We start from the raw sequence: 136,367 nt of genomic DNA on the forward strand, positions 1-136,367 counted from the left end.
CAGCTTTGAAACTGTGTACCTTTGTTTATCATCATAAGGGAACAATGTAGGTCAAATGTAAAAATATTAGAGGTGATCTTACCTTACTCTAAATAATTAAAATTATGTTTTGTGTTACTATTTACTAATAGTACTTTTAGAAATACTTCTTAGAGATTTGAACATGCTATAAATCCGTCCTATGCTGGAGTTGGACATTTTAGATACGATATCTAAGAAACATGACATAAAAAAATAAAAAAGAAATTACTCAAACTCCCGAAATTCATATAATAAGCAAATTAAAGCAGTCTATTATAGCAACTTCGAAGCTACATTCCAATTTTTTTATATTTATTTTTACTCCGTACTAAACTGTCCTGCCATTACGCCTTTACATTAATCTTGTATTCCTGTTTGAATCATGGGCCAACAGCACATATAAATTTAATATAAGTGGTTATAAGTGTTATAACTTTTATATTTTATTTTTTTTATTTTTGGTATTTTCATATCCGGGATAGTACCTTGTAGATATAATTATATGTATTTGAATTTTGATATTTTGATTAACGTTTTCCCGCCATTTGACGTTACGTTATCAGTTTTACGTCACGTCCGTTGTTTATATTTGTATGTGTATTATCCTGATGAAGGCGTAAGCCGAAACGTTGATGAGATAAAAAAAAAAAAACTATACATAATACGTGTTGTTGTTGAAATACCTATCGCAATAACTTTTATAGGAAATTTCAAAATAGGAGAGCTAAGCGTTGTAGTGGTGGCGTTGTGATTTAAATAAAAGATTCAATTAAGAAAGGAATTAAAATTGTTCAAAATCATCATGATACAATCATATGGCTCAAAGCTGATAAACGTTTTCAATATGAAAGACGATGTATTTATTGCAGGTGTATATATATGGGTTGAAAATTCACCTGCCTACAATTTTATTACAGATGACCTATTTACCTTATTACAAAATGACATACATATGTACGAATCACGTGGTATTGTATTGTTAAGTGGCGATTGGAATGCTCGAGTAGGTAACGGGGACAGAAAGGATTACATTTTACATGATAGATTAATTGATTATATAGACGATGATACATACGGACCAGATATGCCTTTAGGTCGAGTTTCGATGGATACTGTACATTATAACCAAGGATTAAAACTGCTTGATTTGTGTAAAGCTAATTCATTCCGTATCGCCAACGGCCGATTAGGTAGTGACTACAACGTCGGCAACTATACTTATGCTAGTACAATGGGAGCGAGCGTTATTGATTACTTGCTTTTAAGAGATTGTGATTTTTGTTGTATAAACAATTTTGAAATTGAACCGTTTTCTGTCTGGTCATATCACGCGCCCATTTCCTTTTCAATTTTATGTAATAATGCGAATAATTGTAATGACGCTCCGTACAGCCGAACTCAAATAAAATGGAATGATGACCTACGTGATAGTTTTAGACGTGGTTTGATTTCAAAATTGCCTGCTTTGAATGATATTACTCGAGAAGTTAACTTTACATGTAGAAATGAAGCAAATTCATGTATTGTCAATTTTACAAATATAAAATGTGTTGCTGAACCATTATTTTGCAAACATGTAGTAGTTTCAAACAGGCCACGGCCGAGTGATTCTTTATGTATAACAGCTGAATGGTTTGACAACGAGTGTTTAAATGCAAAACAGATTTATGTGTCGTCTGTTAATAAATATAATATGTGTAAAAACGATGCCAATAGGATAGAAATGTGTACTTATAAAACTACTTATAAAAATCTTATTAAGACTAAGAAACGGAGATATGAATTAAATAAAATGAGAAATATTGAAAGATTACGCCATTGCAATCCGAAAGAATTCTGGAAACATTTTTCACGTAAAAATACGTCTAATATAAACAACAGTATTAGAATAGATGAATTTTACAAAAAAATTTCGGGTCTAAATGCACAGTTGCCTAACGATAGAAATATCGATGCTGAGCAATTCTGCGATAATCATGACATTGGAGGTAATGACTGTGTATATGATGAATTAGATATGCCAATTACTGCGTCCAAGATCACGGTGCACAATCACGTGACTTATGACGTTTCAACTCGGGTATCACGCCAAGCAGAATTCGTAAACAAAACGGTGTTTTTGAAGGTAAAGTTTTTAAAGATACATTTTTGTAAAATAACACCTAGCTGGTGCAAGTCCTTATATCAATGCGTACCTCCAGTGATATAACATATGTCCATGTCTGCTTTAGTTTTGCTGGTAACCTGGACAAACTGCAATGCTTCCACAGCAAGCATATTTTCAAATGGTTTGAAAACCAAACCCAAGCGACTGTTCCATGATAAACTACTAACTAGTTGTCACCGCTGCGTTCTCTTTGAGATCTAAGATCATTTTAGCAAAACTAAAGCAGACACGGACATATGTTATATCACCGGAGGTACGCATCGATAAAAGGACTTGCACCTGCTAGGTGTCATTTTACAAAAATATATCTTTAAAAACTTTACCTTCAAAAACACCGTATTGTTTACGAATTTTGCTTGGCGTGATACCCCAGTTGAAACGTCACAAGTCACGTGATTGTGCACCGTGGAGATACAGGTGGTGATAAGTAATCTAAAAAGGAATAAGTCGTGTGCTGGTGACCAGTTATTGAATGAATATTTTATTGAATCTTGCGACATTTTGTTGTCTCATCTTGTTGACATATTTAACGGTATTTTAGGCAGTGGCTTTTTCCCTGACAGTTGGATGGAAGGTATTATTGCGCCATTATTTAAGAAGAATGATCCTTCAGATGTTAATAATTATAGGGGTATTACCTTAGTTAGTTGTTTCTCTAAAATATTCACAGGTGTTTTAAACAAAAGAATAAGCAATTGGATTGAAAGTAATAATATGATTAGTGATGCGCAGTTTGATTTCAGAAAAGGGTGTTCAACTGTTGACGCAATTTTTGTATTGAATGCTATAATTAGTAAAGTTCTTAGTGAAAATGGACGATTAGCATGTGCATTTATTGATTTTAGTAAGGCGTTTGATAGTATCTATCGCAATGGTTTATGGTACAAACTACATCAGTTAGGTATTACTGGTAACACTTTAAGAATTATCCGTGATATGTATTCCAAGGTGAAAGTTTGTATAAGAGATTGTAAGTCATTTTTTGAATGTTCAATAGGCCTTAAACAAGGGGTGGTAATTTCTCCTCTATTATTTTCACTCTTCCTTGAGGATTCATATATTTGGAATAATCCATTATATTATAACTTGAAATCTTTCCACTTACAGTTAAACAACGAATAATCGACGTTTTTGTTCAAAATTGGAATAATAGCCTTTCCAACAGTCGTTCTTTGTTTGCATATAGAACTTTTACATGTGTTTTTGAGTTTGAAAAATATTTAGATTTATTTTATGCTTATTGGTGAAATACTGGAAAATAGCAGTGAGATATAAATCGATATCACTCACTGTGCCGAACTTCTTTTTTTTTCCAGATAAATTATCTCCCTTGAAATATATTCTTTAATTTCCTCCCTTTGCTGCCTTTAAAATTACTGGATTATACTAATACTCAAGCCATACACGAGTCATGAACTGCTAGACAATCCTATATAGAACAGGCTAGCTATATAATTAAATTTGCAAAAGAAATAATGTTACCTTTGTCAGCTTGGTTGCTAGGCCTTGCCATTCATGTAGCTACAGATATATTGTGTGTTTCCTCTACTTTTTTCCATTGGTTCACTATCGTGTGGTAGATTTTACTGGCGACAGCACATTTAGTTGGTTGTTGTCTTAGTTAATTATCACAAGACATCAACTCAACCTTACGTAATATGCCAGCATTTTCGTCGAAGTACTTTCCCACTCCAACTCCAGCCAGTTGTGTTCCATTTTGTTATGCTATGCAGCTCCTAGATCAATATTTCCTAGCTATTTCTATTGAATCCATTATGATATTTAATTCTGCAGCTTGATTTTCCAAGGACTTACGCATATTCCTCAGTTGTTTAGATTTTTCGTGTTGTTTTTAATCTGAACTTCAGCGTGTTTTGGTAAACAAAGCAAGCTTCCGGTTATTCAACGAACTGACGGATTGACCCGAAAAGTTTTAAATATGCTTCTACTTAACTACCGGCATTTGTCAATGTCTCTTTTAGCCGCCGTCTGTGTATTTTTTACACAAAATATTTAAATGCAGTTTTTGTTTTTAAAAACAAAATGGCGTCGTGTTGATTTAATGAACCTAATCACCAATATTCGATATTAATGTGCCTAAGTGTCCATGGAAATTTAGCGGTTGTATCATATGTAACACGGTAGCTTAAATAAATCCGAATTTCGTCATGAAATATTGGATTTATATGAACATTTGTGCACGTAATAAACAGAAAATTCGTTGATCTTCACAAACTAGCATAAAATAAAAAGAAAATTTGTTTGTTTGCAGTGAGATATCGAAATGTATCCTTCGTGAAAATATTCAATTGTCTCCCTTATCGGTGATGATATATTTCGATATCTCACTGCAAACAAACAAATATCCTCTATCTATTACCTAATAAATATAGAATTGCTATGTCATGATTGAGATTATCTTCCTATCAATTACGTATTGAATCTGGACGTTATGGTGCTGATAGAATAGACCGCAATTTACGTATTTGTAACTTTTGTCATACTGGTGATATTGAAGATGAATATCATTTTAAAATAATTTGTCCTTTTTCCAGAGATATCAGAAAGATGTATATCAAACCATATTTCTATGTAAGTGTTTTGAAATTTACTGAACTTATGAGCACTACACAACATTCAGCGCTCTTGAAACTTGGAAAGTTTGTATATCATGCCTTCTTGTTACGTCAGTCGAATGTACCCGCTGTTGCATAGTTTCTTAATATTATGTACGATATTGTCTTTATATAATATTACAATAACCAATAAGGATACCTACAATGATTATTTCTTAGTTCACAATATTGTCAATCATATATCATGTTCCATGTTATGTTATTCCAATTCAAGAAATGCTTAATTACTTACAGCAATATAATAATTAAATATTTTGAGTTTCAACCTCACGTATTGTTAGCTTCAACATTTTTAAGGTTTACGACATTTATGATGTTCTATGTGTAAACTTGTCACTATAATTATGTTTATATGTTTTCCTGTATGTAACTAGAAACAGTATCTGTTTACGTTACAAATAATAAAATAAATTGAATTGAATTGAATTCATTCTCTCCATCTTTTTTATAGCTATGTGTCATGATGTCATGCGGGTTGTTGTGGTGTTTTCTTATATGAGTTCCACCAGATTTTCTCCGTCCTGAGAACTGACACATGACGGGGACATATTTGGTGATATTCTGCACTCCTTTTATCCCTTGTGTGACAGCATGACCCATACCAAATCACAATTTTTTTTTAAATTTCATATTCACCTCAGCTCTTAGTCTATATACTATTACATACCTTACACAACTGAATAACAATGATAAAGTTATTATAATAATTTTTGCGGTAAACGTAATGATATAAATCTTTTTTTTGCAAAAGTTTCAATTAATAACTACTCTCACTAATTTTTATTACTTTCCGGTCGAATAAGTGCAATGATAATTAGGCCAACTCCATCATGGAAAGGAGTTGATATAAGCATTTACTTGCTTGTTTTCTAATCCAACATTTCATAAATGTATTTTGCACAATGACTATGTAACTTTATCGAAAGAAATAAAATATGTTTAAACTAATAAGGAATAGAACACAGAATAAGATCTGTTCAAAAAGTGTATATACATTGGCGTCATAAAATATTTTAAGGATATAAGTGGTATTTTCTACGGATATTAGAGAGTATGACTTAACATAGAGGCACACAGTTCGAATAAGGAACTGGACTATTCGGAGACGACTGGGTACGAGCAGTGAGAAAATAATCCTTACTCGCGGTTGAAAACGGGTTTCCACACCATAAAATGTGAACACATACACCGTAGCCCGTAGTCACCTATGACGCCCCCAAAACCAAGACTAATTTATCGCACTGCGCCCGGGTCAATGTGATTTATGCATCAGTTATAGAAAGAAACGAAATGGGGGTTAAAATACGCTTTTCGGTCAATTTAAATCTAATCTAAATTCACGAAAGCGCAGGAAAATTGCGTCTATGAACGGAAATGTCGTCATAGCGTTTAAAAACCCCAAGACAAAATAAATGTTCTGCTTTTAGCAGCTGTAGCGTGACACTGTATTTTTCTTACAATATATCTATATTTGAAAAATATACTGAAAGGAAAAAGGCACAGCTATAAAATTTGATTTAATATGCAGTTTCGTACAGAATTACTTATGCTAGATTCATTCATCATAAGGCTAGATCTAATACTCGTACAAAGTCCATGATTAAGACAAACACTTATACAGTAATGAAATTATCATATCAGCACCTAATCCATATTCACTTGTCTTTTCGCACTTTCAGTAAATAAGACTTTTGAGCTGGAGTTTCTTTTGACGAACGTTGGCAAATCTGTCAATTATAGCCGATCAATCTAAATATAATTATGACGGTTGTAATAACAGTCCTCTGCATTTATAGATACATCCAACCTTCTGTAAAATCGCCAGATTCAACATTGAAATGATAGGCAAAAGTCTGTAAAAAACTACCGGGGCTCAATCCATTGAGATTTTGAGATATAAACGGTCATCAACAGACTTTATACAAAGGTTACAGCGTCAATAATAGAAAATATATGAAATAATACGGACCTCACAAGATAAAACATGTAACGGTATTGGTATAAAGCTTCTTGACGTTTGCAAATCTTCTAACTTGAGAATAGTTAACGGTCGTCTAGGCAGTGATCAAGGTTGTGGAAAGTATACATATGCCTCTAGGGATTGACTATTTATTGACAAAAAAAGTAATTTTAGTAACATTTGTGATCCTAATGTGCAGTCTTTTAATGAATGGAGAGATCAAGTACCACTGACTTTCTCTTTAAATAAATTGTATTGTAAATGTATACACAAAAGAGGAAAGAAATAATGTTATATTTAAGTGGAACAGTAATTTGAAAGACGTCTTCAGGGCGGGTATTATTTCTAAGTTGTCCGACTTGAATCATTTGACTGATAGCTTAGTGATAGAAAATAGGTCCTCTGTCAATAATCTTGTAATTACCGAAATTGTCCGAGATGTTGCAGATCCGCATTTTTGTATACAGTATTTAGTCCATGAAAAGCCAGCATTTTCTGAGTCTTGTTATAACAATAAGGAATGGTTTGACGCTGAAGAAGCAAAACATGTGTATCAGGAAGCGCTAAGGATTTTCAATGCTAGTAAAGGAGATTTTAGCAGAGAGCAGTTTTGGCTAAGCAAAAGTAATTACAAAACTCTTATCCGAAAAAAAACGCAGACAATATGAGCAGAAAAAAATACAGGACATAGAAAATCTTCGGGGTTCCAAACCTAGAGAATAAGCAAAGCAAAAATAGAAATGACGGGAATATACTAATGAAGGTTTTATGAGTACTTTTCGAAGTTAAGTGGAGACATTTTACAGAAAGAAAACGTTAAAGCAAATGGTTTTGTTTCGAATAATGATTTCGATAATTGTGATTATACTTTTGAAGAGTTAGATTGTAAAATAACGTCTTCTGAATTAATTAATGTTGTAAAATCCATCAAGCATGAGAAATCACAATTCAGTGATAATTTATTGAATGAATATTTTATGGAAAAAAATCGATATCCTAGCTGCACATATTTGTGACATTTTTACTGCAGTTTTAGATAGTGGTTATTTTCCTGATAAATGGATGGAGGGCGTCGTTATACCGATACACAAAAAGGGAGGGAGATAAATCCACTGTGAATAATTATAGAGATGTTACCTTAGTCAGTTGTCTGTCTAAAATATTTACATCTGTTATAAATAAACGAATATGTACATTTTGTGAAGATAATAATGTAATTTCAGATGCAGAGTTTGGGTTTAGAAAGAGGAAATCTACTATTGATGTATTGTATATGTTATCTTCCATAGTGCAAAAGTATATAAATGAAAACAAACGCTTGTATTGTTGCTTTATTGGTTTAAAAAGGCATTTGATTCGGTGAATAGAGATGCGCTTTGTTTAAAGATGTAAAAATGTACTCCGTATAATCATGTACAAAAAGTTGTCGTGTGTACGATCATGAAATAGCTACTCTGAATATTTCCAATATGCAGTGGGTTAACGTCGGTTTACGTCAGAGAGAGCACAATTATTTGCACATTGAGACTAGTGATTGGAACACATATCTATTAAAATATGCATTCTGTATGCATTAATTCTTGTGTGTACATCAGCCGTAAAAAGTAGTGTTAATAATAATGTTGTGGTGTATTCTACATAGCCAATTTTGAAACATGATTCTCACATGAAATGATTACAATACGAAATTTATATGAATTTCTTATGAATATTATATCATTATACGATCATGTGCTTTTCATATGTAATATTTCACATGATTTTCGTATGAAACGCATATGAAACAATCATATAAAAACTCATTTGAAATATTGTTCATATGAGAATCAAATGTATTTCATATGAAAATTTGCATATGTTTCTGTTTATGAAAAAGAAATGGCGGAGGCTATAGGACGGTCGATCTGTGCGGCACACGCTTCGGGAATAGTTTATACCTACATGAGATTTCGTGCGTTTTCGGCCTCTTTTAGATAAAATGTTCTGCTATTAAAAACATCGAAATGATTAACAATCAATGTATACAAATATATGCAAGTGCAGTACATTTGCAGCAATGGCGGATTTGGAGGATCACAATCTTAAAGATTTTGTAATTTAAACTTCAGTCTGATGAGTTTAATGTGTGATTTTGAGCTCCTTTTCATTTATTAAGACTTTATATTTCAATAAATAAATTCGTGTACAAACAAGCAAAGTGGTTGGTGCATAAGAATGGGTTTGGGCAAATTTTGGGATCTCCACTAAGTACACTTTGAAATTTAAGGCGCAAATCGTGCACTCTGATGAGGTCTCGATATGATTCTAGGTTCTATTTTCCTTTGACACATCATACTATAATAGAAAAAAATCAGATCCATGACGTGTTTTAAAAAAGAAAGGGAAGTTGCAGAAATGGGCTATTTGTAACTTAATTTTCAATCTAATGAGTTTAATGTGCGATATATTTTAGCCCCTTTGTAATGTTCCCTTTCCAATTAAGGCTTTATATTTCAATAGAAAAAATAGCCCCACTCTCACTCCACGCACACGCACCACGCACTTCAAATTGTGAAGTCTGACGAGATATCTACGCATTTAGGCAAGATTCTCAGTTCCTTTTCCACTTTAGAGTTGTTTTAAGGGAAAAAATCGGTCAATCAACAGCGAAAGGATGGTGGTTAAAGTTGTAGAGACGTCACGATATCTATATTGAAAATTGACAAATACTGCTATGAAGTTTTCCCGATATAAGGTATTTATAATTCATATTCTTTTTCATTCTAAAGTTACCGAAGAGCATTAGTGCCAGGTGCATTTTATTTATTAACTCGAAATTTCGAAATACTTTCTCGAAATTGGGAGTTACTAACTCGAAATTTCGAGATAGTCAACTCGAAATTTCGAAGCACTAACTCAAGATTTCGACTTCGTATCTCGAAATATCGACTTACCTATCGACCCACAGAGCGACCGACAAGCTTACTTATATAACCAAACTTCGTTTGTGGGGTATAATGATTTTACAGTAGCCTATCTGAGGTATCACAGTTACTAAGTATGTGGTTAACTTGGCGTTTGACCTCATGACAGAGGAAGTCATCTGCTTAGCACAGAATATCAAATTATTTATCAATTATGGTGGTTTTTGGTTTAGTTGAACATCACATCGACACATTTATAGGTCATTAGTGACTTTCAAGTTTTTCATGGTTAATAAAGACCCAAGGTGCCCCTTCGTGATTAATTTCAGACATGGACAGGTACATCCTGTCCTTCAACAAGTCAACAGGATGCTACCTCACATGAAAGAATTCTACACCCAAAAGTCCACAGCAGTGATCTGAAGCCAGCAACATGAGCCAATCGGCCAGTGGAGCCTCTTAGGATTTTATTTACAGTTTCACTTCTGCAAGTCCAAGAAATCTCAAGTAACGTATATAACTTACTAACAAAATATTACCAGTTCGGATACTTAATATTTTGAAGGATTGTTTGAAGGATTTACTAAAATTTGTGGATTATAATTTTTAGATATACTAAAGTTTCTTTTGAACTGTTGTGAAATATTGTGGAATTTATTTTGATTGGAATTAAACTAGATCTAGACAGGCTTTGGACTATTTTAACATATTATTGGATTTTACGTCTCTTTGAAGGTATTTGAATTGTTACTTAAATTCATGAATAAAATTGTGTTATTTTAAATAGTTTCTGGTTTGTCTTCCTGCAAAAGCCAATACCTCAGATAGCAAGATATTACTAAATTGAATCAAATAATACAACTTATTGTTACAAAAAGATAAAAGGTTATGTGGAATGTCTTGATTGAAAACATAGTAAATGCTCATTTAGGAATGGATTCATTGGTTTTGTTTTTTGTTGTATTTCTTTCTTTTCAACAGTTTTTCAGATGTGTTACGGCGGGCAGTCAACCTTACCAAGGCCAGTGTTCCTGGATTCTGTACCAGTACAAACCTGTTCTCCCCAATTAATTACAAACTTCTCTGTATGAATAAACGGTAGAGTACGAATGATTTCAAACACAGTGCATTTTACCAAATCGTCATGACCATGCGATCCCGTAGAGTTGCGCCTTGCCTATTGAGCTAAGCGGTTTGATCGAAAGAGGATTTAATATAACTTACTTTAAACGTGTTACGTTACCATTTCAATAATCGTGATTGTTTTGGAAAATATTGAGAACAGAATTTCTTTTTAACAATTTCAATAATATTCATGAATATGCAAATTAGTTCATGAAGTTGATATAAAACAACTGCGAATAAAAGGCTAGTGTTCACCTTCATTTTGGTACCATTTTTATTTGTATATCACACAAACTGACTGAGGTATAATGGAACTACCATCAATTGATTGTTATTTCCAAAACCGGAATGGTTGCTATCGATAAAATAATTCAAAATAGTGTCTTACAATTAGCTTTAAATGTGCGATTCACTGCTACTATAAGCGTGTCGGAAAAGGAAACACATGATTTTATTGACAGCAAGGAGAATCCCACTACTAAGAAAAGGACAATAAGTAACGTGGGAAGATTTTGGGACTGGCTAAACATGGAAGTTTCCACATTTTAAAATGGCGAACCATATGATGAGTTTGATAGATACATTAATACGAATTTACTTCGCCCTTTTACCGTCAAGAAAGTCTGTAAGTTTAAATTGTAAGAATATATGTTTAGTGCACTCACTTATATTATCCCCATACTGACCCCATATTGCTTTCGGGTACGACTAAACACAGAGTTTGAGACAAATTTACCCCCTAAACTATTAAGCCTTTGAAAACTAGCGTCAGGAGTTGCAATTACTCCCCTTAAATAGTGCAACCAAACATATGTATTAAAGACATTAATACACGCTATAGCCGGGCGGTGTTGATGCATTTCATTTAGCAATACATATGGTGTCAGGTAAAAGTTATTGGAAAGCACAACGTGTCAGGCAATTAACATTTCATTGGTGCAATAGGAGGTTGAATTTGATAAGGAACTATTATTGACTGACAATATTTAAATACAGACTTTTTTGCGGATAAATCTAGCTAAATGTCATAATTTTGTCTGCTTTTTTTATTTTATTGGTGATGATAGACTATTATGAACAGCAGGTAGTATGTCTAGTTATACAGAGATAACAATATAATGCACATTCGCACGCAAAATGTGAATTAATTTTCTACATGTATACCTAATATCCAGCGTTTGCCCAAGACTATCTTTACCTGATTCATATTTTCAGGCCAAATATTTTCTCTAAAGCCTCAACAGTTGGCCAACGAAGCATATGATAATTTATAGTACTGTACATTTGCCGCTTTTGAAATGTTTGAGTCTCGTTTAAACCGAATGTTTACCCTAAAATATTGAAATCTTACCCGCAGTCAAACTCGATTATAACGCAAATTACAAAGACAAATATATCATTCTAGGTCTAAAAAACAATCTTGACAGCATAAATACGTCAAATTGTTAATAATAGTCTTAAAGGGAATGGTGGGAGGGAATATTTCAAACGATTTTGTTTGGACAATGAGATACATTAGCTTGTTACTTCCTTTGAAAGGTTATATGATAAAGCACAAGGATAACCAAATATTACATAGGTCCCTTTCAGTTGGATTCCTCTGACATTTTTGTTATAACCTTTATCCAAGATGTTGCGGTTGGTCAAAATAAATATGCTTTTTATGTGTAGGTTTCTAAATAAGAATGATTATTCAAACCTATATTTAGCAGAAGGCCACTAAAAGAAAACCTGTCCTTAATCATTTTCCGATCCAATGAAATTTAGTAAAGATACTGCTTTTGAAAATTACAAAGAAGTCAACGATAAAAACAGAGGAAGGACCAATCTACTTCTTGGACATAATCAGGGGAAGTAACTGACTAATGTTCCCCATTTCAGCTAGCAGACTTGTTCAAGGGCGTGGCAAATATATGCACGGACTTCTCGTAATTTTTGCCGTCAAGTGTTTAAATTTATCAATATACTTAGACCGTAAAACGGAATGCAACTGGTGTAGCATATCAGCGGAAAAGTCATAACATGAAAATACTTATCTGTTTGTTCACGAGATAAATATATACTCTGTTGCAAAAGAAAGAGTACACTTTTTATATTTGAATATCTCCAGTTTAAACAAAACGTATCGATCTCAAATTTTCACCATACTATGCTTGAAGCATGTACTATCGATTTTTTGGAAAATTGTATGATAAAAACATGGTGGATTTAAGGTTAAAAGCGATAGCGTCCTTCTGCATGATTTGCACGTGCTTGCCATGGAAAATGTACATGTCTATAAAAACGTATTTTGTCACTTTCCTTATGCCTTTGGTGAAAGGAAAAACACATTAGATTTCAAATCTGTGTTGTAATAAAATGTCACGAGTAAGTGAAAGTCAGCGAATCGTAGCATTAACATGCTTCTTCTGGCTGACACCGTTACTTACGTCAACATGTTGTCCCGGCCTGCCCTCTCACCAGATATGAACCCTACTGAGCATATACGGGACGAGATTGGTCGCAGGGTCAGCTCGAGAGGCGGTATAAACAACCTGAATGATCTTACCCAAGAATGGAATAACATTCCGTGTGACGTCATTCGACGTTACGTTAAGTCCATGCGCGACCGCATCAATGCTTGCATCAATAGTATAGGTGGTCACACTCGATATTGAATCAAAAATGTCCCTGAGAAATGAAAACAAATTCGAAACACAGGCAGTAACTTCTAACAAGAGTGAGATTTGCAACTTTTGTTTTTAACCCTTGTTGTATTTTAATAGTTAAGAATCCCCTTAAATTGCAAAACTTTGAGAACAACCGATGAATATCAAATTGGTCACAAAATGCTCTAAATTTTGGTGTTCAAAATAAAATACTTTTTGACGAAACAAAATACATAAAATTATGAAACCAAAGTGCACGCTTTCTTTTGCAACAAGGTATATATTAGTTACTGCATATTGTATAAGGTTTTACTCATTTCTTATATCATTGAGCTTACAATTAATGTTCGGCTGCGAATTACTTATGATTACGGCGGTTTTCAGACGCGGCTGAATTGTAAGTAATACGGAAATGAAATGAGGAGTGCTAATTACGTCATGAGCTGAACTACTAAAGAGAAAAACAACAGGGTCACTCCAAATTGAACAAGTAGGGCTCATTACGGTTCCGGCATTCTCCAAGGCCCTTTTCCATATGCGCTCCCCAACTCGGTCAAGGGTTTTCCTGATTTAAATATAGGTTACGAGGATTTCTGTATTATTAGAAATTGTCAGTATAGTTTCGATTTCTACGTACTTGGATGTATCTCGGCCAAAAAGTACTAAGTTTGTATCAAATGGATTAAAAACTTAAGTTTCTGTAAAATATATATGGCTCTTTGAGTGTTATCTAAGGCAAAGAAAAAATCTCTACTGAATATCTGCAGTTACATAATTAATGAATTTGTACAAACGTAAAGGTAGTTTTACGAATGGTTTTCTTTCAAATTATTTCAATCATTTTGTAGTCCTGGATGTAAATTATCCACGTAAAGGAACAGTAACGGTAAACTTAGCTTTAAACGTTTCTTTCATTATTAATTTTAAAACGTTTTGAGCAGGGTATATTTCTGAAGTAATAATTCGTATGTAACAACTACGGGTTATTACTGCAGGCACCAAGGCCATTTGAATTTAATACCTCTATCAACACTATTAAACTACGTCTTAACATTAATATATTGAATTCAAGATTTGAAACAGTTTCAAATATTACACAACAAGTTGATCTCTTATTAGACGAACGTGATACCACTTCATTAATTTTCCTTGTCCCAGCATTACACATAGCCTATATATGACATGTACAATGTATCTGGTTGGAAGTTTATCAATCATGCCCGTCTAAGTATTGTTTCAGTACAGGAGACACCATCACCTACCAAGAATAAGTGAAATATAATGTATCTAATAAAAGACAAAAAAACGCAACCAAGTAACATCATAGCACACTCGTTTCAATTGAGTCTGTTCATGAGAGGTAATGCATGCGTAACACCTTTAACGCCCCTATCGCCGGTATAGCATAATTCTTTTTAGTAAAAATGAATGTATTCCATGATCCCAAAGGGCAAATAAAAACAACAACATTGAGTTCAAGTACTAACAGATTTTATACAGCCGCCGCAAAATACGTGTAGACTGCTGTTGTCATGGTCAATAAAATTGGTGAAAAGATCCTTTGGAAGCATAGAACGCAACAAAGCAACATAATAGCAGACTCGAATTGATTGAGCCTGCTCATCAGAAGTGATGAAATGCGCAATACCTCTCACGTCTCCCAAGTACCGGCTTAAGCGGCATTTTATTATAATAAAAATGAATGTTTTCTATGTTCCCAACATGAAAAGAAAATATTACAACATCGAGTCCAAGTATAGAGAGACTTTAAACAGCCGCAACACAGCACTTGAATTTTCTTTTGTGATAGTATATACAATATGTGAAAAGATAATTTGGAAGCATAGAATGCAATCTAGCACATAATATCTGACTCGGCTGAGTTTGTTCATGAGAGAAAGTGATATGTACTACATCTCATATGTCTCTGAACCCTGGCTTAAGCGGAATTCTACACCGACGAGAAAAAGAAACACCTCATTCAAACTCATTGTACAATATTTTATCAAACCTGATTCTAAATTAAAAAAGAACAATTCCATTCACAAAATCTGATTATTTAAAAGAACTAATGGTTAATTAGACAGCATTTCATGGCGCACTATGCTTCAAGATAGAAGGGCATTTATGTAAAAAAATCAATTCAAGTAGTAAATGACTGGAGACAGCTTGTCCGTAGTGGTGATGGTGCGGGGGGGGGGGGGGGGGGGGGGGGAGGGTAATGCCTTCCATTGGTTGTCCGAGGGGGGGGAGGTCTGTCCAGGGGGATATTTTCCGGAATAATCCATTGAAGCGCCTTCTGTTTTAAAAGGGAACCGGTATTTCTGGTTCCTACTTTGTTATAATTTATATGTAGCTTGATACCAATATCACTGGTACCCGTCTAAATTCTATTTTTCAGATTGTAACTTTTAAATGCGTCCGAGACAAGTTTCCTATTATAACTTTTAAATACTTTCTGAATGAAAAAATTGCGAATATTAAGACTTGATGAAACACTTGTAAAGTGTATTATGAAATTTACGGTTTAGTGATTAGCAAATTAAGACCTAGAGAAAGAAATACGGCGTAGAAAAAATAAAACTTCATCATTAACAATTTAAACATAACAAAATATGTAAAATTCATTTTCATGCAGGAATTTTTGTGACAAAATGTTATTTTTCACACTATTGATTACCTTTCCCATACAAACAACTAGAAAATAGGACATAGAAATTAGAAATTGAGACAACGAATATTAGAATATTAATTTACCATTACATCAATGTAATTTACATGCAAGAATAAGTCATTTACATTGAATGGATTTTTTACTTAAATGCCCTTCCATACTTCATATCTTGCATTTTGATAGACTTGTCAGAGGAACCAGTAGTGCCTGTGGCCACATCTACAGGCAACCACAGCATCAAGATGTCGCCCCATTTACGTAGCAGATACCGTGGCATTCTATTCCACACCTGGTGGAGCGCTGCTATCAATTCCTGGACGTTGACAGACTGCGGTTGACTTTGACGTAAACGCCGTCTAAGGTAATCCAAGACGTGTTCAATCGGATTACGCCAAGGCAAAACGTCAATGTTGCTCGTCTGTAAAAGGTTCCTGGTGACACGTGCAACGTGAGGTCGCGCGTTGTCAAACTGAAAACAAAAACAAGCCTTGACGTTGACAGAATATGGGGATAACCACAGGACGTAATATCTGGTCTATGTAACGCATGGGTGTGAAATGGCTGGCACACGACCAGTTGGGACTTAAACCTATGGTTGATGACTGCCAAGACCATAACTCCGCTCCGACCGCATATATTGTGCCATTGTTGGCGTAGCGTCCACTACGTTGTAGACAAGGTTACGTCAGTCGACGTTCCACAAGTAGAAACGTGCTTCATCACTAAACACTTTCTTCTCCAAACGCTGACCGCGATGATTGCGGGCCCAAATTAGACGTTGTTGATGGTGACGTAGCATATAAATTAGACCGAGGTTGGGACTGCGGCATATAATTCCCCGTTCTAGCTTTGGCCTTGTTTTCAAAATGTAGCCTTGGCATTACCACAAACTGATAATTTGTCAAAGAAATCTCTGAAAATATGATCGTATATCGACTAACACATCTACTTGTGTACAATTTTGCTTAATAAAACTACATGGCTGACATACACGGGCTGCACGAGGAAATCATGAGCAGGTACATGACTTTAAAGGCCCACCACAACCTAGTTACCTACTTTTTCCTCCCACATGAACTTTGTGCAAATCATTCTGATATTACTGGTTTAATACAGCTATTCTACAAGATGATAGGTGGACATGTCATGCCCTGTCTGAATAAATATGTTTTCACAACTTCATCTGCAAACTTATTCAGTCATTTTCTTATCAGTAAAGTTTTAAAAACATAGAATAATAACTATCGTACACTTTAGAAACAAAGTGGCCTAAACTCACCTCAATCTTTGAAGAAATGTTCATACTAGTACACTAATTTTATAGTATATTCAGACAATAAACACATTGTCTTGTCTTTATATATGTAACTGTCAATTTGTAATGAAATACTTGCTATTTCTCTTTTTTTTTTCATGGAAACCCTGGCATTGTATAATTACCATCATGGAAATACAGAAGAATACAGTTATTTTTGGCGCGTCTTTATAGAGGCACCACAAAGTAACTGTATTCCTCTGTACTTTTGATATACAAGAATTGAGTTTCAAATTGACAGTGACATATATTAGGCCAAGACAATGTGTTTAATATCTTAACATATTATTGAATTAATGTAGCAATTTGTACAGAAATCAATGTATTTAGTTAAATTTCAATCACATTTTGTTTCTACAGTGTAAGATAGTCATTCATCTATATTCTATTCTTAAAACTATGTTGTAAAGAGATTGACTGAAAACGTTTGCAGATGAAATTGCGAAAACACATTTATATTACTTGTATAATTTCTGTGGGTGAAAAAAGTAGGTGTCTAAGTCGTGGTGGATCTTTAACAATGGACTGAATAAAATCATACTAATAGTGTCGATTGTACTGAGGTCAACTGCCACATTATCAAAGTTAATTAGCACGACGTTCGGTTGGCAGTGTTTGTTGGTCACAGTCACATGTACATTTCTGTCATTGCCCAAAACATTCATGTGGCGCTTTTTTTTCTCGTCAGTATAGTAGTCGCAACTTGACCGCGATGGTTGACCTAAGGCTGATTATTCATAACGATTATTTTAGTGTAGAAATATGGGGTGCCTAGGGTTGCCTTCAATTTTAAATTTATGAATGCAAAGAGCTGAGGAGTTTTACGTACACTCCTTTTCAATAATAGGTTGTATCTAATTATGTATTAATTTACAAAGGCCAACCATCGGGGTCAAGTTGAGTCCACTATATATTATAGTAAATTTTTAAATGAATGTACTTCATGATCACAAAGGAAAAGAAAATATAACAACTAAAAGTCCATGCACAGAGACACTTTTTAAAGCCGACACATGGCAAACAAAGGTTTCGTGTATTTTTTTTCTCTCATAGATCTACAGTTATGAGTAGTTTCTTTTGTTTAAACCATTTACATAATTATATTTTGCTTCATGCGCAAACATAGCTTTAAAGTTAAAAAAAAATAACTGTAATCTTTTGCTATTCCGTGATGGTAGTTACGCAATATTTGCATCGGGAAATAAAGTATCGACGTTGCGCAGTAAAAGATCAAAATATTATTTTTTCAGGCCGGGACATGTGTGTTTACAGTCTCAATATTGCATTGATATAATTTAACAGAATGTTCAGTACTCTTTTCCTGCATTATAATATATTTTATCAGTGTTTTTAGAACATCTAAAATGTATAGAAAAAATGAATATAGACAACTTGGGGGTGTGGGGGGGCAAATTATCAATCTATCAAACAGTTGTATATTTCTGCTAAAATTGTATATTAATCAGAATCATTTTCAAAACGTATATGTGTATGGGAGGGGGTCAGTATGCGAAAGTAGGCCATTAGGTATAGGTTGATCTTAAAAGAATGATATTTAACTCATTTTCTCGTGATCAAGTCATTGGTGAGGTCGGTAAGGAGGATGCCTTGGTGTAAATGTCTCAGAGTAGAGACTACAGCAAGGTTAAAGGTTCGAACCGTAAATGTGGTGTGAATTTTTTACCGTTATTGCTCTCAAAGCAAGTGACTGAAATTAATTTTCTAGTATATAGGCCAGTAGTGATACAATATATGCAGCGTTTCAGTATGTCATATAAATCTGTCTAAGTCGAAAGTCGAATATTCAGATTGTGACATACTAACATACATTAGTTGAACATGGATGTATCATATATGCTGCTGTTCTTTATTTCATCAATCGTGAATCAGAAATGACAGTCTATATATTCCGTGAGAGATTTATTTAGAGAACGAAATATAATTCTAGTTAGATCCAGGCTAGGAATATTTGTTATAGTTTGTAAATACCCACTCTACTGTGGTTACTTGACGTTCGGATCAAACTTTCCTGCAATGTAACATTTGATTTAACTCTGATTTTTTCAAAACTTAAGATACACGTAGAAAACAACCTTAAGAATACACGTAGAAAATTCGGCAAATAAAAAAGGCAGGGAGTTTCTAATAAACTGAATTGAAAAAATTAGTCCTCAGTGGGCGTTTATAGGAAAAGACATTTTCTCGAACAGAAATATTTCTTCAATGTAGATTTTAATGAAATTTCTCACAGCAATTAATAAACACATGTTTTATGAAATGATGAAATATAGAGTACAGATCCATGTGCTTGTTTCTGAGATATGTGCTTACGATTAAAAAGATTCGCTCATTACACACTAATCTTAAATTTACATTTTCATATCGCGTGTTATTTTAAGAAAGATAGTATATCCAAGTTAACTAAATTTGCATTTAATAAATAGTTGGAGATATTAACAATCTGCACCAAAACACCAATTGATAAAACTCAGTGTAGTTTCTAAGCTTATAATTCGTTTATTTCTAATCTATCTTGCCCGCGAAACCACGATATATAAAGGGAGGTAATAAGTTTTCAAACTTCGGTTTCTAATAAACTTTAGGTTAATGCAAATCTTGAACAGATATGAAACATTATTTATAATAATTTATAACTCCATTTCTTGTTTGGGCAACCAGTATGGGAAAGTTTTAAAGCCATATCTAGTGTAAATCCAACTCATATAAAACTGTTAACACAGACAAGTGTAAATGATCACATACTTACGTTTCGAACAAATCTGATTAACAACCTTTAAAATCAATTTAACATTTAAGAAAATAATACTCTGGTTATTAATGTGTAATTGTTGTAATAAATGTATATATAGCCTTATTGGATAAACCCAAGTTATCGAATTCGTCTACATAGATAAAGTATTAAAATCATTTATTTATTGATTGATTTATTGGTTTCTTTCTTTATTAGCATGTAATACATTCTATTGCGTAGTAAATTCTATTGGAAAATTCGGCTCCATGTTAGAAGTATGAAAGGATGAAATAAATTAGCCAAAATGATGCCCAAATATGATTTTGCTACCTAATTTAATTCAGCATTTAGATTCAGATCCAAAATGCTCTCTATACCTTCTTGAATATAGCATCCAAGTTAAATATGTTAACATATAAGTTTCACTAAATTAATAAAATGATAAGAAGTGCCCCTTTGTATTGCAAATGAATTTTAAGGCAACGTAATGTTACAATGGAGAACTTTACGTCTGTTTTAAAGCACACATTTTATGTATTATTCTTGACCAAATGTTCACTGATACAGACAATATGGTCTATATACATGAGACTTCCAGTTACCTCTTCTGGAGGAAAAGTAATTGTCAGCAGAGTAAGCGAGACCCCAGCAAGTTTTACGTAACGGGTTGTATTCTACAGCATTGCACCGAAATGGACTGAGTTCTGTACATCCTTGCAGGCATGCTTGTTCGGACATGTTTTCTACGATCCATGTATGTGGATTTTTATCCCAAATTGGTTTCTCTTTTCTACCTTTGTGGAAAGTGAGGATGCAATCTAAATAATAGAGTAACAAAACCAAATGTTAATATGACTCATAGTGAAACAAATATATTTACATTCGAAATATCTTTACCAGCAATGTATGGATACCACGATAATTTTCCTCGGTCGAATACAAGTGACTATTTGCTATGCTATGAAATGCGTTTCGATCAAGGAAGGAACATAATATTTTAGAATAACCTGTGTTGTAAAGTAACACAAAGGCAGTTATGTTCTATAAAACACATTTTTATTAATTTTATGAACGATCGCTACCCTTTATATCTCGACTGTTCGGTTTTCTGTTGTTCCATTATTAATCCATCAAACTTCATTTGTTATGTATTATAGCTATGTTTATTCATTTCACATTTCACGCACAATTAATTGTAAAGTGCATGTGATACGAGTAATTCTGGACGAGTCCATCTGAAGTAGCTTAGTTCTCATTCTTGAAAAAAATCTGGCTGATCTTGGTCTGCACTGGTCGCAAAGGCAGAATCACTTGCCACCAGCAGGCTAAAGGTTAAGTTGTTAATTTTGAATAGAAAGATTAACCAACACGAATTGTATCGTTTAAATATACATTAACAAGTTTGATAACTTGATATCATCGTTGTCTTCTTTATATGACATCTAAAATACAATTTACGTTAACAAGATCGCGGCACTAAAATTTGAATCTAGAAATTTCCATTTAAACTATGAACTCCAAACAAGTCGTAAGTTGAGCTAGATTTTCAGTTCATAGAAGTGTAATATAATGTCATAGACATCAACGAAAATTGTTCCCAACAAATAACAAGACGGCCATCATAGCCTTAAGTCGCTAACCGGACCATGACTGTTTAACCTTGAAAATATGTATGACACACTTAATCATAGTGGTAACACAAGACTATGAAACAGGTCAAGTGCCCATTATGAACAAATTAACATGGATGCTACGGACCAAGTTTAATGAAGATTTACTGAGTGGTTTCTATAAAAATGTCATTTGAATGTATTTCTAGGGGCCAGGTGCCATATTTTAAGAGATTTTACAGAGAATTTTGTAAGAATGTTACAAACCAAGTACGATGTAGATCAATTAAGCGTATCATTCTACAAATTCGTTAAAAGCATTTTTTAAAACTCTAGTTAAAACAGCAAGGAGACCAAGTGCCCCCATTTGAACCAAATGAAGGGTCCAACTAGCAATAATGCTAAATCCAAGTTGATGAAGATCTGTCAAGCGGTGCTTTAGAAGAATTTGTTTAAATGTATTTCTGCTGAATGCTCTAGAAGCCTCTCCAAATCGACCTGATTTCAACAAAATTGAGAGACAGTGATGCTCAAGACTAGATTTGACGAAGAAGCAACAAGCGGTTCCTGAGGAGAAGTTTTAAGTTTTCGATTTTAATATCTAGGAGCCCCTTAAAGGGACCAAGAGCCAAACTTGGGAGAGGACTATGTAACTATATTATTGACCAATCTTGAGGAAGATCCATCAAACGATTTATGAGAAAAAGCCCCAGTGCTCAAGCTGAAGAAAATTTAAAGAGGATCATAAAATGCTGCAACATAATGACTCTGATGAAGATCCATCAAGCTGCTCATGAGAAAAGGTGATTAAATTTGTTTTTCTTTATGTTAGCTCTAAAGGCTCATAAAAGAACAATTAACAGAGTATTGCAGTGGCATTACAGAAGACACCTACCGATAGAAAACTGTGTTAGTGTTCATCCCTTGTGGTTAATTGCGACATTGTTAGGACTAAAATGCTTCAAGACATTTAGGAGCTAAGAAAACAAAAGCTATTTTTACCTGACCTTCAATACTGACCCTGACCTTTGACCGGAAACCATGGGTTATGTGCGTGAGACATAGTCTAATCATGGGGAATATTTCTTTGTAAAATAAAAAAACTTCAATGCATACAAAATTTTAATTGACCTTGAACAATGACCTTGACCATCACGGGGAACGTTTGTGTGTAGCACAATGCATATAAAAGTTATGGAGCGGAAACGGTTCTTACATGACCTTGAATAGCGACCTTGACCTTTGACCTACAAACATAAGGCGTGTACACGCATAATCTACATATTGCCCTCTATTCAGAGACACGGTTTTGTGAACCTAGCTTTAATTCGTGTTGCGTAATTGCATAGTCCTGATTTGCGGACGAATAGACGGACGGACGGACGGACGGATGGCAAGACGGACAGATGAATGGAGGGAATTCTTATAGTTCCCTACGGTGTTCCATCGGGAACTAACAAGTGGATCAAACTAAGGAGAGGTCCAGTAATTCTGACCAGAAGTTTTAGAAGAGAAAAATGTTAATGGAAGAAGGACGAAGTTCAGGTCAGCTAAAATGGTTAACTTTGTCTGATTTAGTTTGGAGGTTCTACTCTGTAGGTTCTTTTTTTCGAACGTGTGCTGGCTTAAGTCGCTAACAGGGCGTTTTCAAATTTTTACCAAAGTTTTTAACTGTTGCCCTTAGAGTCACCATTTTCACTTTGCTATTGGCCCGCTCTGTATTCTAAATGCCATTTTCCATGTTTTACATATTATTTTTCCACCTACACACTGGTTCATAAATCCCACACTTCATACTGAATATGATTTTCTGTGCATGTTACTAATGGTGTGCTGCTAGAGTCTTATTTTACTATCGTATCAATTCCTGCAGTGTTCGGTTTGCGGTATGTGGCTGGTTGTGTGTGGTCTTTGCAATGCTTTCAGATATTCTTCGTTTTGATAAACAGTATTCCGAAACATAAATGAGAACAGCCTCATATAAGCCTGTGATTGTTTAATGAATTTTACGGTTATGTTTTTAATTATAAATCCATATTTACAAAACTGTTTAAACTAATTTTAACAAACGAAAAGAATGTAATTTCGCACAAATCCTATATAAATGTTAAGATTTAATGAGAAACCAGCTATGAAAACAGGTTATATTTTTGTACATTATTTTTGTTCTCTTTTTCATTTTGATACTTCACAAATATGACTAGACACAAGCTTCTCGAGAATACAAGAATGTAGTTTCTTTATAAAAAGCTTTTAAGACTGAATGCAAATGAACGTCATGTCAAAGGACAAAATATTTGAAGCAATAAAAAATCTCAAACCTAATCTTGGTACTAGTACGTCTTCATTTTCGTACACCCACACGGGTCCTTTCTTTCTAAACACGTAGTATTCGTTCATATTCTCAACAAAAATTGATACAAATTGTATGCGCCATTCTGCATTCCATCCGCTACCATCATGTCCAATCCTTACATATGTAATCTATTAATTATACAAAACTACATCAGAGATCTATAAATAATGCATTATAATATCAGAATCAGAAAAATTAAATTAGTTAGCTTATTGATTATTTAATAAATCATTTGTAACCACTTCTTTAAAACTCAATACCTCTGTACATATGTGCGTGTAAATGGACGAAACATGTTGAAATGTATTCTACATATCATTTTTTCTTAAATTATTGATTCAGTTTATTTAGAAAACAAACTAGAAAATGATTCTTTGGTAACATTTAAAGACTGTGACAATCATAGGAAAAATGCATTTCATTCATGTACTGACCGAATTAGTTGTAAGTGCGATTTCAAAGAATAGTAAAAAGAGGAGAGAACTTTGCCTTTATTAGAAATGAAAATAAATATGAAACTGATAGTTGTGCAGGTGTATTAGATATCGCAGAAATAAAACAAAATGCATTAAAATTTGAAAGACGGTTTTGATATAACAAAAGTCATATTGTCAAAGGTAAAGAGATTAGGTGTACTTCTGGTGGTAGAAGCTTAAAATTTCATATTTTAGTTCACATCAATTAATCAAGACATTCGAATGACAAAATCAGCATATTCGAAAAAAAGATCGCAACCTATTCAATCGCTAACTCCTTATTCAATTAGGCCAAAGATGACGATGAATGATTTTTAGGAACCTGAGAGTGGATTAAGATTAAGAAGAGCCACCAAGCCTGTTTCTCAAGTTGAAGTTCCAAGATATCTATTTTAGGACATAAATGTAGCACAATTACTACACCATTCAATTACTGAAGCATCCATTAGAGCATACGGTTAAACAGTCTACGCGAAACATTAATATAGAAATGATTTTCTGAGCCAAGAGCAAGGAGCAATCATAAGCTTCTATGACTGTTCTTAATTTAGACCTTGTCACAGCTAGTTGGCTAATGTCAAGGAAGAAAATGTCTGTTACATACACAGTGACGTATATTTCATTTTTCACTAGAATGGCTTATCAATTAATGCTTTACATAAAATCACAACCCTAAGACAAAACACACCCAATTTTAGTAATTTTTATGTCAAACATGACCTTGGTGCGAATCATATTCCCTTATTTAAGCACATGCTTGTTTGTTTTTTTCAGAGTTATAAACCTTTCAGTGCTGTAATGATTCAGGCAACAAAAATGAATGTGAAATAGTTGACTCTGGTAGTAAAATATTGAAACTCACATTTACTCATGTCTAAATTCACAAAGTAAGATACTTACTGGTCTAACGTCCAGCGCTTGAACGCTTGTTTCATCTAAGTCGTTGCGGTCAAAGTTGCCGCGCAAATTTAGCCTATTTGTTCTTCCAGCAGGACCATGTAAGTAAATGTATACTTTCGCATCAGTTCCAACTAGCTTTGTGTAACTGTCATCTGTTTTAACTCTTATCAAATAGACATTTACTGTAACATGAAATGTGAGAATTGTCTTAGAATATACTTATTTGCTGATGATTATTTATATACAGGGTTTCATTAGTAAACATAAAAACTGCTTTTTAAAAATTCCTTCAAGCTTTACTACATACCTCGTGAATGAAAATATCCATTAATATCATAATAACGAACATAAGAAAGTTATTTTAAAACACACTATCCGCACTGTACAATTCTGGAGATGGTAATTACCAAAGGAAATCTAGGGGAAACAACTCTGAATTGACCAGTAAACTGAAGCCAACATAAAACATTGGTCGAAAGTGACCGAAAACTTAATAGGCCCTTTTGTCAACAACTGATCAGGCAGACAAAATATGACTTACAATTTCTTTTAAAACTTTTTATTCGATAAACATGTACACTATTTTCTCATGGCTAACACTGACATTACTATATAAGCTGTGCTGAGACCCTGCTAGAAAGTTTAGAAGTGCATCAAAATAAAGTGAAATAATGCATAAAGTCGTTTAAACATTAGACATTAAGAAACCTCACCTCAGAGTTTTAGTTTTTGCTTTTTAGCTAAAGTTATTCTTTGTTCTCAATGATGATACCTTGATTTATACAAAATTTGATATATCAAAATCTAAAATGTATATCCAACAATGAGAAATTACAAAAAAAAAGAATGTTAAATGAGGTATCGTAGCAAAATAGGTAGACTTTAGTTATATTCATCATTTCAGTAAATCATTTTGTAAGTGTTTCTTACGCTTTACTTATTTTGATGTATTTCTCTAACTGTTCAGACGTACTTTGCAGCAAATAGTTTAACACAAAAAGTCATTGTCATCAAACGTAATTTTAACAGTTTAGGGTAGTGAATAGGTAATAACACATTGCAATTTCTGCATAATTATATATTTGTATGCAATTTGGCATTCTCTGGACGTATCTAAAACTTCACACAATCATTGCTTTCCATGAAAAAACGAATAAATGCTGAAAAAGGACATGAAGAATAGGTAACTTTATGATTTTCGTTACAGGTCAACCACCTTAAACAAACTATGTTTTAATAATTGTTGCTAATAAGGTAAGCGGGTTTCTTCAAATATTTACATTAATTTATATCTAAAACTTTTTACACACTTTGTAAAATTATTTATTTTTGTTGGTGCCTCTCATTTACAAATGTATCAACAATTATTACCTGGTAAGAGTACAATCACGAGTGGAAACTATTGATGGTGAATAGTGTTGGGGTTTGTTTACATTACAAAATCCATAATAACTTCTTTCAGGTCAATTTTTTGGTATGGGTTTGGTAAGCTTATGATAAAGAGCACGTCATTCAGAATTTTTCAAGAGTTTTAGACTCATGGTTATTCTAGGATTTTGAATTTATTGATAGACAAAAGAAACGTCAGTATGGGCTTTTTCAAAGTGTTTAACGTAGACTAATCTTTCATTATACTATATTGATCAAATTTATTTAACTGCGGACTTCTGATATGGACTATAACTAGAGAAATCCCAAAATCAATAAAAACAACTGTCGTACAAGAGTTGTCCATTTTGCTTCATATATTTAAGAAGGTTATTTCTTAAACATCAAATATTTCTATTTTTACATGGAGAGGAGGAAAAAACATAAATATGTATAGTAAAATGATGCACTTAGCTATCATTTCATGCTCAAAAAAGCTTTAAAGATGAATTCAAATTTTAAGGTACCATCTCTAACAATTCCATTTACAAAACGTAAAGGGTAATTTATGACATGCAAATACCTAAATAATTTTCCTGACAAAACAATTTTATTTACTTTGTTCACAGTTATCTTACACTTGTTACATGAAAAATGAAAAAAAAAACAAAAAAACTAAGTTTCCATTGTCACCAAAATTACCTTTCAAACACTGTACACTATTTGACCACGATCCATCTTCTAGACATGTCATTCCAGTCGTAGATGAGAGGACCTCATTATATTCACATTCGAAATCAGTAACATTGCCCCTTGGTTGATAAAACATCTTTTTACTTTTAACCTTTGGAGCGTTTTCGGGCAATATGCATCCAGCTGTAAAGGAAACTCGCATATTCATAAGGCACATCTTGCTGCATCTAATAATGTGTATAGCCTGATGTTCCCATTTGACCTCAAGCATCTTACGTGATAAATCAAATTTTGAACACTTCATATACATATACAAAATATTTTGTTTCTTGTTGCATGAAGTACCGTAACAATGCTATCTAACAATATGTTGTAATATAATGTTGTATAGCGTTGTTTTAAGGATTTCGTTTTTGGGGACTGGGTATAGAATTATGTCTCGTAGAAAAGAAGGGACAGAATATTTAATAAAGTGAATTAGAAATTGATGATAATAAATAACTTAATCATGAAAATCGGTCACAAAAATTAATTGATCTCTAATTAGGGCCTATTAAAGCCTGAAAAAAGAAACAAAAAGCAAATCGCGTAGGAAGTGTCAAGTGTGGGGAATCGATTCAATATGCATGCCAGTATGGTAGGTGATGTGATTGACTGGTGTTGTCTTGTCTTTGCAGAAATAAGCACGAAATTGTAAATTCTTGTCATAGATATTGTTACTTATCAAAGCTTATCATATACTCTAACAATTTTACCCTGTAGAGGAATGAATACATTTAAGTATAAGAGTAATGATGCTAACCTGTTTTACAGCTATAAAGGTCCTAACAGTTTTAATAATAGTCATTTGTTAACTGCACATGCCGATGTTTCATACAAACCGCGATATTAAAATCGAATACAGAACCACGTGTACCCTGACAAAGGTTTGCAATTCTTCATACACATCCTACGTCCTTATAAATGTTATTAATAGCACTGGTTTCCACAGTAAATGAAAATGTTTTATCACTGTTATGATCACTCATTATATGTAATAGAATTAAACTTATTAGGGACAGATATGGTGCTGTTTAGTTTGTGTGGATGTACGCTTAAATATTTCCTCTTCACGGAGGATAAGTTAATCAGACAAGGATAAAATCAGCGTCCCTCGACTATTTTCGATTAGGCGAAAGACATTTTTTTTTTATTTTTTATGTTTCTGAACAATGGACAAGGAGCCGAAAAATGAAAAATATTAACATAAATATGAGTAAGTTTGCAGACTTAGTTATTCCATGGAATATTGAGATATATTAACCATTAAAAAATGTCATAATATACCGTCTTAGGTTTAAATTTAACCTGTGGCTCTTTGAAAAGCAAAAGTGGCATGAATAATTTGTGACAAGTGTGTGTACATATACATTTCTGACCTGTACCTGGAGGCACATTTTCTACCTGCAGACATAAAATGCATTAAAAATGGCTGACAATACTAATCTATCCCTCCAAAAAGTTACAGCTGCAATTCTGAGACATGATCATTTTACAGCTGTTACTTTCAACTGTATTTTTACAGCTGTATTTTTGAAAACTGAATGTTTTACACCTGTAAATTTCAACAGTATTTCTTGCCCTTTTCCACTTACAGGTCTTTTATAGCTGTAATTTCAAAATACAGTCTTTTACAGACGTTTTACAGCAGTAAAACAGTTCCTATTTTCGTACTGATTAAAGTGAGCCTAATTTTGGAGTCAAATTAAATATTGTGATTCGTTCAAAGTTTAAAAAAGTTATACTGATTAGAAGGCATGGAAATTAGATGGTTAATAAAGGATTTCCTCAGCATGATGCAGTAGAATGATGCTACAGCTTGCATTGATTAGCCCAGTGTGTTTGATGTATGATGTAAAAACAGTTAATGTCTGATATAAAAATTACTTAAAACATTAAAAAGTTCCTATCATGGGTTTTGCAGTTCAATACTGCTTAAAAGACGATGAGGATCGTTTTCTGATGCTGATGTTAGTGATGATGATATATATATAATTGCATAGTTATTACAATTAATTGAAGTAACACTTCAAAACAGATGTTTAGATACACATTCACCATCACAAACATTAACTAGTTTCACCGGTAACTACAATATAAATTATATGTCATTCTTATATTGCTGACAACATTTTTACAATACTAGAAATTTTAGTCGGTAACATTATCAAAAGTATTCTGTCGTCAAAATCATCACCACTAGCAACAACAACAAAATCAAACTTAAAACAAAATCGTCATAAAGATACGGCATAACTATGTGTCATTATTTTCCTTCCCTTTCTCAATTAAACAAAAAAAAAAAAAAAAAAAAAAAACAACATCATTTTCATGAGTGCTACCAACATCATTAATAGATTTTTTTATCATCAGCATTATAAAAACACTGAAACACTGACATAGGCAACATCAGCATACTTTACATGGAAATCATCATATTACGCAGCAAAAGACCATTATCAACAATATCATCACCAATACTAATAGCTGCGTCATTTCAAACAATTCCACTTGTCGTCTTTATGACCTTCGTTATGTAATCAATATATTTGATTTTATCTCCAAAACCTCAAACCAACTTTTCACTCCAAAGTCACTCCCAAATAAAAATCTAGACTCCATTCCACACTCAAAACTCCACCACATACTTTGTCGTAAGCCATAACGTTATTAGTACATCAAAAATTGAAAATGAATACTGACAGACCGGCTGAACAAAAATATCTGATATATCTGAAATATTCAAAAAGTATTCTAAAATAAAGTGTAAGTACTATATATAAATTACGACGGTCTATTGATAATTCATCTCGATTTTATGTCACTCGTCATCTAAACACACTTCACGTGTCAAGACTAGAATTATAAAGAGTCATGTTCAAAGTTAACGAACAGACCCTTCGCCATAGAAAATTGGTAATTCCTTGTTTAAAGGCAAAAGTGAGCTTATAAAACCTGTTTAAATGCCTCTAAATTATTGCCAATACAAATTTGCAATTTTTTCCTTTCCACGATACTTCGAAAATTGTACAGTGTTCGTTATAAACAAAATGTTTAAAAGGCTGATCAGTTTTTTTTATATATTACACCAATCACCATAACGATATCACGGAGGCATTCCGTCATGCATTTACACTGAGCATACATCACACACTCATAGTTATAAACAATTATTTAGCACATACCTTTCTAAGATATCCTGATAAAATGTCAAATGTCATTTGCTTGATTGATCATTAATAGTCGAAAGATGCTGATTTGATAAAAAAAAATCTGAGTAATTTTACCATCGTGCTCTTACGATCGTACTGACAAAATTGAAAATAATTCGAATTCAGTCGTGGCTGGTGCAAACAAAAATGTTGTTTTTGTTTGCTAATTTGCTCTGCAATGAAACATGCTTTGTCAGGCCAAAATTGTGCTGAAAATCGTTATATGATTTGACGTTCTTTTTACATCGTTTAAATCACGACTGCTATTTAAATCCATTTTGACTTTAAAGGTCAATGTACTGTTACACATATTTTTATAGGTTTAAAATAAAAAGTTTAAATATTCGTGTACACTATTGCAACAGAACCAATACATATAGTAGAGATCTAGTATTATTCTAGCAGATATAAAACTTGACACACTTGCTGCTAACTTACAATCGATGCGCCTTGTATTATATTATAGTGTACTGTAACAAAGCTGGAAAGTCGCCATATGAACTATGATTTGTCGGTGCGACTTTAAACCCAACAAAATAAATAGATAAACTGTAACCTCTCATCAACAAACTCAATCAAACCGAGTCTGCTATTAGTCTTCTTGGTTGTATTATTTGCTTCCAACGGATCGTTTTACGGCTTTTATTAATTCTTTTTTGACTACCAAGTAATATTTCACCCATATTACTTTGAAGCCGAAAATAAACATTTAAAGGAGAAGAGTTTCAAAGAATTCCATAACGTAATATAGGAAGATTACCTTGGTCTACTGGTATACCCTTCTGACGAATCGAGATGCCTTTGCATTATAAGAGACACTTATCTATTCAAAAAAGGAAGAGTAAGAAAAATGCTAACAATCCTAGCTGTTGAACTGATATTGAGCATTTGTATATATTCTTTTGCATTATGAAGAAAGCGAAACTGTCCCCTGTTTTTCGGTAAACTAGAAAAAAATTATACATTCCCGGTTGAGGGAATGAGAGAGAGAGAGAGAGAGAGAGAGAGAGAGAGAGAGATTTAATAATAAAGACTAATCTCATTTCAGAAAACAATCTAACTGATTTACGAAATGAAAGTGGTCCTTTCCAGGTGCCTACACGTGTCTAAGATAATATCTAGAGGGGCGTCTTGTGTATTCCTCCTTCATTAAAAGATTGTGTCGAATTGCAAAACTGCGTTGGTGATCTTAACATTGGTCAATTAACCTATTTTATGCTTTTCTTTTATAAGTGTTGAGCAACCATTTAAAATCTCTCAAGTAATTGAACAAAAACAGTCATTAAAGCCACTTTGTCCAAAACGAGCAAAATACCTTTGGTACCATTTCCAATTTGTAAGTATGTTATCTAACCCGATTATTATGTCCAGCCTAATAGGATTTTATTTAGATTCAGGGCGGATATCATTGTAGCTTAAAGGACATTGTTTCAAACGATTTTGATTTTGTCAAGTACCATGGCTATTAGGAATTTTGCCAGATTCGGCTTTTAATCGAACTTGATATAAATTATATAAACGTCTGGTTAAATGCAAAGAAAACCTAAATATTATTCTAGCTATTAAGCGGACACTGTACCTAATTGTGTAATACCAACCGTTAAACCATTTACATTATACTTTTCGTCAATCTGACTTAAGTACTTGATCTTCTAAACGAAGATCTGAGAACGACCCATTCACATACGTCTTCTGTATATTTTGGATTTCCAGTATTGCTATTTTTATTTTAACCAATCAGACGACTTGTTCGAATGTCAAAGAGTAAGAAAAATATGCAGTCAGTTCAGGGCTCGAATCCGGGACCTCTCGCTTACAAAGCAAGTGGCCTACCGACTATGCTAACCGGCTATCTGACACATTATGACATAAGAATTGTAAATATCATAAGTCAAGGCTACAGGTAGATTTGCAAAATGTTGTAAGTTAAGCTCTGATTGGCTAGCGAAAGGGTCGTCAGAACGAGGCTATGAATAGGTCGTTCTCAGATCATATGCGTAGCGTAATAGGAGATGTACTTTAGTCAGATTGACTTTTCGTTTTCGTTCAAACAAAAGGGTTAAAATCTTAACGTCATGATATAATTCGATATGACAAAAAGTCAACATGGACTGATAAATATTTCTAAATATTTCGAGGAAAATCGTTCATTGAAGGTGGTTAGTCAAATTTCCATCAAGTTCTGCAATTTTTGAAAGTATAACGAATGATCATTATTCTACATTTAATTGTGTTTACTTAGTGCATAATACCTGTAAAAGTTTGTACATGTATTCTTAAAATTTGACTGTCTTACCTGGTTGCCAAACAAAGACAGAGTTATTTTAACATATGTATAAATTAAATGAATCTACTTTGCCTATGGAATGATATGAATATAAGAACTACTGAATTATATTTGTCAAATATTTACATTGACAAACATGTTTTTGAACCAAAATTCATTAGAAAATGCAGGTTTGCAATATTTTTGAATTATCGTAGTTGCACATTCAGGAAAGATTAGAAATACATGAAAAACGGAAGCTACACACTGCTTTAAAACTTGCCATTTTCTCCAGATTGTTGAAATATGTCAGTAGCCATCAAATGCAAATGTAAAAATAGAAACCATGTTGACAACAAAAGAAAACGTCCACTTTGTGAAATGGGAGTAATTATAAAATTTCAGAAAAATAATAAAACATACATTTTTCGGGGGGATCTTACTTTATGGAATTGGTCTTTTTGTTCATGAAATAAATATTTAACAAAATGTATCAAATATGAAAAATGTTATAAGATGTTGCTAATATGCGATTATCCACCTTTAATGTAAGACTTATGTTGCCATAACACTAAATATTGCTAGTGACTTTCGCGTGGTAATAAATTTGCATGGTTAAATGTTTTCTCACACATGCTAGTGTTAACTTCTGTTTATGATAAGGTGAAAACTTATTCATGTGTATACGTTTCTTACGAGGGTCAAATGAAAATATAAGATAATGCGGTAACCACTTCGATTCTCTTTTAAGGTAAAAGATTACATCTCACTTTATAATGTACACGGTGACATCGCGTATATTCTTTATTCTAATATATTTTCAAACAACAAATGTATATTACATAGTTGGTGTAAGATACTATTTCAAATATGCAAGCATATAGATACTTTTAGATATGGGAACACTTCCGATAAAAGATAATTATACTTTAATCTACACATCAGATCACAGACACCAAATGTAACCAGTTGTCGCGCTAATTAAGAGACGAAACATACGTAAAATATCAAGGTGGTAGGTTACCTTAATATTTGTATGTGCGCATGTCCAACCGGACGCTAACGTGACTATTTACGACGACGTTTACGACAAACTAAATGTGTTTGTATATCCATTCTTTTGAAAAAGAAATCATGAACCTGTCTCCGATCTAATGCTTTAATGGTTTAATAATGCAGGAATAATGTTATTTGGAATATAGTTGGGTGAAAGGTTACTTGTTACGGCAATTGTCAAATAAAAAAAACTTGCAGTTTGTACTACCTATTTTTCAGTTATCGTTGTTAATTTGTTACTTATATACTAAAATTAAGCTCTAAAATTGTTCAAATTTCAGTAGAAAATTGTGGTTTCTTGAATTGAATTGATGTAACCATGAAAACGAAGCCAGTGACCTATATATCTAAATGTAAAATTCAAAAGCGTTGACACTGGAACACAGCTTCGGCTTTTGATTTTCATTTCAACAATATCCATAATAATAATAACAGCATGCTGAATGGTTTTTTCCATGAAAAATGCAAGATGAAGGGCAAAGCTGTCAGTATTTTAAGCTGTGAAATTTGTTTGAATAAATGCAAAGAACACGAAAATATAATTTACGTTAGAAATAATATGTTTTAAAGCTACATTAAAAATAAAGATATTTAAATTCAATATTTTTATAAGAAATTACGGCAATAGGCAAGATATAAGCTATTTTAAACATCTCTGTTGCCATGGTTACTTTAAACTTTAAGACAAATAGGGTACGATGTAAAGTGCTTGGTATTTTGCTAATACTTTTACCCAAATATTCCATGTTGGTCATTAACAGAATGGCACTGAAGCCGTCGAAAACCCCGTTTTTATACATAGTTGTTTAAAATTGAGAGAAAATACGTTACCACGGAAACACGAGCCCGCGACATATACATTTTAAGCTTATATTAGAAAGCTAACGCGCATACTGGTAAAATGATCAATTATGCAGATTTCTACGGATATCAGTGAAACTAAAATACACTGAAAAGTGTTAAATATCCGTATTTTACTTCTTCTTTCAATATAAATTACCTTTGGAAGTCATGTTCTTCAAACCTGGATAAAAACTGAACTTGAAGGGACAGTGATAAACGAAATTGATATTGTAGCAGTTATAACACAATTTTACATGAAATACAAAAAAACTGCTGCGGTTCAACTAATTTGAATTTATCCTGGTAACAAGGTAACCTACCTCCTTAGATAATTAAATCTGTGCATTCAAATTAAGTAGCTCAGTTCATTTCGAAATATATCTTGGATAAAGCATTGTTGGGACAGAGCTATATTTGTATCACTTCACATTTACAACAACTGTCTTAAACTGGATTGCACATGAATTACACTCCCACCAAATGCAATACGCGTTTACCAACATTATTTGATTTCAGTCAAAGAAGTGCCTCTACTGCGCGCTCAGTCAAATTTTCATATTATTTTCATTTACTGTGCAACTTTACTTATAAAACAACACTGCCGGGTCCTTGGATGCCTCATTTCAAGAACGACAAATTAAATTTATTACTCCACACGCACTCTCGACCAATACAAAAATATACACAATTATACGACAAGCTATATAATACCATCTAAGACATAGTTCAGTCGCACTGCACACGGATGAATAGCTGGACGGTCAACACGCAATCTCGTATAACTGTATATAATATGTATTTTGTATTCATCCTCTGTGCACTAAAACTTTCACAGTTGCCTCACCTTATAAACACTGTGCGGACAAAAAAGGTAGTAAAGTGTTTTCAATACATCCATACGAAAACAAATTCTGTAAAAAACTAATTCAATGGGAGAATTACTAGTAAACAATTTCAGCGTGTGAAACAAAATCCAATTGTCTCGCTTTTTATTAAAGGGTACACTATTTTCGATATTTATAAATAAAAAAAAAAATTACTATCAAGTTATAGTTAAAGTTAAATGTTATCCATTAGGCAGCGTCTTACTTGTGTCCATTATCCATTACATTACTTACCCTGTTCACAGTTTGATCCAAAACGTCCCTCTGGACAAACACATTTACCAGGTCCGACGCATTTACCACCATGTAAGCATTTGGGATCACAGATAACTAGAAATATAGATAACGAAGTAATTATCGAAGAACGGAATCTATGAATTCTAGATTTTTTATAACACTGACTTCCTACTATGATGATTACACATTTAAATGTGAAGCAAGGTTGTCAGTACATTAATAGATATTTATTTGGTGTTGTAAATTAATTATCAAGTCATCTTAACAATGAATAATGAAATCACGATATTAATTAGTTGTTGCCGAATATCTTTAAAGGGCTTCCATTATCTTATAAAGAGGATATGTGTTCTTTCATAGTTGATTCAATTCAAATTATTTATTATATTGTTACGTAAACATACACAACTTCTTCTTACTTACAAATGCATTAACATAATTATTCAGTGAAGTGAACACCAGATGCACGATACAAATGTTAACTTTTGTGTCCATGGGAGAAACACATGCTCTTTTTGTTCATTCATGTCTTTTAAATGATTTTCGTTTCTACGCAACGTCACAAGCTTCGCATTAAGTTGCACACAACGTGATGATTTCAGACGTTTTAACTGGTGGAAACTTAAGTATTTAAAGATTTGTCAAGTACTTTTCATTGTAAAACGATTTTCGTATATTTTCCATACCTTTATTTAAGAAATAATTTATAGCAAAAGAGTGCTTTAACACTTATTATGCACGATGGGTGGTTATACGTCGGGCGTAATTATTGCACGAGGGCGCAGCCCGAGTGAAATTATTTGTACGACGTATTACCGCCCTAGTGTATAAATAGTGTTAAAACCTCTTTTGCTATAAATTATATCGATTCTTATATGCTTTTAATCTACAACAGTAGATAGAATATAGAAGCGTTCTTTCTTGATCGCAACAAAATCTTTGACGTCATCGCACGTTAACGTGATGTCATTCTAGCGAAAGCGTGTTTTAACAGAGACAAACATATTAGAATATGTTTTTCAGTGCTTTATATGTAAGCATTGAAAAAAAAAGGGAGAAATGGAATGAAAATGTGGTTCTTTTAGATTAATTACTAAATTGCCGTTCAACTGTGAACAGATCTTACATTTGCACTCGTGACAAAGCCGTTTGTGAAAATCTATGCATATGGGACAAGTAAAACATATTTTTATCTGACTACTAAAACACAAACATAACATTCAGTTGTATATTAAGTATGTATGTAAGTTAGATAATTATTTATTATTATATGTTTACATTTGTATATGAAATATATGGACGTGTTAAAGTTAAAGATCACTGAAATAACAAAATTGTCAACAAACAGCGACTGTTGGAATAGCATACATTGTAACGTCATCTCGTATCGCTAATGTGGTAAAATGCATGCAATGTTATGACTCTTTGACTTTTAAACAATCGTAGCAAATGAGCATCGTGACCTCTATGTTGTGGAATGTTCCGCGTTACCACTCGGGATCATTCAAAAGGTAAACAACGTATGCGTAGTACAGGTTAATCTTTAAAAGTATAGAAGCAATGTAAACATGAAATAATTAGATTAGTTTCTTATAAGATTAGTGAAATATTTTAGTGTAATACATCTGGAATTAAACTTGTTACCGAAAGAAAATAAATTATATGTTATCGGATTTTTTTTTAACATACATATATTCCATTTTGGAATAATACATATTTTATTACCGTATGAACATAAACATAAACGAACCTTCGATTTAGAATGTAATGGATATAATTATTTGAATTTTGCTTTACATGAACGCTGTGATGTCATTGTGTTGAGTCAAAATAAATAAAGTTTTGATAAGTGCATTGAAAACACATGAAAGGCAACCACCTGACTTGACCCCGACACATTCACAAAAGTGGGTCAGTAGGTCACATTCACAGTCACTGAAATTCAGTTTTAAGATCAGTGTGCCAAACTGAACATGTCACCCAAATGTCAACGCTGTATCTTAAAAAACAAGAAAGTATGTCAGGACAGGGCCTCTTTTCATCCAAGGGGCATAATTCAAACAATCTTCTTAGAAATCAACTAGGCAATGATACATACTTGATATCAAAGGCCTATGCCTTGAACTTTCAGACAAGAAGATTTTTTTCCTATATAAGTCTATGTGAAACTTTGGACACCCTGGGTGGGGCCTCTTTTCAACTATGGGGCAAAATTTGAATAATCTTGGTATAGACAACCACTAGGCAATGCAACGTACCAAATACCAAAAGCCTAGGCCTTCCAGTTTCATACAAGAAGATTTTTAAAGTTTTTCCTATATAAATATATTTAAAACTATGGATCACCAGGGAAGGGCCCCTTTCCACCCCATGGTAATATTTGAACAATCTTGGCAGAGGACCATAAGGCAATGCTACATACAAAACATCAAAGGCCTAGGTCATTTTGTTTCAGACAAGAAGATTTAAAAAAAAAAAATTTCTATACAAGTCTATTTAAACCATGTGACTCCGGCCTGGGCGGAGCAATATTTGACCCTAGGGGGATACATTGAACAGACTTGGTAAAGGACCAATACATGATGCTACATACCAAATATCAAAGCCCTAGGCCCTATGGTTTTGGACAAAATATTTTCAAAGTTTTTCCCTAACTTGGCAGAGGACCATTAGATGATGCAATGTACCAAATATCACAACCCTAGCTACTTTGGTTTTGGACAAGAAGATTTTTGAAGTTTTTCCTTTCGGTTTCCATGGCAACCAGAGGTCTGCATGGATTTCAATTATTTGGGCAATTTTGAGAGGGGGCACCCAAGGAACATTTCTGTGAAGTTTAATGTAAATCTGCCCAGTGGTTTTGAAGAAGAAGATTTTTGAAATTTACAATATAGCAATATAGGGAAAATAAGCCCCGCCCCCTGGCGGCCATGTTTTTTACCGAAACAAAATGGCTTAGGCAATTTTGGTAGAAGGTCACCTAGATATCTACAAAATATTTTTGAAATCCGGCCAACAGTTTCTGAAAAGAAGATTTTTCCTTTCGGTTGCCATGGCAACCAGAATTCTGCATGGAATTAAATTCTTTGGGCAATTTTGAAAGAGGGCCACCCAAGGATCATTCCTGTGAAGATTGGTGTAAATCTGCCTAGTTGTTCTGAAGAAGATTTTTTTTACAAATTGTTGACACACAACGGACGACGCACGACGGACATCGAGCAGTCACAAAAGCTCACAACAGATGAGCTAACAATCGTGTAGTCTGGAAAATACGTCGAAAATCTCCCAGACGCGGATGTCTTGTACATGTATAAAACTGTTAACATAAACAGCTTTACTATTTTAAATGTCCATAGAAAATAAAATAAAACGAAGTTTTAAGTTGTTCAGTCTGTATCAACACATTTGAAATGTTGATGTTTACGTTTGAAGAAGGCATTTCTAAACTTAGCCCGACTTTATCTACTGAGCAACTGTTGTGAAACAATTTGTTGTACATGTAGTTTGAATAATATGATTGCAATATAATCGGGCGGGGTAGAGTTGCTTAAAAGTCGCACATTGTACAGAGGTAACAAGTAAGATATTTAACACATGTGGTTTATCTTCTATCATATGCATTAGTGGTTTAACCGATGTTTCTGATTCATTTTTTTATTGTTTTTTTTAATAAGATGGTTGTTTCTAAAAGTAAGTAACCTTTAAATTTTAACATGATGTAGTTAATAAACGTTGGATCACGAAAACGTCTTCCTCCGGTAGATATTAATGAATTGTAGAAGATAATAAGTTAAGAAAATACAACTTTAACATTAGTATCATATTTGTTCTCAACTACATTTTTAATTTAGCAGGCTTTGATATATAGTAAACTACAACATAGATTAACAGAGTTGTCATTATTAAATATCTAGTATAATGCATATCTGACCGCCACAAAGTCTATAGGTTAGATGGTATTAAATACATCCGCTACTATTTTCTATGTAAAAAAATGACAGATTATAACGTATTTTTATCAGCATTTCTAGCCTTTTACTTTTACTTTCTGAGAAAAAAGTGACTTGACAATAATGCAGTGAAACCATGGTCCCGTGACTGAGATACGTGATGAAAACGCTAATATTGCGTAGGAAGACATCAGGAAATACTCACATTCACTTTCAATTTGCCAAACAGATTCGACTTAACTTTTGAAGCATATAATGTAGCTTAAAATCATCTGCAGACATTCAAATTTACAATTAAGCATCAATACTGCTGATATCTGGCATGAAAATGACCTTAGGCGTAAAAAACTGCACTATATATTAGCATGGATTACAACCGCCACTGGTAAAGAACCATAGAAATACATTCATGATCAAACAAGCAATTCATGAACAATCGCTCATTTTGCTATAACTGGATTTTTTTTTTCAATCAGATTGCTTGCATGTCCGCAAATACACTGGTGAATTCCATGTTCCATATCTTTCAGAAAAATAGCGTGTATCGGATACAGCAAAACCCCAGCAACTTTTATGATCTTTGCTATACATCATTGCCTTGCTTTACACTGCATGGCCTGTAGGTTGATGCACGCTTGTTTACATCCTCTCAGTGACATTCTTCGACTATAGCTAAGATTATATTTGTCTTTTCTTCTTATTGTACTCCATCTTGGTCACAACTTATGACCACTATCAAATGAATCGATGCACGTTTGTTGATCAAGTCCTGAAGTATACATGTAAGGAATAAAAATAGTTTCAGTTTGTAAAATCCATTGAAAAATCTCATCGGTTAATGAAAATAATGAAAACTATCTATATTTATCAGGCTCTTGCATCTGTTAAATTCTTGTGATAGGTTCAGTGTATGCAAATACACAATTGTAAGTATAGATGAAAAGAAAATAATATTAAACTTCCGAAACAGGCAACAACAATACGTAATAATATTAGTCACACGAAAAAAAAAAGAAAACACAAAAAAACACAAGGAATTGCAATGTGTTACTAACCTCCCCCCCCCCCCCCCCCACCACTCCCCCGTCTTGTGGCATAGTTCACAAAACATATTGCTAGGCAATACAACATCTTCTTCAAAGTAAAGCGGCAACAAATTTGCTACAAAACATAACTGTATACCATATAATTTATGTTTGAAAATGTGTGGAAATCTACCATTAGTGGATGCTTTTTCTTAAATCGGAAAGAAATAAAGAAATACAATTGTAATGAAACATTTTATCATTATCAAAGGGAGGTAGTTAATAAACAATTGAAACTCTAGTAATTCATATAATACTAATGAAACTTGTTTTAAAATTATACACCATTGGAAGTTATAACAGTGAGGGTCATTGCAAAACTGTACTGCAAAACAACCATGGCGTATCTACCTTTGTATGCCATAAAATTGGTTTGCATTCTAGAAAACTACAGTTTTAATAGTTTTTTTATCTATGGATACCACTCATCTTACTTGAAACATAATGTAATATTTAAATTAGTGGGGGTGGATGATTAAAATCACATGTATTACATTTTATCATCTAGAGGGACGTTAATTTCATTTAACCGCCCACGACAAAAAGGTTACTTGGGAGCCTTTGACCATGATCTTGATCCTTGAGAGCGGGGTCTGGGTATTGCACATTACATATTGCCTTATAATTGTGAACATTTAGGACAAGTTATTTGAATATACATCCTAGCATGAAAATGTTACAGACCTGTCAAAAAAGAATGTTTATATCCAAGTTTAACACAGACATTGAGCTAGTGGTCTTAATGAAATGAAAATGAAATGTGACGAAAGGACATACGGACGGACATAGCCCATTTCTGTCTCTTCGAAAACAGCGTGGTACAACTACATATACAGTAACGTAGCATGATCTCATAAAGTATATATCATATTTGATTCCCTATTATAAGTTCTGGTCCGCTACTGACATTTCTCCTAAAACTCATCAGAGGGGCCTCCGTGGCCGAGTGGTTAAGGTCGCTGGCTTCAAATCACTTGCCCCTCATCAATGTGGGTTCGAGTCTCACTCAGGGCGTTGAATTCTTCATGCGAAGAAGCCATCCAGCTGGCTTACGGAAGGTCGGTGGTTCTACCCAGGTGTCCGCTTGTGATGAAATAATGCACGGAGGGGCACCTAGGCTCTTCCTCCACCATTAAAGCTGGAAAGTCGCCATATGACCTATCATGTGTCGGTGCGACGTTAAATCCAACAAAAAAATGAAAAAAAAAAAAAAACTCAGCAGAATGCAGGATTTAGTGTCTAAAATACAAAAATTATTCTGACTTCCATAGAAGGCAAAGAAAATGTAGTTTAAGAAGTAACCCTCCCTCCTTTAATCCTCCTCTCACGTCTCTTAAAAAGTTCAAATGGTTAGCACCTTAGTTAATTTTTTTTTAAAAGCTCCCGACTTATGAAATACAAAGTAATAATTGAACCTTGTCTAGGCAAACGAACATCTTTTCCTCCTTCGTCCAGTCATTATGCCTAAATACGTAATATTCCTCCATATTCTCTACATCTATTGAAACGTATTCAAGGTACCAATCAGAACTCAGGCCTCTACCGTCATGCCCTATCCTAACGCTGGTAATCTGAAAATAATCCTTAAATATAAACCGATCGCGAAATCGGTTGTTATGTTTTTGTAAATCGTTAACAAATAACGTTATACAGTATATTCCGAAATACATAAACGTTTTACTGATGGTTCTATAAGATAGAGCGTGTTTGAATAGCTAAGTGATAGTTTTCCCGAGGTAGCAGTAGGAGATACTTTGTAAAACGAAAATGTGATATTATATTACATCTATTGTCACAACATAGATTATGCATGGACATATCAAGATCTACATATCTATCAAAAATGAAACACATTGGAGCTGTCGAAATTCGATATCATTTGTTTACTTGTTTAACCAAATGTGCTCATTTAAAACATTTTATGTATACTGATTGACAAATGTCTATGGAAGTTTAAAGAAGTTCAGTAAAGGAATTTCCTTCTAGAAAAATGTCCGATTTGTTTGGGAATGTATAGATTAAAAGATGAAATTTGTGAACTATTGAAAACGCCGTTATCAACACAGATATTGAAAATTACACACTGCAGACTTATGTATTTATTGTAATTATCATATTATTAATTTATCAGTATTATTATATTATTAGCACTAAACTCTAATACGGCTGGTGTAATATAAGAAGTTCGAGAACCCAATAATGATCGTGCATAGTATGTTGTCAGCCTCCATTTGCAGCTTTAGTATAAATATGTATTTTTCTACATTTATTCAATTAAGAACGTACATGTACTAAATAACGCTTACGTATAGTTAGAATTATCAGGGGTAACAAACTAGCACCACCATTTGCACTTTTCAACAAGAAAATGTGTATATTCAGATATTTATCCGATATAAATCAACTTTGTTGAAAGGAAGTACTGGCAGGTACGATATTTATAACTATGCCAACTTGAATAATTATTTAAAAGGTTTTGGTGGTGGTTGAAGATAAACCTTTGTGGTATATAATGTATGTGTTTGGGTGAAATATCTTGTTCAACAATTGTAAGTCATATATAAACGGCGGTGTTTACTTGTAGTAGTGAGCACAATGCCTAATTTTATAGTGCTGCCTCACTGGAATATCACGCCGTAGACATGTGACATGGTACTCCACCCAGTCGCATTATACTGACACTCGGCTGACCAGTCCTCTTAATGCTGAGTGCCAAGCGAGGAAGATACTAGTACCATTTTACGTCCTCTGTATGACGCGGCTAGGGATCAAACCTACGACCTCTCGCACTCGAAGCAGATGCTCTACCACTAGATTACTGAGGTGATATACTTAACTTTATCTCAAACTAGAGCTTTAATTACAGGTAATTCGTACCCTCCTCTGTAAGAAAAGGTTATACTGGTAATAAATAGTACTCACTTCTAATCTCTGTACCTTTTTAAGCTTTTTTTAAGTTCAGTCTGAGAAATAATTTTATATATAATCAGGAACGAGTCACAGGTCTTGTGACATTCAGCTTATTGCCTTAAATTATTTTAAAGAAGTACTAAGGGCAGATAACGTTATCACTGTCCAGAAAGATTTATAGTAAATGTGTCTTTCAATTTCTCTAAATGACATGTGTCGCTGTATCATTGAATTGAAATGAATTCTGTAGTTTTAATGTACTATACTGAAAATTTGAAGAATTAAACACACTTGCAAAAAGTTGAGAAAGTATAAGCAGGTATGGGACTTGTTCACTTATCTGTCATGGTGTCAAGTCATATTAAATGAAAAAAGATATTACTTTTTCACTGTTCAGGGCAGAATTATTGTTCTTGTACCTTTAGGAAAAATAAACACGATTACATAGGAAGACGTTTTTGTATTAAAAAGCAGTCAGAAGATTTATGGGACTTATTACCCCGATTTCCTCATCATAAGCCAACAAGTTCATTTATCATTATTATTTCTATTAGTTCAGAGCTATTTAGTGCAAACAATAATTTGCCAATGACATATTGAAAGTACGAAAGTGGGGCGGAGGGGACTAACTTTCTCATAAAAGAACCCACAACATTCATATAGAACTGACCTGACGTGTGTCTGTTTGCATTATGATCCAACATAAACCTAACGGGCTCGGGTACCAACCAATCCCTCGGGATTCTTCAGATGTTATAATACGAAAACACATTCAAATGTGCTTGTTTCTGTTAAGGTATTGGACCCCTAATAGTAATGTTTTAAAAATGGCATTTGCTTGGTATATTCTTAAAGTTGACCATGTTTCACACTGTGTTGCAAATTTTAAACAACTTTTACCGTGCCGTTTTTTGTAAATTTTGTACAGTTCATGGTATTTCCTCACGCTCAGGAAGAGACAAAATTCAATGTGATGGCCACTATCTAAAACGTTTGCAGAGAATTCATTACAACACTAATTTTGATAAAAGAAACATCAAACTATTGTTAAACAATTATAAAACACAAAATAAAACTTTAAAAATCATTTTTGTCTAGGGTGCCTCAAGTAACCAGATTTAATGAGACAGAATCCTAACTCCAACATTGAAAAATTAAAGTCGAATCCGGTGGGTCTGTTTTGAATTTTGCTCAATTCATTCAAAAATAACCTTGGGGCAATAGTAAAACCTCCTTGCATTTCTTCCACAATATGTAATCTAAAGAATAAAGGCAAAATAGAGAACTTTTACCGCACGTAACTCAGTATTTTTAAAGATGTCTAACTCTACCCCTCCTGATTCAGAGGTAAATTCACATTGAACAGCAAAAAATTGCTTATAAAATGAAAATTTTCCACTTTTGTACAATTCACCCATAATTAGTCTTGAAAGAAGTAAAAACTTACTAGAAAAAAAGGAAAACATGGAGAAAAAAATTTGGTCCCAGTGGGGTTTGAACCTACGCCCCCCTGAAAATTGCAGTCAAAGAAGTTTTATGGTAGGAATTGAATACTCTTCAAAAAGGAGATACTCTATTACGGGTCCAATACCTTAAAAGACGCTTACGTTAAAATGACGTCACGTAAACGTGCAATAACATCAATGTTTTCGTTTTGACCAAGAAAGACCGCTACTATATTTTATCTACTGTTTTAGATTAAGGGAATATTAGAAACAGAATAGTGTGTAACAAAATGGTCGTTCACCTAACAAAATCGGTTAAACGTTCCTAGAATAATACACTCTGGCCACGCCAACGTGAAATTATTCCGCGGACGTATAATCTCTTTCCATGTATTAATAATGTTAAAACATGGGTTTTCTATATAGAGGATATTACATGATTATCTTTTCATATTAAAATTATTAAATGAGTTTTATAAATTCAATGTGGAAAGTCACAAATGTAATATTCTTTTTAACACGTGTTAGCTTTACATCGAAAATTCTACTTTTTTTCTATTTTTCTATATAAGCAAGTCAATAATTTAATGTTAAACTTACATTATTATCTCAAATGTTTGTGTGAAATTTCAGTCAAATGCAAAGGACGGTTTCAGAAATGATGAAAGAATAGTCAATTTTGGGAGATTTCCCAAATGAAATGGGTAGATAACTTTGTCAGAACAGCAGATAATTTTGCCAAAAGCAAAAATCAGATTGTGGAACATGATATGTGAACTTGTCTTATGATCCAACAAATTTATTGTAAGTTTCAACTTCATATATGCCCTTGTTCCCAAGAAGAGATGGGATGGGATGGATAGGAACTGACGGTAGGGGACGGCACAAAATGATTCCATATAGTACCCCCAAAACGTCCCTAGTAAAGTTTGGTGAGGTTATAATAATCTGGGTTGCCAAAGTTAGTTTTTTTTTTCAGTTCTAACGCTAACTCAAATTGGAAGCTCGGATGAGATGCAATGAAAGCAAAACCATCTGTATGAGTCTTCAAAGTATGATTAAAAATGTATGCATGTGCTATTATGTTAAAGTACAATAATGTTCGAAAATCAATTTTAAGGTTCATTCTATCGGAAAAATAGTGGGTCTAAACAATTTAGATTGGCGGGTTTGTTACTGAACAAAAGTTATAAAAAGTATACACCAATAGATTCGTCTTGGAAAGAAGTATACGACTAGATAATCAAAATACGACTACGACTATTTCATAAGTCGTATGACGACGAATTTGATACCAAAATTAGTCATGTTTTTTCAAAATCAAGGGCTGCTTTAAAATATACGCGGATTCCATATGAAATGTCTAAATAGACAGACAAGACATGTATCTAGTTCCTGCCACCCTTTAAATTACCCAAACTTTTTCTAAAAGGCTGACAATTTACGATTGAAAATATACTTTAGAATGCTTCGGACGATTGTTTTCATCGTGCTTTGTTGACATGACAGACTACTTTTTTGTTACTATAAATACTAATATTGCACGGTGAAAACGTGCCCGATTCCCGCCAAATATAATAAAGGATAGTTCTTCACGCCGTTTACCAGAAGGGAGAGTTCTTTATCCCGATTATCATTCTCGGCAGATTTTATAGATCCAATAACACTATTCTAATAGTACAGTCAAAAAGTATTCGAAGAATAATCAACATTTTTTTTTTCAAAATATTCTACAACCTGAATATTTGCTTCATTGAACTATCCAACTTTTTTCAAACGGTGTACTTAATATGATAAAAGCGTTATCGTTCCAAACTTTGTAAAATAAAATTCTTACATCCATTACGTCTTTAAATAATTTGACTACCTCAGGGGCGGATACAGTATTTGGTGTAAGAGGGGGCATAAAACATTTAAAAACTAGAGCAAATAGGGGGGTCCGGGGGGCATGATTCCCCGGAAAACTATGAAAATAATGGATCCATCTGGTGCATTCTGGGCGTTCTGGGGTACTTTATTTGTTATTGACAAAGGACAGGTTTTGTGACAAAATCAACACAAATAACATGCTAATTATAGTCACATCTTATGAATCGTCAGACTAATTCCTTCGCGAGTATCTCGGAATTTCTTAGCCCGTTTTTTGAGGATTTTTATGGGGAGGGTTTACCTCGGACTAAAATAAAGAGTCTTTTCGGAGCTCATGCAAACTTTGTCAGATGTTAAATATGCGAGCATAGCAAGCGAGAAAAAAGCATTTACAAAAAAAAACAAGTAAGACAAATTACCTGTGTGATAGAGATAAAAATGCATTTTTACGTTTAACCCAGAACAGAAGATTAAGTTTTCGAACGTAAGCAAGCGAGAAAAAATATGCATATTTTTCAGCCGGAACAAAAGATTAATTATTAGTGCGAGCGTAGGGAGCGAGCGGATAAAAATGCATATTTCATATTCTTCAGTCGGAATAAAAGACAAATTATGTACCCAAGCGTAGCGAGCGAGAAAAATGTATATTTTGCAATTATTTTACCCAGAACAAAAGACAAATTACCTATGCTCCGGCAATTTTAGGGGCGGGAGCGCCCCGGTGCGCCCCCACTCCCCGCTATGAATCCACTAATGGTAATACTTCAGTCTGTAAGCAGAAATGATTACTGTACAAAAATCATAACCATTTGAACTATTTTTTCAAACCTGATGGAGTTCTATTGTACAAAAAGCGGCCGTCGTTTTGGAGTTTAAGTATGCCTGCATCTTAAGCCTGACAATAGAGCAACTACATAATCTCTGCCGACGTCGTTGATAAGCTTAAATGTTGTAAAACTTTGCTAGATCCCTCGTCCGACATCGACCTTAAAGGCCTTTATCATACTTAAGGGCAGGTCCGGATCTAGCCTGGGAATCCAATCTGACAATTTCCAACCATTTTTCTACCTGCAAATTGACAATATCAGAAACTCGGATGAATGCCAATTAACACTAATTAGCACATTTTACGTTGGATCTTTAATGTAGGTAAGATTTCTTCTGACAATTATTATCAACGGCTTCCCAGGCTAGTCTGGATCCAGAAATACCTTTATTTGATGCAGCGAGGCAACAGTTTAGAAAAAATGTGTCACCAGCGAGACACATAGCACCCAGCGTGAGTAGGAGTCAGGGTGTTCACCCCCTGCAAAAGTTTGAAATATAGTTATGTAATGGTGGCATCCGATAGATATTTTGGTCTGAATTTTGAGAAAATATGTTTAGTATACAGCATCTTCTGTGTATGACTGTGCTATTAACGGTAAAAAGGATGAAAGGGACGACAAGTAAAGTAATCAATGATGACTGTTTTATTTTGCAGTATAACAAATTCATGCATGTTCACACAAATAAAAGTGTTATATATTATATGATCAAGACACAATTATGCATAGAAAGTAGTGCTACAAAAGGAAGCAAACTCTTCCCCTTATCGGTATAGTCTAACAATATTCCTTCACGGAGGTTGCAAAGCGAACTAGAATGGTGCCGACAAAAATGTTTCATTCAATAATTTATAATAACGACGGGTCAATAATATTATTAATGAAAAAATATATACAAGTTAAACAACTGAACACAAAACAAATGCGCATGTCTACATAATGTTTATGATGCTTAACAAGTTTTATTTGAAACGAAAGGAAGGAAACTACAATGTAGAATTCCAACACAGAATGCAACATGCGTCTTTTCGAAGCGCTAACTTTAAATACATCTTCGGACATTAGAACTGCTCTTCTTAGCAGACGGCAAATCGAAAAACCTATAGCGGTAATCAACGCTGGAATAACGAAAACATTTACAAACAGTAATAAAAGAAGTGGTACTAAACTGATTTGTTACGTAAACAGCGCAGAATTTAATGTGCGAATTGTTAGTTTTTCATTTAGAAACAAACATCTAGAAATGCATAATGTTATTGGTTACTTACATTTTTTGCTTATTTCATTAGGACAAGAAATAAAAATAACTCATAATCGTACGAAAAAAAACCCAACTGTTTTTAAAAAAAGTATTTATGTTGAATACAATGTTAATTTAATCTGACTTGTCTCCATTGATAATATATTTTTTCTCATACCCCGTCTTTGTCTTTGTCTTTCCTAAAATACCGCATTCAGCTACAGGTTTGTTTAACCTTCATTCTATGTCATCTTTCAGTTTGTGCCCCATATACCAAATCAGTTGACATAAAATAAAAATACGGGATAGTGCATATACGGGAAAAGTCGGGTCAACGTACATTTTAAAAATACTGGTCCATGTATTCCCCGTATACGAAAAACAAATTCAGTCTGTAAGTGACACAAATACGGGATATGAATACTACGTATATCTTGCAAATACGGGAAAAATCCTTGACCGTATATCACCAAAATACAGTTCCGTATATCCCCGTATATCAGATGCAAATAAATTCCGTATATGCCACATGTACGGGATCCGTATATTACGTATACCATACATATACGGGACAAGTCCGTAGCCCGTATAAAAAATACAGTTCCGTATATTGCCCGTATATGTCAAAAGTACGGGATCCGTATGCTAAGTATATCATGCGTATACAGAAAAAATCCGATGTCCGTATATTAGGAAATACAAGTCCGTATATGTCCCGTATATTAAATGCAATTGCAGTCCATATATGTCAAAAATACGGGATCCGTACTTTACGTATATCCGGAATATATAGGCTCGTATACTTGTTCAGTATATTCTATAATACGACAAGTATACGGGGAAAATGTCTAAGACCTTTCGAATACATGAAAATAAAATACATGTTAAAGCAGGACACGAATAAACACCATTTCTAATGGACTTCTTTTTGAAAACTCATATATTTAATATATACGGGAAATATACATGTATGTATATTCGGCGTATACGGGATCCCGTATATGCATGACAAATATAGGACTTCCCGTATTCTAGATGTTCCGAATACGGAATTGTATACTAGGTCCGTATATTTGTAATATAAACCCCGTATACTCCCGTATTTAGAAATATACGGGACCGTACACTCCCGTATACTGACTCTTTTTTCGCAGTGCTTTAACGTTTTAATATGATGTCGTTAATAAACGTTATGTTTGCGACTGCAAAGAACGAAAACGTCTTCTTCAGGTAGATATTAATGAATAAAATGGAGAATATAACATTAGTATCATATTTGTTCACAACTACATTTTTAAACTTGCACGCGTTTAGTAAACTACAGCAAAGATTAGCAGAGATGCCATTTTAAATATCTAGTATAATGCATATGTCTGTCTTAAGGCAATCGAAAAATACCAAATAAATGGGATTGACTATAACAATATATATATATATATAACGCAGTAAAACCATGATCCCGTAACTGAAACACGTAATGAGAACGCTAATATTGCGTAGGTGGACATCGGAAAATACCTACATCCACTTTTATTTTACCAAACAGCTTCGACTCAACTTTTGAAGCATATAACATTGCTTGAATTCATCCGAAGACGTTCTGCTTTACAATCAAGTACATGTATAAAGCTTATATGTGGCCGTAAGATATTTTAATAAATATATGTAATTCAAAGACTGCATACTAATAGCAAACAAAAAAAAAACCGTATACATAATACTAAATTATATACTGTATATTATTACATACGTTAATACAGTAAGCTCTCATATACAAGGCATAGGAAAGGCAGTTTCACATAGTATATTCTAATCGCTTGTCTCTGTTAAAACTCTCTTATGCTAAAATTACGTCATGTTAATGTGCGGTAACGTTAAATATTTTTTGCGACAATTAAAGAGCGCTTTTACATTTTATCTACTGTTTTAGATTTAGGACATATTAGATCGAAATAATCATAGCAAACCCGTGCTTTAACACTATTTATACATTCGGGTGGTAATACGTCGTACAAATAGTTTCACTCGGGCTGCGCCTTCGTGATATTATTAAGCCCGACGTTTAACCACCCATCGTGCATGAATAGTATTAAAACACTCTTTTTGCTATAAATTATTTCTTAAATAAAATGCATCACTGCTACTGCAAAATGCATCAATGTTAAATGGCTTTGCAATTTCTCTTGCTAATCGTTCCAGTGTTTCTGTTGATCTAATTGTACAATTAGTAATACCGATACTCGATAATGATAGAAATATCTGTAAGTCTTGAAGAAGATATCTCAATTATTTTTTTCAATGTGTTCAATGCATTTAATATACATTTGCACTTTCAGTATAATGAAATAAATTTCATATTTATTTTAGTGGGGAAGAAATATTGTTACCATTGCAAAGATATTTGTACATATTTGTAACAATTTTGTGAATTACTCACCTTCCTTACAGAAGTGTTTATTTTTCCATTCTCCTTGGTAACAGATAACTGTAGGCATGTTGTTTTTATCTAGGAAAATGTTGTTTTTGTCGTCAAATAAGTCAAATCGTTCCGTACCCTGCAACTGAATCTCTGTTCCATGTTCCATCAACCCAGCATTTGTTATTGATTCGTTAGTGTTGGCTAAATAATAGTTAGATCCTTTGTGTATGACTAGTTGGCACCCGTCTGAAAATGTAAACAACGTCTGCTAAAGTTTGGCAAATACTGTTTTTCGGAGGAAGTTTTTGCTCAAGGGATTCCTTTAGATGAGTATAAGTAATAAATTATTCTATAAAAACAATATTTGACATAATTTATCGATTAATTATACTTGTACTTCTACTTGATAATATTTACTGACCAATGCACTTGATTAGGATCAGGACTGTCCCAAGCAAACAGATAATTATGCTTCTTGCTATTCATTTTATTATGTTTCTGATAATGAAAATTATGGATCGATAAACCATGTCATAATATCTACCATTTTAAAATGATCTCTAAATTTATTTTCTAAATTCCCTAAAGCAAACGGTACAATGTGTAAAGGATAACAGTTTCCTTTTTAATGAAATTCATTTTCATACCAAAGTATAACGATAAAAATGCTTATTGAACTGGGCTGTCTGTTTTACTATTACAGTCGTTAAGGATTGGTCTCACAATGCATCATTTTTGCGTAGCTTGGTTGTTTAGATAATCGCAAGGAGCAATAAACAGTCAATATCTTTAAAAAAATTGAATATAATGAAAAAAACGATCCATTTAATATCTGCAATATTTGCTGTGTCCGGAAAACGACATCTATTTAATTGGTAATGTTAATTTCTTGAAACAACTGAAACACAGTGTTGACAAACGATCATATTATACGAACTACTTTTATACAAACCTGGTATACATTCCTGTGGAATATTATCTGTCCAGTTTCCTAAGTTACAAGTTGTTTCAAATTTAGTCACTTTTGTTGTAACAGTCTGGTTGAAATGGAATCTTTTCTTGCAAACAACGGTTATCTTTCGTGGAAACGATACAAAGACAACATTTGTAAATAATGTAGATAAACTAAATAAAACTGTGTAGTGTTATACATTTTCAAAGTAAAGTCGACCTGTGTTTTTGTAACATGTATGTCTTTCCGTTTTACTTCCGTCAGAGTTATTTTGCTATCAATAGAATTACACAAAATAAGGTCAAAACAGTCTAGGAAATTTACTAGACGTAACAAACCTAAAACTGAAACATAGTTTTCCTTTAAAAAATATGTTTTTTTTTTACAATTTGAAGTAGCATCTGTTAAGCAGCCTTTTTGCATTACAAATTATCATTTGGTTTACAATTATTAAAGGAGACTGTTATTCTCATAAAATCGCATTTGGATGTTTTGATTTAAGAATGGCAACAATGAAACATTGTCATATTTGCATCATTGTAACATGAAAATTATGGCAGTCAAGAAATATAGTTATCAATGATAAAAATATTATCATTATTAACATATCAATATTTGATATTCACTTCAGCGTAAATGTAATATATAAAGTTAATAAACATTTTTCAAATACATTTCGTCTCTAGGAAAAACATGCACTTCTCAAGTGATGCAATAAAGCCCCTTAAAAGGTCGTTATATTTAAATCAAATTAACATATGCTGCACACGTAAACTGTTATTTACTGAAAAAATATAGAATGGTTCAAGTTTAGTATTTCCTACCTCTTCCATATGTTTATATTTACTTGCAGCCTTTTGCTGCACCCTTGCGTTTGAGACTGTTGGAACTGAACATCCCTCTAAATAAAAAAATAATAAATATGCTATATTGTTAACTTGAAATAATCTACGCTAATAAATAGAACAGTGTAATCAATAGACATGCATAATATCCAGTGAAAATGCTTGTCAACGTCCGTTTTAATTGTTGGACATATGCATTATATATTCGCCGTCATATATTTTTGTATATAAATAACCCAGATTAGTGTTACTTTTGCGGACTAATGTTCTCTGATGTTAAGTAACCAATACTGACTCATTTCAATAATTTGCTGACTAATGTACAATTTTATAAAAATGTTTGATCCGTCTAAGATACAAAACATGATGCCTTCTAAAACACGTCAGGTTAAGACTTATTACTTATTTCTTAATTTGACAAAATAAATAAACTCTTTAGTTATCCAAATTCCAGAAAGAAGTGTAATACAAAAGTTTGTATCCTTAAATGTAGTTACCTGGTATACATTTATATCGATTGGTCCAGCTTCCCAACGAACAAGTAGAATATCTTAAAATATTATTAACAGTTTTCTTGGAATTCATATCTTCCATTTTGTAGCCATTGTCGCAAGCAATCTGAAGTTTTGTACATTGTCAAATATATGTGTTCTTCCATTTGCTTTGGTTAACAATTGTGAATCGACCCAAAAAGAAGTTCCATCGAAGAGTGTCAGTCTGCATGGCTCTAAAAGTATTATAAATTATGTTTCTAAATATAGTCCCCCGTCAACCTCTATCGTAACCGTCATACGTTGAGTACTTACAATTATTCAAAACTAAAACAAATAAAATTCGAAGGACCATTCCACACACACTCATTAAGAAGAAAAGTTCAAATTTGTGTGTGCACTTTAAACAAAACGACAAATACGTAATTACCTTTCGGTAAAGGCACAACAACAGAAGATACTAAAACATTTCTGTATGATATAATACTGAACTGGGCTTTTGAAATAAAAAAAGGAATATATCTGCTGAGGAAATAAAGAACGACATATAATACTGATGAATGACTCACTAGGGACACACTCCGGAAACTGCTGATTTTCCCATTCTCCGTATCTGCAAGTAGTGGTCATTTCCTCCGACGGCGAATAACCAGAATCACACTTAACAGATATCTGTCAGGTCAAAAGTAATAAAAGTAATAACAATATACTTTTTAATACAAAAACATACCACGTATACTACTTGAATAATTCAGAAGAGAACAGAAAAAAAAAAGGTTTATATGTCAATAAAATGAAAAAAAAATAAATAAACAAAGACTTGATGGAAGCATAAACTGCAACCAAGCAAGCAAGCACACTAGTAATAGCAGACTCATTTTTATAGTATATCCATTACAAAATCACAGCATAATTCTAGTTTGCTTCTGACATTTATCTGCAGATTTTTTAGCAGTACGGTAACCATGCAGTGCAATTTTTAAAGTCAATGTCAAAGCACGTATAATTATCATACATGATGTGTTTCACATATATAAATTGTACTGCAGCTTTATTTCAGATATGATGCAAATACTGTGAAAATACAATGTACACTGCAAATGCCTTATATACACAAAACATTCATGCAGTATGTTTCAAATATCTGTATCTTGTTGAAAATAAAATCAGACTGGCTACAAATGTAGAATATACTGCATTCAGTATGTTCTGCAATATTTTGCAAACTTAATAATTACTATTCGAGCAATTATCTCATTATAAACTAGTGTATTTGTTTTACGGTTTAATTATTTAGACTATGCTTGAAATATATTTCTATTGTAATGATACATTAGATCTCTGTTCATTTATGTATTTGCTTGACTTGCAAATTGTTTCAAACGCTGTAATACCATTGCTGCAATGCTAGCTTCACAATTAGACCGGTGTAGCGTGATTATCACACGGTCGTGACCAGGTCCACGGTTTATATATGTTTTTCAAAACCTGCCCAAATGCTTATTCTTTGTCCAATATTTGCAAAATTTTGCATATTAAATTCTCAAAGATAGCTTTTGTAACTTACATAATTTAATTTTGATTTATATTCCTGAAATTTAAATGTATTGATTTTGTAATTTTAAAATTTAAAATTGGTCCCAAAGTCTTGCATATACATAAAATGTCCGTTTTAGGTATGGCATTAGATATTATACGGATGCCAACTATCATATAACGTTTGATTTAAATTGAATTTTGTTAATTTGTAGTTGTAAATAATAGCTGCAGTTTATCATGTTCGTATCTATAATGTTTCATCATATACTTTTCATATCTTTTTCATACTTTAACTTTAGTCTTTTAAGTAAGTAATTTTTGTAATAATGGAAGTAATTAGTGACGTATTTTAATCACGTGACGTATGAACTTAGTAGCACATATATTTTGTATAAGTATCACGTATTATTTATGGGAGCCTACGGAGGTATGGTGTACCCAAAGGAGCAGTTTTATGCCCTGACTTTTTTTGTTTTGCTATGGTGCTTACCATATGTTATATATTTTAGCTTCTTCCGCCAGACGATTTTACCTGGTGATATCATAACCCGGAAGTACAATGCCCGAGGTTCATTTGTCTTCACTCGCCTCAATGTGATATTCCCAGCGCAGAGCTTTCGTCCCATGGTTGTGCCGTAAACCGCAAAGACGATGATTTTTGTTATCCTCTGAAGTCAGCTCAGGGATGCAATCACCTACCACCATAGGGAGCCAACACGGAATCAACGTATTCACGGTTTAAAGGGACTTTATTTCAAGATACGTTTTGATATTGTTTGTGCTACTTAAAGTTCGCAATTAAATTAAAGAACTGTACCACGTCACATTAGAATGGAACTATACGAACTTTGTATCTGGTGATACTTAACTTTTATTTATTTTTTTTCTTATAATCAGTTTTTTTTTCTTCATATCATCTATTCATTGTAAATAATCATCTTATGTAAATAAATTTGTAAATATTGTAAAGGGTGTTGATTTGTTCTGATGGTTACTGTCGCCGGTACGGCCTTTCCTGTCACAGATGTACTGGACACAGTTACAGTTTTCAGTTATTCATACATATATACATTTCACAGTTCACGTGTATGCTCCGTGTAAATGCACTTCACAGAAGTAAGCAGTGAAAGGGTCAACTCCTGTATTATTCTGAACAAACAGAAGCATCGATAAAAGTATATATTTTAAATAAGGAACTAATCCATTGGAACGTTTTTCAATGACTTTCCTTCAAATACTTTTTTTTCTGGATGTAATGTAAGGGAGGAATAGTGTGTGGAGAAGTGAATTAAAATAACATATCTAAATACATGAGTGTAAAACATAAAACATATTTGAATATAATATAATAGCATTCAGTATGTTATTACTTGCATACTGTATCATATAGCAAGAGTAAAAAGGAATAAAGTAACGAAAGAGCAGGAGGATGCTCGCATGGCATATTTGATTAACAATAAATGCCGTTTATATATGCTCAATAATTAAGATACAATAGAAGTTTCTTTAGTATCCAAGATACAACTGACATTTCTTTAATAGCTATGATACAATCGACATTTCCTCAATTTCTGTGACAGAAAAGACATTTTCTCAGTAGCTAAAACGTGCACTGAACATTTGTAAATGCTGCGCAATACCCTCTCCAATTCCTATTAAAGGCGCTCGCTACAGTTTCCGGACGGGTCGATATTCACCCCAACACCGTGCCAATTTGGATGTGTTTCTAATCGATGTAGCACATTGCAGAGTTGGAGCGGTCTTCTGCGCATGCCCGGAAGTGATTAGCTAATGTCGCGTACGGCAAATATTCGCAAATTATTGTATGTTCACATGCATTTAATGTATAATATGTATAATATACTGACTAGAGGTTAGGGTAAGTATCACCATAGTTTCAAAATATATACATTTAACGTACTTTTAGTTCAAATTGCTTCAATCCGACATATACTGGAGTCTGTAATTTATACCGGCGCTCCAACTTTGCATTGAGTTACAGCTGTTTCTAATCCCGTACCGTACCCATAACGTACATCCGTATTCGTAAACTATAGGTTTAGTTCGGAGAAAGGCGGAAACTTTCATCGTTCTATGACATCAAAATGCTTCAGAAACGCCTTAAAATCCGCTTATTAAGAAATCTGCCGTTTGATAATTTGAGATATTTCTAATACCCTAGTCACACATACGGCGCGGTAGCTACGTCTAGCCACGGATAGAAACTAGTAATCCGTATCGATCCGTACCTGAGCAGTGCGGATTGGTACGGATTGAATCGGAATACTACTTGAAGGTACGGCTAAGTTACGGATCGATACGGATTACTACGTTTCTATCCGTGACAAAACGTAGCTATCCGCGCCGTATGTATGACTGGGGTATTAGTCATTTGCTCAAACACTGAAAGAGTACAAACCTGCGTTGTATAAATGCCCGCCACACCCCACCTCATTGTAACTTGATTTAAGCGACATCTAATATAGTGACCTATCAATTTTCTTTTTGTTTTACATTAGTTAGACATAACCAAAGGTGCAGAGTTTGATTAAATTTTATCATGTGAAACTCGATAAAATAGCAGAAGTACCAACTTAAAATTGACAAAAATATGCATAAGTAGTCCTCGGGTCTGCTGAGCAAGTATTCCTTTCTTTACAAAGTCATTTTCTTTTGATTTCTCTGGGCATGTTTCAAATAGATATATTGTTTTCCGTTATAAAAATGCTTAGATATCAAATTTATGCTGATTATTTTTGTTTACTGAAATATATTTTAGGATTATAGAAATTTTGAAAAATGTTAAAAATAGCACCATATCTAGGGGCAAATTAAACTGAAACAAAGCTGGTGACTTAGTACTTTTATTTTATTTTTCAAAACATCATAACATGATCTTTTAATACAAAACATTTCATCAAAATCTATTATTGAGGCAAAAAATACGAAACTGTAGCGAGCGTCTTTAAAATAAATTTTGTATAATTATGACATAAAGGGATTGTAGTACCAGAACGATTATTAGTGTAGTTGCGGAAAATTAAAATAAAATCAACATGCCACAATATGTAAACTTACTTTCCTCGCATTCTGGTGCATTTATAATTGTTCCTTTAACACATTCTCTTATCACCGGCTTGTTCATAGGTCGACCATCAGAATAATACTCATATCCGTATTGACATGAAAGGTATACCTCTGCCCTACTCGGTATCTTCGTCCTAATCCTTTCACCTTTTTCATCCTTTACAACTGCATTGGACAGGTCATCTGGATCACAACGTTCTGTAGAAATTAATAAGAATGATATTAGGTTTCGGATTACATGGAAGCATTATTTCTTATGACTTAGTTATAGATTGCGTTGTATGTCTAAAATTATGATGCGTGTTGTATTACAGTATTCACTAGTAAACTAGTAAATAAAGCCTTTGAAAACATAGAACAGAAATGGTTTTAAACGCATGATTTGATGTTACAGCGCAGTCTAACCTACTTTCTATAATGCGGTTTTTCACTATCGGTCTTCAATACTTCAGAAATAAGCTAAGATCAGTAACGGACAAACAGATGTCAGAAGACGTAATAAAGATTTCCTTACAAGTACTACATAGTTTTCCAGTAGACGCCATTGCATATATATTAACACTTATATTATTAACGCAAAGATTCAAGATCCAGTACACACCACGTTGCCCCAAGAACGAAACCTCTCCAACCACCATTCCCTTCATAAAATTAATATAACACAGCAGTGTACATTCTGATATATAGAAAAATGATCTATACAAAAACATACTCAACGTATAACTAACAGATATGCTGAACAAAAAATATCAACTGACAACACAGAGGGGCACCGCCTTGGAAAATCAGAGGTTACAACTTCATCAAGACAATTTTGCTCAAACATAAATCATAATCCCCACCATGTTTCAAAATTACAGGACAATTTAACAACAGAATTGCCCAGCAACAAAAGTATCTTACAGGAAGGGGAAGAATTTAATAATAATAATAATAGTAATCATAATAATTATAATAATAATAATACAGTCAAACTCGCTTTATACGAACTCTTCGGGACCTGGGAAATGTGCTCGTATCAAACGAAATTCGTATTAACGAATGTATGACTCCCGGGTAATCATTAGTCCTCCACCTCTGATTCATGTGGGGAAGTTGGCAGTTACTTCCGGAGAACAGGTTTGTACTGGTACAGAATCCAGGAACACTGGTTAGGTTAACTGCCCGCCGTTACATGACTGAAATACTGTTGAAAAACGGCGTTAAACCCAAAACAAACAAACAAACAAGTGAATTGATAAAAGGGAAATTAGTGGGGATGCAGTATGGTCTAAAATTGTGAATAGGATGTTTATATTGCTATAAAATAATATGTGTGAAGCAAACCATATTACAAATATTATTAAACAACCAAAATAAGAACCCAGCTGTTTGCTCTCGGGCACTCAGATTTGTGAAGTAAATGTCAAGTTGCACCATTCATGCATCGTAAACGGTTTTGTATGTCAGCAGTGCTGCAAACATATGGTGATACAAAGAAAAAACATTTTTAACCAAATCTATCTACAGGAAATTAACACAAACGTAAATAATATTTTCGCAAATGTCCATAGCTCTATAAAACAAACAAAATAATATTACATAGAACCACGATTATTCTGTGTACTGCCGTTCAACAATTATCTTATGTAGAAGATAAATGTGCTATTGTCAGTTCTTTGACTATATTTGTTTAGTGTATACGTTGTGTAAAATCCAATTTATCAGGATACGAACATGTACGCCTTTAGTCAATTGTATACAGATTTTACCAAAATACAGAAATACTAGTTTGACGTAATATTTTTTGGAGAGAATATTTTGGTTCAATCTATCTTGTAATTCTACTGGCATTAGCAGGACGCAGTATTGTGCAATAATGATCGACGTTTGCTTCTATCGTGAGTAAGCAATGCAGCATTAACTGAAAAGTTGAGCTATATAAAAGAGCTGTAAACCTACACGTTAATCCGAGGAGGGGATCTAGTTAGTTAGCGGCTCATATTAATGTTGCTTGTTCTAAAACAAATCAAATGTATATGAATACAGTATTGGTAAGTTAAGTATGCTTTACTCAACAATTGTATAATTGTTTTAAATCCTAAATGGAATACCAGTTTGTTACAAACAATTAGAGATCGGCAGTCGGTTTACTTCTATATCTAAAATAAGAATTTACCATTTTTTTAAATTTTTGCAGGCATTGCTTTACAACCAATGAGTTTCATTTAATAGTCAGATATATATATATATATATATATATATATGCGTTACGTATTTATCGTATGGTCATTTTCCTAACGAAACTGACTATCTTCCAGGAGGAAAGAGAACAAACATATCGTTTTTAATATTTTAACCCTCTGTGGGATGAGTAACTTGTGTTCTTTGATCTTTTAGCATTATTTCTGCATTAACGCATTCATTTCACATTTTAATTGTCTTTATAAAGTGATGCAGTTACAAATGTGCACATGTTCGGAAAATGTCTCCATTAACAGACTTAATCACAGATTTATTACATCCACTAACGATATTAAAGCTTTTAATAAAAGATAATGTTTGTGCAATGATATTGTGACCGTCCTTTTTAACATTATTATGTCCTACATTTGAGAAGGTAACACTATTCCTGACGAAAGAGATAATGGAAGTTTATATTGATTCACGCTATACAGTGTGATATGATATTTACTTTTTCTCTATTAATCAAGTCGGAAACCTAAAAGCATATTCCATTAAATGCAAAAGCTCCTGACTAATTTATACGGCCACATCCAGTTTATAGTTTTAGAACAATAAGTGCACCTTACATATCAATGTCTGTTTCAATTAATACTACATTTTAGCTCACTGGGACTTCCAAAATGTGTTCGTATCTCCCGGGAATTCGTATGAAGCGAGTTCGCTGTTACCGAAATAATTTTACAAAGAAATAGAAGGGCTCAGCCGGGAAGTCCAGATTTTGTTCGTTATAGCCGAAAATTCGTATCAAGCGAGTTCGTATTAAGTGGACTCGACTGTAATTGTTACTTTATTTAAAGAGAATAACAGCTTTAGCTAATGCTTGTCTAACATATGGTCCTCTAACATAATAATGTAAAACTTCATCTTTAGTATGTAACATGGGACATGAACTGAAATAAGGTGTTATGAACAAATTAATCCTTAGAGTAGGTAGTACATTGAAAACTGTTTAAAAGTCAGATGACAAAATCATGTATAAGTGGTAAAAGAGTAAATGTTATTTGTAATCCGCGCACCAAAACCCTAAAAACTCTCATGTGAGAAAATATACTGTTGTACATTGACAACATTTTTGAACTTGACCGAATGATATTTTCTGTCATTTTAGTGTCCAATTTCAGTTGGATTGTTTTATGCTTGCATTTTGATACTATTGTGTAATCAATTTTTTTAGCGGTTTTTGTTTTGTGATTATAAAGTCTGCAATGTTCTTTGTGAAGCTCTCTTGAGCGTATCAAAATACAAACAAGTGCAACATATTTGAGACATGTAGTAAGTAATAATAACATAAAATAATGATTAATTTGATACCTACGTTATCGTACGGTACAATAGTTTGATTAATATTGTCAATGAAATCCTCTACATAAATATATTCATCATTCAGTATACAGGTCAGTTTACTGGTATGTTCAAATATCTATCTTTGGCTATAAAGTAAAATTTACCTTCAACACATTCAAGTTTTGGCTCAAGTGTTCCGTTGATATTTACAATGCGTTCACGTGTCCGATCTAAATATTTCGCATCACTTTTCAGCTCGTAGTTTGTGTAACAATGAACTCGATATGATTCCTTATGAAGAAGTATACCACTACTTCCTTGAGGACTATATCCATTGGCGGGAATCTCTTTCTTTGCCTTTTCTACAAGACATATGAAAAAGTTATTAAAATCCGCATGGCCAGTTTCTAGTACATAAAATAGATTACATGAATAAATTGTCAACGAAAACTAGGTAAAAGTGGCAGACGACACACAAAATAAAGCAAAACTTCAACTCACTGTAACAGTTTGGTGGATCTGGTATCTATCTGAGTGTGTCGTCACATTCTGACACGCTAACGTGTCTTGGAATCAAGGAAAATGCATCATCACATCTTAAACAAAAAGCGTTTTAAATTAGTGTATATTAAATAGCATTGCGCACCGACCTCCCATAGGCTCATTACAAATCTACAGTGTTATTTCTTTCTTTAAACAGAAACTCGACCCCAAAAGTTAAAAATGAGAGTAATTGTTAAAAATATAAAATATTTAGCAGATGGGTATCGTTGGTTTATTTTTTTTTTTTGGATTTAACGTCGCACCGACACATGATATGTCATATGGCGACTTTCCAGCTTTAATGATGGAGGAAGACCCCAGGTGCCCTTCGTGCATTATTTCATCACGGACGGGCACCTGGGTAGAACCACCGACCCTCCGTAACCCGGCTGGATAGCTTCATCACATGAAGAATTCAACGCCCCGAGTGAGGCTCGAACCCACATCGATGAGGAGCAAGTGATGTGAAGTCAGCGACCTTAACCACTCGGCCACGGAGGCCCCATCGTAGCTGATTTGTGCCAATTCGTGATTTCGTTCTCTCGCAGCGACACAACGACAAACGTAGTTATGGCGCCCCGCCGAACGTCTTCGTGGCAAATGTCGCTCGGCCGAACGTTCCTCTGCCGAATGTCAGTATGGAACCCCGCCAAACATCGTCCCGCCGAAAGTCGTCCCACCAAATGTCGCCCCGACGAACGTCTCCTCATCGAACGTCCTACCCCCCCCCCCCCCCCCCGCCTACGCAAAACCTCGCCACACCCAACGTGCGTGCATCCGTCCGTCCGTTCGTCCGTCCTTCTGGCTATATTTTGTTCAGATTATAACTTTGCCGTGGAAAATACTTTACGTTTTACTCAGTGGGATGGATTCTCACTAGCAAACACAAGAGATTTCTATCTGAAAGGTTGTCATCAAACTTGGCTGAGGGGTTTGGGCAAGGGTCGTGGCACCATAACAACGTTCGGCGGGGTGAGTTGCTTCGGGAACATCCGGCGGGGTGATGTTTGTCGTTGTGTCCTTTCGTGCATTATTTAAAGATGTCGTGCTCTCGAGATAAGATATCTTGAGCTCGAGATAAGATGTCGTGCACACGTGATAATATGTCGTGCTCTCAAGATAAGATGTCGAGATAAGAACTCGTACTTACAAGATAAGATGTCGTGTGCTCGAGATTAGTTGTCGAGCGCACGAAATAAAATGTTGTGCGCAAGAGATAGAAAGTCGTGCGATCGATATAAGATATCATGGCCACAAGATAAGATGCTGTGCGATCTAGATAAGATATCTTGACCTCGAGATAAGATCTTGTTTGCTCGAAATAAGATGTCGTGCTCACGAGATAGGACGTCGTCCGCTCGAGAAAATCTAATCTTAAAAAATAAGTTCATGTCCTAAACCTACCAGCGTAAAAACGGAGATATTTCAAACGCTTCGTTCTTTGATAAGACCAAGCTATGATGAAATTTTTTTTTCTGTTTGCTGCATCTAATAAGAAGCAATAGTTTATCCTCTTTGTTCCTGCTACAAAAGCGACTCATATGGCAACCATGATGACAGTTCAACAAGAAACACATATTCTTGCACGCGCACGTGTGTGTGCTTATTTACTGTCGCCACCTGTAACCCAAATGGGCGACTTATCCGAAAGACTTTTAACTGGGAGGATACAGAAGACACTCCAATTGCAGAAGGATCTTGATTTTCTTGTGTCACCCAAAGACTGGACTACTCCAAGTTTCAAATCAATACTGTCAATAGCTTATGCGTTTATAATCTTGACACGAAATCTGAAAGAAGGTTTGACATTTGAGCTCAGGTTTTGACCTTGAACTTTAATCTGTCAGCCCCGTTTATTTGATGAGCACATTGTTTTATCGCCACCTAGGTAAATGCTGATTTTGTAGTCAGTACCTTCTACGATTATCATGTTATGATCCGGGTCTGGCGGACAGCTTCGACAACTGAGCTCGATTTTTAACACTGATCTATGTCTACCGGCCTGATTCATGCGCTCTTGCATATCCACATTATTACTTATCTATATGCCAAGTTTAACCCTTACCCTGCTAAATTTCTATAATGAACTTTTCCATCTTTCAGTTTGGACAGTACCATTAAATGTTAAAAGCAGCGCATCCTTAAAAGTTACTAACTGAATTGCGCACAGTGCAATTCATGGTCTTGATCTGCACTGGTCGGAAAGCCAGAATCAATCGTATCCAGCATGATAAGGTTTAAAGTCAATACCAATACCAATTGTCATTACATTGTGCTCAGAACACGAAATGTGACGGACGGACAGACAGGCGGACGTACACACACGACTCGCATTAATATGTCCGTTTTTCGGAAGTAAAAAGCTAACCTACCTGTAGAAAGCTTGTGAGTATAGCTTCCGATCTCCAAAATATGTAACATCTCCTCCATAAAAATCGGGAATTCGCTCACATCTTGGGACTGAAATGAAATTTTTTTGAAACAAATAAACCATACTCATAGCTTTACTGGACTGCAGGGGTCAAACAGTTAACACATGGTATAACTAAATTTACAAATAATATCAAACACTTAAAATGTAAGGAATTGATATAAGATACCTTTTAATTAGTCTAGGTAGGTATCTAAATAAACATATTAAGCACAATACATCTTCTTTACATAAAATCAAACATTATAAAGTTCCATCAACGCATAGAATACGTCAAAGCAAAAATAAAAACAGTAGTCTCAGTTAGTCTTTTTATGAGACGTCACGAAATATGAAAAATACCTTACACCCTTAGTGGCGGTGTAACAGAAATGCTAAAAAACGACAAAATTTTATTGAAAACCGCCTAGGTAGCTTAGAAGGTAGAGTGCCCGCTTTGAGTGCGGGAGGTCGCTGGTTTGCTCCATAACCGCGTCATACCAAAGACGTGAACATTGTTATTAGTGGCTTCATCACTTAAAACTCAGCATCAATTTCATAGTGACAAGTCTTGTCAGCCCGGTGTCATTATAATGTGAGATTGGTAAAATGTCACATGTCTTTGGTGTGATATTCCAGTGAGGCAGCACTATAAAGTTGGGCATTGCGCTCACACCGTCGTTTGTATGACTAAAAATGTTAACACTGAACCCGAATTAACCTAATATAAGAAACTAGAGCTGCTTTTGAGAAAAAGCGCATATCTTCCACAACTGCCTAATCATCTGAACAGTAAGTTTGTCTTTATATACTGTTTACGTGTTGGAGTCAGCGGCCTATTGATAATTCACATGTTGGAGTAACCGGTTTATCGGTAATTCAAGGGCCATAATACCGAACTGCCTGCGCCGATTTGGCTAGTTATCGAACTTGGCCGAGGGCTTATTGGCAAACACATTTTGATTAAGTTTGTTGAAGTTCGGACGAGAAATATTTGACTAAGAGTACGGACAAGGTTTGTGACAGACAGACACACAGACAAAAAGACAGATACACACACACAGACAGGAGTAAATCAATATGTCTCATACACCACTGTGTAGTGGGAGACATAATAAATGCTTATTCATACAGATTTATTTCTCAACAATTTAAACGATGAAAGCACGTGTACTTTGTAGAAGATGTAAAATGTCTTTTACCGTCACAAATTGGCTGTTCTCCATCCCATGTTCCATCTGATTGGCAAACTCTTTCATACACTTTCAATTTCGTGTTGCTATTCAAATAGTATCCTTTTAATGATAAAAGGATTGTTAAATATACTAACGTTTATCATGCGTATGTAATGGAAATATCATAATTCGTATCTATTTTAACAGTCTCACAATCTTTAATATCTTCTCATACTAAATGAAAGCGAGATCGTTTGATTGCTTGATTCGTCAACTAAACTTGTTGTGGCAAACCTCTATTGCAATAAAAACATGCAGACGGTCACCTCCATATTAACCTCAATATCGAAAACTGAAACCAAGTAAAACAGCTTATATATACCAATTATGCATAAAGTTTCTATTAAGATTCACTAGTAAATTTCTTGTATATTTAAAAATATCATGAGACCTAACTGACAGAAAGACAGGCCGACAAAGGACTGTCATTCAAATGGTTAAAATTGAACAATGTAAATATAGTGCAGGAGCCACCTTTGGTTACTGTCATAATAGATGAACTTGAGAGAATAAAAAAAAATTAAAATAATGTTCAAATTCCTTTCACGTATGTACCACAATTTGTGAAAATTAAACTATTGTACTTATAAAGAGATCCATTTTTTGTTATATTATAAAGTTTTTTGTGGTCATTTCGAAGCGTGTATGATCTCCTTTTCCAAGCTTCTCACACATTCTAAATATCTTAGGATCCGATAATTTGAGGAAAGACATTAGAAGGACAGAAAGTGCTCAGTATAACAGGGGGATACATCATCAGAATGCTGACGAACAAATTAGATAACATGGGAAGTGATATAGTTCTGAATTTCAAATGTAAACTTTAGTTTATTAGAGAGTTTAATAAATACGGATTTTTCAAACTTTAATGATATAATTAGACAATTCAGACATAACAAAAGTTGGGGTCACGTCTTTTGCTTGACTGATCTGAAAAAATGTTCCGAATCAAGTTTACATAATGGAAGTATGTAACAGAAGTGACTATTCTACTAAACTTTCATTTACAGGTTTATAATAACTCAGGTTTTAATAAGGACGCAACAATATTCTTATGAATGTAAAATATGTCAAAGTCTTGTTATTTTCTTATTTTAGATATTGCTTTTTCATATTTGTCATAGGTTTGAATATTAAATTCGCATAGTAAAAACTAAGTTTGAATGTTTTTTTTATTACCTCCCTTTATAGCTCCGACAGTATAAGTTCACGTGCAACATCGAATGTAGTGTTTTGATAAACTATGTATTCTTTTTACTTTGGACAGCTGCCTCACCTATTTTTGATATGAAATTAAATTGCACAACCTTATGTTCGCGATAGTATTCTTGTTCGATGTTAATTTCAGTTTAATGAAAATATCTGTTTAAAACACGACCATCATAAACAAAATTGCTTTGTTTTCCTACATAAAATGAAAGACTCTGATTTGTTTTCATATTACATTATAACGTATCTTAAGAGTGAGGTTGGGTGCGCATCATAAACCGGTTTAAGCTCACCAGTGGTGTTTTTGCCACTGACCGTTCCAAGGCGGTGCCCCACTGTGTTCCTTTGTTTGTTCGTTTTGGCCTCTTGTGTAGGCTTTGTGTGTGTGCGCGTGTATGTGTGTGTGTTCCTTTGTTTGTTCGTTTTGTCCTCGTATGTTGGCTTTGTGTGTGTGCACGTGTATGTGTATGTGTGTGTGTGTTTGTGGTGTGCACGTCTGCGTGCTGTAGGTTTCGTTTTGGGGAGGCTGCGATTTTGGTACGTGGCATTCCCTGTTTGATATTTGTCTTTACTTTTAAATATTTATTTTTCTATAAATGATTATTACTTAAACAAAAAGTTATGATACATAAATCGTGTATCATCTCAATTTGGTGATATTTGAAACTAGGGTCTTGAGTAATGAATGTATGTATAGGATGTAAGACAAAAACGATCCAATATGTAAAATACTTGACAGTCCGAAGCGTGTGATAAACATATACTGGATTTATCTTAAGTCATGGCAAGGATAAAATGCGTTTGTTCTTTTTATTTAATTGTGTACAAGGAAACACTTCCTTGGTGTCAAAATTTACAAGGGTATAGCAGTAGTTAGACGAATACCGCAGCCAGGACTATTTAACCTCATTTGACCCCTTACCCTTGGTCAAAAGTGACCAATGCCGGTCAATTTAAAAAATATAATAAAAACACAGGTTTTGAACCCGGTAAAGAAAATAAATATTTACTAATCATTTTATTACATGATTATCTGAAATATTAATAAATAGAAACATGTTAATAAAAGAAACTTACCTACCTGTGATATGTTTCCAATGTTTGCATTTTATTAAAAACCCGAAAGAAACTTTAAACTTTACACTGAAAAACAATTTACAATAGTTTATGACGTACGGGTATTAATGTAACCAGATCAGATTTACAACGCTAGCTTTATGAATGAAGTATAGTAAATATTCCTACACACATTGTATGACATTGAGTCACGATTAAATTACTGTTTACTGATTCAATATTGGATTTACAATAAATTATTATATTTCTTTACTAGCTGGCATTCAGCTGTTGTGAAGCAACTTTTAAACAAATATAACGTATTTCGCAACACCAACCTAACTGATTAATAAAAATAGAACTTTCTTTGAGAAGGAATTTAAGCGATTATAATGTAAGTTATATTTTTTGTTTTTTTTTACTAACTTCAGAAATATTATTTTGTGTTTTTAGAGATACATTTTACTTTTACCTGCTTATGGTAATGCAATTGTTTTTTTTTTATTTCAGGGATAACATTACAACAACAGAACTTTTAGTTTGGGGAAGACAAGGAGAAGTTATAAAAAATGTAGATACTTTAAACGAGGAGAAATGTGCCAGAAGTATTCAAAATTTAGATCAACAAATATGCAGGAACAAACGACGTATAGTTTTTTGTTATAACATTGGTTTCATAATTAAAACATTAAAATTAGCTTACCCAAAGGATTATGCTATAGGACTTTATCTTTATAACAAAGATATACCTTACACAAAATATTATCAACACCTTGTTCTAGTTTATGATTTAATTGAAAATCATCAATATTTACAAAAATGTAGTATAAATATTGGAGCTTTAATAAAAAAAGGAAACTGATTGAGGAAACATGTATAGAATTGAATTGGTAACTGTTTTAAGTTCGTCACTTCCGTGTACAATGTTCACGTTTATTTTTAGTATTAGTGGATTTTCTATGATTTGTACTTTTATTTATATTAACGTTTACACTGTAAACGCTTGTTTTTAGATTACTTGTTGTGAGACATAAAATAATTCATAATTGTTTGTTCATTATATTTTACATTATCAATTTTTAGTACTGTATACAATAAAACATAAATGTTTATATCATCTTGTAACATTTTAATGAAAAATAAACAATAATAACCTCACAGTACACTTGTTTTGTTTTGATATTTTATGTTGTTATACTTTACACCCGGAATATAACTAATAACTTCTTTTGGTGGAGGAAGTCCAAACGGGTCAAAGTACAAAGTACTATAAAGAAAACCCTTGGTTTGATTAAAGTATATTTTATTTACATAACATACCCAATGTGTTCCAGACCCAACAGATTCATCTAAATTGATTATTCCACATTCGACCTTTAGTAAAGTGTAACTTTCTGAAGACTTTGATTATTTTGTTTTCGGTAAATTATTTCTACTAAATACACCCCTTAAGTTTTTAATTTTTAATTGTTTTACCCATTGTTCAATTTAAAAGTTAGAAATTGGATTGTTTATAAATTTTACTTTTTTTACAATAGGAATTCGTCTGTAACGCCTTTGTTGAGAATCAATTTGTATGCCTTTACCACTTAATAGGGATGTAATCAAAGGTATCTCTAGACTAGCAGCCAGCATACCTAGAAACCCACCGTCTTGTTTTTGTTCTTGTGTTAATTTAATTACTCCAGATCCCACTGATTGTTTTCTTTGATTAGGTGTAAGATATGGTGATATCATGTTTCTCTTATTATTAGCTGCTAAAATCATACCATTCCCAAGTATTTTACTAACACCAGTACTAGCAAGCCCTGACAAAGCTCCAACGGTTCTAATATTTTTGGAGCTATTTTTGCAGCTACCGGAAGTACTGTTCGACTTAACAAATCAGCCAAAGCTCCCAAAAATCCGCCATTTTGGCCTTGACTGGAAATTGTAATTTCTAATCCCTTCTTATTTCTAATAGACTTTTCAATTTGATTAATCTGTGTTTTTGTTAAAAGTAAAGGAAAGTGTCCACGTAATTGTTCATGTTTTAATCTAAAAGTATATGGAATTTTATGATACTTTATATTCAATATAATTTGATGCCATTATGTATTAAATATATATTTTATTTACACAATAACAAGTTCATTTCCAATAGTATTTATTTCAACTGTTTCCTCATACAATATAATTGCATAAACACGAATATTAGCTGCTGGCCGGACATTTAATTTAGCTGTTAATGTAATATGCTTCTTCTGTAACTCCTCCCTTTTTAAATTTTAAGTTAAAATGAACAAATCCAAACAAACTTTGAAAATTAAATAAATTTAAGAGACTTCCAGTTGTTTTATTATTTTGTTTATGAAAATAATTAAGAACATCTTCATAAATTCTTGTTATACTTCTATATTCCGTTTCGGGATAAAAAACACCATTACCAACTTCAAGACGACAAGATTCCAGCCAACAATCATTATCTGCTGCATTAGCTTTAAATGTATCTAATAAATGTGGATTATGTTCTTGTGAATTACTTTTATCAGGTCGTTGTAAATAAACAAACACATGTTCGGGTTTTTTACACCGGCTGTTATTCTAAAAGTTATATTATTTTGCTATGTATCTACAGATTGTGTTATCATTTCACGAAGATATTTCCAACTTGTTGCTTTCATATATCTTTCAGAAATTAAATTAATTCCATGTAGATTAAAAATTAAACGTGGAACCCACAAAATTAATTTAGTTACAATTACCCTACCTGCATCAGCAGCATTAACTCTGTAAATTAATTCATCATCATTTGTTAATTGTAATGTTATTTGTATTTGGCTTGGGGGTAACATGTTTTGTTCCAAACTTTGAAAAAATGTATAATTATTTAACGGAATTTTAGCATTAACCTCCTTACCACCCTTGATTATTTTTTTTCTAAATTCAAAACCTGGATTATATCCAGCTTGGTCATCCCTACTTTCAGCAGCAGCAATAGTATCTAAATAAATAAATTCATTTGTTCCAGTTGATTCTGCATAATTCTTAGATAGTTCAACTAAATTCTTTACATTTATTACCTTGTATAAATTATTACAATCATAGACAATATTTCCATTTTGTTAAATTTGTAGCTGATCAATTATTGTAGCTGCATTGTTAATTAAAGCAATTTGATCATCACCACCATAATTATTACCATTAGCAAGTTTATTGACTTTAAAACTTACTTCAAAATAACCATTAAACCAATCAAAATATGAACTTCTATCATTAATTGTAAAGTGATACCCACTTTTTGTTGTTTAACATTATTTCCCAAAACAGAAATTAAAGGTGTATCTAATTGAATAGGAGTTAGTTCGTATCGTTCACAATACTGTTTTGTTCTAAACATGTATATTATATATTATCTTATTTTTTATAAATTAATCTGTTAATATGTTTAAGCTGAGCTGAAGTCCAAGATCCTGACAATAACCTATTTAATCTTATAAATATCCTCCTCATTATCATTATTATTTTTACTATTATTTTATTCTTGTAATTTCTTGACAATTAAATCGCTAACAGCAGGCGTTTTAACATCCACAGCGTTTTTTTTAAACTTTTATTTTTTTCTGTAATTTTATCAGCAGCTTAATGCCCGACTTCCGTTCCAATCTTTTTGTTCCACTTTCAAGCGCGGATTTTCCTGCAGTTTCCAGGGCTTTTTTTTCCAGCACTACCAATTGAAGATGTAACAGAAGATGAAAACAATTTTATTAAAGTGCCAAAGATACCTTAACCTTGCATAATTTCTTCTCCCGTTTGAGTATCAACATAAATAAATATTCCTTTATTTTTGTCATAAACTTTCTTGTACATTATATATTTATATTGCTTTTAAAAATTAGTGTAAAACTGGTTTCAACTCCATCAAAATTAATTATTCTACCAAATACATCTGTAATATATATTCTAATTGAATTTATAACATTTTTATTAATTTCAGAATATCCGACTTTGTTTGGCTCTTTTGTAAATGTATAAGCTCTTGTTAAATCTGCAGTACTTAAAGCATAGATAATACCACTACAATTACCACCAACAAGTGAATTATCAATAAGATCACAATGAATGTAAATTGTATCTACATAGTTAGTTATATTTGGTGTCGTAGTTACCCATTCGGTTTTGTTTTAAACTTTTTTTATCAAATCCAAGCAATGTATGAAAATTTGACATTCTTAATAAAATCTGGAAAGTAGATCCCTCGAAAGCACCGAAAACAAGGCAAACAGTGAAAATTGCAGACTCGGTTTGATTGAGTCTGTTCATGAGCAGTAATGGAAAATGCAACACTGCCCACGCCCCCCCCCCCCCCCCCCATCACCGGCTTAAGCAGTATTCAATCTTCAAATCTAAATGAGTTGAAATCAATGATCCCGAAGGACCAGAAAATATAACAACATTAAGATGAAGTCGGGGCGACTTTTTACGGCCGCCACACAGCACTTAACACCCGCTGTTGTGAAGTAAATAAAATCTGGAAAGTAGATCCCTCGGAAGCACCGAAAACAAGGCAAACAGTGAAAGTTGCAGACTCGGTTTGATTGAGTCTGTTCATGAGCAGTAATGGAAAATGCAATACTGCCCACGCCCTCTAGCACCGGTCCCAACTTAAAATTATCTTTAATTGAAATTAATATTTTAAAACTACTTAAATCAAAATCCAAACTTATTGAGGCAATGTTTGGTTTATCAAATTCAAAATCACCACTGGTTATTAACGTTTCTTTGATATAATTATTAATGTCTGTATAACTGTAAGAACCATTTGGGAATATGATATATTTCCATTCTTTACCATTATTATAACGAATTCTTTTATTATCGTATTCATCACTAATATTACACCAAGAGTAAGTCATAGTGTTAATACTATCCAAACCAACAGCATACGTTTTATTTTTATCTAAAATTAAGGAACGACTGAATCTGACTGTAAAATCGCTTGGAGTATTTTTATTATCGTTTTTAACAGCTTCAGAACTTAATTTAGTTATTCATTATTATTTCCAGCATCAATTGAACCACAAATAAGCTCTAAGTTATTAACCAGTTCTTCTTGATTACATGGACAAACCTTGACCCCTAATTACTTTTTTAAATTTCATAGATCTTTAATTGATAGGTAATCCTGATTTTTCTGTTAGTTCTTTAAATATTTTCCTAGAAAGTATTGAATGTTTTTTTTTATTATTGTTATATCTTTTATTAATCAAATCAATCAAATCATCATCTACCTTAACGTTAATTACTTCTTTTCCAGTTCTTTGATCCTGAGCAATCAATTTATTTTGACCATTATTAAGATCAGTCATGAAATTACCATATTGTCCATTTGGTAAAACTTTATATGGATTTAGAACCTTTGTTTTTTTAAGAAAACATTGTTTTCGATTATGATGTCTTATTCCTTTTCTTATATATTTTCCTTGTTTTAGAATATCATTGATCACTTCTCTATATTTTTTTTTAATTATTCGACTTGGCTATAATTGCTTTCTTTTGCTTTTGCTCGAGTTTTGTTGTGTTTTCATTCTACTTATTGCACCAGATTCATAACCCAATTCTTTTATATTATCCGATACATTATCTATGATATTTTCTACTTCTTCCCTAGTCATTTTTTCATCAGGATTTTCAGATTCGCTGAAAAAATACTTAAACACTTCTTTTGGTGTGTTATATTTTTTTCTATCTAAATGTTTTAAATCAATTTCTTTATTAAGATCAAATTTAAATTCTTTTATTCTTGTCCCCAATTCTTCAGGAAATTCTTCATACTCATCATCATCCGTATCCAAATCCTTCTGTTCTTTAGATAATAATCTAACAGATCCATCTTTCATTTCTTCTACTGGTACATAGTTTTTTTCTAAGTCATCAATTTCTTCTTTTGATAATTTACTTATCTCTTCTTTCGTTATTATTATCAGTTATCGGTTTTTCAGTTATTCCCATCTTTTCTCTTCCATAATCTTCTAATTTCTTAAATTCATATTTAGGAACCCGTTGAACAGGTTCATCTCCCCAATCTACCGAATCTATCGAATGGAAATAGGGAGCTGGTTTTAAAGCTTGCTGTTTTTTAGATTCTTCCTGCATTCCTTTAGTTAATTCAGTAATACCTTGTGTCAGATCTTTTGAAATACTTTTTTGGAGTAACGATAATTGTTCTTTGATTCCAGGTAATGCTTTTTTTAAACTGACTTGACAATTCTCCTTTTTGACTTTCTATTCCTTCTGTAATTGGTTTATAAATTTCACTATACATTTCTCGACCAGTAGCTTTTCTTATTTTTTCTCTTCTTATTTCTTCTCTTTTAGCTTTTACTTTTTGTCCAACTAGGTTGTTTATTTCTCTCATTTCTATAAGTTTTGCTACCATTTATATAATAATATAAGATAATGTAAGATAATGTAAGATTATTATATAATGAAAATTCCTAATTATGATACAAAAAGTGATAAATCTAATAACTTTAAGCAATTTTATCCTTTTATGCCAGATTCACGTTTTAGAATGTTAATATGTGGATCTTCCGGATCAGGAAAAACAAATACATTAATGCATATGCTCCGAAAACCTCTTATATATTATGATAAATTATACCTGTATGCTAAAAACCTAGAACAATCTAATATCAGGATTTAATAAATCCTAAACCCTTAAATGAAATTGCAGATGAATTTGAATTAGATCCAAATGAAATACTTGAATATTCTAATAATGAATTAATTGACGTTAATGATCTTGAATCAGAAAAACAAAAAGTAGCAATATTTGATGATCTTATATGTGAAGGAAAAAAGGTTCAGAATGAAATAACAAAATACTTTATTCAAGGACGTCACAAAAACTGTTCTGTTATTTATTTAAGTCAGTCTTACTATAAAACACCAAAAGATATCTGAATTAACTGTTCACACATATCTTGTTTGAAAGTCCAGGTAAAAAGGAAAATGATATGATTTGTAATGAACAAAATATAGACTGTGATTCTTTTGCTAATGCAACAATATAAAAATATGATTTCTTATATGTTGAGAAACCAAGGACGTTTTTAAGAAAAAACTTCACGGGAATTATATAATGATTATATAATGGGAGTTTTTAATAATATAGAACAAATAAGTGAACCTGACAGTATAAGTAAAGTTAAACTTGATATTGATTTAAGTGTTTATGCTACTAGAAAACAATTCAAAAAACTAAAAAAGGACATGGACTCATATCTTCATAAAAATAAGGAACTTGATAACACAATGAACAGAGCATTAGATATGGGAGGTAATGAAATAATCAACCTAGGAAATCCAGATAAACCCAGTGATGCAGTTTCAAAACGGTTTGTGTTTAAAACTTTCAAAGTGTAATAGAAGACTATAATCTTGAAGATAATAAAAGTATTAAAGAGACACTAGAAGCAGAAGTAAAGAATATTGAAGAATTAAAAAAGTTTTTAAAAACAATTCATTATTAATAGTTGTGTTGCGAGATAAAATTAAAGAAGAAATGAAAGATATGGTTGATTCTATTAAAGAACTGGAAGAGAAATGTAATTTGACAGATAGTCAGATAAAAGAAGTATTCAGAACCAATTTTGAAAACTTATACAATCATGTTCAGGAAATAAATAGTACTATGATTAAAATGAAGAATTAAAAGACAAAATTATTGAAGCCGGGAAAAAGTTACAAAATATGTATCAGTTACAAATTAGAACAGAAGTAAATAAACTAAATACTGACTTTACAAAAAAGTATCAAGATTTGTTAGACACATTTTCAAATAAATTTGCAGAATATAAATCTGAACTTGAAAAGGCAGCTTCACAAAGAGGTTATGATCACGACACAGCATTAGATAACCTTAGAAAAATCTTAAGTTCTAACTTAGAACATTTGAAGAAACAACTTGTAGACTTGATTAGTAATGTCGATGTACGTCACAATATAAAGTACGCAGACTTAAGTAAACTTACAGGTCTATTACAAAAAGATATTAACGAATTTAATGCTAAAGTTGAAAAAAAAAGTGGAGTTTGTAGTTGAAAAATAAGTTAAACAAGGAGAATCAATGACTGCTAATACTAAAGCAATTTCCGCTCATACTGAAGCAATTACCACTAATGCCAAAGAATTTACAGAAGTAAAAAATGCTTTTCTAAAACAAAAAAATACGATTAGCTAGAACAAAAAATACTGTTGGCAATTTATCTGCTTCTGAAGTTGCAACAACAAATCGATTTAATGATTTAGCTGAAGTAATTCTTGAACATGAAAATAAATATAAAGCAATAAAAGAAGAACTAGAAAAAGTAAGACGTGAAGTGTTTCTTTTTTAATATTACAATAGCAGGCAACTTCATGTAAAGATATATTCTAGTTTAATATATTACGATATTGAAGATAAACAGTTACAACAAAAAAATAAGAGACACCCAAGATTTTTATGTATTATTTGGAATACGAGTTAATAAGATTACAGATCATAAAAGTTTTATTGAAAAAATTGAAAAAGATAAAGATTTTGGTTTTGAAATTCAACAAGATGGGGATTACATAATTGAAGTTACAATTGAAGTTAACATTATTGAAGAATACTCTGGATTTGAATTAGATCGTTTATTTTTAGATGACGAGATGATAACACAAGCGGACATGAGTATATAACAGCTGAGGCTAAAAATACAACACGGGTTTTCAAGAAAAAAAATAAAATTAATTTAAGAAAAGGAACATGGTTTGCCATCTTTCCAGATTCAGAAGTATTGCCACCATTTAATTTTGATACTAAATATACTATCAAACCAGGAAATTATGTTAGATTCTATCTAGTTAATTAATTACTGTGTTTTTTTATATAATGGGAATATTTAATAATATAAATGAAAAAGTAAATAAAATAGAAAGGCAAATAATAAGAAACCTCCTATATTTTAACATCTAAAACAAAAGATATTGCTGGATTATTTCAATGGAAAGTTGTAAATGCTAGTCCTGGTTTAGTTTTAAATGGTAATAATGTAGCAATCAAACAAAATTGCAATTTAATTATTCTCATAGATGCAATTAAATTAGATAAAGGAGAAGTTAAATTGGAATAAAAAACAAAGAAAATAAAGTTCTTCAAAGATATTATGCAAAAATAACAGAAAAAAATGAATCTATTTCTATTAATTATGCTGATGAATTTAAAATGAATGTTGTAATTTATATAGATGGTTTAAACGTTATGAATATTCAATTAACAATTTATGGTTCTGTAATTTAATAATAAGCTGATGTATCAATACCATTATCAAGAATATATCTTTTATCGTCATAACATGATAAAGATGTTTTATTTATAACATAACTGGAAAGAGTGTGCTTTTCAGAACGAATATTTCGTCAAAAGTTAATATTCTGTCTATTTTTGTTATTTTTAATCCTAATCGTACGTAAAGTTAAAGATTTTTATAATGAACAACATAATGATGTTGTTTTTTTTATTAAAGTTGGAACTAATATTTTTACATTACTTTTTCCTATTTCAAATTCTTTTTTAATATTTTTACTATAATTTGAAAGCCATTGATCTAGTATTTTAATTTTTTCAGGAGCTAAGGGATAATCATTGTGAAGATCATGTAACTCATTTGGATATTCAAGATCACTTTCAATTATAAAGTTAGTATTATCTTTTGCAATTAATTTCTTATATTGTTTTTAGTGACCCATTTAAAATTTCAAGAGGGTAAAGGTCGACACATAGTCCAACCGTAGAGGTTTTTAGCATCTAAGTACATAATGTATTTAGTTTCTAATTCAGGATAATAATCTTTTATATATTTATTGTTTGCTTTACTGTAACGATTAGCTATATAACTTTTTCCTCCTCTCAGTCCCTTTTCAATAACAAAATACATATCAATATCAGTTATTAAATCCAAATTTATTCCAGACATTTTTAACATTGCATCCCAAGCTAACCCAGGACTACTAAAGTAATGACAAGGGTCAAGTTTATAATATTCCAAACATAGTTTTCTAAAATTTTCAAAAACATAAGCTAACAGTAATACGTCAGTTTTTAAATATAAATCACGATATTCTCCCATTGTTTTTATCTTAGATTTATTCCAAACATTTTAGCATGCTCATATTCAATGTCAGATATATGTGTTTAAAATTGAATAAAACTCTTTTTTAGAACGTAATTTTGTTTCTTTGAATTTTTTAATGAATCCGTGTAATTATATGGATAAATACCTTTTGTTGTTAATAATTCAACTTTATGTGAGCTTCCAGCTCCCAGGGACTCACGTCCATCACTATAAATTATTGAGATGTGTATTTAAATTCTGGAATATTTTTTACTATGTTATCCAACAATGATTGAGACATAAATTGAAAACTGTCTATAAAAACCAAATCACTTACCATAAATGCCATGTATCTTTCCATATTATTAGGAATAACATTAATTTCTTTTTTAAATTTTCCTATTTGTTGCATAATAAAATGACCATCATAACCTCCTAAATTATGAAAAATAACAGGAATTTTGTGTGTTAGTCTAAAATTAATATTACAGTCTTGATGATCACTTCCTCTAAATTTTCCTGTTATATGACAATGATCTCGTACCGGAATGTCAGTTTTCTTATATTCTTTTTTCACAAATATGACAAAACTTTTGTTTTTTAAATAAAGCTTCTTCAGACATTCTCAAATCTTTGTTAAAGTTCTCATTAATATTTTCTTACAATACTCTTCTTCCTTAAGCATTTTTTCAATAAACTTATAAACTGCATTAGGACCTCTGTAAACTTGTGTTGGTTTAATATATTTATCATAACAACAAACAACTTTATAACCGTAACCACAATCTATGTTTTTGATATGGTTCAGTAAATGAAGATTCAGGTGATGGTAAAGCAGTTGATATTTTTTTCAGTTATTGATTCAAAATCAGCATAAATTACAAAAGGTACTGCTAAGCCTATATGATAATTTTTAAAATGTATTTTACTTCCCTCTTTTGGCATTTTTACAGCTTGAACGCCATTAATAGCATAACAATTTGGTATATGTTCATTTAATATTATTTCTTGTAAAAAAAATTGTAAACATGATTTGCAAAAATGTTTTTTATGTTGATCTTTGGTTTTGTTAAACATTAATCTATTAAAGTATTTTATCCAAACATAATGGTTTATCTTATCTTTATTGATTAACAACATGTCACAGTGTTCTTCATATTGGTATTTTGAGATGTACAATGGATAAATATTAATTTTTTCATAAACAAATATATTAAGGCCACACCAAATTGATAAGTTGTTCATCGGATTTTTTTCTGAAAAATTTGAGGCGGCGAGCGAAAAAATAATTTAAATATTTTTTTTGGTTTTTGAGAAAATCAGGAGCGAGCGAAGAGCGAAGAAATATATTTGTCTTCATTTGGCCTTCGACTGACTAAGTAAAACCTTAAAATATAATGTATAGCCCTTTTAAATTAAAAAGTAAGTCCCCAGGGATTGAGAAAATCTAACCTGCAGACGCACAACAAAGCGAACTCATGAAAAAAGGTAATAACATTGTCATACAGTACACTGTAATCAAATATCGAATCGATTATTTACTGCTATGAAAATGTAGCATTCTTAGCTGACTTTACAAAGTTTTTGATACATCAAATATCTATGTGAGTGTTGCTAGATCTTTTAATACTAAAGCTTCTGATTTATTTACTGTCAAAGTCTACACCAGGAGAAACAATACTCTTAAGTCTGAATCTAGACACAGTTATGCCCCTTTTTAACATAAAATATCTTTAATTAAGTTTTATATAATGATCAATAGCTCTGTACTTTAATAGCTTCTGACTATTATGCCCCTTTAACTGGCAAAGCTCTGATTTAGTAAAGTCGAGCATGATGTCTTATGTACAGCTCTTTTTTCTAACTTTAAACTTTCATAACATATTAAATTTGCTGAAACAAAGTCTCAATTAAAGTTTGAAATGGAGATAAACGTGCATTAACATTAGTCTACTAAATGATTGGAAAATTTGAAAATCAAAACTGTCCTGAAAACAACTCGTAATGTAAATTCCTTACCCCACCAACTTTCGTATGCGGATATTTGGACAGGAAAAAACAGAAAACAGGTAAGTGACAGGCATCAATAAGTATTTACCCTTACCAAAAAAAAATGTAGATTGATGTTATCAAACAAATTAGTATGTTTTTCTTCATCCAGTTTTCAATGAAATAAATCGATTTTTGTAGTACGTAATTTGGTAAACATTTGAAGAAAATGGCGTAACTGCATAAAGGGGAAATAACTTTAATGCAACTAAATACAAGTGTTATGATTTATTATAGACGATGTGTATGTAGTATGCATTTATTTTGATTAAAATCCATTTGAGAACAATCTGGGACTGGATGTATACGCAATTATACACTTTTACGTCCGTAAAAATTAGCGCTACAAAAAATTATGGACTGGTTTTTTTCAATGGGGCGAGCGCTAGCCAAAAACAAAAAAAAATATTTTTTTTGTGTTTCTGAAAATATACGAGCGGCAAATCCGACGAACAACTTTTTAATTTGGTGAGGCCTAAATGAAATATCATTCTAAGTTTCTATTTTAGGTATTTGATTTATTGTAACAGGAAATTTTATTCCTTTATAATTAAGTTCCTCTTTATGCTTTTTGTAATTTGAAACTCTTTCGGAATGTTTTGTTACAGGAAATTTGTAAGCCAAATGACACCATCTAAAACATTCATTATCATTATTCTTTATATTTATCAATCCTTTCATTGAATTTTGTAATGGTTTTGGTAATTCTAAATAACTAGAAGCAGCTAATGGATTATATTTATATCTATTTATATAATGTGCATCAACTGACTATTCTCCAGCCACTTCCTTCTGAAATCCAATTACCAATCCTATTTACTATTCATCAAAAGTTTGGCGTAAAGTGTTTTTTATTTCGTTTGTGTTAATAATTTCTAACGCCTTTGATTGAAAATAAACTGATTTATATATTGTATCTCGCGGGCTTAGCGCAAAACGGTTGTAACTGCAATTCTGAAAATTTTACAGGAAGACAATAAAACTTAATATTTTTTTAAACTTTCATCATTCAAACCAAGTTTTATTGCATGGAAACCTATTTTTGCATTTTGTTTAACATATTATCAGCACTAGCTCTGTTCTTGCATTAAAAAAAGAGATATTTGTTAAACTGTCAGTTACAACCGTTTTGCACTTAAATTGCAGAGATTTGGGGAAATGTTTCAGTGCAAAACGGTTGTATCTGTCATTTACAACTGTTTTGCACTTAAAATGCACAGATTTTGGGAAAATATTTAAATGCAAAACGGTTGTATCTGAAATGAAAATTTATTTTTTTTTCAATAATTTATATGAATTTTTCAATTCTGAGTAATCAATATATTTTTTTATTTCAGATTTACTTACCTAACTACCAATTAGTGCTGTTTTTGTTGACTAAATAATATGAATATGAAACACACCATATTGTAACTTTAGCATTTTAATGCTGTGAAACAACCTTTACAAAAGAAATAAACATTTACAGCTATATTTAATTTAACTTAAATTATATTAGCATAATTACGGTTAATATAATAGCTGATTAAAATTATATTTATCCAGAACCCATTGCCTGGCATCAATCAAAAAGGGCACCTGCAAATAGTGTACAATCTGATCAGATGACAAAGAATGTGGTGTGTAATCAGGATCTTACACTGTTCCTATAGAAAAAGCTGCATTTGACAAAGATAAAAATAACTTAGATGTCAAATGGACTTATTAAATATATAAGGATGGAAGGGTCCAATAATCGCATTAATAAGTCAGTGCAATTTGATATTGAATAAACTGTTTTAAATTAATGCAATGATTTGTTTTTATTCAATATTTGAAACAACAACATGCAAGTAGATCATCTTTAAGCTTGTAGGGATTTTTTTCTGTTGAAAAACTTCATCTACAATATAACATTTCAAAATCGAAAATCTGCACCCTTTAAATAAATCCTGGCTGTATTTCCAGAAATGTCTGGAAGTGGATGTGAGTAGGAGGTGTGAAAGAATGTGTGGGGTATAGGGGATCTCCCCCAGAAAAATTGTTAAATCAAGAAGTTATTTCCTGCGATTTGGAGTTTATTTTAAAAGGTATCGATCCTTGGGGCACACTGTACTTCATCATTAAAGGTGTCAACAACTCAGAGTCAACCACACAGTTTGATAGTGTCTCTTAGATATGATGACATCCATTCATGTGCTTTGTCTGTGACTCCAAATTGATATTCAAGTCTGTGTAACAGTGTGTGATGGTCATTCGTGTCGAAAGTAGCACAGACATTTTAGATTTTTGGTCAAGAGATGTGAAGATACCATTCTGACACAGGTGAATGAAACTTAATATACACAGACTGCAGTCCCTCATATTGCTTAATTTCACTCATTACAAGTGCCGCTGAAGATGCACATCTACTACCTTTTCTAAGATTTTTTAAATGAAAGGGAGCTTAGACACAGGCTTTTGAGAATACTTGGTTCAAGACCTGGTTTCTTAAGCAGAGGTCTTATCCTTGCACTCTTAAATTCTTTTGGTATATAACCTAATTCCATTGATGTATTTATGATGTTTGTTATCAATGGCAAGAGCTCATTAAAACATTTTTTTCAAAAGCCATGATGGTAAAGGGTCGAGTTCACGGGATTTGTTTGGAGATTTTTGCATGATTTGTTTTACCTCTTCTGTTGTTGCAGGAGTTAAATAAGTTCTATAAGACATTTTTCTACTTCCTGATGCTCTGAACATATAAACGTCTGCTAATTCGGAATCAGTCTGACTACGGGAAATAATGTCACTCCGAATGTTTTTAATTTTTCAAAGAAGTCACTAAACTTCTGCGCAAGTTCCCTTGATGATGTGTTGGGGGCACAGGCAGCATCTTGACTGTCTCCTAGCGTTTGGTTATCTTGGCCAAACCTTTGTGGTCAGTGCCACATGACTTTACCTCATCGGAGAAGTTAAGTCTGGCCTCAATAAGGAATGTATTTATAATAGCACATTGGTCTCTATAAAATTGATGATTGATTGTTAATGTTACATTTATTCCATTTTGGCTCAAGCTTGCCTTTTTAATGTATAGCCCCATGAAGCTCGTCTGTAAACCACAAACAGCTAGGTCTGTGCCTTCTGGAAATGCATTTAGTACAAGGGACGCTGAGATACCTTGTCTGAAAGAACATACTTCAATAGAACATTATAAGTTTCATAAAAAGAAACCATCTTCCAACCAGTGTTGGTTTTATGGCACAGGCATTGAAATGAATAAATCTGGTATAATAATAATAATAATAATAATAATGCCATAATGGTCTTGTGACGTATTACCAGTATGACCTTGACAGTATTATTCTGCTGCTATATCCCTTGTTATAACAACATTTAATGTATGGCCATGGGCATGGGTAGGCCCAATCACATGTTGATGCATACCACATGACTGAAGTACACTGGTAAATCTGACTTCATCTCTATCGATATCTGATAGAATATCAAGATGGATATTCATGTGTCCCACAATGAGGACATCATTATCAACTGTATCTGCCTAGAAAAGCAGGCTTTTCTTCCTATAGAAACATACTAGTTTGTAAACCATTTGGTACAGTTGAACCTTAATTTTGATTGTTTCAGACAGTACTTGTAAATTATTCAAATGGTCTCCTAAATTGATATCCCATACTGAGTTAACTCTATATGTACCCCCTCTTGTACTTCTGTATTTTAGTTTATAATAATTTGTTTTAGCTCAGTTGTGATGAAAGCTTCAAGCTTATTTGAACCACTCTCGAGTCCGCTTCCTGGAAAAACCAGTACTGGTGTCATATGAGAAGTCATGGTCGTGACCCATGACCCTTGGATTGAGCAGACGACAACTTATCCACTAGACCACCACCCTGTATTTTGTAATATCTAACTGTTTTATTGTACATAAATGCAGGTTGATGGGCGTAGCGTGCCGAAAAACCTCAAAGAATGGACATTCAAAGTGAAAAATGCAAACTTTGCTGAAAAAAAGGGTGGTGTGTGTGGTCTTATTCCCATTGATACGCCCTTGTATTTACTATGATGCTACCACATCTTGAATATAAATATATGGAGTAGGAGATATCTTTACAGTAGAAAGCTATGTGCAATTGTATTTCCAATGTCATATTATATTTACTTTCGTTCTGCATCAATATTTCGCTAAAATGTTAACAACTAAATAGGAACATAACTAATAAGGTGCAATGAACCCAGCTAGAATACATTGTAATATTTCCATTATTATATATTACATATTGCATTAATTGGACCCCCTCTAACACCCACCAGACAAACAAAACAAATGATGTCACTGGTGATGTCATCAACATAATTTAGTTCCCTTTTTACTTGTTTGTTTATAATACATTTTTGTGCAAAACAGTTGTAAGTGGCAGTTACAACCGTTTTGCACAAAAACAAAACCGCACTTGCAGATACAACCTTTTGGCAAACAAATAAAATAACACATAAATCTTCAGCATTCAAACCTAATATTTTACAGGATTATGTAGACATGCAAAATAGGTTTAAATGTGTAAAAAAAAAGTGATTTTTGTGAAAAATGTCAGTTACAACCGTTTTGCGCTAAGCCCGCGATCTGTTTTACTAATTTTTGCAAAAATAATTTTTAAAACAACATTTATTTTTATATCTTTTAAATTTTAAGTTCAGATTTAAGAATATCAAATCAGTCTTCTATATTTAAATATAATTGATTTTTTGGATCTTGTCTATATGTAATTTTAATTTCAAATTTCTTAAAATATTGTTTTTTTAGACTTCTCAATTTCTCTACCAGCCATCTATGTATTATATTTAGAGAAAAATCGCTAAGTCAAAAAAAAAAAAAAAAGAAGTTTAAGAAGAAATAAAATATTTAAATTTATATCTTTTTCCATTAGTTTTTGATATTCCACTTTTTACCCGGTTCTTTCCTTCACAGCACATTTTTATTAATCCAGAATTAATATCAAGGTCTTTAAATGCTGCGTAAGTGCTTCTTTATTTTTTTTTTCTTCATTAGTATCACAATCGGTTGCAATAACGTTTTTAGGATTGTTTAGATAATTATTTGGTCTGGGACAATCACATAATATTTTAAAATCAGAGGTTTTAGTACCCGAGGGTACATTATTTTCCTTTTCAGGTAATTAACAACCACAATCCAATTCAAATAAATTCTTTTTTTAAAAGATAAGGATCTATAACATTTTGTAATTTATCAATCACATGTCTTTTATAATCATCGCTAACTGTTTGATCAAGTTTTGATTTAATAACATTTCTTCTTTTTAGTACTTTTTTATATGATTTTTTATCTTCATTCATTATTTCTCCTAAAGTGCTAGATAATTTTGGCATAATCATTCTATCTACCTTTCTATTAACCATCTATATAATATGCTTAAAAAAATCTTTAAAAAACGCACGTAAAGAAATAAATTCAGCAATATAATTTTAATACAACTATTCTTCTTTTTTATTTTTATATCCGTTAAGCTTAAATTCCTTCACATGCATTTTAAGAGGCATCGAATTATCTTTTTCTTTCTGCATTTCTAACAATATGATAAAAATATCTTCAATAACTTTTTTCTCATCTTCTTTACTTACTTTTCCAATCCGAACTTTTGTTATTAGTTGTTTTATCTTTTTATGATGTGATTTTAAAATATCTTTCTTGTCTTCAACCTTTAAACGTTTAATAAATATTGTAATTACTGCTGGAACATCGCCAGCAAATGCCATAAATATAGGAATAGCAGGAACAAGTACTAATGCAGTCGAGCAACCAAAAATTCCTGCTGTAATTTGTAATCCTGTATTTACTCTTCCGCAAAATTTATAACTTTTTCTATAAGCAGCAGCAAGTTTAGTTAAGTGGTCTATTAATTGATCTATTGTTTCTATTCCATTATAAATTAGATTTTTATTACTCATTCATATAATATATTTTTTAAATTAAACTTCTTCCAATTCACTAAACGGAATCCAACTATCAAATTTTTCTCTATAACGTTTCCACTTTACTAAAGCTTGTTTTTTTTCTTATAGTCTCGTCTAATAACTTTTTTCTATTCTAAAAACCTCTTGTGTAGTAGGTAAAAGTTCTTGCTCATAAAATAAACCCTGAATTATTTCATTATTTAAATCTTTAATAGTGTATGTTCTGCGAGTTGTGTTATTAATTCCATAAATTATAAATATTTCCTCTGTCCAGTTTGGTGTATATTCTTTTTCAAAAAATCGTTTAAGTTTGCTTAAGCGAACTCGGTCACCAATTTTAAACTTCAGATTACTCTTTGGTATCTTTAAATTACAATATACATGAAAGTAAACAGTACCTTTATTTAAGTTTTTACTGGCTTCAGTTGGTGTCATTTTTATACTAGAATGTTTTCTTTTGTTATATTTGTCAACCATATCCTGCAAATAATCTAAATAAGTGTAAGTACTATTTGCTGTAAAATATTTCCACATTATTCTTTTTAAACTTCTATTAAATCTTTCAATTACTACAGCTTTCCTTCATTAAATGTATGATACATGTTAATCTTATTTTTATTCAAAAATAATTCAAACGTTTTATTATAAAATTCTTTTCCTTCATCTACCCATAAATTTGTAGGTGTTCTACATTCAGGCCAAGCGTGAAGCTCATCAGGAGCTGAAGCTCCAGAAATTATTTTTTCAAATGCTTCAGTAACAGATTCTCCAGTTTTATTCTTTAACTCAAGCATATTTGCTAAACACGTCAATAAGTGTTAACAAGTACTTTACACCTTTATTATATTTTGAAAAAGCTTGCATATGAACTAAATCAGCAGACCAAGTATCATCAATATCATTAACTATCACTCGTCGTTTCATAAAATTTCGTTTAATTTGTTTATGTAATTCTTCTGCTAATTCTTCACTCCATGTTATTTCGGGGGCCTTTTTACGTAAATACTCTACCCCCTTTTCCCGTTTTTTGACTTTTTTCCAAGTGAGCTTTCAGCTCCCGGGGACTTACGCCCAAGTCCAAGTTTGTATTTCGTTTTAATTGCTGGTTTTACAACTAAATGTTTTGCAATCTTTTCTCCAAATGTTTTTGATTTAGTGTTATTTAAGTTGGAAAGCATTTGCTTGTCACATGTACCTTTTTTACACCACTGTCGTAGCAAAAGTCATGGTCCATGCATACTGCGTCTAATTCATTAACAGGAGGTCCATTATCTAAAGGATTTCCTGGCCCGCAATAGTTATATCCTGGTAATGTTAAACCTTTCTTCGTAATAAAGGTAACATTGCTTTATGAATATCTAAATTACCCCCTGTACTTTTAACAAACTTTGATTTTATTCTTCCACAAGATGAACAGGTAGCCATTATCATTTTTCTCCCGTTGTTTGCTGTAACATAATAAGGATTTATATTATCAGTAAATATTCTCTTTTTCAAACAATATACATGTACATGTATTTTATTCTGTAAACTCATCTATATCATATGTATTTAAAACGTTTTATTTTTTTACCGGGTTCAAAACCTGTTTTTTTTTTTATATTTTTAAATTGGCCGACATTGGTCACTTTTGACCAAGGGTTAGGGGTCAAATGAGGTTAAATATTCCTGGTATTTGTGCGGTATTCGTCTTACTACTTATAGCGGTTGCGGATAATCTTTCATTGAAAGCGTAGTTGGAATCGGACAGCTGCTGCAGACATGTGCACTGAATGAGAAAATGGGTTTTTACTTATTTGTTTACCTGCCTGGCAATATACTGTTGTTGTGATTTATTAGTTAAATCACAGCTCTGGCATGGTTGTACATTAATTTTCCCGATAATTTTAAATTGTAGTGCACGAAGACTTACCGAACAAACAATTCTAATATATTATCGGATACAGCTATTGGTAAGTCCAAACCATACTAAACTTGTGATATTATTTTCGTTTCTGATAATTGCTTGATACACGGCGCATAGCAAGGCTGAAGCTGAAAACTAAGGAAAACTTGCTTTCAATATGAATTTTATTTGTGCACCAGAAATTACTCTTATTTAAGTTATAATCGCAATGGGTGACAGAGCTTGAGGCATCCTAAAGGGGGAAATGTATTTAAAGTAGTCACAACTTGAGTACTGAAAAATATATATTTCATCATTACTTTGAATTTATTAGATATTTTATTCATTTAAATCTCAGTAATTTATCCGAAAGCATAAAATGAAATAGAATATACCAGTATAAAATTCAAATAAGCAGTCTCACAGACTGAACAAATGTGAGCAAATGCTTTATGTTGGCTTCTGACACAAGAAATGAACACAATTTGTTATACGTAGGGTGCTATAAACGTTTATATTCTGAAAGGAACACCATGATCTTTTTGCAGTTTTTTTTTTCTCAATACGGATACCGCCAAGGTATCTATCTATCTTCCATTAATGTCAAACCCCTCGCGGGGACGTAGACATTTGCCGCGTCAAACCACAAAGAATGTTAAAAGACTGAACTGTAAAAAGATTGTTAAAAGCAAGGAAAAAATAGCTTGGTTAAAAGTAAAAGTTTAAAAGCAGCAGTCAGACAGATTAGGGTGAGACGTGATTAATGCAGCAAATGCCAGCATTGAACTACTCAGGGCTTGGTAGGTGGACAACGGCAGGAGGGAGATGATTCCAGTGATACACTGTTCTGGGGAAGAAAGAATACTTTATAAGATTCTTTTTCTGGTTGTAGGTGCAGATGGGAATTTCCGGTCTCGAGAGTAACTGTTTAGAGCCTCGTTACCGCCTAAACAATTACCCGAGAGCCGGATATACCCATCTGCACCTATAACCAGTGACAAAATCTTTTTCTTGCATACTGATAAAAAAGTAATAATAAAAACAAGAGGGCCATGATGGCCCTATATCGCTCACCTGAGTACCATTGCTTTAACCAAAAAGAAAAAAATCTTACAAGGTACAGATATGTCAAAATATACCTAAAAATTGAAGTTTACTATAAATGTTGTACCACAGAAAAGTGGTGTCGGTTTTTCTCTACGGCCAATAATAAAAAAGTTACTAAATAACCTATTTATAGTAACATAAAAGGGAAGTAATTAAAAACAAATTATTGTAAGTGAACAAAAGAAGGATTTGCCAAATAAAAACAAGAGCACTGCCATGCAACGCAAATGCAGAGCAATATACACAAAAAACAAAGTCATATGACTATTGACCCCTAAGTGTGACCTTGACCTTGAAGTGAGCCATCCGAAACATGCGCTCTGCACGTCGTTTAGATGAGGTGAACATTTTTGTCAGGTTTCTTTAAAATTCTTCAAGGAGTTCAAGTGTTACAGAGCAGAAGGGAAATTGCTAACCAACAGACAGACAGACGGACACCGAGGCGATAACATAATATGTCCCTTCGGGCGTATAAAAAGGAATCGAGATCTTATAGTGATACAAGTTGAGTGCAAGTTTGGTTAAAATCAAATAATAAATGAAGCTGCTATTGTGCAGACAAGGTCAAAATAGCTAATTTTTGCCCTTTCAGGGGCAATAACTCTGGAACCCATTATGGGATCTGGTGGGTTTAAGAAAAGAAACAAGATCTTATGGTGACACACGTTTTGTGCAAGTTTGATAAAATTCAAATTATAAATGAAGCTGCTATTGTGCAGACAAGGTCAGAGTAGCTAATTCTGGCCATAATCAGGGGCCGTAACTCTAGAACCCATAACGGAATCTGGCCAGTTAAAGAAAGGAACCAAGATCCTCTGGTGATACAAGTTGTGTGCTAGTTTAGTTAAAATCAAATTATAAATGAAGCTGCTATTGTGCAGACAAGGTCAAAATAGCTAATTTTGGCCATTTCAGGGGCCATAACTCTGGAATCCATTATGGGATCTGTCAGGTTCAAGAAAGGAACAGAGATCTTATGGTGATACATGTACAAGTTGTGTGCATGTTTGGTAAAAATCAAATCATAAATGAAGCTGCTTTTGTGCAGACAAGGTCAAAATAGCTAATTTTGGCCCTTTCAGGGGCAATAAGTGTGAAACCCATAATGGGATCTGGCCAGCTCAAGAGAGGAAACGAGATCTTATGGTGATACAAGTTGTGTGCAAGTTTGGTTAAAATAAAACCATAAATGAAACCATTATCATGCAGACAAGAAATTGTTAACGGACGGACGCACGGACGGACGGACGACGGACGAAGGGTGATCACAAAAGCTCAACCTGTCACTATGTGACAGGTGGGCTAATAAAACCAATCGGACGGCTTTCTTTTAAGAACTATTTCTTATAGCAGCGTATTTAAACAAAGCGCGGGAAAGCAACGTCCGTAAACAGGAAAGACGTCATGATATACATAATATATAGTAAGTGGTTCAATCAGATAGTTGTGATCCCACAAAATGTATACATATACACTGATTAAGTTGAGATACATATTCATAGATTCAGCACACAGTCGACTAGCAAACATATCTTAACATAATAGTTCTATAGGCTGCTGAATATCATACTTAACAGGTCAAACATTATTTAAAAGCTTCTCAAGATACAATGCTGTTTGATATAACACCTTTTCGTTATCAGAGTTAAGTATGTTATAAAAACTTTGTATTCTTCTGTCAGATGAATACCAATTAAGAAGATACTGATTACGGATCTCACTAAATTTCTCACATTAAAAAAGCATGATATTCACAATCAACAATACTAGTGTTACTTCTTTTATAACAAAATTGGCAGATACGAGATTCTTCAAAAGGGGTATTGTTGTGCCTACCAGTTTCAACATGCAGCTTATGGCTTGAACAACGACATTTTGACATGGCTAGCCTGTATTTAAATGGCAAATTTATTGTAAGGTAACGTTCTGTATTTAATAAAGTTTTAAAATGTTTATAATGGTGACATCTACTGGATTCATCGATAAACTCATCCAGTTTTGTGTATGACAATCTATGAGTCTTTGACAAAAAATACTAACGAAGTAGTCAATATCTCCAACTTCATGTGAAACCCAAACATAACCAAAACCATATAAAAATAACAAGTGTTTGACCTGAGTAGCCCAGGTGATTCTGCCTACGTTATCTAAAGATTTTAGCATATAATAACACCGTTTATGGTATCTAGAGTTAACCATCTGTATTAGTTTACACCAATACTTAACACAGTTTGAATAATAGGTTATACACATTGGTAGTCTGCCACATTCTCCCAAAACATATTATTCGTTGAGTTTTTTACTCCAAGAAATGTTTTACAAAAATAAGTATGTATGGTTTCTATTTCTGGCGAATATTTATATCCCCAAATCTGAGATCCATAGCAGAGCACTGGTTTTACCATAGCATCAAATAACTGAAACAACTGTTTAATGTTAAAATATCCAAATGGCCTTTGATAGTTATACATAGCATATATCAACTTTTGTGCCTGTGACGCTAACTTTTCTTTAGTTGATGTCCAAGATAAGGTCGGCGTAAATAAGATACCCATTTACTTATAAACAGTCGTAACGCTAACTAACTGGCCACGGAAAAACCATCTTTCATTAATTCTTAAGGGTCCACCATTTCGAAATACAATTATTTCAGTTTTACTGAGGTTAACTTCCATCCCTGTTGAATTACAAAATTGTTCTATTACGTTAAGTTGTTGTTGTAACTTAAATACAGTTTCTGCACAATTTGCAATGTCGTCTGCAAACATCAGACATAATATATCAGGTATTGAATTGTCAATAAAAATACCTGAATTGCATTTTTCACGCAGTAAGGAGGATAATTGGTCAATAAATAAGGAAAAATCACAGGACTACTTATGTCCCCTTGTCTTGTACCAATGTTACACGGAAAATAATCCGTTACTCTCCCCGTTGAGATCTTAACACAGGATTGTAAATTTTGATACATTTGAGCAAGGATCCTGAGAAAATTACCGTTTACACCTTTAGATTGTAAACTTTCAAATAACTTTTTATGGTTAATCTTATCAAAAGCTTTCTTGATGTCAACATATAGGCAGTAAAAACGACCACCAGATGTAGCCAAGTATTTCTGAGCCATGACATGTAAACAAAACACGTTATCAATAGCAGAATAACCACGTCTAAAACCTGCTTGGGCTTCATAAATTTTTTATTGTTTTCAGCCCACGAATATAAACGTGAGTTCATTATATTAGAAAAGATTTTGTACATTGTGGTAGTTACAGATATACCTCTATAGTTGCTCGGATCATTAAGGGCTCTTGACTTATGTATTGGACAGATTATACTTTGACCCCAAGAAGTGGGGAAACTCCCATTCATGAATATCTTGTTAAATAGAGCGCATAGTACATGAGCTATTATATCACCTGTATACTTATAAAATTCAGCATTCAATCCGTCATTACCTGGGCTTTTGCCGATTGCTAATTTTAAAATGGAGTTTTTAGTTTCCTCTAAGGTAATTTCAGAATTTAGAAATTGGTCGGCGTGACTCTCATCATTAATAACAATGGCTTCTGCAGACTCATCAGGCTACTGAAATATGTAAACCATTCATTTGCTGAAACAGTTAAACTATTTACGCTCTGATTTGGTCTAGATTTCTTCAGTACTTTCCATAACTGATTGATGTTATTAAAACATTCAACGAGTTTAATGCGTTCTCTACTTTGAAAAGCATACTTTTTCTGATTTACAGCATTTTTAAAAATACTTTTCCTCTCTTTATAACATTCAAGGTCTTGATTACAATCTGTTGCTCTAAACTGACGCAGAGCCATATATTTACTAAGTTTTAATATTTCGCACTCTTCATCCCACCATTTTGGTTGAATTACTGATAATGTAATATTGCTAGATTTAGAATACAGTCGCATATGTGATGCTGCCTATTGATATACATTAGTTAATGTACTAACTGCTCTATTAAATTTTATGTCTGTATTTATAAGATTGAGAAAGGAGTCTCTGTGTTGTTCAAAAAGATTATTAAAACAGTGAAAAAAGTCTGGCTCTTATTAGAATCCCATTTAAATTTCGGAAATATCATTCCAGATGTACTCTCTGAGACCAATGTTTGTGTTTCATTATGACTGTATATGCTAAAGTGTAATCTACAGGCTACGGGAAAATGGTCCGATTCATCCCTTTCCAAGACATCGAAATATGAAACATGATTAAAAAGATCTTCACATGCTATCATATAGTCTACCACGCTAGCTCCATCCCCAGATAAACAAGTAAAATTACCTTGAAAATCATCAAAACGATCATTTAAAACATGCATGTCGTGGGTACAGCAAAAATTTATAAGAGTTCGACCAAAATTATTACACCGATTGTCTTTACTTTGCCTTGGGATATCAAAGAAGCTACTATTATATTCTGTATCACCAAATACATAAAAAAGGTTATCTGCTGGTATATAATCTAAAAGATCCTTAATACTAGCATTCAAATCCCCAGCCCAGAAAAAACATAGCATCAGGAAAACTTAATCGTATATTATCAATATCATCTTGTATTAGAATAATTCCATTTCTTTCATTATCATTATACAATGATGACCCTTCTGGTGAAAAGTACACAATAAGATCTTTACAGTCGCTTATCAACGAAAATTTAAATAGCATCACGATACAATCTTTGAATTCTTTCTTAATTCTAATAAATAAAGCAATGAAAAATATCTGAAGTATGTACTGCAAAGTTTACAGTGTTTTAAGTATAAAGTGAATTTTAAATATTCAATATAAAATATATTATTTTTGTAACTAACATGTGTTATTTTCAAAATCCTGTTTTTACTATATAACATTAATGAATACTATTCTTCATTTTGGGCCTCCTTATCCTAAAATACTTACGGTAGTTCTGCACGTTATTATCAAGTATTTTTCTAAAATGTAAAATTTGATAAAACCCTGACTTAAAACTTCAGAATACACTTATATAAAAGGATGGTTCGTGTGCTCTATTTTTCTCTAGACTGACGTGAAATTACATGACCTAAAACAAATCTTTATTATGAGCTTGGCCTCTTTTATAACCTATGTATTTTAAGTCATAGATATAACTTTTCCGAAGTTATCTGGATACTGTTATATCATCAAGCACATTGTAAATTTATTTTCTAGCTACTTCATGGTTATTTACTGGTTTGCCTAACTGCTAAAACTATTCATGCGACTTCCTATCTATTATATTGTGTATTTATTCCTTGTTCATCCGCAAAATGTATTGTAAGCAGTGATTAAAGTCTCATATTATTGTTGTTGTCTTTCTTTTAATTCCCTTTCTAAAGTTCAATACAAAACGCGTAGGAGGTTTCAGGTCTACAATTTTTGTATTTTGCTCTGCCTTACCGATCTACTTTCATCTCAGGACCCGGTATACCCGGTATGGTTTAATGGTATTTATTAGTATAACCTAGAACAAAACATGGTCTTAATTTGTACCGTTTCTTAGTTTATTATCTTTCTAAAATTAATATTTAGATAAAACTACATTGTTGCCATGAACATGTAAAAATGTTATATTTCTTTAGGCATTTATGATGAAAATATTTTGAGGTCTATATTTTCTCAAGCTTAGACAAAATTAGATATTAAGAAGTTATGTAAAAATATTCAGTTAGATAGATGGCAACTTACCGATATTACATGTGTATTTGGCCACACTTCCATAAACATTTCGAACTCCTTCATTTGTATTCTAGGATATTTCTCCATTTCTAATACTTGGCAACTCTGGACATTGGTTTGCTGTTGAAAGAAAAACTTATATTGATTTGATTTCAAAAAGGTAAATAAGTATCACATTGAGACAACATCTCAACTGAAAAGAAGTCATAAATGATTAATTTCATAAAACGCTAGTAATTTCTGCATGCAACTTACATGAAACATACCATTACCAAATAATTTAAAAATAAAATAGTGCATTTTTCATAATTATGTACGTTTGACATGTCTTAATTTTCTGCAATTCGTCAATTGTCATACAACTGGAAAAAACATCTCTTCAGAAAAAAAATGGAGATTATCAGTTACTACATTTCATCAATCAATAATTACCCTAGAGTCGAGTAAAATTCCTGAACCTATGAAATGAGTACATGCAGTGTTAAATAAAAAAAATTAATTGAACAAATGTTAACGAAACAATAATAAAAAATATCTCTTAGATGAAAGTATTTCTTTGTTTGACCATTATTGCATTAAAAATATTACTATATCCCTCTTACAATCCAACGAACAAATTACAGTCCATGTAATTCTGAATATAAATACAAAAAATGACGCAAGAAGTTGTTGTTTGAAGTGGAGATGAACTTTGCTACATTTTTGTCGATTTTAACATTCTAATGATATATCAAGTAAGTTCATGTAGGTCTAAAAGACCCACCACAGCCTAGTGACCTATTACCCCTTATATCCCCAACCCCCATGAATTCTGATATAATTGGTATAATACAGCTATTGTACAAGATGACAGGTAAAAGTTTTAGGTCTTCCCAGAATTAATGTATTTTCACTATTTCATCTAAAATCTAAATCAGTCATCTCTTTCAGTATAGTTTTAAAAACATAGAATAATAAATACCTTGCACTGCAGAAAGAAAGTGTTGTCAAAAATAACCTTAATACATCCATGCAAGCCCGTGTTCTATCCAGGCATGAAGATTGTTTTGAACTAAATTTAATATGCATAAAATGTCTGCAACAATAAACTGAAGTGTCATCGCTTTGTTGACCTCTTGTGGTGCCAAGAAATGGTAAGCGAAAGAACTAGAAAAAAAAGTAAATAAATCAAAAAAGGAAATCAAAAAACACAAAATAAGTTTGATTTAGGTTAAGTTTGTTTAAAAGAAATTATTTTGTCGAGAAGTAGCAATAGATTCATTTCCCTATTTGTCTAAAACACTGAGGGTGCTACGTTTTATTTGAACTTGTTAAACATAAGGTAGCATTAATGAATGTATCCAAACAAATTACGTTCGGTACATTTTAGCAAGGAATAGGAAACTAACACAATTTTCGACGACCATTTTCAAGTCAAGATGTCGCTGGATAAACAGACTTTAAAAACACAGCTTAGCGAAGTATAGCCAAAAAAAAAAAAAAAGAAAAGAAAGAAAGCACACAAAATCATTTTTGATAATATTCGCCATGGACTGTAATCTTGAGCTGTCTCAAGAGCTGTGACATTCTTATCTATTAATACTTTTACTTGGTACTGTTTCTTCACCTTTGATTGCATTATCTTGATTTCGTTTTTAACATTTAACAAACCTTTAGACATCCGCTGGTCAATTTCCGCTATGTCCATCGCAACGCTTTGGTTAATCGCAGCAAGATCGGTCCCTAACTCTGATATAACATTGCCACTTAATGCATTCGTTTGAATTTGCAGTTCTGAAATATTTGACTGAATGTTTCTGATGTCGTTTTTAACTTGATGAAGACCGCGTTCCACCTTTTCTATGTCATCAACAATGTACATTAGGTTGGAGTTCAGCATGAAATCAACTTTAATTTTCAAGTCACTAATACTTTGATTGAAGAATTGCATCTGCTTCCTCGTATGTGATTCTGCTCGAATCCTTTTTACTTTCTCTGATCCAAGAGCTTTCGCTATCAAGCTGTGCAGTTTCAATCTATTAGTAGGGACCTCAATAGTATGTTGTTTCTTTGATTCAATTGAAGACAGTCTGTTTTCAAACCCTTCAAGCCGGGCTGTGTCTGAAAATTTAGAGAACCGCATTTATCATTACAATTACCTTTTTCGTTTTGTGACAACTATGTTATAGAATGTCAGTGAACATTGACTTGAAAGACCTAGCGACGTTTAATACGAGTACTTTAACAAAAGCGTTTCAGCCGCATTGTGGACACCGCGTTCAGCAAATGACAATGTCAAACGGTATAGGATGAAACATGTAATACCGAATTGCATTTATTTCAATGGCAGATTTCCATGCCTGGTAAATTATCAATTAATTATTCATTAAAAGATATAGATATGAATACATATTGCGCAGAAACGTATCTATGTTGTTTGTACAAGCTATTAAATACTTATGAGAGCAACTGACTGACCTACGCCCATATTTTCAGACTAAAAGTATTTGATTGGTAATCTAATCAAAAGGATTGTCTTTCCTTTATCCAGCCACAGAATGTCATATTTTGCCAAAATTTGTATAGCTTCATGTGTATTAAGAATAAGTGCTACATGACATGATTATATCAAGGTGTTGCCATTATAAATATGACTCATTAAGTATAAATTTCCGGCTGTTTGTTTATTTGACACTAAAACATATTATTTGTTGATACTTACGGACGCGTAATTCCGTATTGAAAAGACTGGCGTGTTTAAAAGAATATGTGAACTGTGTATATTATTCGCAACCATATATCTCATAACCATTTCAATATTACTTAAAATAGAGAAAAGTGGAAACTTCACAGGTCGCTCAACACGACAAAAACGAAAAAGTTGCAGGCTCGGTTTGATTGAGCCTGTTCATGGACGGTAATGGAAATGCATGCTACCGTCCACGCCCTCTAGCCCCGGGTTGAGTAGAACTCAACATTTACACATGCTAAAAGTACAAAAAGCAATTCAGAGACATCCGCAGATGTATTCAAACGGCGGTGAACATGGAACCTTCAATGATACACGTGTTGAGGCGTGTAATTCCACGATGAGCGGCGTTTGGTCCCCAGATAAAATAATGTGTTTGCCCCAAACGAAAAAACAATGGGCAGAACTAAACAAACTGGAATTTAGGAAGGGGATATGAGGTTATGGAGCCTGCGTATCACAGGAACTGTCAAAAGACAAAATTAAAAAGCAGGCACCATATCCAAGGGGTGATTATACAATACCCAAGGCTATGAAAGCGGGAGTATTGGAACCACCCAGGCCGAAATGGTCATGTTGAGAAACTAAACGGTACCAATAACACGACATAAAAGTCGTGCTGAATGATCTGAGAAGATCGAAATATAACAGCCCTGATTAAACCACTATTATCATCTTATGTTTGCATCTCTCTCTCTCTCTCTCTCTCTCTCTCTCTCTATTGTTTTATAATAAGCTAAAGTTCTAGAACGTTAGCTACGTACAGTCAACAATCTAGAGAGAGAGCGCGCACGAGAGAGAGGACGGATGCAAGATTTGAACCATCAAAATTATCATTACAAAATAATTACTTGTCCATCCACACAACCTACTGCGCCATTAAGCAAAATGTTGATCTTACTTCCAATATGGTTTGTATAAAAGGTGGTCAATCGCATATGAGCAACATATTATGGCATTTTTTAGTCTACATATATTCTGTTACAGATTTATTTAAGGAATAAAAACGTAGATTACGCAGATTTAGATCCCTATTGGAAATGTGTTTTTATTACTTTATATGAAATTATGTAATGGTCTCCCTTTAATAGAAAAGTTTTCAAAAAGTGAAGTATTTCTTTAGATTCCGATACTTTGTTAACTTTTACATTTGTATTCATGAATATTGGAATATTTCAATAACCTGGTAAGTTTTAAAATTCATCTATTTTAATATACCTTTGTTGCACAACCAAGATAGACAAGGGTAGGTAATAATAATTCAATGAACTACCTTTTGTTATTTATTTTTGCAAAATATGTTCTTGTCAATACAACTTTTTATCAACTGAAGTACAGTAGTGCTTATATTCATATCATTTATCAGGCCAAACATGTTTATCTAAATTATACTGCAGTGACTTTTTTTTAATTTTTCATGAAAATGCTCCATTGGTAAAACATACATATCATCTAAAAATACATCATTCCAAATAATTTTAGCCAGAAATCATGGATTTGCAATTTTTTTGTTTTAAAACTGGATAGTTTTCAAACACATTCAACACATATTAGACCGAAGGGATACCATTTAACATGGAAAATACACCACGGAATTCCGTATACATATTTAACCAATCAGAGGATCTGTAAGATGCTTGACTTTGACCTTATGTCCCATCTTCACTACTGGATGCACATACCACTAAACATGGTTTAAAACCCTGTAAAATACCCATTAAAATAGGAAAAACCGTTAATTAACCCCATTAATTCTTGCATCACTTTATTTAACAGGTTTCACAATATTAATGGGTTACATGTTAAAATACCATGAAAACACCCATTTTTGACCATGAATCAAGCCATTAAAAATTGAGTTTGGTAGCTAAACAATTTAATGGCTTGAAAAAATAGTGAAATTCTGTATATTTTAAATTTAACAGGATTATTCATGGCCCTTAATCATGGCACCAAAACTGATATGTTCAAAACAATGTAAAAAATATTTTAAAGATGCACATGTGTTCGATCATTTTAGTTTTTATATCCATTACGTAATGAACTATTGGGAACCATTTATAAATATAATTCCTACACGAATGTTTGTTTATGTTAAATTCAATTATATATGTAAGTTTGAATGCATAGCATAAAACTATTTACCCAAACCCCGAGACGATGTTGACGAAGACTTTTCTTGAAGCATCGACTCCATTTTATCCATCCTCGCTTGAAGCATAGTGTTCTCCATCTTCAAATCAAATATTTCCCTCGACATTGTACTCTTAAAAACATTGACTAATCCTTCACACTTGCAGTCGTCCCCAAAAATAAACGGCTGTTTCAGAAACAACATTACCGCTATGAAAAAATACTGGCTTTTATTATCCATGTTTTACGTCGGATTAATAACACAGCTCATTCAAAACTGTAACTTGCGTATAAAGGACCGATACGTGCATGTTAATCAAGTGGGCGGATGAAACACTTAAACACTTGTACATAATGATTAACTTTTATTTCAGTTTATAAGGAAAACTAGATTATAAAAAATAATGTAATGAGTGCCTTATCTTTAACGATGTTTTAGATTTTTTGTGGTGACAACATACTGAAAGCATTTTTACAACTACATTTCCTGCATAAAGAAGTATATGTAAGTTAGATTGAAATCAACTTCCATAAAATGCAAAAACATATCTTTTGATAATATTCTCTGGCAGAATAAAGGCTCTACAAATCTTTTTAACATTATGCCAAACTATTTCTGTACACTGGGTCGGACATTTTGTTTTTAACATACATTCTGTTTTCTGGGTATTGAGGTAATTTAGAACTTTTTTCAATCCATGCATAGGAACTTCATGCTTAAATGCTGTCATTAACAAACACCAAAGATGCAATTCAATATTTTGTAAACTTTACTAGTCCTTTTTTTTGTATTTAAGTTTTATATTGCATTGGATGGGGCTTATTTTTGCCAGAGTCACGTGTATTCTTCAGAATTGATTAGTTATTCAGTAATCTGTCAGGAAGGTTAATAATATGACTAAAGTTGTCACTACACGTATATAACACAGGTTATGACGGAGGCGTGGTAAAAGAAGGGTTCTGAAAGGAAGATGTACTCAGTTATTCAATACAGTAAGAAGAGTTCGGTAGGACGTAAAATGACTGTAAGAAGAAACTTCAAGCCGTATAGGTATGTTATGATCCCCAAGATAAACTTAAAACTAATATAACAACCAGAGAAATGAAGTCATCAATAAAAATAATTACTGGTATATGACAATTTATTCTATATTTAGTCGGATTGAATTTACAATACATATATTGTATGCACAATATTCAACTGAACTGGCATCAGATTGCATAAATCGTTACTGCTCGAGAGAGCTATTTTTCAAACGAGTTATATGTAAAAAGAGTTATTAATTAATTATGCAAAGATGTATGTTGGTTTCACAGATAACTTCTGAAGCCGTATGATTTTGATAAGTACAAATGTGGCTAATAAAGAAACCTATTATTCTTTTGTACTGATCTAAGTTTATTCCTTCATACCTTGAACGCCACATTCGATTTTAAGTCAAGCGCTTGAACTTTTCAGGGCTTTTCCATGTTCGCCTTTATTTCTATTTGACTGTGTTCCAATATGTTCAACAGTGTTGAATAATAACCCGGGTTTTATCAGAGCCCAGTAACTAACCATAAACTTAGTACACAAGTACCACAGATTGTAAACCTAAAATCTACGACAGGAAACTAAGTTATAAAAGACGGAATGTCAAATCTAACGTTTACCTTTATATATAGGCCACTGTCACAAGGCACTAAATCACACAAGGACACATATTTGACATAATATCTAACATGTATATTATAGAGCTATTATCGATATTTCAAGTTTGTAACCCAATATACATGTTTTTGAATCATTTTAGTTAAAAACTTTATTGTTAAATAAGTTTTTAATTTTAAAGTTTGTAATTCAGATGATTAGGACTTTACTTCAGTTTGGTTTAAAAGAATACTCGAAGTTTATAGAACAAAATATTTCTCAAAACTACAAAATCAGGATATTTGTTTGAAATTTTTAACCTTCAGATCTTACTCCTCACTATTGTCATTATTGTATACCTTTTCAGTGATGTTCCTCTGCTTAGCTTGTCCTCGGCTACAGGTGTCATTGGTACCATGTGATCGTTCTTCTGTTGCTGGTTCCCTTTAAAACGAGAAAAGTGAAATACACTTTAGACTTCCTTTTAAAACTTGTTTAGCACATTACTCCAGTTTACTAAATCTTATACGATGTTCTAGCACATTTTGTGTGTAGTATTTTTCTGAACTTGTAGAATTCTTAAAGAACCTAACAGGCATACGAGTAAGTAGTATAGTATTGTTTTAAATCTATCCGAAGTGAAATATATAGTAAGAAAGAGAGTGTTTTATGTGATCTGTTATCCTGTTAGATTAATGCAAACACGTGTAACTGTAATTTATTATATCTCCTATTCCTGTATGTTAATGGACTTTTGCAGCTCCGGCGGTTGAATTTTGGATGGACGGAGTGGACCTTATGACAGAGGGAAAATGGGTTTGGGAACATACAGGAGAAAGGTAATAGAGACACAAATATAGATTTGTATATTATTTCATATCTGAGCAATATGCAATATGCTTTTGGTCGGAATGTTTTCCATGTCATTTTGGTTCATTTATTCCTATCAAGTATATTCTTTTCAGTCATTTTTAGGAAAAATATCTAAATTTGTATACGACATGATATCAATAATTAAAATTGTAAGTTTTCTATTACATGTAATTTAGACATAGTACTAGAGATCATTCAGAGACACAAATATTAATCCTTTTCTGCATATACCTGTACACCTGTATGATACAAGTAAAAAGAAAGAATGAAATAAATGTATGGTTAAAAACTTAGTGATAAGTCATTTCATTGTAATGTCAATTTTCATGGTAAATACTGAAGAGTTTTTCTTGTTTGTATATATGATGTGTGGTATGGTACAAAAACCACGATATCTAAATTTCAGCTTAAATAGTGATTCTGAATTAATTTTATTTAGACTTCAAGCATTTTCTGATGTCATACAACAATAATGTATTTGACATTTTTTTTTTTTTTTGCATTGAGACAAGTTCTTCCCGCAATAATCCAGGTATAATTGAGATTTAAATATTAATCAATGATAGGTAGGACTATCTGCAAGATCGGCTACATGAAAATTAAATAATAAGTTTCGGAAAATCTTAAATACACACTTCAAAAAGTTCAAATCAGGACAATTAATATATTCAGTCTTAAAGGTTACATATTAGCAACCAACATTATTTTTCAAATGTTTTTCATAATTTAAAATTTTAGGTACTATCTCTATGTAATTCACCTGCTGTATTTGTTTGCTTACAAAGTAATTTTGATTTATTTTTACAAGTGATGAATATATCGAATACCCAGAAACAAATATTATAATATTGCTTCAGGTATCGGAAGCTCAAAACAGTATTGCACTTTTGCTTTCTATGCAAATGTTCAAATTTTCCTACTTCTAGAAGTTAAATTTTGATGTCACATTCTGGAATCCTGTTTCACAGACAGGTTTCCGTTTATAGATTTGATGTCAAATGACTTAATAGCATCATGTTTTATACTTAAGAGTCATAGACTGACTAGACACATTATTTTAGAATTTAGGTCACACACAGGTATCCTACTCGTATTTCAGATATTTTATCGAAGACTGGTATCTTCATTTTTTAGATTTAAGGTCACACACAATGTAATGTTGGATTTATATTTATAGATTGGTGTCCTATTTCAGATTTGAGGTCACAGACTGGTATCCTGGGGAACCTAACCAAAATGGTGAAGAAGATTGTCTTACTTTCCACACACACTACAAAATGCAATGGAATGATGATCATTGTAGCAAACTGTTTCCTTTTCTTTGTGAACGAGAGTTATTACTCTAAGTCATTTAACAGACAGAAATACATAACACTGTGTTCTTCAATTTATCTTTTTTGAATAATTTTAAAGCTGTAATAAGAAGATAATTCTAGGAATGTGAATTACAAAGAATGTAGTTAAACATGTAGTGTATAATGCAATGCATTTACCGTCACAGTTTTTAGCCGGTACTTTAGCAACTGGCTTTAACTCTAAATCAACCAAGTTTCAACCTCGCGTCGTTTGAGTTTTCCTTCTGTTTCTATGTGACCGCATCGCAGTACATGCTCTCTATTTCTTTAGATTCACTAAAGCTCCAGATGAATATTCTAATATTGATCCAACAAAGGAATCAGACAAGTGACAAAGCACATTAGGTTTTAACTTATATTTACGACATTTACTTAACAGTATATATTTAAGCTGTTAAAGCTTTCCCAACAAGCTGTTCTTGGTTTAAAGCTAGCTACCGGTGTAATTGAAAACTCTTCCTACTAACAACTTTTAAAATTATTCTATAATCTATGGTATGAAAAACATTCATTACACAATTTCAGACCTCTTTTTCTAAACATCATGACCCTTGGTTGTTGGTTTTTTTTTTTTTTTTTTTTTTTTTTTTTTTCAATTTTCACTTCTAAGCCCAACTTTTTACAATAACAGCACAATGAATTTTGATTTTTCTGCTACTCTTTAGAAGGTTTCCTTTTAAAACCATATCGTCTGCAAATAATATCAGAATAAGAACTATAACGTCTACAAATAACCCTGAGTCTAACAGTCGGGGAACTTTCCCGTTCGGAAAAGTTGGGGATTCCCCTTTTCACTTTCCCGATCGGGAAATATTGATTGAAAAATTTCCCGATCGGGAAAGAAAATGCCCAGTTTTTATATACCTTTGTGTATGGGCTCTGGGCATCACAGAATATGTTGGAGGTACATGTTAATTGCTTGAATCCATTCTTAAAACAATCATCCAAAATTCTACCGTGGGCAAATATTTAAACCATTCTCATTTTTGAGATATTCAAGCTCAAAGCTGAAGGATATTTAAGAAAACTTACCATTTTCAGCAGTTTCCCGTTTTGAACATATACTTTCCCGAACAGGAAAGTAATGACAATTTCTATTATATGCTGACATTTTGCAATGTTATAAGCATTCAGTAAAATAGGTCCTGTTTCTATTTGTAAATGGCTAGATGCCCATGTGCAACATATCGAACCCGCCCTTTGACCCCTAACTGTGACTTTAACCTTTGAGATAGGAACCCGGATTTTGCACATGACACTCCGTATCACTGAGTTAAACATTCCTGCCAAATATTAACAAGTTTTCTCAATGCATGTCAAAATTATGGGCCGGAGAAGATCTGACATGACCTTTGACCGCAAACTGTGAACTTGACCTTGACCTTTGAGATAGGAACCCGGGGTTTGCGCATGGCACAAGATTGCTTCATGCATATCAAAGTTATGATCCAGACAAAATAATCTGGACGCACGCACGCATGTTTGTTTAAGAAAACATTTCTGGAATACATGATTACATGCGAAACTTTCAAAACACGTCTATGTTAAAAAGGGGCATAACTGTGCTGAAATGAAACCTAGAGTTATATAACTTGTTCTCACCGGTCATCTCAAGATGCTAAAGACATATAAAAAGTTTGAAAGAATTTGGTACTGTAGGTTTAGAGAAATCTGCTTACATGTAAAACTTTAACATCTGCCCAAGTCATTTCTGTAAAAATTGCTTACATGCAAAACTTTAACCCAAAATTCAAAAGGTTAATAAGGGGAAAAATTTTGACACTAGATAAAAGCTAGAGTTATGTAACCTCATTATGTCAAAGACATGTGAGTTTGTAAGTATTTGGCCAAGTACTTTCTGAGAAACCTCCAATAAAACTTTAAAACTTTCAAGTAGTCCAGGTAAAAATGTAACCTTAATAAAAACAAGAGCTGTCGGAGGACAGCAACGCTCGACTATTTAACAGCCTTGTCGCTTGAATGAATAAGAAAGTCGAAAAAGGGGCATAATTTAGTAAAAAAGTAAAATAGGGTTATGGAACCTGCATAGTGCTTATCAGCTCATGACAGTGGACAAGTGTAAGAAGTTTCAATCCATTCCCATTAGTGGGTACTGAGATACCAGCTTACATATAAGAATTTAACCCAAAAACTCCTAAGTTGAAAAAGGGGCATAATTTTGTAAAATGCAAAGTTGAGTTATTGACCCTTTGCACTGCATGTCATATCATGACAGTGAACAAGTGTGTGAAGTTTCAATCCTTTCCCATTAGTGGATACTGAGATACCAGCTTACATACAAAAACTTAACCAAAAATTTCTATGTTGAAAAAGGGGCATAATTTTGTAAAAAAGCAAAATAAAGTTATGGGACCTGCTTTGTGCATGTCAGATCATGACAGTGAACAAGTGTGTGAAGTTTCAATCCATTCCCATTAGTGAGTACTGAGATACCAGCTTACATACAAAACCTTAACCAAAAAATTCGAAGTCGAAAAAAGGGGCATAATTTTGTGAAAAAGCACAATAGAGTTATGGAACCTGTGCAATGTAAGTCAGTTTATCACAGTAAATAACTGTGTGAAGTTTCAATCCATTCCCACAAGTGGTTACTGAGATACCAGCTTACATACAAAACCTTAACCAAAAATTTCTAAGTCAAAAAAGGGGCATAATTTTGTAAAAAAGCAAAACAGAGTTATGGAACCTGTGCAATGTAAGTCAGTTTATCACAGTGAATAAGTGTGTGAAGTTTCAATCCATTCCCACAAGTGGTTGCTGAGATACCAGCTTACATACAAAAACTTAACCAAATCGGGACGCGGACGCCGACGCCGACGCATGGGCGAGTCCAATAGCTCTACTATTCTATGAATAGTCGAGCTAAAAATGCATAAAGATACTTCACTTGATTACCAAATAATTATTATACATTTGTATACATTTGTATATATTTTTTAAATAAACTGGAAAATAAAAACATCAGAACCAGAGAAGCACACTCACATATATTTCCTAATTGCCTTTCTTTGAAAACTACAATAATACTTGGTCTAAATTAGAATTTATTTTCCACACAACTGAAATCAATGCTTTTAAAGGCTTTACTTTGCTCATCAATATTCAAACTTTTGACAAAAATTAGAGGAAACAATTATGGTAAATAGGATATAACACGAAGTTGATGTATTTTATGTTTATAACGGAAAAAGTGATAGCCACATTTTAAACAAACGCATCATGAGCCTTTAATGGTCTGATAATAACCTACACTCCTGGCATTCTCATTACAGAAAAAGTCTCAAAATTCAACCACTGATATATAACAAACTGTTATAAAATTCACATTTGTAACACAATTTTGGTTACTTGAAGGACTTAGTAATCAATTTCTAGGATTTATTTTATGTGTTATCTTTGAAAATTTGAGGTTATGAATAGTAGGCCATTTCAAATGTGCGGAGACACCAAACAAAGAAGTTTAAACAAAGTCAGAAACAAACATGCTTAAAATGAAATCTTAGTTGGGTTATCAAATTTGACCCGAAAAAGTTAAGAGGGTCATGTTTTTCCGCAAGTTTTCCAATTTACAAACTTTCACCCTGTGGCTTGGATCAAAATTCAGTCTATATTAGAATTCTAAATGGAAAACTATGTATGTCTGTAAGATACAAGTGCCCTACTTCCTGCCACTGTCTCCAAGTGAAATATTTCTTAAGATATGCACAACACCAACTTTTGAGCACTGTGTATTTTTCAAGTCACGGCCCATAACTCTGGTTTAGCTCAGTGATATCCTACAGAACAGCAGGTGCATAACTTCACATGGTATAAAACCTCTAAAGTTTGATTTCTCTAATTCAAATACTTTTTGAGACACATGCAAATCAAACTTGTATGTTCTTAATGCATGTTTTTCCCTGGGTCATAACTCTGGTCTGATTGAAGAAATCCCCAACAAATTCCCAGAAGCACAACTTTACAGCCTGAATAATATTCCTAAGATGTTCTATGACACTTGATTTAAAATAAATTTAAGATTCTTTCGACGCAAACTTTTATGCTATTTTATGTATATTCTGTATTAAGTCAAGGGCCACAACTCTTGTCTGGCTGAATGAACTCTCTAACAAAACAAGAGGACCATCATGGTCCTGAATCGCTCACCTATTCCCACATGACCCAGTTTTGAACTAAGCATGATGTCGTTTTTTTTTCTATTATTTGACATAGTGACCTAGTCTTTGAGCTCATGTGACCCAGTTTTGAACTTGGCCTAGATCTCGTCAAGATAAAAAATTTGACCATTGAAAAATATGGCCTCTAGAGAGGTCACAAGGTTTTTCTATTATTTTGGAAGGCACGTGACCAAGTTTTGAATCTGACCTAGATATCATCAAGGTGAACATTCTCACCAATTTTCATGAAGATCTCATGAAAAATATGGCCTCTAGAGAGGTCACAAGGATTTTTCTATTACCTACTGACCTAGTTTTTGACCGCACATGACCTAGTTTCTAACTTTACCTAGATATCATCAAAGTAAACATTCAGACCAACTTTCATGAAGATTCATTCAGAAGTATGGCCGCTAGAGTGGTCACGATGTTTTTCTATTTTTAGACCTACTGACCTAGTTTTTGAACGCAGTTGACCAAGTTTTAAACTTATCTAGATATAATCAAGATGAACATTCAGGCCAACTTTCATACAGAGCTCATGAAAAATATGGCCTCTAGAGAGGTCACAAGGTTTCTATATTATTTACCCTACTGACGTAGCTTTTGAAGGCACGTGACCCAGTTTTGACTTTGACCTAGATGTTATCAAGGTAAACATTCTGACCAATTTTCACGAAGATCCATTGCAAAGTATGACCTCTAGAGAAGTCACAGGGTTTTTCTATTTTTAGACCTTCTGACCTAGTTTTGGACCGCACGTGACTCAGTTTCAAACTTGACCTAGATATCATCAAGGCGAACATTCTATAAAGATCCTATGAAAAATGTGACCTCTAGAGTGGTCACAAGCAAAAGTTTACGGACGCACGGACGACGGACGCCACGCGATCACAAAAACACAGATGCACAATTTCACATGCTGAATAATATTTCGGTAATATTTAAAAAAAAACGGAGGCCAAATGCTTTCTGAGATACACGCAACAAAAACTTGTAGACCTTTTTTATGCATTTTTTACTATTTGTCAAGGGCCATAACTCTGGTCTGGCCATGTAAGATTCAAACTGAAACATTAGGTGCACAATTTCTCATGCTGAATAATAATCCTGTGAGGTTTGATGATTATGGGTCAGGGGTCTCGCTAGGTCCAACTTTTGGGAGAAGTCACTAGTCCCTGAATCTGATTTGGGAGACGTGAGAAATGGGAAGACAGCATCATTTTTTTATTTCTACTTCAACGCTTTGAAGTGATTCAAAAGGTGGCTAAATTTTATTGTTGAAATAAAAAAAACATCGATGTCACCATTCAGTTTCTTAGTTACATCATTTCTCATATAAAGCGATTATTGTTTCATCAAAAATTCTTTTAAAAAGTTTTTTTCAGAAATGCAAGCCGATTCTGTAAATCTAACCCACCAGTTATTGGTGGTATGTCTTGTAATATATGAATGCAGGATGAAAAGGTTTATTATCAACACCGAGTTCTTGCATAAAATTGAAAGTAAACTGTGTGAAACCTAGAAATACATATATGTGAGTATATAATAGAAATTGTCATTACTTTCCTGTTCGGGAAAGTATATGTTCAAAACGGGAAAGTGCTGAAAATGGTAAGTTTTCTTAAATATCCTTAAACTTTGAGCTTGATTATCTCAAAGAAGATTATGTGTTAAATATTTGCCCTCGGTAGAATTTTAAATAATTGTTTTAAGAATAGATTCAAGCAATTAATGTGTACTTCCCACGTATTCTGTGATGCCCGGAGCCCATACACCAAGGTATATAAAAACTTAGCATTTTCTTTCCTGATCGGGAAATTTTTCAATCAATATTTCCCGATCGGGAAAGTTAAAAGGGGAATCGCCAACTTTCCAAAACGGGAAAGTTCCCCGACTGTCTAAGCTGCAAATATAATTCTAATTCCTCTACGAAAAGGGAAAAAGGATCGGTGACATTACCTCCCTCTGACATAAACCGAAGTAAACCAACTGCATATTGGAAACTTTCGATCAAATGCATTTTTAAACCAATAAAGCAACAAGACAAGCGTGTGTTTTCAATTATATACTTTTGCATTATGAAAGATAACATATTCAATACATCAATAGTAGATTTCCTCTTTCTAAACCCAAACTGGGCATCTGAAATTACATTATTATCTTCACAAAAAGTACATATTCGTTTATTTATAACAGATGTAAATATTTTAGACAGACAACTGACTAAGGTAACATCTCTATAATTATTCACATTGGATTTACCTCCCTTTTTATGTATCGGTATAACGACGCCCTCCATCCATTTATCAGGAAAATTATACCAATTTTTAAAACTCTAAAACTGCATTAAAAATGGCACAAATATGTACAGCTAGGATATCGAACGTTTTAGATAAAGGTTGTTTTCCGAAATCTTGGTCACAAGGTGTGATTATACCTGTTTTTAAAAAAGGTGATTCTAATGAACCGAAAAACTATAGAGGGATAACATTAATAAGCTGTTTTGCTAAATTATTTACTGTTATTATAAATGAACGATTAAAAAAATGGGCCTATGTGAACGATATTCTCACCGACGCTCAGTTTGGTTTTAAATCTAATTACAGCACGGTAGATGCTATTTTTCTCCTTCAAGCTTTTATAGAAAGACAATTAAAACAGAAAAAGAAATTGTATTGTTGCTTTATGGATCTTATGAAATGTTTTGATTCTAATTATAGGAATGCATTATGTGTAAAATGATTAAAAAATGGTGTAAATGGACGCTTATTTTGTATTATAAGATCTTTGTATGACGAAGTTACATTATGTGTACGGCATATGGGTTCCTTGTCAGATTTTTTCAGCTGTGATGTTGGATTATTACGAGGGGAGATAATTTCTCCGATACTATTTTCATTGTTTGTAAATGATATAGAGACGTTTTTACAAAGTGACAATAATTCTTGTTTAACATTAGATCAACTAACGATATATCTATTGCTTTTTGCTGATGATGCCGTAATTTTCTCAGAGACGGCGTCAGGACTACAAAATTCATTAAACAATTTAAACGATTATTGCAATAAATGGAAGTTAAAGGTAAATGTTAATAAAACAAAGGTCCTAGTCTTAAACAAGGTGGAAGGATAAATGAAAACGAACACATTTACTATGATGGCGAAGAATTAGAATTCGTTTCAAGTTTCAATTACTTGGGTATAGTGTTATCCAATGGCGGATCTTTTATGACCGCAACTAAAACGTTAGCAGGTAAAACTCTTAAAGCTATGGGATCATTATTCTCCATTACAAAAGATTTAGAAGTTCCTGTGAAGATCATGTTAAATTTATTTGATTCATATGTAGCCTCTATATTAAATTATTCTTGTGAAGTATGGGGTTTTGATAGAGATGTAAACATCGAACGAATACATAGAAAATTTATGAAATGGATACTAAATGTTAAAATGTCTACATCAAATTCTGCTTTGTATCGGGAATTGGGAAGATACCCACTATATATAGTAAGACAAGTTATAATTGTCAAATATTTTTTAAAGTTATATGCTGAAAAGAATAATAACTGTATTTTATCAAGCACTTTAAACGTCTTAAGAAATGATGCTGAAAATAATAATGTTGTAAATTGGGCTTCAAAAGTAAGGGATTTATTACAAAGCGCAGGCTTTCATGAAGTATGGATTTTCCGTCTTCCATAGATATTAATGTTTGTACCCGTCTTGCGCACTAGACTTACAGATATATATATAAATAACTGGAGACAAGATATATGTTCAAGATCTTCTTTGTTTTTATATAAAGAATTAAAACAAGATTTCGAAATGTCAGAATATATTAGTAAAATGAATTGTCATAGTTTAATAAATATTTTAGCTAAATTACGTTTATCTTCACATCAGCTTTCTATAGAAACTGGTAGACACAGAAATATAGATAGAAACGATAGAAAATGCACACTTTGTCAAAGTAACGACCTTGAAGATGAATATCATTTTGTTCTAAAATGTCCAATGTATGCCTTATTAAGAGCACAATATATTCCTAGATATTACTATAAACACCCAAGTATGTTAAAATTTATTCAATTGTTAAATTCTACAAATGTTAAAGTGTTGAATAAATTGGCTCTGTTTTGTAAAAACGCCTTTAAGCTAAGATCAAATCAAGTGAATTCATTGCAATAGATTATAATTATATTCTTTTTGCTTGCAATAGTTTATTGTCATTATTTGGTATTATTTATTACATTACTGCGTGCATGTATGATTTTATTTATATATAACGATGAACTGTAAATGTTCAAGTTAGATGTAATAAAATGTCTGTTCTGTTCTGTTCTGTTCATAAAATATTCATTCAATAAATTATCACTACCTTGTGATTTCTCTTGCTTGAGGGATTTTACAACATTACTAATTCAGAAGCCGTTATTTTACACTCTAATTCTTCAAAAGTACAATCACAATTATCAAAATCATTATTCGAAACAAAACCATTTGCTTCAACGTTTTCTGTTTGTAAAATTTCTCCACTTAACTTCGAAAAGTACTCATAAAATTCACAGTTGCTATATTATCGTCATTTCTGTTTTTGCTTTGCTTAAAATATTTCCAAAATTTGGAACGCCGAAGATCTTCTATGTCCTGTATTTTTTTCTGTTCATATTGTCTGCGTTTTTCTTTTCGGATAAGAGTTATGTAATTACTTTTGCTTAGCCAAAATTGCTGTCTGCTAAAATCTCCTTTACTAGCATTGAAAATCCTTAGCGCTTCCAGATACACATGTTTTGCTTCTAACATTAAGCGTAAAACCATTCCTTATTGTTATAACAAGACATAGAAAATGCTGGCTTTTCATGGACTACATACTGTTTAAAAAATGCGGATCTGCAACATCTTGGACAGTTTCTGTAATTACAAGATTATTGACAGAGGACTTATTTCCTATCAGTAAGCTATCAGTCAAATTATTCAAGTCGGACAATTTAGAAATAATACCCGCCCTAAAGACGTCTTTCAAATTACTGTTCCACTTATCTATAACATTATTTCTTTCCTCTTTTGTGTATACATTTACAATACAATTTAGTAAAAGAGAAAAATATTGGTACTTGATCGCTCCATTCATTAAAAGACTGCACATTAGGATCACAAATGTTGCTAAAATTACTTTTTAGTAAATAGTCAATCTCGGACGCTCCGTTCCTAGAGGCATCTGTATACTTTCTACAACTAAGACGATCGTTAACTATTCTCAAGTTAGAAGATTTACAATCGTCAAGAAGCTTTATACCAATACCGTTACATGTTTTATCATGTGACGTCCGTATATATATTTCATATATTTTTTATCATTGACGCTGTAACCTTTGTATAAAATCTGTTGATGACTGTTTATATCTCAAACGCTCAATGGATTGAGCCCCGGTAGCTTTTTACAGACTTTTGCCTAACGTTTCAATGTTGAATCTGGTGAGTTTTAGTCGGATGTATCTATAAATACAGAGGACTGTTATTACAACCATCATAATTATATTTAGATTGATGATCAAAGGAAACTCGAGCCCAAAAGTCTTATTTACTGAAAGTGCGAAAAGACAAGTGAATATGGGTTAGGTGCTGATATGATATTTCAATACTGTATAAGTGTTTGTTTTTATTATGGACTTTGAACGAGTTTTAGATCTAGCCTTATGATGAATTAATCTAAAATAAATTATTTTGTATTTTTTACATGAAACTGCATATGAAATCAAATTCTATAGCTGTGCCTTTTTCCCGCAGTATATTTTTCAAATATAGCTATATTGTAAGAAAAATGCAGTGTCACGCTACAGCTGAAAATTTATTTTGTCTTGGGGTTTTTAAACGTTATTACGACATTCCGTTCATAGACGCAATTTTCCTGCGCTTTCGTGAATTTAGATTAGATTTAAATTGACCGAAAAGCGTATTTAAACCCCATTTGTTTCTTTCTTTAGCTGATGCGTAAGTCACATTGACCCGGGCGCAGTGCGATAGTCTTGGTTTTGGGGGCGTCTTAGGTGACTACGGGCTACGGTGTATGTGTTCACATTTTATGGTGTGGAAACCCGTTTTCAACCGCGAGTAAGGATTATTTTCCCACTGCTCGTACCCAGTCGTCTCCGAATAGTCCAGTTCCTTATTCGAACTTTGTGCCTCTATGTTATGTCATACTCTGTAATATCCGTAGAAAATACCACTACCCTATATCCTTAAAATATTTTATGACGCCAATGTATATACACTTTTTGAACAGATCTTATTCTGTGTTCTATTCCTTATTAGTTTAAACATATTTTATTTCTTTCGATAAAGTTACATAGTCATTGTGCAAAATACATTTATGAAATGTTGGATTAGAAAACAAGCAAGTAAATGCTTGTATTAACTCCTTTCCATGGTGGAGTTGGCCTAATTATCATTGCACTTATTCGACCGGACAGTAATATAAATTAGTGAGAGTAGTTGTTAATTGAAACTTTTGCAAAAAAAAAGATTTATATCATTACGTTTACCGCAAAAATTATTATAATAACTTTATCATTGTTATTCAATTGTGTGTGTGTGTGTGTGTGTGTGTGTTCGGGTTTAACGTCTTTTTCAACAATTTTTCAGTCATATAAACGACGGTGTCTACTTGTAGCAGTGAGCACAACGCCCAACTTTATAGTGCTGCCTCACTGGAATATCACGCCGTAGACACCTGGCATGATACCCCACCCAGTCACATTATACTGACACCGGGCTGACCAGTCCTAGCATGACTTAATGCTGAGCGTCAAGCGAAGAAGCTGCTAGTACCATTTTTTACGTCTTTGGTATGACGCGGCCGGGGATCGAACCCACGATCTCCCGCACTCGAAGCGGACGCTCTACCACTAGGCTACCGAGGCGGTTGTTATTCAGTTGTGTAAGGTATGTAATAGTATATAGACTAAGAGCTGAGGTGAATATGAAATTAGAAAAACACAACTTGTGATTTGGTATGGGTCATGCTGTCACACAATGGATAAAAGGAGTGCAGAATATCACCAAATATGTCCCCGCCATGTGTCAAATCTCAGGACGGAGAAAATCTGGTGGAACTCATATAAGAAAACACCACAACAACCCGCGTGACATCATGACACATAGTTATAAAAAAGATGGAGAGAATGAAAAACATACTGTGAGAGATTAATGTAAAGGCGTAATGGCAGGACAGTTAAGTACGGAGTAAAAATAAATATAAAAAAAATGGAATGTAGCTTCGAAGTTGCTATAATAGACTGCTTTAATTTGCTTATTATATGAATTTCGGGAGTTTTCGGCGACGCCGTCTAAATTCGTTTTCGTTACCTATGCCACGTGACTTCAGTTTGCAAATCAAACTACTTGATAACGCATTATAGATAATTTATCAAAATGGAAGATTTATGCAACACTCTGCCTGATTGGACGAGAGTGTCAATTTCTTTCACTCTGTTGATTGTGCTACGCTGAGTGAAATGTAGACAAAGCGTTTATCCTAAACGACGCTGTTCACAGTTTTAAAGCTAACTTTGGCTCAGTATATTTAGCAAGAATATTGATATATCTCAAAATGATAAGTAAGTTTAATAAATATGATAAAAACCTGTTCAAATATCAACATATATCAAATTAAAGAAAGAGCTGAATACGGTCTGCGTATCACATGAATAAGGGTGTGATAAGAGTCTTTTATGTAGAGAAGTGCTTCTTAAAAGATTTTCCTTGTTACAATTGTCGTCTGTATATGAAAAGGTTTCTTACTTTTGTGGCTTATTCAGATTGCATATTAAAATGAGTACTTGTTTGCTTTGATATATTTGTTATAAATTATTTAACTGATTTATTATATGAATATTTTTCTTTAGTATGGTATGCAAATATTGAACTCAGTTGAAATCTGTTTTATTATATATATGCTATATAATGTCTGACTCTCATTACACTGAAATGAAGGTACGCTGCATACAGTTTATCTATGTGATATGACTACGGTCAAACTTTGCTTATGAAACAGAAATATTGAAATAATTACAATTGTATGTTTTGCTTGACCTTCAATGTTTTATAGGTGTGACGTCATTGTTCAAAGATTCATGAATAGCGAAAATATGCATTTGTTAAAGCGGGATCAGTTGGCCTATTTTAGAAATAAATAAAAATAATAAATAAAAAATCCTTTAATTGATTTTTTCTCATGTATTCTAATCAAACTTGATTTGTAGCATCTTTATTAGGCCCGCAGCCAACTTTGTTCAGCTGGGACATTTAACCCCTTTTAGGGGCTGCTAGAGCTAAAACTAGAAATGCCTTTATACAGCGTCTCATGAACAGCTTGGTGGATCTTTGTCATACTTGGTCTGGAGCATCCTTATAAGGTCCTCTTCCAAACTTATTTATATTGGAACTTGGGCCCTATTAGGGACCACTATAGATAAAAGCAGATATGCCTTTCTTCGCATTCACCACTAATTAAAAATGTAATGGATTTTGTGTAACAATATCGTAAGGTTTCCTGCTATTTTGTTACAAATGGGAATAGGGACCAATTTAGCTAAAAATATAAACACGTTTAATGACCTCTTCTCATGAATCTTCATCAAACTACTGCTGTAATTATTTGTCTAAGGATAAACGAAACAAAATTGCAACCCTACGAAACCTTTGCGAACAATTAAAAGAGAACCATTTAAATTGTTAAAGTGCGGTGTTTAGTTTTGCAATTTGAAAAATGTTAGATGAAAGATGAATGTTAGATGAAAAATTCATAAACTTCTTTCCTTATTACAATTCGCCGACCATCATTTTTAAAGATATTTCTTGTTTATTTTTTATGTCATGTTTCTTAGATATCGTGTCTAAAATGTCCAACTCCAGCATAGGACGGATTTATAGCATGTTCAAATCTCTAAGAAGTATTTCTAAAAGCACTATTAGTAAATAGTAACACAAAACATAATTTTAATTATTTAGAGTAAGATAAGATCACCTCTAATATTTTTACATTTGACCTACATTGTTCCCTTATGATGATAAACAAAGGTACACAGTTTCAAAGCTGTAGCTCTTTTAGTTTTAGAGAAAAGGCGAGTTAAAGAAAAAATTTAACCAATAAACTCAAATTTTCTAAGTACAAAAACGGCCATAATTCTGACAAAATGCATATCAGAGTTAAGGGTCTTAATCTACTTAGTCCCCTAATGATGTTAAACAAGAGTACAAAGTTTCAAAGCTGCAGCTTTTATAGGTTTTGAGAAAAAGTGAACCTAAACAAAAATTTTAATCAAGAAACTCAAATATTCTAAGTACAAAAGGACCATAATTCTAAGAAAATACGTATCAGAGTTATTGGTCTTGGTTAATGGTAAACAAGTGTGCAAAGTTTCAAAGCTGTACCTCTTACAGTGGTTGAGGAAAGGTGAACCTAAACAAGCATTTGACCAACGCCGACACCGAACGCCGACGCCGACGATCAAGTGACGACAATACCTCGTAGATTTTTTTTATCAAAATTAAGACGAGCTAAAAATGTATGCTGCGTACGAAATATTTTAGTTGTGGGCTTAATTTTATAGTCAAGACATGTACACATTTCACCAATAAGGATACCTACAATGATTATTTCTTAGTTCACAATATTGTCAATCATATATCTTGTTCCATGTTATGTTATTCCAATTCAAGAAATGCTTAATTACTTACATCAATATATAATTAAATATTTTGAGTTTCAACCTCACGTATTGTTAGCTTCAACATATTTTTGAAGGTTTACGATATTTATGATGTTCTATGTGTAAACTTGTCACTATAATTATGTTTATATGTTTTCCTGTATGTAACTAGAAACAGTATCTGTTTACGTTACAAATAATAAAATAAATTGAATTGAATTGAATTGAATTGAATTGGTGAAAGGTGGAAGAAAAATTTTATTGATCAAAATTGTTATTAATTACTACTTTCTTCTGCGGGATCGAGAAGATAATTATGAGATCTTAATATTTTAATCAACAGTTGTTTGCATGCAAATAAAGGAAATAAGATAGACTTTTCATAAAATTGAGACGATAATTATTAGATCTTAATTTGGAGAAGAAAATCGTGAATTCGATTACAGTATTTCACATAAAAAAAATGTCAGCTGTTTCTTCACATGTGCCAATTACGATCTATCATAAATAACGTTTGTAATACGTTTTTTGAAAATGTCACGAGTGTGTTATTATTACGCATCACCGTTTCCTCTGCAAATGATCTCGATGACAATTGGTAAAACAAACTTCAATTTTCTTCGTATGTTGGTCAATGTTGGGTCGCTCGAAACCATGGATAACTCGAGAATTTTGCTCATCCCCTTGCGACCTCGAGCGAGCGGTGTTTCACTGTACATGTAATACAATATGCTTCTTTACTTGTCAGAAAGTGTGATATTTTTTCCGTAACACAATTTAAAATACCTTACCACTACCTTTGCTTTTTAAAAAGATATTTAAAAAGAAGTTGAAACCCAAATTGTCGCATACTGATTTATTTAAACTGTTAGTTTTAAGAAGGTTTTCTACTGTTATTTCAGAAATAGCCTAAAAGATAAGATATATATTGCACAATCCATGTAACTCTAATTTTAGATGGAAGTTCAATAAAGCATGCAGTAATATCCATCTGTGCATCCATAATATTATGTTCATACATCTGATATTTTTAGTCTTCCTGTTAGTAAAAGTCAAGTTTTATAAAAAAGCACTTTTTGAATTTTAGAAAAAGTAGCATTAAAAGAACATATACAAAACCAACCCTAGCTTTATAGGATGAATCATAGGGTCCTGTGTCAGATATCTGGATGAGGCCTTTGCTCTCCGTGACGATTAAATAAAGACTTCGTGTCTAAAGTCAGCTTAGTAGAAGTAGACTTACACCCACCTGTACAATATGGAGAACTTAGCACTTGCCTGCGGAGAACTGAGTAGTTCCGGTACAGAATCCATAGACACTTGTTAGGTTAACTGCTCAACATTACATGACTGAATTTCTTTTGCAAAGTGGTGATAAACCAAAACTAATAAACAAAAGAAAATAATGCTGGTATTTAAAGCAAAAACTTTAGGCTTAAAACTAAAACCAGCTGGACAAAATTGTTTAAGTGATACCAAATCAAGATATAAGAAATATATAAAACTTTATACATATGAAATAAAGTAGACTACTGTAGTCATTGTGAAACATTTACAAGAATGACAGAATGTATAAAATATTTTTTTGGTATTCTAAATTGTACAGACAAGGACTAAATTATATTATGTAATGAAATATTCCTTGATATACCATAACATTAAGAGAAACACTACTAAGAGTAACTATGCATCAAACATAGCAAAAAATGTTTGACTATCAATTAAGTTACATACCAAAGGTTATGACAAAGGCATTACCTCTCTGTAAAAAGTTCAGACTGTAGCAAGAAACTCGAGAGTACGACACAAATTGCTGCAGAATCAAAGTGTAATAAAATTTCATTCATAAAAATAAAGTGATTTTGAGAGTCTATGATCGTCTTATGTCATTTGCTTTCTAATTTATGAATGGTATGCTATAAAGCAACATATTATTCATAACAGATAACCAACAAGAGAGCAAATATATGCTATATTAGGTAACATTAAAGTGAAAACATCGTAAGCAACATTTTATTTATAAAGACGTACGGAATTTGATTCTTGTAACACTACTGCCTCATAGTCTGTGCATTCCATATTTTTCGGACATTTCATCTGATTTTAAGTTTAAATTTTAAGTAATCCATAAAATGTCACTATTACAGACCACTGTTTAAAGTAGTGCTAGGAGTATGAGGGCATTTTCACATTTCACTGCATCTAACGAACAGACATTATCAAATCAAGTCAGCTATTATTTTGCTCGATTGTGTTGTTATGCTTCAAAAGGATGTGCTTAAAAATAAGTTGCTATCCCTTAAATACTCTTTAAGTGACACATGATGGTTGTAAAAGTCTCCTTGTACTCACTTTCAGTGTTGTTTGATTTTACGGTCCTTTCAGACCGTACTTACTAAAATAGAATTCCTCTTAAGCCGGTGCTAGGGGGCGTCAGCTGCTTTTTACACTTCATTACCTCTCATAAACAGACACGATCCAACTGCGTTTGCTATTTATTTGCTTGGTTGCGATCTTTGCTTCAAAAAGATCTTCTTAACATCTATTGCAAAATGTTTTCAGCAGTTCTTAACATTAATCGTGTCTTACTTTATGTAAAATACTTTTCACGAGGGAAATAATGCCCATGGTTAACGTGCAAATAATGATTGACAAGTACAATCTAAACGAGATCAAGTTATTACAGCCAGTAAGCTTTCAAAGTTTTAGGCAGATTTAAAAGGACAGTTGTATTTAGGACCTATAGCAATTATATAGTTATGATATCACCAGTCGAATGTTTAATGGCTTCGCATGGTCTTTCGTCTGACAAACCACGGTCTATAATTCAGATGTGCTGGGATTTAAACAAGATGGTGTTAGACCGAGTGGTTAAAAATTCAAGCATATGAATGAAAAACCGTAGTATATCGGGCGATAAAGCACAATACGTTTGATAATTTTCATTTTAAGATTTTTGTAAAATATATCAATCATAGGTGACCTGATATAATGTACGTGTAGATATGAACCTGACGATAAACTTCATATAGTGGAAGTTGACGTCACAGTAGTCTCTCACGGATATGTGTATCAAACCAGATGTCTTTTATTCGTTTCGTCTTTGTTCAAATAGTGGACGAATAGTGCAATGTCCAGTTGTATTGCATTTACAGCTGACACGAGTATTGAGCCCTTTTTCTCTAATCAGAAATCATTTCACGTCTTGCGAGTGGACTCACGCCAGGTAATATTTTTATTTATTCTATACTTATTTTATCTATCCAATCGCGAACGTTCGTTTGCAACACGTGACCGTACAATATATTACGGTATCTGGATGCACGTGCGTACAAAAATCCTGTATTTTCTGTATTTGGACGCACGCGCGTATAAAAAATCCTGAATTTTCTGTATTTGGACGGTTCAACAGCCCCATGTTAAACATATGATAAAGCCCGAAACGCGTGAAAATGTTCCGAATGTAAATCGGATGAAGAAGGCGCTCTATGTACAGATGTCTGGATTTAATTTGAGTTTTTTTTTTTTACAACACACAAAAACGATTCAAGGGATAACAATGCTATCTGATTTAGATATTAAAACGTTCGTTAATAATCAAAAACTTAAAAATACAGTAAAAAGGATTATCAGATGTTGGAATATTTGAAAAGTCGCTTAAAGAAGCCGTTCCGGACGAAACCTAGAAATTGGTATCAGCCCTGACTGTCTGAATAGCTACCTCAGCAGTTTTTAGTTAACGGTTAAGAAACAAAATGGAGATGATTATAAATTGGCAACGGACGGGCGGTCAGCATCCAAAACATGTCTGCTCTATAATTCAGTTTTCGTCGGATCTTCACCAAACTTGCTGACAATGTTTGTGGGCATTACATCTCGGCCAATTTCGATAACCAACCAAATTGTACCAGGCACTCTTTGATTATAGTCCTTGAATTACTCGAAAAACGGGGGATTTAGCCCTGTCCACTCTTTTAAGTCGAACAGTATTCATCCGATCTTCACCAAACTTGCTGACAATGTTTGTGAGCATAATATCTCAGCCAAGTATTATTACCACTCAAATCGCCAAATGGCTGTTGTAGGGAGGTTGCACCATATACTTTTTTAATGATGATACGCAGAAAAAAAACAACATTCAATGAATTACGTATATTACGTATGAAGTGAAATAAATATAGGATAAAAAGGTTATTTAAGGTCTAACATTGTTCTGTATAATATATATTTCCACTCATACCAAGCTGGGAAAAACTAGAAAAGGCAGGAATACAATATTCAGTGAAACATTTTAATTTAAACTATTATTATAGTAAGATAAAATAGATATAGAATAAAAAGGTTATTTAACATTGTACTGTACAATACGAGATATATTTGGACTCGTACCCAGCTGAGAAAACCATATTGAACTCGCCTAGCGGCTCGTCCAATATGGTTTTCTCAGCTGGGTACTCGTCCAAATATATCTCCGTATTGTACAGAACAATGTTAAATAACCTAATAATCATATTAGTTAGATAAAATCGCAAAAGATATACCATATTATTTCAACAATATAAGGTAGCTAAACTGACCGTGCATTATGAAGCTGTGTTGTAGTAATTCTGCATAAATCTGAAATTCAACTTCAAACCCTGACAATATAGATAGAGCAATCTATTCTAAAACATTTCTTGAAAATGAATACTTCGAAAGAAATGTGTTCGATATTATTTAGATAAAACTGTCTAAATATGACAGGATAGTGCTAATCAAAAGAGTTTAGTAAGATTACTTTATCTGAAAGAATGTAACGCCAACATCTTTTTAATAAAAATATTTTCCGCGCCAGCAGTTAAAGTTTTGTATTTAACTTAATTAACAATACAGCATACACTTAAAAACAACAAGGAAAAGGTATACTCATTCGAACAGCATGTGGTTGAAAAACTATACTTTTAACACACAATTAATTTTCGAAGTTTGAAGCTAGGCAATAATCGAACACGCCTTTAGCAATCGATGTTGAAACGTACTTGATGTCAACAAGCGCGTAAATACATCTGATTCAGTATCCAACATTGGTGCGCCAAACACACGTATCGTTTGTTCATGGTCAAAAGGAAGAAAGTAACTTTCAGTTCTGAGTTCTGCTCAACCGGGTCAAGAGGGAGTGGATTTCTGCCAGTGTCGTTCTGTCGTTCTGGCACCCCCGCCATAACGAAAGAACGACGTTTATCTCTTTTGTCGTTGTCTCGTTCTGTCGTTCTGGCGCTCCCGCCATAACGAAAGAACGACGTTTTCCTTTTTTGGCGTCGTTTCGTTCCCTTGTTATGGCGCCCCCGCCAAAAAGATATAACGAAGAATGCAACGCGACAGAACGAAAGAACGACACTTATAAACGGCGCCCTAAAAAACGTCGTCTTGGAGTTCTTTCGTTCTGGCGACCCCGCCACAACGACGGAACGAAACAACGCCAAATGTGAAAATATCGTTCTGGCGTTCTGGCGCGTTCCGGTAGAGCATGCGCAGTGTTGTCATTATTTTCGTATTTTGCTTAAGCCCACGAGACAACGCCAAAAGAGGAAAACGTCGTTCTTTCGTTATGGCGGGGGCGCCAGTATCACCAGCGCTAAAATAGCCAGTTGGTGGCTGAATGGTATTCGTAATGAAATCGACAAGGCACGCAAATAAAAATGCATAGGTCTACAGTATCTGCTGAAAATAACACCTTAATATCTCAACTACTAAAAAATGTTTTAGCTTTTGGGTAAAGTTTGTCCATTGAAAATCGATAAATTTGATTAGACCACTTTGTCGGTCTGTGATGAAAAAAGTATTCAGTACAATTTAAAATGCAACATGTTGTGTGAATGTCCATTGCATAGTTATTTTATCGTGAAAGTTTTAGATAATAAGTTACAATCATTTTAAAAAAAATAACGGAAATGTGTACTCCTGGCTTGTCACATGTCAGATTACTCCACCCACTTTAAATGTGAATATCTATAAAAGTAAGTCAAAACTGGTAACACTTGTTAATGAAACTTAATACATGTAGATATATTACCACAAAGTATAAATAAAATCAAAAAATATTTTGCGCAGACACCTAACTGGGACCCCATCCCTCTTTAGAAAATGTATAACTTCATTTGACCACTTAAGTAGAAGATCAGTAACTTTAGAATGCACAACACTTAACAAATCATCTGACCAGTCACTTGACCTTGCTATCATTTATTATAAAGAGTTAAAGAGCTCGTCACGACAATCAAATTGAAATAAAGATATCATTTCTTTAAAAATATTGAGAGCACTATACAAGTCAGACGTAGGTAAGTGTATTCTGTTTACCTACCATAGTATGCGGATTTAATTCGATGAAATTCTAGGCGTTGAAACCAAGTAATCTCACTTTTTCAAAAGTATCGTTGCATATTTACTTAGCCGATTGAGCAGGCTTCTGACTGAAGCTACCAGTTTAATTTTCGACCGCGAACACAAGAAAATCGTCCTGAAAGCAAACATATCGCCTAGTGTTGTACGTTTCCACTCTTTCCCGGAATGGTAATGCACAACACTGCACATACAACTTTTTGCAATAGTACCTTTTCTCGTTAACTTCAAATATTTGCATAATTATATTACGCTCCTATCTGACAAAGGCAAGACACTGTTATTATGTTATTGTAAAAACAGTGTTCTTTTAATTATTTAATAAAATGTCTTCTTTACTCTTCAGCAACTATATAATCAATTGAATAATAAAACTACCTTTAATACATGTAACAATTTGAGACCACGATCCGCCATCCCGACACGTCATTCCATTTTGCGATGAAAGAACATAACCACGGTCACATGCAAAATTGTTTAACGTCGTTCCAGGGCTAACTATTCTTTGTCCTCCGTAATTTGCAGCATGTTTTGGCAATATGCAACTTTCTGCTTTTAAAAATAACAAGAATACACATTAGTTTTATCTTATTGTTTAAGAATCAAAACAACACCAAATGCTACCGTTTCAATTGACCATAAGACATTCATGTTCTTTGTGGACTACTATACGTTTAATTGTAATACCTAGAACTGGAGATTAAATCACTCTGCTAGGTTATGGCATCGTCTCTCAAAAATGAATCATATAATTTTGATATAAAATAACATAATATTGAAGCATTCCACATTTTTACACAATGACAACATACATACTCTCATACTAAGCAAACACATGACGACAAGAAGAACAAATAGAGGAACACAGTGAGGCTCCGCCTCGGGCTAAAACACAACTGGGGAGCTTAAACCGCTTTATGGTATGTTTCTGAATTTATGTATTTTTGTACTTATAATGTCAGATATGTTAAAACAAACTTATGGATCAAGGTCGGACTGCACGACTGGTTTTCGTACAGCGGTGCTCATATTAGCCTGTCATCGAATGAGTCTCGATAACTCAAATAAATTAACAAAACATTTTTCAAAGTCTAGCGATCTACAAATTTTGAAATTGATGAAAACGTTGACGCGTCAGCCATGTAAAATCAGACCAGACTGCACGTCTGGCTTTCGCGTCATGGGGCTAATATCGACGTGTCATCGAAACATGTATCAGTATTTAAAATTTTGTTATGCATCAACATTGAAGTCGGATTAAATGAATAAAACATTTTTAAAGACTAGCGGTCTGGCAACTGTGCCACCTAGAAGCGTAGCAGCTTAGCCGTCTAGCAGTCTTTAACATAGTAGCATAGCAGTATAAAACAGTTTAACAGTCTGGCAGTTTAACATATACACGTTATATTGTCAATTTATTGAAGTCACGGACGCGTCCGCAAGGTAGAAGACAATTTATTAACTAAGACATCAACATCGGACTGCACGAACCATAATTCGACTAACCTAACTTTTCAATATGTCCTTTATCATTTTTTTTCTTTTTTCCGGTGCCTAACTTGTAAGCAACTGAAGGACAATGTTTCTAGTTGCGTACGCAGTTAGAGAACCTTAAGAGAACGTGCAGTGTGATAGTCATAACTCTAGCTTTTCTCGTTATTGAAATATGCCTATGTCACTTCACAAATAACTTGTTTCTCTTTACTTTTTCATTTTACGATTTCGCTGGGAATTTTGATATCAGGATTACTTTTGGCAGCGTTCTTCGATATTCTTGCTTTCGATGTGTTTTACAAACCGCCATACTTTTATTAAATGTAAATACAGTAATAAGTTGATAGAGGTTTGCTTCTACCTCGCTGACGTATCAGTGGCTTCCGTAATTGGACAATATATCGTAAAGGCTGCTAGGCTGTCAGGTCGCTTGGCTGCTATACTGCTAGACTGCTTGGCTGCTCTGCTATGCTGTTAGGCGATAAAGCTGATACGCTGTTACGTGGCAAAGCTGCTAGACCGTTATTCTTTGAAAGATGTTTCTCAAGTCGTCCAGCATGACAATTTGACAATTATGTTGTGCTAGTGTTCTGTTTCATTTTCAGCCGGAAACTTCCGGCTTGCTTGGTTCATTTACTCCAGTTTAAATAGCTTTCGAATATTTTTAATCACCCTTTTGTGCCTGCTTTTAAAATTTGTCCTTTTGTAGTTTCTGAGATATACCTATCTCCAAATTCAAGTTTGTTTAGAACTGCAAGTTTTCACATCGCCGTATAAATGCAAAAATAAATAAATAAATAAATAAAAATAAATAATTAAAAATAAAATAAAAAATAAACAAGTATAATTACTCACAGCACGCATAAGTACACAATGACAACATACACACTTACATACTAAGCAAACACATGACGACAAGAAGAACAAATAGAGGAACACAGTGAGGCTCCGCCTCGGGCTAAATCACAACTGGGGAGCTTAAACCGCTTTATGGTATGTTTCTGAATTTATGTATTTTTGTACTTATAATGTATATAAATGTTTAGTTATTCTCAACCCGGGGACAGAGGGCATGTACGGTAGCTTGCATTTCCACTACAGTGCGTGAACAGGCTCAGTCAATCAAAGCCTGTAACATTTTTAATTATGTCGTGTTGGACGGCCTGTGGTTTTATTTTGCTTTTACATGACGCGTCAGTGAGTTCATTCTTTTGACAAGATACCATCTAGGCTGCTAGGCAGCAAAATTGCTAGATCGATATATTAAAATAAATGTTTCAATCATTTATTCCGACTTGAATGTTTTTGCTTAAAAAATGTCGGGTACTGCGATGTGCACTGTTGTGCGAAAACAAACCGTGCAGTCTGGTCTCAATCCATAAGGTTGCTTTAAAATCGCTGACTCGTCAGTGAATGAGTTAACTTGACATGCTATCGTGTAACCTGTTAGGCTTCTAAGCTGCTAGTTTGCAAAGCTGCTAGAAGCTAGACATTAAAATTGCTTTGAAGTCTAATCGGAATCCATAAATTGCTTTGACACCGCTGCCGCGTCATTGTGTTCATTTCTAAGAAGTTAAACTGTTTGGGTGCTAGGCTGCAAAATTTCTAAACCGTTCGTGTTGAAAAAACTATCGGGTATAGATACTCATTCGATGACATGTTGACTCATTCGATGACACCGCTGTTCGTAAACCAACCGTTTAGTCTGATCTAAATCAATCCAATGGTTTGCTTCAGTCACTTCTTTAATCGGACAACATGACGTACAAGCTGCTAGGCTGCTAACTTCAAACTGCTAGGATGCTGGGCTGTTAACATTATGACCATGGTTGAAACATGGTTTGACCAGGTATGTCAAATGGAACATTACCGTATCGAAGTTGGAACATGGTCACAAGAAATTGCGAACTGACAATGATATGAACGTGTCGTCTGAGAGCGATCCGGCAATGATTTGAACATGTTCAAATCAGTTCCAGATCATTTCAGCAATACCATGGACAATTCATAGTCATCACGGGTATTACATGTCTGTTATAGCCATGATGTGACAATGTTCCATTTGCGATACCTGGTCAAACCATGTTTTAGACATGGCCAGATTATGGTCAAAGTGAAGCCATTTCAGACCTTTTACCATTTGCCAAATCATTGCCAGATAGCTCTCAGACGACACGTTCATATCATTGTCAGTTCACAATTTCTTGTGACCATGTTCCATTTGACATACCTGGTCAAACCATGTTTCAACCATGGTCATAATGTATCTATATCATAGCCGAAACCTGGTCATTTACCATGGTTTTACCAGGTTTTAACCATGGTTATACCATGGTTTGTCCATGAATTTTTCCGCAGGGATAGCTCATTCTGATTCTATAATTCTTTTTATTGCTGTACATATCTGAGAAGCAGAAGTTTTACATAATAAGGTTCCAGCTTTCAAAATTAGGGGGCCTTGTCTTTTCATGTCAGTAGTGTTTTCAAAAGTGACGAAATAACCGAAAAAATGTGAGTTACTTGCTTTGTTTTATTCATTTTTATTTGTTTACGCTGCGCTGCGTAGTTATGACTGTTTCCAGTCAAACTAATCAATCGTAGGCCCAGCGAGATTTGAATTTTGAGACCCGTTGCCAGATACAGGTCGGTGTCTGGATTGATTCCAAAGAATTAGATCCATATGATATAATTAAAAGGGGACCTTAATTCAAGGCACGGGTGTTATTTTTGGAACATGTCTGGGTCTTTGCTGGAGTATTTTATGTTTTTTGCAATGTTTTAATTGTTGTATCCCCCTGAATTGTGTCTAAATTGCCAAAATAATGAATAGATTATGAGATATATAATTAAATTTATTAAATTTTGTCATCCAGGGTAACAACCGCGATTACCTTTCTTACACTCATGAAACGCCTGAGAAAAACTGCCACTGACCATGAACTACATCTATACTCTACTGCTTTATTTTATTAACCGTATAAAACTTTAAAAACATATTAAAACGTAAATAAACACCTGTATAAAAACATTCTATTTACGTCCGATACACTTCCATACACAGGTTTATTTTTAGATTACACGCCACGCCTATAGGCGTATGTCATATCGATAATTATGTTACTCCATGTACTTTACTATGTTCGCATTATGGTTAACAATTTTGCTTTACTGTATGTTTTTAAATTGATGGCATTTTTTTATTAATAAAGATTTTTCTATTCTGTTTTTTGAGTTTTCTCACGGAAGGTCCAAATTTAATGTTCGCATTGGTTTCGATTTCTTTACTTTTAAGACATAATAGCTATTTACGGTCGCGCTGTGTAAAATTTTACCGGTAATTTTATGGAAAATCGGCTGTTTTTATGTAATTTTGTTTTGTTTAATGTTATTATCTTAATGAAAATGCCATGATATTCTAGCTACATCTATCTTTTATAGCTGTTGAATGTTTGAAGCAAATCTACTTGGTATTAAAAGCTCTACACGCGTTTCCTGTGTATGGGACACCTATTTTTCGCGTTATTATTCTAAAATAAAATTTACCTGTTTACCTGTTGCCTGTTGTCATCTGGTTGTTTACTTGTTCGCCCTCACTACTGGATTTTCCTATGGTGGCTTCTTTCTAATACCTATACCATGTTCTTTATGTTGTGTATGCCACCATAGGTCCCTAACATTTATTTACAAGTGCTGGCCTAACTTTTCTTTACATAATTTTGCTGCTTTTGTTTTATAGTTATTTTTTTTAAAGTTTTATTGCCTTTGTTCCTATTCTTGTAAAACATGTTAAAATTGAATAAAATTTGGTTAAAACTGTTTAAAACTAGCTAAAATTTGATAAAATCAGAGTCGGCCTTTGCCGAAAAACGAAAGCACAAAGACTCTTATTTCTGATTTTTATTTTGCCGAAAGATTTAATAAAATTTAGTTATAAAGATATATTTAAAACTAATTTAGTAAAAACAGGTGACCATCCTTGCCGAAATGTAAAGTGGTTGCAAGGATATGTCTCCTAGTTTTAAAATCATTGTCTAAAATTATCCTAGTTATGGCTTAAAATTACGTATATGTTTAATTATAATAATTTAAAATATACTGGTTGGTAAGAAAGTATTTGGCCTTTTGATTATAATATATAGAACAATAAAAATAACATATGTATATACACATTTTAACTAACTAAAATTTAAATTAATATAATAGAAATTATAATATTAAAAACTCTTTCGGGCTTATTTTTTGATATGCTCCATAGACAATCGGCTCCTGTTACTATGTTGTTTCTAAAATTAATTCTTGCTATTCATAGTTGTGACCCGACCCTAGCAACTTTAGTAGATAGCGCCTTTCACCCTGAGGATATATCGCTTGTATTGACCGCACTAGTGCCGTTAAGCCTTACATTGTACCCCCAGACGGGGTGCATATACAAGCTCAACCCCCCTGATTATTGACGCCATCTCTTTTGAAAGAAGTTTAGGATTTTAATATGTTTATACACGTTTCCCCTGAGAATATATTATCTCTATTGACCGCACCAGTGCCGTTAAGCCTTACATGGTACCCCCAGACGGGGTGCACATAGAGATTCAAACCCCCTGGTACTTTGTGATATTAAATTAAGGCCAAAGTTATAAAATTAGTTGTCTGGTCGTGCCCCTCCTATGTAATGTTTATGTTTTGTTTATATATTTTGTTCAAGTAACCTATTTTGGTGATGAAATGTATTAGGAGGCTGTAAACCTGCTGCTCGACTTCCTTTGGAGGAAAGAGGAGTGTTTTTCTGTCAATACAGACCAACCCGAGTTTCCGGAGTCCACATTCAAGTTCCAATCTGTGTTCTGCATTTCGTGTACACTCTTTGTGTATGTCAAAGAATACGTGGTTGAATGTTTCGTATTCTGGACAGTGTGGGCATAGATGTTTATTTGAGTAGTTCTCCCAGCCCAGACTGTTCCGCCCCAGCCTTAATCTGGTAATGATCTTGTCATGGCCGGTGTTTGTGCTATAAATTTGCATTTTACTGGGGATATGTTCTTAGAGGGCGCAGCGCATTGTGTCTTGTTGTAGCCATCTCTGTCTAAAAGCTCCCTTGATTTGGCCTTTATTATACTATTTACCTCAGATACTGCTAATTTGACCTCTTTTGGAGTTCCATTTTGGGACCCATGCTTTGCTAATTGATCGACCCATTCGTTTCCCGTAATGCCTACATGACTCGGGACCCATATCAGGGAAACATGTATACCTATTTTATTGAGATGGCTGATTTTATGAATAATGTCAACTATTATATCAGATCTTGATTGTGACCTGCCTGTACTTATTGATTGTAGCACAGATAAACTATCTGTAAATATAGCTATGTTACTGGGCTTGTTTTCGGGTATCCATTTCAGTGCATGTTGCATGACTGTTGCCTCACACGTGAATATGAAGACCCTAGGGTCTAATTTGAGGGCCGACGAGCAAATTTCTTTGCCATAGGGGTCAAAGACAACAAAGGCCGCGCCCGCTTCATTTTCGCTGGGATTATTGCTACCGTCTGTATATATATAATGATGTGACCTATAATGCTTCATTATATGCATTTCTGTTATATGTTTGGCCTGGGTGGTATCTTCTGTTTTGTTAATGAAGCATTTAAGGCTTAAGTCGGGGGTTGTGACCTTGATCCCAGCATTATATGAAAACACCGGCTCTTGTACATTTACTTCATTTAATTGATATTTATCTAGTAACCTATTAACCTCTCGAGTGTACGGCTGTGTTCTGAGCTCTTTCCTACCAGTGTGACCGTTTCTAACCCTTTCTATGGTACTGGGGCAGTCTTTTAGAGTTTTGATTGTATTATTTATGGGCAGATTTTCACCTAGGCGGCTTGATCTGGTCCAATATTTGAGCATATTGACCTCTCTTGTTATATGTAAAATGGTAGCGGGGCCGTTTCTACTAGTACTGCCATTTTATTGATTGATTTATATGCTCCAGTGACTACTCTTAGGGCCTTACTTTGTATAACATCTAGCCTTTTAATTGTGATTTGCAGGCTGACGCATATGCTATGCTACCATAATTAATTTTGCTCATAATTAAGGAGTTATATAATAGGAGTTTGGTTTTCTTATTAGCTCCCCAGTTTGTTCCTGATATTAGTCTCAAGAGTTTTTTTCACACCTATTAACTAGATTATTTATATGATGGTTTTTTCACACCTATTAACTAGATTATTTATATGATGGCGACACGTTAGATGTTGATCAAAATGCATTCCTAAGAATTTGGCGGTTGGTGGTATTTCAAGGGTTTTACCACATAATTTAAGTTCTGGCGTTACTTTATTCGATTTTGCTAGAACTTCATTAGCACTTGTGTTTTATTGGGGTTGATGGTTAATCCCCATTCATTACTTCAATTTTCTATTAACTCAAGGACTGTTTGACCTTTTAGTAATGTGCTATGTGGGTTTGGTGATGTTACCCATGTGGCTCCATCGTCTACAAAATGGGCGAGTTCGGTCCGGTCACCGGGAGGAGACTACTTGTTGTGTGTATCTATACCCGTGTTTAAAAGATCAGTGGACTAATCACACTTCCGTGGGGTGTGCCATTGTCAGGTTCCACTGTATCTGACAATTGACCATTGACCTTTACCTTAATTTTTCTGCCTTCCAGGAAATTAGCGATCCATGTAAGCATTCTCCCCTTAATGCCTAGAGATATTAAATTCAAAAGAGACCCTTTATTCCAATGCCTATCAAATGCATTACTTAGATTTAAAAATATGCCTAGTAGGTAATAGCCTTTGCGATGGGCCTCTTTACAGTCTGATTCGAAGCGAAGGAGGTGATCTTCGCACGAATGGGCTTTCCTACATCCTGACTGATATGGGGAGAACAGGTTATTATTTTCAATATACGTTTCCAGTCTTGGTTTTATCATTCTTTGCACGACCTTAGTGAGGGTTGACGTTAGGGAGATGGGGCGGTATGAAGCAGGGTTAGTTTTTTCTTTATTGGGCTTAAGTATTGGTACTATAATGGCCTCGCCCCAGCTTTCTGGGGTGGAGCCTTCTTTCCAAGACTGACTGTATAACTTTAATAATTTTTCTTTGGCATGTATTGGTAAATTTTTGATCATATCATAGTGGATCGCATCTTCGCCTGGGGCAGAACTATTACATTGATCAAGGGCCATGTTTAATTCAAGGAGGGAGAATGGTTTATTATACTCTATATCGTCATGTGGGGCTGTGTTATTTTCATTGTAGAGATCGTATTCTTGCTCTTTATATTGTTTATTTGCCAAAAATTCAGCACTGTAATTGTCATTACTGCTGATTTTCTTATAGTTTTACACCAGAAAGATTGCCTTATCTTTATCTATAACCACTGGCTCGTTGTCGTTCAGAAGTGTACCAATAGAGCTAGATGATTTGCTTCTAAATTTATTGACAACGTCCCATACTTCTTTTGATGTTGTTTGGTGGTTTATTTGCGTTATGTACTTTTCGAGACTGGTGCGTTTTGCTTTTTTAATGATCTCTACAGCCTTATTGCGGAGTGACCTGTATTTTTTGAAGATTTTCATTGTTCTTATTTCTACTATAATTTTTCCTAGCATTCTCCCTTTGTTTAACTGCATTTGCGCATTCCTCAGTCCACCAGGGTATAACCTTTTTCTTATTGTTGTTGCCTTTGACCATTGGTATACTCTTTTTACTGATACTATAGATATCATTTATGAATTGTGTGTGATTTTCATCCACTGTCTTGCCCTCAGTGTTATAATGGAAATGCCTGACTGCGAAATCATGATATTGGTCCAAGTCTGCTTTACCTATCTTATATTTACGGGTGGTATGAATCGCCTCTGTTTTTATTGAAAATTCTAATCCCAGCAATATTGGAAAATGATCACTGCCAAAAGTATTATCAATAACTCCAAAGAATGCATATTGTGCCAAAGTGTGAGAAACTAATGCCAAATCTATTGCTGAGTCTTTTTGATTTGGTAAATCACTTAACCTTGTTATATTTCCATCATTAAGTACTACTAGATTTTTCTGTGATAATAGATTTAACATAGTCTCAGAGACCGAGTCACACCTTGGATCGTCCGGGGGATTCCAGAGTGGGTTTTTAATGTTGAAATCTCCCAGAATTACCGAGTGGTTTCGTATGTTAGAGAACATATGTTGATAGTGTTCTTCAGTGTTATATGTATTATGTGTTATGTTTTTGCTGTGACAATATATAGTTATGCCGTTAATTTCATATTCTTTGTGTATTATTAATAAATCGACTAACAATTTGATGCCCTGTTTGACATATATTATTGTAACTCCTCCTTGATCTGTGCGTTTTTGATATGTGGCAATTTCATAGCCATAAATCTTTGGTGGTGTTATATTTTTACTTTTTTTAAACGCTTCCTGGATACACACGGCATGTACTGTATCTGTGGTTGACTTAAGGAAGCTGTTTAATTCGGTGACCTTTGTATTTTTGTCCCCTGCAAACCCCCGGGCGTTCCAAGACATTATATTAAAATTACGATTACCTGCCGTCTTGGAATCTACACCGGACATTATTAATTAATATTTAAGTGGGGATTATTGTTTTACATTTTTTTTTCAGTGATGTCACCTAATAGGGACCATATCCGGCGTACCACTGGGGTGGTGGTGGGGGTGATGTGGGACCCACCGTGGGAGTCTGCGGCCTGTGGCCTTGCATACCTGTTTACCCTATTTAATGGTCGGGGTCTAGGTAACCTTTTGTTGTGATATCTGGGTGCGCTGCCTGTTTGCTTAGAGGTGGGTGGGTGTAGTTTTTGTTGGGTTCAGTTTGATTTTGCTCAGACTGTTGTTCACATTCTGCAATAGCAAAAAAGTGAGTTACAGTACCTATTTTTATTTATAATGTGATATCAAGATCATGAAAACTGATGACAGTTGTGTCTTCACAAAACTATCGACATTTACTATCAAAATACAGATCAAAAAGCACCCACAACACTAAATCATTCATTTCTACAGCATTTCAATGAGAAAAATACGCACTGCAGCTACAAATAATTACGAACAACAAAAAAAGAAAGTCCTACAATGTTTGCGCCAAAAGATAGTGCTCTGTGAAAATAACACATTGTGAAAATTACAGTCTTGGCTTTCTTAAAGTTACTGAATTGTACAGATTATTGTATTACCAGTGTATAACCAGAGGTTTGTCAGTATTTGTTTCTGAATTATCAGCAAATTATAAAGTAAAATTATATCCAGTGTTAATATTATTGTTAGACAGACAGGAAAATGATTATGTGACTGTCCTATGTTGATGGTCAAAACAGGTCCGATGCAGGCTAACTGTTAGGATTATAAAGTGCATGATATGGATTTAATATGGCCATGCAATTAAACATTGTCAAAATAGTGCCACTTTAACTTAGAATACATCTTGACCGTGATATGGAAGGAACAGTTCATATGACACTGATTTGACCTTAATGTAATCATGGTCAAAACAAGTCAGTTTGAAAAGAATATGAGTTGGCCATAATATGACCATGAAATTCAGACATTGTCAGAACATTGCCATTCAGGAAACTCTGTTTCAACATTGGTATGACATTGATTTGACTATAATATGATCATGGTCAAAACAGGTCCAGTAAAGGTAATTTTTTCCAAGAACATGAGGTGACCATAATATGACCATGAAATTCAACCAAAGTCAAAATATTGCTACTTCAAGAGACATGATTTCACCATGATCTGGAAGTGAAATATTTTCATGGTATTAATATGACAATAATTTGACCATGGTCAAAACAGGTCTATTACCCTGACTACGTTTATCATTGATGTGGACATGGCCAAATCATAGTTGCAACATGGACATTTCATTACCATTGATTTTTATTATTGACAAAACATATCCATTTCATTGTCGGCCATGGTTCAAACATGGTCATCAATGATATGGCAATGGTCATAAACGCAGGGTTTCTTGATAATTCCAATTTACAGCATGTGATTGACTTCTTTCTTTTCAAGAATGTTTGTCACTAATTTTTACTTTAACTTTAAAGCAGTAAAATTGCGAGGTGAAAACTGTATATTCGCAAAACTTTATACTTAATAGAGGCTTTGCTAAATTGAAACACACATAAATTAAGTTTTAAAATACAGATTGATAAATAATCAAAGACGGAGTGAACACGTTTCCCGGCAAAAAATATTTACATCATATCACAGTACTTCAAATAGTAAGACTGTAATATATTATTATAGAAACTATCGACAAAGCCTTTTAG

General features: G+C 33.2%; 2 protein-coding genes across 5 annotated transcripts; both read right to left on the reverse strand.

Moving 5' to 3' along the window:
• Positions 1-19,662: 19,662 nt before the first annotated feature.
• Positions 19,663-54,958, reverse strand: LOC123549100 (uncharacterized). The gene is made up of 10 exons (XM_053524717.1): positions 54,744-54,958; positions 54,181-54,410; positions 53,663-53,739; positions 52,839-52,962; positions 51,905-52,132; positions 36,139-36,234; positions 27,614-27,787; positions 25,544-25,725; positions 24,133-24,295; positions 19,663-21,019 (listed from the first exon to the last, which is right to left on the reverse strand). Exons 2-10 carry the CDS (start codon positions 54,275-54,277, stop codon positions 20,757-20,759), a joined length of 1,404 nt encoding a protein of 467 aa, XP_053380692.1. The 5' UTR covers positions 54,278-54,410; positions 54,744-54,958; the 3' UTR covers positions 19,663-20,756.
• Positions 54,959-58,561: 3,603 nt separating this feature from the next.
• On the reverse strand, positions 58,562-100,746 carry LOC123548747 (uncharacterized). Of its 4 annotated transcripts, XR_008367367.1 has the most exons (9): positions 100,441-100,746; positions 97,218-97,667; positions 96,529-96,713; positions 95,577-95,687; positions 66,466-66,558; positions 65,226-65,313; positions 62,812-62,906; positions 62,475-62,672; positions 58,562-58,998 (listed from the first exon to the last, which is right to left on the reverse strand). XR_008367367.1 is itself a non-coding variant. In XM_053524718.1 (4 exons), exons 1-3 carry the CDS (start codon positions 100,667-100,669, stop codon positions 95,638-95,640), a joined length of 729 nt encoding a protein of 242 aa, XP_053380693.1. In that variant the 5' UTR covers positions 100,670-100,741; the 3' UTR covers positions 87,955-88,330; positions 95,577-95,637. The 4 variants fall into 4 exon arrangements, 1 of the variants encoding a protein (XP_053380693.1); XR_008367366.1 differs by lacking the exon at positions 96,529-96,713 and having other exon boundaries at positions 100,441-100,742; XR_008367368.1 differs by lacking the exons at positions 95,577-95,687; positions 96,529-96,713; positions 97,218-97,667; positions 100,441-100,746 and adding an exon at positions 68,789-68,920.
• Between the last annotated feature and the right edge of the window lie 35,621 nt (positions 100,747-136,367).

Source organism: Mercenaria mercenaria, chromosome 15 (assembly GCF_021730395.1).
Source record: "Mercenaria mercenaria strain notata chromosome 15, MADL_Memer_1, whole genome shotgun sequence".
Lineage (NCBI taxonomy): Eukaryota > Metazoa > Mollusca > Bivalvia > Venerida > Veneridae > Mercenaria > Mercenaria mercenaria.

Excerpts from the sequence above, each read along its gene's own strand:
- LOC123549100 (XM_053524717.1), bottom strand. The coding sequence starts at position 54,277 with ATGGAAGATATGAATTCCAAGAAAACTGTTAATAATATTTTAAGATAT. Across the intron at positions 52,133-52,838 it reads TCCACAGGAATGTATACCAG|ACGGGTGCCAACTAGTCATA; the intron begins GTTTGTATAAAA and ends TTACATTTTCAG. Across the intron at positions 21,020-24,132 it reads CGTACTAGTACCAAGATTAG|ATTGCATCCTCACTTTCCAC; the intron begins GTTTGAGATTTT and ends TCTATTATTTAG.
- LOC123548747 (XM_053524718.1), bottom strand. The coding sequence starts at position 100,669 with ATGGATAATAAAAGCCAGTATTTTTTCATAGCGGTAATGTTGTTTCTG. Across the intron at positions 97,668-100,440 it reads AACATCGTCTCGGGGTTTGG|ACACAGCCCGGCTTGAAGGG; the intron begins GTAAATAGTTTT and ends CTAAATTTTCAG. Across the intron at positions 95,688-97,217 it reads TGACCAGCGGATGTCTAAAG|CAAACCAATGTCCAGAGTTG; the intron begins GTTTGTTAAATG and ends TTCTTTCAACAG.